Genomic DNA, 144,179 nt, shown 5'->3' with positions numbered 1-144,179 from the left:
CATATTGAGAAACCATTTGGTAGATGTCATCCTTGTATATCAAAGTACATGCCTGTCAGATGGCGAGCTCTAGAAAGGTGTTTTGATAGGTTTGAAAATTACGTCTTCGCAATTAAATGCGAAAATTGTGGCGTAATTGCCTGAAGGTTGTAAAATGCGGATTAATGATCCGAAAATGATGCCGACCATTTCCAGAGGTATGTTTGAGGTCCGTGAAGCATTCCAGAGGTCAGTGGCATGAAAATGAAATTTTTTTAGCCGGACCCACTTTGGGGCCCAACCTGGCTTGCCACTTCATGCATCTTTTCAGGCAAGGTTTAAATTGTTTTTTTTAAATCATATGTTATATGCTTTAAGTATTAAGGAGTTCATGAGGAATGAAGAATATTGTATGTTCCAGGATGCCTATCATCCCACACACGAAATGTTGAAACAGATGGTGCCTTCCCAATTCAAGCGAATGCACTGAATATGTTTTTTCAAGAGAACAAGGGCTACGATGGCATTTGGATTAAATGCTTTGAATGGAAAGAAAAGGTTTTAAAGAGCCCTCCAAATAAATTGGCAATAGGCAGCATGATGAAAAGGCGTTTAAAACCTCTTAATACAAATGCCTTGGCAGCTTAAAGTAAATTCTATGAATTCTCCAGCAGCCTCTTCATGTGAAACATTGCAAGGCATAAAAACTCCAGCAATGGGCATTTGAAATGCCCAATTTAATAGAGCATGTGAGAAGGCATTAACACTTCAAGCAAATGTTAAACCAGCTCCACGATCCCTCTTCATATGGCATTTGGGGAATGAAGTCAAAAAACTAAAACAAATGCAAGATGAGGTGCAGACCAAATATCTTCCTTGCTGTGGTATGTGGGTTTTATGTTCTCAAATTAATGCAAACAAAGTAACCAGCAGTAACTCCTCCCTCTCACATGGCATTGTAAAAGCATAAAAACTCAAGCAAACGAGATGGCATGGCATGTGATATGGTGGAGGAAAGCCAACCAAATGGAAAGTGGCAGCCAACATGGGGTTTTTGAATTTCTTTCTGAGGCTCCCAAGCAAAGGCAAATTGGCATGTGTAAGCCAAATCTTCTGGAAGATGTGGCTGCAATCAGAGGAGGCCATTAATTCTTCAGGCTAATGTAAAACTACAGATTTGAAACCACATTTCCCCAACGTAGCAGCTGAACAACAACAAAAACTTTCAAACAAACACTTTGGTTGTGCAAGGTCACGTGGGAGGGTTTTAGATTGCAGCAACTGCAGTTAGAAGTTGACATAGAAGGTGGAGGATAGACTTTTCAAAGTCTTCAGCAAACACAATAGTAGTCTGGCAGCCCCCTTTCACGTGGCATGTTTGAAAGCCACATAAAATAGAAAGGAGTTAAAAACCACTTCAAATGCAATCTGGCAAACTATACAAAATCAGAAAGCCAACTTCCTCCCTCACGGTGCTGTTTGGGCGTTGGAGTTTGAAGGTTTCAAAACCTTAAATGCAAAACGCCATTGAAGAACACTCAAAAATCTTCAAAATACACAGTCCCAGGCTTAATGTTTTAATCCCACATTGGCTGGGAAGTGGACTTTTTTGATGTTTATATGCAAAAACGCACTATAGTAATATGTCTAAGCCATAAAGGCTTTTGACAGATGGTGCCTATGGGTGCCCAAGGTGGGCCCATGCGCGAGCATGCTTCTCGAGGTGATGGAGGAGGTGAGTCGACGAAGACCAAGTGGACCCCACGTAGGCACGCTTCTCGAGGAAGATAGGCAAAATTTTGCAGAGGAAGGTCAGGTTAACGAGTGAGCAGGTTCGAGATGGATCAACAGTGCGCGCTATTTCGCGAAGGGAAGATGCACGTCGTTTAAACCCCACGAAATAGCGAAAGTGAACGAGAGTCGTCCACGTGTCGTGATAGGTGGCAGTCCAGTAGGCGGGTCTCGGTGAGGTGGCACACAATTGGCGCACAGGTGGCAGTCCAGTGGCGATGATGTGGCAGCCAAGTGGCAGTGATGAAGCAAATGATGTGGCGGTGATGAGGTGTCATCCTAGGTGGCGTTCGATCAACCCCATCGACCAATCGGAGGCCGCCACATGGAAAAAGCGTCAGACCAAATGGAGGCAAAAATCAAAATTAAAATCCATAAATAATATAGTTCAAACTATATTAAAATTTGAAAAATTTAAATGATGGATCCATGTTGAGGATTAATTCGCCCAGGGTCTAAATTTTGGCCAAAATATAAAGTATTATATATCACCGGAAAGCTCTCAGAGTGAGAAATTCGATTATGAGGTTAATTTTGACAAATGTGGGATGTTTTGGAAGCAGTATCCACGGGAACAAAATTCAGTTAGAGGGGAGACACTTGGCAATTTTCAGTTGTAGATTTGATTCTCTTCCCTCTCCTTCTTATTCCAAATTCTTCTCAGTTGTAGGGGTTCTAGTTTTTGAGAGATTTGCTCCAAGGGAGAAATCCGAAATTGCAGGTTCCAATGATGGCATCCTTTTATCAATGCAAATGATAGTATATTCATCTATGTTTTTAGTGTTGTCTTTACTGTAGGTTTAGTTTCAGTTTGCAGGTTCACACATATGAAAGGCATGTGTGAGTTTCCATGAAATTGTCTCCAAAATGTACTCAGATTCATATAATTTCATATTATCAAGGATAATTTGAGTTGTCTCTTTTAGATTCCTCTAAGAGTGTAATGTTGTCTTTTGGGTATTCTTCAAGGAAGGATTTAAATCCTAAAACCCAGCATTAATGATTTTGAATGCATACTGGATATATACATATAAGTATGGTTTTGTGACAGAGCAGAGGATTGTATTAATATAAGGCATTGATACATGAAAATTTAATGTTGAAAAGAACTTGCATCTGAGATTTCTCATCCAGTTTTATGCATGACTTTGTGGCCTGGATAAGGCACTGGTCTCTTGTAATATTGAAAGGTTGTCAGAACACCATTTAAAAATCCAAAATCAGAATATCTTTTATATTTTATGTTATGTGGAAGTGTCCCTCCATCACATGATTCAAAAATGTTAAGTGCAAGTGTGGATCTAGCCCATCTACAGTTACCTCTTAGTTTTTGAACCTTTTGAGATCCATCTGCTTTGAATTGATGTAGTCTTGTGTGTAATAGGTCTGATTAAATGCATCAAAGGTATACCCGCCTAGGTTTTGCAGAGCCTGAAGAGTAGAAGGATTCATATCCTTGTCATGTTGTCCAAGCCCTGAGGTGTTTCATTGATTGAGATTGGCTATCTCATAGATAGATTTGCAGGTATACTTGGGTTATCACTTTTGGTGAACAACAGATTAATCATGATTTTTAGTGGTCAGCATGATGATTTTATTGATTTATGATATCTGGTATATGGTTGGTTACTCAGTTGTTCAGTATTGGCAATTTAGGTGAATTTATATGTTGTGCTCCAGAATCGTAATATCTTTAGTTGCGGATGTATGGGATGTATCCTTAGTTCGATTGATTCATGATTTTTGAGCTCCGATGGTGAGATGATTATGTTTCTAGTAATTCAAGTTGTTGCAGTTGTTGTGATGCAATTCACGTTGCCTGTGAATATTTCTAGATCATGTTCTATGTGTATTAGTGGTCTGCATTGATTGTTGTGTTCTTTATTGAAGATTTCCTTGGTCCAGTGATGTTCTTAGTGTTCTGTGACATTTTTGGTGATTGTAGCATGTTTTGGATGATTGAGGCGTAATTATTGGAGGTGTTGCATATTTTCTGTGTTGATTTGGGTCCAGACTATGTCTTAGTCGATATTGTTTTGGTCTGTAAATGTTGTTGTAGTGTGTGAGGTTATTATATTGTAATTTGTATTGAGGGTTTAGCCGACCTTGAAATATAGGTTGATGTCCTATATAAATAAATGTAATAATCATGTAAGATGTAAGTCTATGATCTTAAGTGTGTATAAGCGAGTTGTATGTGTGAGCAAGTGATTTGATCTTTCAAAAGTGTGAAGGACAAAAGAGAAGTGTTGCAGAGCAGACTATGTGCTTAACGAGAACTATACTCAAGTATTTGCAGATGTTATTTTTGTAGTTCATGTAATCCATATCTTTGTCCAGATGCTTTTGTAAGTCAGTGCGACTTCATGTAAGGTAGTGAGATTTCCCTAAAGGTTGTAGCCTTTTTGGGTTTCTTATTTAAGCAGTGACCTCTAGGAAGTGTGCCTAAATACATGTGCATTGCCCATTGTAATATTTCATTTACTCCTAGTAGGGTATTATCTCATTGTGGGTAGGTTCCCACCATAATTTTTCCCTTGACTAGGTTTTCCATGCCAAAAATTTTGGTGTTATGTGTGATATTGATTTGGTGGTGTTTTATGCTTTAACTGTTAATTATCAAATCTGATTTGTGATTTAAGTTGAAATTTTTTTTGTGCAAACTATTTCACCTCCCCTCTCAGTTTGCTAAATTGCTGCCTACAATTGGTATCAGAGCTAGATCCTCGGAAAGAAGCTTGACTGCTTGAGGATATCTAGGATGGAAACCTTTGCTTTCAAGAAGGATAGTTCAAGAATTGATGGAACAAACTACACTCTCTGGAAGAGCCGAATGCAATTTCATTTGAGATGCATTGGAGAAGAGTACTGGAAGATTACTAAGAATGTATATAATGTTTCGTAGAATGGTCCTACTACTTCAGATGAGGTAAAGGAAGAAGAATATAATATTAGAGCTAAGGAGGTATTGCAGAGTGCCTTGTTAGATTCTGAGATGATGAATTTGATGGACTTGGAGACTACACATGAGATCTGGATAAAATTGGAGGCCTTGAAGGCGATAGTCATGTGAAGATTACTAAGTTGCAGAGCCTAAAGGGTAAATATGAGAACCTGAAGATGACAACTTTACTTCTTTAATGAAATAAGTGAATGAGATTGTGTGTGGAATCAGATGTGTCAATGGAGTATTAGAAGAATCTAATATTGTTGCTAAAGTGTTGAAATATCTGCCTCCTGCTTACAAACATAAAGCTGCTACTATTGATGAGATCCGAACTGTGACAAATGTGACAGGAGACATGTTGATTGGTAAACTTGTTGCATTTGAGTTGTGAGTTTGGAGACTCTCTTCCTAAAACGGAATCAACATTCAAAGCTAGTATTTCTAGGAAGAAGAGATATGATTTGGGAGAAATTTCTCCAAGAGTATCTAGATATGAGAAAGAGTTGAAAGAGATGGAAGGTGAAGAAAGAGAGCTTAAGGAGCTTGAAGCACTTATTGCTAGAAGATTTCCTAAAGGTGTCGATAAGTATGAAGGTAGGTTGCCTCTTAAATGATTTTCATGTAATAAGATAGGACATTTTGCATCAAGGTGTCCGAAAAGAGATAGAACTCCTAAAAAGTCATTTAAGCCATCTAAGTCTAAATATCAAAAGAAGTGTTATTATGTTGCTAACGAAGGTGTGATAGATGATTAGTTGGATAAGGGAAATTCAAGAGATGGTTTTGTGTTCATTTCTATCAAGGAAGATGATCCTGTAACTACAAATTCTAAAAGCTACACTAATGAAGAGAAAGCTTTTGCTGCTAAAGTTCAGGAGAAAGATTGGTCCGAGAGCACCATGATGAGCCAAAATAATGGCTTCATTTTGTCAAATTTTGTCATAGAACTCTTTCTTTGGTCATATGTTTGGATAATGTATGGGTTGTAGGATTTTCGTGGCTGATGTCTTTTTAGTATTTTTGGACCTAGTTTATCTGAGACCTAAGGTTGTTATCTAATGATCTTTATATAGTTAATCTATGCAAATTATCTAAATTAATATGGTTTAATTTATCCTATGTTAACATCAATGGATACACATGTTTTTGTGCACATTCAGGCCATGATGCAGGGTCAGCTAAGATGAAAAGATGACTAAGATTGTGTTTAAAAGACACATCAATGTGCCACTAGATGCAAAGCCAGTCAAAGTGGAGCAACATTGAAGAAGGTCATAACCAATTGACCACTTCCTCAGAAGAGCGATTTGTAAAGCATTCATGATTGTTCCTGATGGAACATAAATCCAAGAAGGAGGTTAGCCTATATTTTCTCAGCAGTAGGATAGTTGTTGTTGTTTTGCATTCATGCGTTGACTTCTTCTTCTAGTGTAATAAATCCTGCTCACCTATTCATCTGGGACGTGGGTTGATCAGTTAGGAGTTTTTTATAAGTTTTCTTATAAATAAAGGTATCTATCTCCTCATGGGAGTAAGAAAAAATGACCATAGAGTTAGTAGTCTTTAATTTTCAGACTTATGTATGTGCAATCAATCTGAAGAAAATAAAATAATGGTTTTATGAGTTTATCAGCTATTCTCTGAATTTTGGATATACTCACTCAAGGGGCCCACTTGGTGAGTAGTTCCTTTGTGTTATTTAGTTAATTTATGTTTTATTTTAGTTTTTGTTTTGGTATTCGACTGTTCTTGCAGCCACCGGAAACAGTTCATGTGTTTGTTCCTACAGCCAAAGCAGACAGAGTAGTTCCTACCTGCCATCTAGAACATTGTCATTAGTAGAATTTGCTTAAGTTACTTTCAATTGTGAGTTTTAATAAAGTGTTAAGTCATCACGTTTCAGCATATTTATTTCAAAGAATTTCCTTTTTCAGCAGTAGAATAAAATGGTTGCAATTTGAGCTTAAGTGCACATAGAGTGCCGACCCATTTTAAGTTTATGTCCCTGGTTGATAGATTAAATGAATCTTCATTACAAGAAATGTAGCTTCTCAATAAGGATGTTCAATCTCTAAGCTGAGTCTTTAGAACCTAGTTGCTAATCCAATTGCAAGGACCAACATTTTTGGCACCATTATCGAGGAAGGTGCCAAACTAAGAACCTGTTGTAGCCATTAGTTTTAAATCTTTTAGTTTGTTTTAGATTTAGTTCTTAGAATTCACTCATAAAATATGCATGCATAGAAGATGAAGAGATGCATTAGGAATATTTCTTCTCTCACATTTTTCTCTTGAAATAAACTCAAATCAAGCCCCAGATATAAATCCTTTTGCTGAAGCTTTTGTGCAAACTAGAAATCAAGGTGTTTTTGATTTATCAGAAGGAGACCTTGATTTTTTAAATGAACCCCCTAAATAGAATATTTTATCTTTGGTTCTTTATCAAGGACCAATAGCAGGAAATCCTCTAGGAGGTGGGGGTGGGCCTCCACCTCTTCCTATGAACCCAACATTTGAATTCCCTATTCCAGACCTACATGATAATGCAAATTTGAAGAATAAACCAGCCTCCTCCCTTCTAAAGTTCTATGGCTTGGTCACAGAAGATCTAGATACCTTTCTGTGTGAATTTGATATTCTTTGTAGAAGTTATGATTATACCATGGATTCCCATAAACTCAAGCTATTTCCTACTACTCTGAAAGAAGCTTCTCTTAGGTGGTTTATGAGTTTAGGTAGATATGTAATAACTACCTAGGATGAAAGGAAGGAAAAGTTCTTGGAGAAGTATAAAGATTACTACAGAAGAATTGAATGACATGGTGATGATATCTTCCAAATGACACAAAAAGAAGATGAAAGTCTAGAAGATTATCTTGAGATGTATTTGTTCAGTGTCAAGAAATCTAAGCATGATACCTTGAGTGAAGAATCTTTGAAATTGATTTTTCTAAGGGGACTCAATGAGGACTGTGTTGAATCATTAGGTCTCATAGGGGGAGGAGACATTACTCAAACTCAATGGGATGACATCAGGAAGATCTGTGAAAAATACTCTAGGGCTTCTTCCAAGAAAGATGGATATTATAGGTTGGGATCTTCAACAGCAAAAGAATCTACAACCATTTCAAGGATGGAGATAACTCATCTGCTAAAGGATTTTAAGGAGGATATTATTAATAACATGGCTACTTAGTTGGATACACTTTAAGGAAAGAAGAAGCATGAAGAAGAAGAGGCAATGCTTGCTGAATTTTTTCCTCATTGTAGGCAAAAGAAGAAGGAATGCAAATGTAAGCTCCTTGCTAAAATTGACAGTTAGTCGGCTCCTCCAAATTTCAAGTCAGTTTATGGAGATGATGACTATCTCTTCTATATTGCATAATGAAGGCCATGGCCCCCAAGACAAGGTATGCCACAAGATCCATTTTCTTTTTCTGGTTCTTATGTGAATGCACAAAACAATCAGTGGCAACCTCCACATTCCCAAACTTTTGGGAATTATACTCCTCGGTCTTGGAATAACTCCCAAAATCCTTGGCCCAATTATCAAATCCCTTCCTTTCAATGGCAGAAACCACAAGGAAATTGGTCACAACCTCAGGGTAATTGGCAACAGTCACCTCAATGGAGAGGAGGTCAGCAATGGTCAAACCAATCCTCTGGTTTCCTACAACCACCACAACAGTCCCAATAGTCAACTTTAATGCCACCAGCTACAAATGCTACTCCACCCAAGTCAACTCAACTGCCAACATAGCCTATGCCAAATCCTTATAATAAACCTCAGCAACAGTAGCAATTTTATTCAACTGATCCTAATCAATATCCTTCATACTCTCTTAGTATAAGTGATATTCACTTACGGTCAGGAACAACCTTTCCTACCCTATCTCCTCCATTTATAACTTTATTACCATCTGAGGAGAATGCACAAGATACTACACCTGACCAGCCTATAGATCCTAAATAGATACCTCAAAATGAAACTTCAGACATTGTCAAAACATCTCCATTTCCACAAAGATTGTAGGTAGAAGTGACTAGGCAGCATGATGACAGAGTGTTTGATCTTATTGATCAATTAAATTATATGTGTAAAGATTCTAGTGTTCCAAGCTATTAAGGAGACATGTTTAAAGAAACCTAGATGGAAGAAAAAGGACCCACACACAGTCCAATTAATGGGACAACTGGTTGATATTATGTTAGGAAACATTATGGTCCCTAAGTATTATGACCTAGACAGTCCTGTTGTGAAGGTAGTCATCAATGTAACTCAAATTAGGAATGCCCTGATAGATTTAGGAGCAGGTATAAATGTAATGACCAAGGATGTCATGCATCAACTTAGTATTACTAGTCTTCGGTCTACTCCAACACTCCTGAAGCTTGCAGATAGATCCATTGTCCAGCTTGATGGGCTGGTTGAGGATGTTGTTGTCACATTAGATTCTTGGGAATATCCAGTTGATTTTATGGTACTCTCTCCTAAAGCAACATTGGGGGGGTATCTCACAATAGAATGGTTAGTGCATGATTAATATTCAATAAAACCAAAAGCCATTTAAATGAGATATCAAGAAAGATTAAACAAGAACATCATGAAAATAAGATAACATAAATGGAATATACTCATGAAGCTCCCATTGCAAGTAACTCTACCTTGTCCTCCTCGCGTCCACGAATGTTTTTAGCTCCAAATTTTGACTAATGGAGAGTTGGATAAAGATGGAGTGAATGTGGATTGCTCTCCTTGTGCTCAACAAGATAGTTTGGATCAATATTTGGATTGGATTGTGATAGATAGATGAGGATTTGGATTAGAAGAGGATGAGAGAAGAAATAGGTAGCATGACAATGCATGAGAAGTGGATGATTTGTGAGGAGAATAGGCTCCAATTTATAGATTGGAGAAGGTCAATGGAGGGCCAAGATTGATTTGATCATGAAGGGTTGAGATTGCTTTTAGAAAGAAGGCATGGATCAAGGATGCCTTGCAAAAATAAACAGGAATATAAAATTCCTTGGGAAAAGGGGGGAGAAATTTGAATTTCAAATATAAGGAATTAAAAATTCCAAAATAAGAATGCATTGAGGGATTCAAAGAAATTTGAATTTCTTTGAGAGACTCAATGTTGATGTGACATGAGTGGGAATTAAAAATAGGATAATAATGATAAGCATGATTATGAGAGATTCAAGAAGGATTAATTAGGTTGAGTGGGATTAGGAAAAGTGATTTGTAGGAATCAAATGAATAGGTTAATTAATTAAAATTAATTAACTAAGTGGGTTTAGAGAAAATAATTATTGGAGGGGACTTTAGAAGAATAGGGGAATAATTAATTTATTTGATAAATTAATTATTGGACAATAATGATAGAATTAATTAAATTAGATTTAATTAACACTGAGAAGAATAAGGATAATACAATTAAGTCAATTAATTATGTTGACAGGCTTAAATTAATTAAATATTAATTTTAGGTGTGTACATTTTGCCCCTCTTTGATATAGCATCGTGAAATGATGTTATATCAAAGAATAATAAAATATAGTGAAAGAAAAGGATAAGGATTAGTAGCATGATGCCCTAGTTATGAGATGAAGAAAAGGATAAGGACTAGTAGCATGATGCCCCAGTCATGAGATGAAGAAAAGGATAAGGACTAGTAGCATGATGCCCTAGTCATGAGATGAGGAAGAATGATGAGGAGGAAGGATGACGAGGAAGCAGTGGTATGCCCCCTTGAGAGGGCATGCAAGTTTGAAGAACATGGGTGTGCTCTTGAAAGGAATTAGAAGAATGAGTGATGAAAGGATGAAGATAATGAAATAGTGGACTAGGATGGGTTGAAGTGTTGTTAATGAAATTAGACAAAGAAATGATAAAGGGATTGGATTTTTTTTGTTGAGCAAGTATAGAGACCAAACCTAGATTTGATATTGCCATGGATAGTTTACACCACTGATTATAAGAACCAGGATGATATGAAGATCCAAGGTGTGGACTGACGCTCAATCAAACAGGAATGCATTGCACACAATCATGCAAGTGTTGATAAACACTAATGCAGGGTTTTCGGTTTGTACAAGGAAGACCTTCAAACACACCATGCCATGAAAACTATGCCCCATTATACACCAGCCAAGACATACCAAGATATAGGATGATCAAGGCAGTCCTGGACAAGTATAGTCCTAGGACACAAGATGAAAACAAATTAAAAAGCTCAAGCATGCAAACAACATGCACATGACCAACTAACATCTCTTGCCAAGAGTAAGACATGGATTTGGATAGACTGACAGACTAGGGAAGGACACATCCTGATGGGAAGGTGATGGATTGATTGGTGGATGACAAAAGACAAGTTGGATGTGCAGGATCTCCAGATGAGAGGATTTCCACTTGGATTTGATTAGCATAGTATGGATGGGTGCTTGGATTAGGCACAAGTCAGTGCGAGCTCAGGTAGATGGGGAAAGCCTAGTTTGATGGATTGGATAGGATTGGAAGAAGGATAAATGATTAGATAGGATGAAAAGGGGGATGGATGATTGAATAGGATTGGATTGAGGATGGGATTATTTATTAAATTGGAAGAGATGGAGAATATGATTAGATAAGATAGGATTGGATTAGAAATTGGATTAGAAATTGGATTGGATGTGGTGGATTGGTGGATAGGATTTGATTGAATGGAACCAATGACAAGGGAGAACCAAGGATTGGTAAGAGGATGGATGAATGGAAGGAGGGAGTTGTTGTTTGGATAGGAGACAGATGGATGGAGTGGATGGATATGTATAGGATATGGAGGACTGGAGGGTAGGGTGATAGAGACCCAAGGACTATGATGCAAAGGAGTGCAATTCCCCATACTAGAGGTAGTGGAATTAAGGATGCAAGGATGGTGGATAAAGATGTATGAGTTTGAAGGATAATATGTAATGGATATGGATGGTAGAGGATTAAGGCGATTAATCTTGCATTAAGGGAAATAGTCAAGGAAGAATTAAAAAACTTACTTAATGCAGGATTCATTTACCCTATATCAGATAGTGTATGGGTATCTCCTCTAGTTATAGTCCCTAAGAAAGGAGGTAAATGGAGAGTTTGTGTGGACTATAGGGAGCTCAACACTGCTACTAAGAAAGATCATTTCCCACTTTCTTTCATTGATCAAGTATTGGATTCTTTAGTAGGAAAACAATAGTTTTCTTTTATGGATGGGTTTAGTGGTTACAATCAAATTAGAATTACTCCATAAGACTAGGAAAAGAAAACCTTCACCTACCCTTGGGGAACATATGCCTCTTCAGTTCTTCCATTTGGTCTATCCAATGCTCCTCCAACCTTTCAAAGAGTTGTCCTTAGTATATTCTCAGATATTTCTCATGATTGCATAGAAATATATATGGACAATTTCACTACTTATGGGGTTACTTTTGAAGAAGCATTACAAAATCTTGGCAAAGTGTTGCAGCGGTGTGAGGATCATAATTTGTGCCTATATAGTTAAAAATGATTTATGATGATGCAAGAAGGGATAGTATTGGGACATTGTATTTCTCATGTGGGTATTCAAGTTGACCCTACCAAAATTGAGGTAATAATTAATCTCCCTACCTTGCAAAACAAAAGGATTTGAGAATTTTCTTAGGCCATGCAGGGTACTATACAAGATTTATAAAAGACTTTAGTATGATGGAAGGACCTCTATATTCTCTCTAAACAAAGGATGCTAAGTTTGAATGGACACCAGCATGTGAAGAGGCATTTTCCAAACTCAAGCTCTTGTGCTCAAATGACCTGAATCGTCTTTCCCTTTTCACATTCACACAGATGCATCAGATTTTGCAATTGGAGCAGTCTTGGGACAGAAACAAGGAGTTTTAGAGAATACAATTTATTATATCAGCAAAAATCTGCAGGGACCTGAGCTAAATTATATTGTCATAGAAAAGGAAATGTTAGCTGTTATCTATGCCCTCAACAAGTTCAAACACTACATCACTAGTTATCAGATATTTGTGCATACTGATCATGCAACCATCAAATACCTTATGAATTAAAGTTTTATTTCTGGAAGATTGGCATGGTGGTTATTGTTGATGTAGGAATTTGACATCACTATCATTGACAAGCCAGGTAAGGTAAATGTAGTAGCAGACTTTCTATCCAGAATTCAAACAAAGGATGATCCTATAACCATTGATGATTCCTTTCCAGATGAGCATTTGTTTTCAATTAATGTGCATACTCCATGGTATGCTAACATAGCTAATTACAAAATTCCCCTCATTTCTCACTCAAAGAAAGAAGGTTACTTGTAGAAAAGAGTTTCAATTTTTCATGGATAGCAAATTGCTTATTCTATACAGGGCTAGATCAAGTTATGAGATAGTGTGTTCGAGAAGATGAAACTTATGATATTTTTCATGCCTGTCATGACAAGCCTTGTGGAGGACACTTTTCTACCAAGAGAAAAACTATAAAGATCCTGAATACAGGTTATTATTGGCCAACTTTGCACAAAGATCTAGTCAAGTATACTAGAAAGTGTGATAGATGACAGAGGATGGGCAAACCTACTCAATCTGATGAGATGCCTTTGCATCCACAAGTAGTTGTTACACCATTTGACAAATGGGGGTTAGATTTTGTTGGGCCGATTGATCCACCCTCAAATGGTAGATCATACATTCTAGTGTGTATTGACTATGTTACAAAATGGGTCGAGGTAAAGGTATTTAAACATGCCAGAGATAATAGGGTAGCATAATTTTTGTATGAGGAAATCTTTACAAGATATGGAGTTCCATGGGAGATTGTGACTGATCAAGGGGCACAATTTATTTCCACTTTGATTACAACCTTGGTCAGTGAATATAATATAAGGCATAGAAACTCAACCCCCTACCATCCTCAAGCAAATGGATAACCTAAAATCACCAATAGGGAGGTTGAATCTATACTAACCAAAATAGTAGCCCTTCATCATAAAGATTGGTCTAGTAGGTTGTTTGAAGCAATTTGGGCATATAGGACCACATAGAAAATGACAATAATTTTTACACCCTTTGAGATGGTGTATGGGAAATTAGATATGATGCCTATGGAGTTTGACCATAAAACACTTAGAACAATCATAGCCCTGGATATGACTCTCTCCAGCTCAACAGGATAGGATCCTGCAACTTAATGCCTTAGATGAAATCAGGAAGTCTGCCCTGCAGCACATAGAAACAATTTGGAATCAACACATGAAATGGCATAATAAATATATCAAAGACAAAGCATTCAAACTAGGAGATTGGGCCCTTCTGTATGACTCCAGATATAAGGATAATTTAGGCAAATTGTAGATGTGCTGGTTAGGGCCTTATGAGGTGATTGAAAAATTTCCAAATGGTGCAGTATGATTGGCCACTATTAATCTTGTACAATTCAAATTGTTGGTAAATGGTCATCGCTTGCACCTCTATCATAAGCCTCTTTCCAAAGAGGAATTCTTGCAGCAATTCACTATTCTGAAAGATGTCAAGATTCCTGCAGCAAAAGAAGGTGGACTTGTCATCCCACCTTCTTCCTAATTTTTCTACTGCAAGATCATAATAAATACTTCCGTATCCTATGGAAGTACCCTTCTTCGCAATAAATATTCCATTTTCATACTCGCCAATCACTCTTCCATATCATTTCATTTTCTCCATTCATTTCTCCACTTCACTTATCGTACATAGCGGATCTAATTCATGCATGATGGATTTCCCCAACTGCTATCATTATGGCACAATAACAAGTACGCTCGTGTGTATTTATTTTTTGTTGCATACATTTATTAAACCATATTTCGTATTATAATGATATTTGCATAGTATTATTTTTAGTCATCCTCTGCATGTGTGGACACCTGTTACACCTTAGGTTGGGGGAAGTACAATGGTGAATTATTCTCATGGATAATTCTTATGTCATTTCAAATAAAGTTTAAATTTAAATTATTTCGATTTGATGTGACATTATGTACTCTATTCTTATTTCTATACCTTCTATCACCACCATTTTTCTTTGCTTGTCTTGTTATTTTGAAATTGTAGTTGGGTTATTTCCAAGCAGGGCATTTTTTTGTTGTTGAGAATTTGCAGAGTTCAGATGAAATTGGGTATATTCCTGCAAGTGGTGAGTTGTGAGTGCTAGTGTTGCAATGGGTGGTCTGCCATTTCGTCATGAACCTATAGTGCATGATGTCCTTTTGCAAGATCAGGTTTGTGAACCTGAATTCCAAAATAGTGGTTGGTTAGATTATTTTCTGAAGCTAACTGAGTTTTATGAGGATATTCCAAGAGAATTCATTAGTACATTTTCTGATGGGGAATCTCAGGTAAAAGGGTTGAGATTTATCACGATAGAAGAGTGTATTGCAGAGGTAGCAGGGTTGCCAAGTAGACGGGGAAAAATACCCTAAAACAAAGGATGCACGAAGTGCAAAGGCATAATTCACATGACCAGTTGACCCACCTTTGGTAACAGATAAGTAGGAGACCAGAAGAGAATCCCTTCCTCCCAAATTGAAAGCAATAGCATTATATATCATGAAATATTTTACTTGTGAAGGGAGATTCTCATGCCTGCATTCCCACCATTTTAAGCTCCTGAGTCATCTATGCCATGGGAGGAGAATGAATGTTCTGAATGTATTGTATAATATTCTTTCTGTCAATGCAATGGAGACACAAAAGGGTAGGCCTCACTCTGTTACTCATCATTATTTGATCAAATTATTGGTTGAAAGGTCTTAGAGAGATGTTTCCCAAATGACTTGGGATGAATTTGTAAAAGTTAGAAGATTTAGGGTAAATAATATGGGTCCAACAGAACAGTCCCCGTCTTAAGAAGGGGAATATTTAGAAGGACCTGGTCCTATTGTTGAACCCTCATCCTCCAGGATGCCACTAGTTCAGGATGTTCCTGCAGTAGAGGAACCCTCGCTGGAAGAAACCTTGTCAGAAGCAGCAGAAGTCTCGACAGGGGTTCCATCACAAACCCCAATGAGAACTAGGGCCAGTACATGAAGGAAGAAAGGTAAAGAGAAGAAAATTGACATAGAGAAGAAAAAGGAGAAAGGAAAAATGTGGATTCAGCCCCTCCTATCACAAAGAAAAGAAGAATTGCAAAAGAATATTTTCCTACAACCACTGAAGGAACTGCGAAAACACCTGAAGAGTTAGATACAAAAAACCATCCTGTAGCCACCAAAGAAATGCCTTTTAGAAGAAGTGGCAGGCTCTGAAGAAAACCTAAAAATAAAAAATAGTTAGAGAAGTCGAGTGCTAGCATTCCTGTTGATTACCCAGAGCAAGAAACAAGTAGTCCTTACCAGGATGTTATTCCTCTAAACTCACTTGTGGAGCCACAGAAGGTTCGAGAACTTGAGGAATCTAGTAAAGAAGGAGGTAAAGGGGAACAAATCCCTCATGGACAGCTATAGGAAGGTGTGGGCTTGGATGAGCTTGACAACTTGGCCTCCGTTGCAGAGCAGATTGTTGAAATAGAAGGCTTGGCCTCTGTTGCATGACAGATTTTTGAAGTACAAGGTGGACCTCGGAAGTCAAAACCTAGAGCACCAGTTCATAGACCACCCTCTTATCTTACTAGTCATGTTGTTTCTCTTGCCTTCTACAGAGAATGGGAGTTATAAAAAGAAGAGATGCAGAAACTTATTGATCAATAGAATAAAGTGATTAAAAAAAAAAAGAGGAAATTGTTGAGCTCAAAAATAAGGTGGATACGGTAGTCACTATGATACCACAACTAATGCAGTGTAGGGCGCCACCTCGAGTCTACTCCCTATATTTGAAAGAGAAGCATATTTGTTTTTTATTAATGAGAATTGTTAGAGACTTAAGTCCTTATTTAGAAACACCTCAGGAGTTTTACCATGTCTATGAAACATCTCCTACAACCATCAAAAATTTTATTTGTGAGTTCTATTTACATAATTAAGTTGTCCCTTATGATGCTGACTGGAATCCTTTGCTCTATATTGGAGATATTCAACTCGGGGCTCTCATGTCATGGATTCAAAATGAAACTACTAGGGGAGAACAATTCAAGATACACAAAGAAGGATGAACTTAATCTCCCACTTCCATTGAGAGTTAAATTAAGGGATCTGAGATGACTTTATTATGATTGGCAAAAAATTTTGTAACGACCAGATTATGGGAATAATAATCTACCCCTGAGAGAAGAGGTATACAAAGAGTATGAGCAAATGGCTATGGTGGAGGGTTAGGTAGCAATTGATCATTTAGTTCAATGGTGGAATAGTATACTTGATGAATTGAAATAGTTTGAGTTACATTTGTTGTCAAACTATCATGCATCACTAAGACGGGCACCCAGATATATACATTTGGGTAGAACAAAAGGAAAACATTGGTTTCCCCTTAGCTTCCAGCCACCCATTCTTCTATAGCCACTGATGGGATGCTGGAATAATGACCCACCTTATAATGAAGTAGTAGAGCGCACCAAGTGGACACAGTTGGAAAAGATGAAAGCATTCTATTGGAGCTTGGCTACAGGAGGATCTAGAAAGGTTACCCATGACAATTTCAGAATTAATGCTAGCATTAGAAAATTTCCTGTTGCTGGAGGACCAGCAAGAAGCTAGGTTGGGGGGTAATGATGACCTAAAATAACGGCTCCGTTTTGTCAAATTTTGTCATAGAACTCTTTCTTTGGTCATATGTTTGGATAATGTATGGGTCATAGGATTTTCCTTGTTGATGTCTTTTTAGTATTTTTGGACCTGATTTATCCTAGACCTAAGGTTGTTATCTAATGATCTTTATATAGTTAATCTATGCAAATTATCTAAATTAATATGGCTTAATTTATGTTATGTTAACATCAATGGATACACTTGTTTTTGCACATTAACGCCATGATGCAGGGTCAACTAAGATGAAAAGATGACTAAGCTTGCGGTTAAAAGACACATCAATGTGTCGCTGGATGCAGACCCAGTCAAAGTGGAGTAGCATTGAATAAGGTCATAACCATTTGACCACTTCCTCAACAAAGAAATATGTGGAGAATGCATGATTGTTCCTAATGGAACATAAATCCAAGAAAGAGGTTACACTATAGTTTCTTAGTAGTAGGACAATTGTTGTTGTTTTGCACTCATGTGCTGACTTCTTCTTCTAGTGTAATAAATCTTGCTCACTTATTCCTCTGGTTTGTGGGTTGATCAGTTAGGAGTTTTTTATAAGTTTTCTTATAAATAAAGTTCTTTATCTCCTCATGGGAGTAAGACAGAATAACCATAGAGTTAGTAGTATTCAGTTTTCAGACTTATGCATGTGCAATCAATCTGAAGAAAATAAAATAATGGTATTCTGAGTTTATCAGTTGTTTTTTGAGTTCTGGATATACTCACTCAAGGGGGCCCACTTGGTGAGTAGTTCGTGTGTGGTTTTTATTTAATTTATGTTTTTCTTTAGTTGTTGTTTTGGTATTTGGCTATTCCTACAACTACCAGAAACAGTTCATGTGTTTGTTCCTGTAGCCAAAACAAGAAGAGTAGTTCCTACCCGTCGTCCAAAATGTTGCCATTAGTAGCATTTTCTTAAATTACTTTCAATTATGAGTTTTAATAAAGTGTTAAGGCATCATTTTTTGCATATTTGTTTTAGAGAATTTCCTTTTTCGGCAGTAGAATAAAATGACTGCAATTTGAGCTTAAGTGCACATACAATGCCGACCCATTTCAAGTTTGCATCCCTAGTCGATAAAGTAAATGAACCTTCACTACAGGAAAGGTATTTTATCAATAAGGATGTTCAATATCTAAGACGAGTCTTTAGAACCTAGTTGCCATTCCAATTGCAAGGACCAACACATTGAATGGGTAATTGACAGTGGTTGCTCTCATCATATGACAGGTGATAAGAGTAAATCTGTAAACTTTGAAAAGTATGATGGTGATTTAGTAAGATTTGGTGATAACAAATCTTATGTAATTCATGGTAGAGGTTGTATTTCTCTTGATGGTAAGCACAATACTGATGATGTGTTTTTTATTAAGGCAAAAATAAGTTTTGAAGGGACCCAAAACCTTTTACAATCAAATTTTGAATGGATCTAGAAACCTCAACCAGAAAGTTGTCCTAACAAAAAGAACATGAAAGCATCAGAAAACCATGGGTTATTTTGACTCCCATGGCCATATAAATGGGTTTTAAAAATAGGCTCCCACAACCAAAGACAAAAGATGCAAAAAGAACTGCCAACCCCTAACCAAGAACCATCAAGATATATATTTAGAGCTACTCTTTTGGGAGTGGAGAGTCAAGTTAAAAGAGGGCTTAGAGAACTTAGCTTTCTTACCCTTAACAAAAATCCAACCCTCTTCCACTTGCATTGCCTTACCATACCAAGCCAGAAAAAGACCACCATTATCTTGAGAATGAATGCCTGCAGAAAGAGTCTCCACTGTCTTAGAGATATCCTCATTTTTCCTTCCTATGGGCATGACATTGTCAGAAAAGACACCAAATTTGATAGCCAAAATACTATCACCAAAAATTGCATCCTAAGGCTCATTCTCTCTCTCTTTAGGGGTTTCAATATGATAATCTTGTACAACTTCAGAAACCCCACCATTTATGACATCCGAAGAGGATGCCCCAAGACCCTATGAGTCCATCGCAACCACCTAAGAAAAACTCCTATGTTGCTCAGATTTCTTCTCAACCATATAATGTTGTTGAGAAGAACCTTTCTACCATATAGTCATCATTGCCTTTTTCTCAAATCCACATTGTGCAACCGCATGACTTGTTTTAAAACATCTTCTACACCAGAAGGGAATCCCTTCATAGTCCAAAGATTGAACCCAACAACCCTTAGAAGATTTGATTAACATCTCAACAGGAAGCCATTTTGAAACATCCATTTCAACCAGAATGCAAGCAAAGATGGAGTGAAAAATACCAGATGATTCATCATCCACCATCAAAAAATCTCCAAGGGGATCACCCACTTCCTCTAAAAGAGGATCAACCCATAAATGAACGGGGAGATTAGGAAGTTGAACCCAAATTGGGATCTTGTTAAATGTTTTAGAAGAAGGGTTGAAATACGAGTCCTAAAGCTTAATCATCAACAAAAATTTGTCCTCCCAGCTAACATAATGATTGCATAAGATTTTATTTCTATCCTGAGTATTATCAAACTTTGCAATAAAAAACCCCTTATCCATGGGGAAAATATGAACTTTACCAGTAATAAGAGGCTCCCAACGTTCTGAGATCCAGGTATGTAACAAAGGGAGGCTAGGACAAAAACCCCTAAAATGACATATCACACTTTGTGTGGAAAAAATAGAAACATTATGATCTATTTCCTCTTTCATCTCTGCTTTCAAATTAACAGAGATGGCATTTGCAATAGGAATGAATCCACCTTCAAATGGCCATCTCCCTTTCCATGACCTCAGAGCCTCACCAGTCTGTCTCTTCCTGACAGAAACAGCCACACTAGAACCAATGGTGACATTTGACAAAACCCTAGCATCGGTAGATGACAAAGTCTTCGAACCCCTTTCACGACAAATGGTTGTGTCGCCTTGCTAGAAAACTGTTGTCCCTTGCCTATGTTTTCCACCATGTCGCATGCCCTATGGACTACTAGTGAATTGAGTCACTGACTTCCCTAGTCAAAATCTCCCAGCCCACAGCTTCCACCTAAACTCCCCATTCAAAATTTAAAGATAAAATTATATTATTGATGATGTGTTGTATGTTGAAGGATTAGAGCATAATCTTTTGAGTGTTGGTCAGATGGTTGATAAAGGATATAAGGATTAGAGCATAATATTTTGAGTGTTGGTCAAATGGTTGATAAGGGATATAACTTCCAATTCAAGAATGACAAATGTGAGATCTTGAATAACTCCGGAACTGAGATTGCATCGGGGACAAAGACTAAAAGTAATATCTTTCAAATGAATGCTGGTGGTAAAAGTTGTTTGATTACCCAGATTGATGAAAGTTGGTTATGGCATAAAAGGATGTGTCATGTAATTTTTCACTGCATGGTTAAGATAAGTTCCACTCAAACAGTAAGAGATCATTTTAAGTTAATAAAGCCTTCTAATCTGGTATGTAAAGAATGTCAATTAGGAAAGAAAAAAAGAGTTACTGATAATAGCAAACAATATAATTCTAATGGATTGTTGGATCTTGTGCATATTGATATGTGTGGTCCTACTAGAGTAAGAAGCTTAAAGGGTGACAGGTATTTCATGTTGTTGATTGATGATTATTCAAGGATGATATCAGTTAGCTTTTTAAGGGAGAAATCTGAAGCATTGGAGAAGTTAAAAAATTTCAAGGCTATGGTTGAGACAGAGACTGGATTGAAGCTGAAGTGTCTGGGATCTGATAGAGGTGGAGAATTCACTTCCAGTGAATTTAATGCATATTGTGAAGATCATGGAGTTAAGAGACAGTTCTCTACTCCTAGGATGCCACAATAGAATGGTGTTGTGGAGAGAAAGAATAGAACAGTTCAAGAAGTTTCTAGAACAATGATGATTCAAGGAAATATTCTGTATATATTTTGGAGAGAAGTTGTGAGTATTGCAGTATACACTCTTAACTGAGTAAATGTCAAATTTGGTATTGGTAAGAGTCTTTATGAGTTATGGTTTGATCATGCTCCTACTATTAGATATTTCATAAAATTTGGTAGTAAATGCTATATCCAAAGAGATTAAGATTTTGGAAAATTTTATGCTAGATGTGGTGAAGGAATATTTCTTGGTTATTCTACTAAGAGTAAGGCCTACTAGTGTTATAATAAAATATTGAAAAATATTGTTCAAAGTGCTAATGTGAAAGTTGATGAAGGTAATATAGGACAGATTAAATCTTGTAGATGTGATTCTGATGATCAAGATGCCAATTCAAATCAAGGAAATCAAGTGCAAACCCAAAGTCAAGTTCAGATTGCTTTGAAAAAGCCTGAGAATGAAAGTGTAGATGCTAATGCAGAAGAAAGAATTCAAGAGCCTAAAATTCAAGAAAATTCTAAAACCTCCAGGTATGTAAGGTTGAATCATTCTGAAAATCAGATTATTGATCATAAGAATAAAGGTGTGATGACTAGGAGAAAACTTGTTGAATAAATTTGTTTGATTTCTAAGATTGAATCTAAGAATGTTGATGAAGCATGCAAAGATGAAATTGGATTAAAGCTATGGAAGAAGAATTGAATCAAATTGAGAAAAATAATACAAGGATTCTTGTTCCTAGACCTAAGGATAAAAATGTAATTGGAACTAAGTGTGTATTTATAAATAAGTTGAATGAACAGGGTGAAGTTGTTAGGAATAAAGATAGAATTATTTGTAAAGGTTATTCATAGATGGAAGGAATTGACTATGAGGAGACTTTTTCTCTGGTGGCTAGAATTGATGTTGTTAGATTATTCCTTGCCTATGTTGCTCATAAAAAATTTCAAATTTTATCAGATGGATGTCAAATCAGCCTTTCTTAATGGTGAGTTGGAAGAAGAAGTCTACATTGAGCAATCGGATGGATTTCAACTAACAGATGAAAAATACATGGTTTGTCAATTGAAGAAAGTATTGTATGGATTGAAGCAAGCCTCTAGAGCCTGGTATGGCAAATTGGATAAGTATTTGATGAAGATTGGATTCAATATGTTACAAGTGTGATTGTCATTGCACTAAAAGTTTGACCTGTTAATGCTCGATACAACAACTAGACTTATAGAATCCACAAGAGGCAGTTAAGTCATGCCACAAACCTAAGCGTTGTGTTGCACAACACAAGGAGACCAAGGGTGCACACCTTGCAAAAATCCCCCCCAGCACAAGCGAGGAGTTTGAACCTGTGACCAAGCTCTAATACCACTTGTTATAAGTGCGATTGTCATTGCACCAAAAGACCAACCTCTTAATGCCTGATACAACCACTAGACTTATAGAATCCACAGGAGGCGATTAAGCTGTATCACAAACCCGAGTGATGCACTACACAACACAAGGAGACCAAGGGTGCACACCTTGCAAGACAATAAAGGTACTGCTAACTATAATCTTTATTTCAAAACTAACCATAATAACATTTTGATTGTTGAAGTTTTTGTTGATGACATTATTTTTGGAGGAAATGACTACCTATGTAGAAAACTTTGTTGAAGAGATGTAGAATAAGTTTGAGATGTCTATGATTGGTGAAATGAAGTTCTTTTTGGGATTGAAAAATTACTCAGTTGGATAAAGGTATTTCCATATCTCAATCTAAATATGTGAACAAATTGTTGAAGAAATTTGGTTTTGAGGATTCTCAACCTATTGGTACACCTATGGTGATCGGATGTAAATTGACAAAAGATGATGATTCTCTGAAAGCTAATCAAACAAGATACAAATCTATGCTTGGTAGTTTGTTGTATTTGACTAAGACTAGACCTGATACAATGAATGTTGTGTGTCATGTTGTAGATTTCAAGTTGATCCTAAGGAATCTCATGTTATTTCTATAAAGAGGATATTTGGATATTTGAAAGGGACAGTTAATTTTGGTTTGTGGTATTCTAAGAATGATGACTTTACATTGAGTACTTTTATAAAATGTTGATTGGGTAGGTAATGTTGATGACTGGAAAAGTAATTAGGTGGTGCATTATTTTTGGGTAAGAAGTTAGTCTCTTGGGCAAGTGAGAAGAAAAATGTTATTTACTTATCTACTGCAGAAGTTGAATACATTGTTGTTGCTAGCAATTGTACTTAGGTAATTTGGATGAAGCAAATCTTGAAGGATATAGGAGTTATTTATGATGATCCTATTGCTATATACTATGACAATTCAAGTGCTATCAATATTTCAAAGAATCCAGTGTTGCATTCCAAGACAAAGTATATATCAATAAAGTTTCATTTATTGAGAGAGAAGGTGAATGAGAAAGAAGTCAGACTAGAGTATGTATCTACAAAGGAACAGATTGTAGATTCTTTACGAAGCCTTTGCCTAAAGATACTTTTGATTATCTCAAAGAGAAATTAGGGGTAATTGCCCCTCCTGATAAGAACTAAGATGCATGGATTTGCATCAGTCTAGTGAACGTCACAGAGATATCTTGTGATCTGGATTGATGAGTGTGACTGCTACTCACTAGGGATAGTTAGTATGGTGGTTCAGATATTTAGTTGTGGATATTGTTGCGACTTGTCATTGGAATTATTGTCAAAGGAGGAGAGAGGCATGTGAAAAATGTTGTATCCTATGTTGATCTGGGGAGGGGGGGGTTAGAATTGTTAGTTATTGATTTCTTTCCTTGCATTGATTGTTTTTCACATTCATACGTTGCCATCAATGCCAAAGGGGGAGATTGCTGGATATTGTTGAGATGTTTGTTGGAACAGTGTTTTGTCATTGATGTCAACATATTCTTCTTTGTATTCCAGTATTGCAATTTGGTTGGATAAGTTATTTATCCTGTGTATTGCAGATGAGCTAATACGATTTAATGGGTTTTGATATTCTTATCTCTAGTTGATTCAGCATAAGTTTCACTGGTCTGCATGATGATTTGATTGAGTTATGAGATCTACTATTGTGGTTGGTTACTTAGTTGTTCAGTATTGGCATTTTTGTTGAATTTGTGTGTTGTGCTCCGGAATCGTAATATCTTTAGTTGCAGATGTATGGAATGTGTTATGGATGTTGATGTGTATCCTCAGTTCGATTGGTTCATAATTTTTGAGCTCTGGTGGTGAGATGATGATGTTTCTAGTAATCTGAGTTGTTGTGATTATTGTGGCACAATTCACGTTGCTTGTGAATATTTCTAGATCATGTTCTATGCATATTGGTGGTCTGCATTGATCGGTGTGCGCGTTATTAAATATTTCCTTGGTCTAATGATATTCTTCATGTTATGCGACATTCTTGATGATTGTAGCATGTTGCGGATGATCGATTTATAATTATTGGAGGTGTTACATATTTGTCATGTTGATCTGGGTCTATACTATGTCTTAGCCAACATTGTTTTGGTCCGCATATGTTGTTGTAGTGTGTGAGGTTATTATCTCATAATTTGTACTAAGGGTTTAGCCGACCTTGAAATATAGGTTTATGTCTTGTATAAATAAATGTAATAATCATGTAAGTTGTAAGTCTGCAATATTAAGTGTGTATAAGTGAGTTGTATGTGTGAGCAAGTGATTTGATCTTTCAGAAGTGTGAAGGAGAAAAGAGAAGTGTTGCAGAGTAGATTGTGTGCTTAACCAGAACTATACTTAGGCATATGCAGATGCTATTTTGGTAGTTCATGTAATCTGGATTGTTGTCTAAATTCTTTTGCAAGCCAGTGAGACTTTTTGTAAGGTAGTGAGTCTTCCCTAAAGGTTGTAGCCTTTCTGGGTTTCTTATTTAAGTAGTGAGTTCTAGGCAGTGTACCTAAATGCATGTGCATTCCCCATTGTGATATTTCATTTACTTTTAACAGGGTATTATCTCATTGTGGGTAGGTTCCCACTATGGTTTTTCCCTTGACCGGGTTTTCCACATCAAAAATCTTAGTGTTATGTGTGATATTGATGTGGCGGTATTGTATACTTTAACTGTTAATTATCAGATCTGATTTGTAGTTTAAATTGTAGAAATTTTTTGTGCAAATTGATTCACCACCCCCCCTCTCAGTTTGTTGCAAAATATTTTGTGTAGGTTGCAAGTACCAGGAATCGACTCCACCTAGTCCCACAAGTCTGAGCATGCCTTTAAATCCTAATAGTGGTAAAGGAGATAGTGCAAGGCCTAGAATGTATCTAGCCCTAGCCATTGTTCTAAACTAGGAACAAATATCTAGTCTTTACTTTTATCATGACAGATTTGTCATATAGACAATATTTGATCACCTTGTTGTCAATGGTAAGTCTTGTTTTGGTATTGGTATTATTTTATGATTTATTTGAGTTTTTAATTTTTTAATTTTTTATTTATAGTTTAATAGCAAGCATTTTTTAGCCTGGCCTACACCAAGAGAGGCCACAAGGGGGACCTCTTCCCCAAACCCAACACTCCACTTCCTACATTTCTCTCCCTACTCTCTCCACCTCTCCTCCTCTTCTTATTGTCTTCTTCAACCACCCTCTTCTCTCCCTACTTTATCCCTCCTCCCACCTTCCTTCCTCCATTCATCCTTCCTTCAGCCTCCTCTATGTCTTTAAGTTATCACTTCTCCCTTCTTCTCCATCCTTCCTCCTTCTCCTCCACCACTTCTTCCTCCTTCCTCCTTCCTCTCGAAACTTTCCACCTATCCTTGCTTCATACTCCTATCACATCCTTCTCTGTGTTCTCCTCCCTCTTCTTATCTCCAACTAGCTTCCTCCCACCAACTCCTACTCTCCCTAAGTGATTGCTTCTCCCATCCTCCACCTGTGCATCTATTCCATGTTGGCGCCACCATCTAGCTCACTCCCACTATATCAACTCTGCTGCTCCTAAATCAACGAGCCAACACACACCATCTACCACACTACCTTCCTATCCTCTAAGCTGCCAGGCACACCACACTACAACTGACCAACTACCACCAACAACCATCAAACCAATCATCCAACATGAGAGATAGAGCTCAAAAATTTGCCATGAGAGCCAACACCGGTCAACACCTACTTCTGGCCATCCCCGCCACAAACTTGGCAAGGGTGGGGACTCAAACAGAAGACCATTGAGATACAACAGATCGTAGCCACCGCTGCATTGTGAGCTCATGCTCAAGTTTGTGAGATTTATGTTATCTTAATTATTGATATTAATTATAGCCTAAGTGTTATAAACTAAATTAATAATTAATTATTGTTTAATGTTGCTTTAATTATGTTTTCAATTTAATGAATATATTCCTATTACTGGATATTATTTATTAAGCGATTTATTATTGTGCATGTTAATATTTTTATTGTTAGAATTGTTTATAGTGGAAATTATATTTTATTGTGGCACTAATTGTTCTATTTTAATTTTTATTTTTGGTGGATAATTATTTATTCTTTGCATGCTTTTTGAGTGAGAATTATTTTCAAGAAATTTTAATTGGTGTTCTAATATTTAAATATTATTATTTAATTATTTTATAAGGATTTTTATTTAGAAATTAATTTAATATTATTGATTTAATATTTAATAGGTGATTTTTTAATGATTTTCTAATTAGGGTTTTGCCTTTTCTTTTATGCATGATTTTGCGAAGCTTTATTTAGGTTTTAATTTATTTTTATTTATAATTCTTTATGAGAGTTTTATTTTGCACGACTCTTTTCACAAAGTTTTGAGAGAAGAATTATTATTGCAAAATATGCAAGATTTTGAAGGAGAATTTTGAATTGTGAATTTTGGATAAGGGTTTGTAATTTTTAGTATTGATTGAAGGATTGTTTTCTAAGTTTGTTTGGAGCTTGGATTAGATTTCTTTGGTCTTGTTTGTTGGAATTTTTATTGTTGATTTGAAGATGATTCACATTCATAGATATGTCTACAAATTCTCGCTTGTTCTCCTATCTTTCTTCATGGGTTTTTAGGTAGGTTTCTATCGATCTCGCTTTTGATTTTAGTTCTATTTGTTTTTTGATTATATATATTGTCTAAAATCAATTCTTTATTCATAATTTGAAAAGATTGCAATATGCTTAAATCGGGTGTGGGGATTGATTGTTTCAATTGATCAATTTTTATTTATACTTGATTAAGAACCCTATATGAATCCCTATGTCTAGTTTTTTTGAGTTTTTGGGCTTCGATTAGGCCTTGTTCAAATGGGTTTTTGTCAGATTTCAATTTGGAGTCTTTATGTTCTGTTGTTCTTTATTTTTTTGCATTTCTGAGCAACTACATAACTACAAAGCTCAACTACACAACTAAAAAGCTCAACAACACAACTTTGGGGCTCCATTTCATAGCTTCTCATCCAAACTATGTAGCTTCAAAGAGAAGTTGCACAGGTCTTCTAGGTTTGTTCTGGTTTGCAGTTTTGGTTCAATTTGGTTTTTTGGTTAATTTAAGAGGCTATAAGTGACTATATATCTAGTCAATTTTTGGTTTTTCATGTCTGATTGGACTTAATATGGATATATTAGTGTTTATATTTTATTTCTTGAATTGAATTATGAAAAGTAATAGTGGTTTGAGGTTGTGATTTAGTTTCAAGACTTGACCTTGTGATTGGTCTTCGTTTTAGAAGTCTTATTTGCAGATTGTCCAATCTATTCATGTATATGGATTCTTGATGTTCCTATATATATATCATGTGTTTCATTATGCTTATTTTAATCCATAGAGGATAGGTTATCTAGGTGCATAAAGGGGAGTGGCTCTCTATGGGGGTCGGGGCCCAAAGTGGCTACTAGGATAACCCATAGGAGAGTATATTAATAAGTGATAACATTAATAAAACTTTGGGTTGGGTTTACACACTAATAAGATATTTTTTTGTGCCCCACTCATGACCTCATGTTCTCGTATAGGTAGAGGATTATATTAGGAAGGCTTGTTCATCAAGAGAGAGGTTTGGAATTGGCATTATATTGTAATACCTTATCTTCATGAAAGGATTGTATGGTTATGCATGAATCATTAAATGGGGGTCGGGGTCTAGAGAGCCTACCAAGGTAACCTGTATTGAGGCTATGTGATGACACTCTCTCCTTCATGTATCCTAGTATCCTATTGTACCAACTTTTATGTGGAAGCCTTTAGAAGATTTTGGTCGTTATTCTTACTTTGGTAGTTTCTTTGGTTGTTATCCTTACTTTCTTATCTTGTGCATAGGTGCCTTGTGTATCTTGGTTGTGGTGTATGTTCCATTCTTCTATCCCTAGCCTTCTTGATTTTTGTATGGGGCCTTGTGTCCATCTCCAACACAGGGGGTGGGCCTCTAGGTTTCACATGGTCGGGTGGTAGTGCTTACCATGTATTGGGGTTTTGGAGATTTTGTTTGTGTGTTGTAGGATGGATCTTGTTGGAATCAAGGAACACTGAGAGGGGGGTGAATCAGTGTTCTACCGTTTAATAGATTTTTTGATTTAACTTTAAACCACTAGAAGCATAAGCATGAAACTAAAATGCAAAAACTCAAAACAACCAACCACAAAATCATAACACCAAGATTTTTATGTGGAAACCCAAATGGGAAAACCACCATGGGATTTGAACCCACAATATTATTCCATTATGGGTAGTAGAAAAACAATATTAAAAAAGGGAAATGCACTTGCATTCAAGCACATTGCCTAGATCTCACTACTCAATACAAAAATAGGGCTATAACCCTGGAGGAAGGCACACTACCTTACAACTATTTACAAAAGATTACAATAAGAAATGAACTAGTAAATAGCATCTAAATATGCCAGGAATCAATTCCGATCAAGTGCAAATGATCCGCTATCACTAATATGCTTGTCTACTTTGTTTTTCTCACCAAATCAACTGAGATCAAAAATCCTCAAGTGAAACTGGGCTCAAATGCTACAAAAAAATTTCCACGTCATCATCATACCCAAAAAGCATCAACCAAATGGATCTTATATATTTGTACACACTAAAATCAATTTCCTTCATGTCATCTTTAGGAGATAGAAAAATATGAAATGTGTAGCTACAAGTCGGCTTCAATCCTTATCAAAACTTTGTACCAAACCTAAAACACACGATCCCACACTTTCTATTGGTCTTTCCACTCACCTTGAACACATTACCAATCACTGGAATTAATTGATAGGATCCAGATACACGCTACATCAACAAATATGAAGAATAACATACTTTGTTATTCTACCAAATACTGGATCTTCAATCACATGCCAGAATCAATACTAGAGGATTAATTAGCATGATTATTATCTCTAGATACTTTACCAATCAATCCTGATCACCAAACACAAAATATACTTCACCGGAAGTGAGATCAACCTCAGGAACTATAAACAGAGTGTTAGTGGGTAGACTGATTACAGAAGACATACTCTAGATTACCGATTAGCCAAATCTTCATATCGGATCAAGACAACTGACCTAATTGCCATCAATGACAACTCCTAAGAATCTGCATGTATCAATCATCACCAATCTTCATCGGAGCATCATTGTGTTGGCATTATCGATGAATTGATTATGTGTTGCATTGATGTTTTTTCATTGATGTCAACACTAACTATTATGGTTGGTTATCAACATACATGTTTTGGTTACCGACAGAAGAGACTATTTGTTGGACACTTTTGGCATGTTTGGATTAATGGAGTATGTTTGGCTTTATGTGTTACATGTTTCTGGAGCATGTCTTGTTCAGTTGGTATTGACTTGGTAATCGGATGCTCTGGTAAACCCTTACCGACACTAGCTTAAGGCTTTATCAGCAGAGCTCTCACTGAGGAATCTTGACAGGATGCATAATTAGTGTTGGTGCAGCTTCTACATGGATTTTAGGATGTTGAAGATGTTCTTTGATCATGCTTCAACTACTTGAAGACATTTCTTTGGCGTGGTGGACCCAGAATAGGTCTAGTGCCATGGATCAGTATCATGTTAACGTGTACTCTACACATTACCAGGATGTTTTATGGATTGGTTATTTTTGTTTTGTTCTTAAGATGACATGGCATATCATTGTAATGTGGATTTTTGTAATGATCTTATTGTAATATCTTTTAGGTGGCCGACCTAATTGGTTTAGGCCTTAGGGTTTGTATAAAATGATGTAAGATCTCATTATAGATCATGGGAGTGGAATGTAATATGTGAATATTGTAATATCATTCAGGTGGAGGATTAGGGCGATCATTGAGGATCGAATTGGGATTAAGGAAGAGGTCAATGGCCTCTGGTATTTAGCTTAATCGGGACTGTAATCAGGCATGGTAGATGTTATCTCTGGCAGTTCATTATTCTGGATTGTTGTCAATTTATATTGAGGTGGTTTTAACCTTTGTAGTCAGTGAGACTCTTTTGTAATGAGCAGTATGCTCTAGGCAGTGTGCCTTCCTGCATGTGCAGGCCCCTCATTGTAACACATACTTTCTGCAGAAGTATCATCTGATTATGGGTAGGCTTCCTACTATGGTTTTTCCCTTTCTAAGTTTTCCATGTACAAATTATGGTGTTATATGGTATGGATTATTTGCATTGATTATCTGTTTAATTGTTAAGTTGCATTGTTTACCGATATTTGTTCCTACCGGCATCTGTTTGTGCTTTACCGATACTTGATCTGTTTAAAGGTTATTAAGTGAATTAAATGTTATAATTTGTTAACAACTGATTCACCCCCCCTCTCAGTTGTTCATTGGTTATCCTTACAATTGGTATAAGAGCATTGGTCCTCGTTTGCATAAGCTTAACTGGTTGAGGTAGATCCTATGGCAACTAACACTTCTAATCCACTGACAACTATTTTCAAAAGAGAAATCCCTAAGTTTGATGGAACAAATTATGGGATATGGAAAATTAGAATGGAGACTCATCTTAGATGTCTTGGCAAGGATATTTGGGAGATCACTAAGAAAGGATACACACCTTATGATCTAGCATCTGGCAATCTTGCTCCCATGGACTTGGATAAGAATATTGAAAATGATTGTAGAGCTAGAGAAGCCCTCTTGTGTGCACTTACTGATTAGCAGATCATGGGATTGACTAACAAATCATCAGAAAAGGTTACATGGGACAAATTGCAAACTCTAAATGAAGTTGATTCTACTGTCAAAATTGCTAAACTTGATGGTTACTAGGTAAGATATGAAAACTTGAAGATGGAGGATAATGAAAGAATTGTTGTGTTTATGGAAAGAGTAAATGAGATTGTTATGGGAATTTAAGGTTGTGGAGGATTTTTGAATGAAGATGAAATATTTTCCAAAGTCTTGAGAGCCCTTCCACGGACTTACAAGATGAAGGCAACTACAATTAATGAGTTGAGAACAATGAAAAACACTTCAGATAATAGAGACATTCTGATTGAGAAATTATCTGCTTTTGAGCTTGAAGAATTTGAATCTTCTGGAGCTATAAGTCTGAACCTTCTTTTCATGTATCATCATCATCATCATCTACCAGCAAAAGTGATTGGAAAGTTCTATATGCAAAAGAATTGGAAGACATGAGGAAAGAGGATGAAGAATTTGAGCAACTTGAAGCCTTATTTTCTAGAAGAGTACCTAAAGGTCCAACAAGAAGTAAGTATGAAGGAAAAGAACCTTTTAAATGTTTTGCATGTAATAAGATTGGTCATTCTGCATCTAGATGTCCTAAAAGGAATGCAAGGTTTGAGGAAGGAGTTAAGAAATCTTTTAAGCCTAACCAAAACAGATATAGATTCAAGAAAAGTAAACAATGCTACATAGCAAATGAGGAAGGAGTAACTGATGACTCTAGAGATGAACCGATAGAAGATTCTGCTAGTAGATTCGACAATGGAAAGGAATGGGTGTTTTATGCCTTAAAGGAAGATGAACTGGAACCGGCTATCAAAAATGAAGAAAAGGTCATGGCAGAAAAATTTGAAGATAAGGATGAATGGGTAATTGATAGTGGATGCTCACATCATATGACTGGAGATAAGAGAAAATTTATGTCCCTGCAGGAATACAATGGCGGTCGAGTCAGATTTGGAGATGACAAAGCATGTATAATCAGAGGTAGAGGTATTATTTATTTGGATGGTAAGCATAAGACTGATAATGTCTATTATGTAGAAGGTTTAAAGCATAATCTTTTGAGTTTTGGTCAATTGGTGGACAAGGGTTTCCAACTTTAGTTTAAAGATAGAAAATGCAAAACCATTAACAAGACTGGATTGGAGATTGCAACAGGTACTCAGACTAGAGGTAACATCTTTCACTTGAATACTGGTATAAGACATGCTTGATTGCTCATTATGATGAGAGTTAGTTATGGCATAAGAAGTTGTGTCATGTTAATTTTGATTGTATTGTTAAGATCAGTTCAACTAAGGTAGTTAGAGATATACTTAAGATTATGAAGCCTCATAATCTGGTATGTAAGGAATGTCAATTGGGAAAACAAGTTAGAAGTTCTTTTAAGAGCATACAAGATAAATCTAATGATGTTCTTGACTTAATTCACACCGACTTATGTGGTCTAGCAAGGACTAGAAGATTTCAAGGTGATAGGTATTTCATGTTGATTATTGATGACTATTCTAGAATGATGTGGGTGACTTTTTTTAAGGAAAAGTCTAAATCTTTTAAGAAATTCAAGATCTTTAAAGCAAAAGTAGAGATTGAAACTGGATTGAAAATCAAATGTTTAAGATCAGATCATGGTGGTGAGTTCACTTCTCATGAATTTAATAGTTATTGTAAGACAAATAGAATCAGGAGACAATTATCTGCACCTAGGACTCCTTAGCAGAATGGAGTAGTGGAAAGAAAGAACATAACCATTTTGGATGCAGCAAGATCTATGATGATGGAAGCCAAATTGCCTCATATCTACTGAAGAGAAGCAGTGAGTACAATAGTCTACACATTCAACAGAGTTCACATCAAAGGTAAAACTGGTAAGACCCCTTATAAACTATGGTTTGGACATACACCTACTGTTAAGTATTTCAGAATTTTTGGAAGTAAATGCTATATCAAAAGAGAAGATTCAATTGGAAATTTTGATCCTAGATGTGATGAAGGGATATTTCTTGGTTATTCAATTCAAAGAAAAGCATATAGATGTTATAACAAAAGATTGCAGAAAATTGTGGAGAGTGCTAATGTGAAAGTGGATGAGCAGTACATAAATCATTCTATATCATATGATAGGGAACCGATAGTGGAGATGATCATAACTGAATCGACAATGCCTCAACTGGTACAAGACACTGAAACTAAGATAGTTACACTAGCACAATAAAGAAAATTCAACTGTGACTGATGATCAGAGCAGTGAGCCTGAAGTTCAGAAGACACCAAGGTATGTAAGATCAAATCATTCTGAAGACCAAATCATTGGAGATAGGAACAAGGGAGTTATGACAAGAAGAAGACTGGCAAATGAAGAGGTATGTCTTATTTGTCAAGTTGAACCAGCCACTGTTATTGAATCTTGTAAGGATAAACATTGGTTAAAGGCTATGGAACATGAATTAGATCAGATAGAGAAGAATGAAACTTGGAATTTCCTTCCCCGACCTAAAAATAAGAATGTTATTGGAACTAAATGGGTTTTTAGGAATAAACTAAATGAGGATGGTCAAGTTGTAAGAAACAAGGCTAGATTGGTTTGTAAAGGATATTCTCAAATGGAAGGAATTGATTATGGTGAGAGATTTGCACCTGTAGCTAGAATTGAAGTTGTTAGACTATTTCTTGCCTATGCAACTTATAAGAACTATAAGGTTTATCAAATGGATGTTAAATGTGCATTTTTGAATGGTGAACTTGAAGAAGAAGTATACATTGATCAATCTAATAGATTTTCACTGATAGATGATAAAGATATGGTTTGCAAATTGAAGAAAGCTTTATATGGTTTGAAATAGGATCCTAGAGCTTGGTATGCAAGGTTGGATAAATATCTTTTGAAGCTTGGTTTTACTAAAGGTAGTGTTGATAGTAACTTATATTATAAGATCATTGATGATGATATTCTAATTCTTGAAGTGTTTGTTGATGATATCATTTTTGGAGGAGAAGATAAATTGTGCATGGAATTTGCTAACAATATGAAGAATGAATTTGGAATGTCCATGATTGGTGAAATAATTTTTCTTAGGTTTGTAGATTACTCAAACTGACAAAGGCATTTTTATCTGTCAAACTAAGTATCTGAGGGAATTGTTGAAGAAGTTTGGTATGGATAATTTCAAACTAGTAAGTACTCAAGGATACTTCTACACCGGTAAATCTGACAAGGTATAAGTCTATGATTGGTTGCTTGTTGTATCTAACTCAGACTAGACTGGATATTATGAATGTAGTAAGTTTTGTTTCAAGATATCAAAGTAATCTTAAAGAAAATCATGAATGTGCAGTAAAAAGGATATTCCAATATTTGCAAGGAACAACAAAATATGGTTTATGGTATTCTAAAAGTGATGATTTCACTTTATGTGCATATACTGACTCAAATTGGGCAGGAGATACTGATGACATGAAAAGTACTTCTAGTGGAGCTTTCTTTCTTGGAAAGAAACTGGTTTCATGGATCAATAAAAAATAGTCATGCATTTCTTTATCTACTGCAGAAGCTGAGTATGTTGCAGCAACAACTAATTGCACTCAAGTCTTGTGGATGAAGCAAATGTTGAAGGATATCAAGGTGAATTGTAGTGAACCAGTAATTATCTACTATGATAACTCTTGAGCTATTGACATGTCCAAGTGTATATGGTGAAAATGGATAACAATAATAACGATATTGAAAGGCTAAATTAATTCAACCATAAAACCCTAGCCTAACAACAACAAAGATCCACCATAACATATGAAGATTACCTAAGACAATACAAATCAAATGAAATCACAAATATTATACCATCACATGTCCAATAGGGTTTGGATCTCCATTCTTCCTATCTCCATTGATCTTGCTTGATATATTTGCTCTCAGATTTTATGTGCACAAGAGCTCAACAAAGAACGGAAATGTGGTTGCAAGTAGGATCGCATATGTAAAACGTAGTGTAGTCAAGTGCATAAATTGATTAGCCAGGGTTTGATAATGAAAGAAGCATCTCCTTATATAGACGACACTATATGAAATGGAGGGATAAGATTGAGAGGTGTAAAAGGAGGTCGGCTATGATTAGAGGGTAGGTAAAAGAAATAATAAAATAATGAAAGGGGTAGGTTGTGTATGAATTAAGAGATGAATGACATGTGTCAGGGTAGAAAAGGTTAATGAATTAATTAAATAAATAAAGATTTATTTAATTAATAGAAGAAGTGGGATCAATTAAATAAGATATTTATTTAATTTAGGAAAAGGATAATTTAAATAAATAAATGTATTTATTTAAATGAGAAATAAGGTTAGAAGAGGATAAATGAATTAATTAAATAAATAAAGATTTATTTAATTAATAGATGAATTAAGCTTAGATAATTAAATAAATAAAATATTTATTTAATTAGACTGGACAATTTTGGGTGTCTACATTTTGCCCCTCTTTGAGACAATGCGGCTTGTCGCATTGTTTCAAAGAAGATAAGATGAACTGATACAGAGTTGCCCCAAGATAAGAATGATATGCCCCCTCAAGAGATTGGATGAAAATGTGTGAAAAAACCACAGACAATCTCTCGATAAGAAAGAAAGGCTAGAATGGACTGATCGGATAAAGTGACAGAGTCATGGGATAATGAAGATTGACTTGGGAGACGAGGGCTAGGGCTAGGGTAGTCTATAAAATAGACCACGAGGGAAATATATCCTCATTGTCATCCACACATCCACAAGATCAGAGTGCAGAGCGAAATAGAGAAGCAGCAGTTAGCAGCGATGGCATTGGTTCACAGATTCGATCGCGTTCGCCGATATCAGAGGCCAGCAGAGGCAGGAGAGCCAGTAAGTATCGCAAAACCTCCTTGTACTTTGATGCATTTATTGTTGTCATTAATGCATGCTATATAGGGTAATAAATGCGCTCTAGGATAGGGTCCAAAAAATGTCAAAAATGTTCAGGCGCGTCTGCATTGCTGCCAGGTGCATCTGTGCTGGATGGGCGTGTTTGTGTTTGTGTCAGGCACGTCTGTGATGGAAAAGGCGTCTGTGCAGAATGCGGTCGTGTCTGCACTATGCAGGCGCATCTATGCTAGGCAGACATGTTTGTGTCTTCCAGGTGCGTCTATGCAGAGCATAGGCATGTCTGTGTGTTTTAGGCGCATCTGTGTAAAATAGGCGCATTTATGTAGTCCATAAGCGCGTTTATGTCATGCAGGCGCGTTTATGTCTTCAAGGTCAAATTGACAGTTCTATGATGAACATATGATGTCGATTGGATAAGCTACTGAGAGGATACACTCAAGCAGGTCCTCTAGGGAAGACTAGAATAGCAAATAGGGCTAGGATTGATAATTATGTGATAGAACATACCGTGCCAATTAGGAAACTACTCAAGAGGATTCACTCAAGCAGAGGCCCTAGGATAGGATAGATCAAGGCACTTTGTGATGAACAGTGAGTACCAAGACATAGTACTTTGTGATGAACAGTGAGTACCAAAATATGAGCAGCACTTTGTGATGAATAGTGAGTGCAAATGTGAGGAGCACTTTGTGATGAATAGGGAGTGCAAATGTGAGCAGCACTTTGTGATGAACAGGGAGTGCAAAACACGTAGTACTTTGTGATGAACAGGGAGTACCACTAGGATAGAAGCAACACTTTGTGATGAATAGTGAGTGTTACTAGGATAGAGTACCATAGGCACTTAGATAAAAAGTAGCGTTTTGTGATGAATAGTGAATGCCACTATGACTGATATGATTGATTTGCTTGACTGCAGGAGTATTTGCCTATGCTGGAGTCACAGGAGAGATTCCCATCGACTCAAAGGTTGTGACCTGAGCTGACATTTGAGGATCGAGCTACGATTGAGGCTATGGGATTGAGACATATTCTGTATGTGCCTGAGTTTTGGGCGAACATGGGATTGCTGACTGCATTAGCTGAGAGGTGGCACTCTGAGACGTGCACGTTCCATTTGCCGATGGGTGAGATGACAGTCACCCTGGAGGATGTATACCAGATTTTGAGGATACCGATTGATGAGGAGCTGATACCCTACGATCGAGATGGAGATAGGGATGCCCTGAGATGAGTGTTCTGGGATCCAGGACTAGAGATGAGGGCAGGGCATGTGGCATGGGATACCATGACACAGACAGGATTGGCACTACCGGTAGTGGTAGGAGGAGTGATCAGTGGGTTCTTGTGTCCGAATAGAGTGACACGAGGGTTGCTTGTGGGCTGGGGGAGCACATTGGAGACACTAGTGACACAACACACCAGATATGCCTGGGGACCGTGCATGCTGGCACACCTATATTATGAGCTTCATCAGTTTGTGTACCATGGATCAGTGGGATTGGGCTGTGGGGTCACATTGTTACAGGTGTGGGCCTATGAGCATCTATTGGTGACACGGCCTATACATTTCAGGGGTAGAGGTCATGGACACAGTTTCATGCATTTGTACGATATGATCACCTCACAGCCACGGATTGGCAGGCTGGAGTACTGGCGGCGGACTATAGATGAGATTGATATGGTTATATGGAGGCCATACCTGGGATGTGAGTAGTGGGAGGATGATGCAGTAGAGCTACCCTACACCTTCCAGAGTAGGTATCTGATTGGGCGGATGCCCTATATACTGGAGGAGTTCGGCAAGATCCAGCGGATGCCACGGGGTTCAGGCATGTACGCACAGATGGGCAAGGATCAGGCGTAGTTTGGGCCATTGCTATCATATGATTAGGCTGTTACACAGCTAGTGGAGATGATGCCCTTACCCTGAGACATGTGGCCAGAGATCGAGGATGCCGGCATGGATGCAGAGTACACAGTGTATTGGGCCGAGCATCCATTCCCATGCCTGATAGATCCAGGAGAGCCACTAGATGGAGATGGTGGTGGGGATGGTGATGATGATGGAGATGATGGGGGTAGAGGCCGATGGAGGAGGCGGGGTGCAGTTGGAGAGAGGAGGGTGGTGCCGCGGAGGGAGGGTGGAGAGGACAGACAGGTTCAGATTGTGAGGGGTCACGGTGGATTACCGCTACAGGTGCCAGCAGCATAGGGTCCAAGACAGGTGCAGGGATAGGGACAGGGGTAGGTACAGGTACAGATATAGCCACCGGTATAGGCACAGGCACAGGGATAGGCACCCAGATAGGGGGAGCCACAGGTAGAGGGACAGGGGGCTGAGGCGGAGGAGGATGAGCTGATTGAGCTGAGGGAGATCTGCCAAGGATAAGCAGATGAGATTCAGGACCTAGAGAGGGAGAGGGATAGAATCAAGAGGTGGCTCAGAGATACTGAGTGGGAGCAAGACTAGGCTATTCAGCACTACACAGAGGCTAAGACAACACTGAGGGCTAGGAAGCAGGCAACAGAGGACACAGGAGCTGGATATGCCTATGTCCTGCGAGCAAGGGAGGAGATTGCTTACTGGCAGGATCTCTATTATGGTGCAGTGCTAGTTGATCAGTGGGCGAGGAGCTTTCGTAGGCTATCGCGGACAGCGATGACGATGGGAGGGAGCCAGAGGCGACAGGCGTCTAGCGGTGGGGTTATGGGTCCTCCACCACCAGCAGATAGGGGGGATAGGAGGGATGATCTTGGGGCGGGTCCTTCAAGGGCTCAGATTCTATCGAGGCCAGGCGGCTCCGAGGGAGGGAGTTCATCATAGTTGTAGAGGGCTCCCTATGTATCAGTATTGTATCATTTTTATATGATGATGTAGACACCTTCGGGTGATTGTAGCCATATGATTTTGACATCATTGTATCATGACACTTTATATATATATATATATATATATATATGAGATGTGTCATCTTTGCGGCAGCTATATGCATGTGTACCTATGTGATGAGATGTTTAATGATGTATGTTTTATATGATGCTTATGATATGAATGCAAATATGTACATGATGAAATGCAATATTTGTGTTTTTTTATGTTTTATATGTTATGCATATGCAAATGTGGATGTATGAAATGCAGATGTAAATTGTGCTAACAGGTGTTGTGTGAAGGATGTGATGCAGTTGTGATATCTATATGTATGTATGAAATGCTTATATGTGGTAATGCAGGTGCAACTACATGAAATGCGAATGTATTTGGTGTGTCATTATACTCAGTCATGTGATAGTAGGCTACATGGACTCAAGAAGGAGGATGGAAGTCAATCAAGAAAAGGGGATGAAAGATAGAAGATATGAAAAATGAAATGAGCTTCTTGTGCGTTATCATCATTGAGCTTTATTATGGCAAGTAGGTTATGACAATCGAGGCATATGTTCGACCCAGAAAGTCATTGTACCTGTTTGCATGGAGATAAGACAGTCACAAACAAGGAATACCCCGGTTCACACTAGACTCACAGTGTCCTCATATCCTTGGACAAGTCATAGCATTACTAAGAGACAATCCACAGACAACAAATACAAATAGGTGACAATACCCCATCCTCACCTTTCTAGTCAAAGACATCCTGGAGATAGAATCTCTAGTCAGAGACATCCTGTAAAAGCTAAAAGACATGTCACCAAAGATAAAATCAAAAGAAAACCAAGACTCAACACCAACATCCACTATAGTCCTCAAATTTAGTGTCTCTTTTCACTTGTATAAGTCTTATTTGATTGTGGTCACAATGTTTACTTTCACAGAAAGGATAGATAACATTGAACCATATGTTGTCTGAGTCTGTTGAAAGATTTGATTTGTTGAAGCCCATTGTTGCTGTTGTGTCTCATCTGAAACTGACTGAATCTATGAAAATGATACTTTATTGTGGAGAAGGTGAAACTTTATTGTGGATCTGTGATGCAAATGTTTCTTTATTGCAGATTGTGCGCGGATAGACTGAAGAAAAGCTAGAAGAAACTGTACTCCTCGAAACATGTGATCTTCTCAGTTCCACACCCATCACTAGACGTAGGATTTGCCTTAGCCACAGATAAGACCTGATTTATTATGGATGGAAAGGGAGGTGAAAAGGGAGGTTTATTATGAATGGCTAACCAATCTTGGGTAGATCAATAACAAGCCATGATGGGAATGGGTAAGTTTATTATGAACGAACAGGTTGTGAGTGTGTGCAAAGTGAAAGGATGAAAGTGAATCCTGAAGGAGGGAGGAGCAATGTCTCTACACATGGCACTAGTGACCTATTTTTCACCATGTTACTTGCCCAGGGTGCCACCAAAGTGGTTTTCACCATTGGACGAAATTATTTCTCTTTACTTTTTTTTATTTTTCAATGTTTTTTTTTTTTTTCGTATTTTTGAATTTTTTGATTTTTTTTGTATTTTTTGAATTAGGATATTCCAAAGAGCTATTTGTAGAACCTATGAAGTGCACGCTATTGATAGGATCCTCCAAAGTTTCACCCTCTATAATTGAGAGATGATACGCACCAGATCCATATGCTGTTGTAATGATGTAAGGACCAAGCCAATTTGGTTCGAACTTTCCCTTCTTCTCTCTGTCTTGCTGATTTTTGGGGTTTTCTCTGAGAACCAAATCACCTACTTCAAATGTGCGAGGCTTGACCTTGTGATTGTAGCTATGACTCATTCATTGTTGGTAAGCCTTGAGATGATTAAAAGCAGTTTATCTTCGTTCATCCAGTAGTTCAAGTTCTTGTAAGCGAGAGACCCTATAGTCTTCATCACTAATAATGTTTTGCAAAGAGACTCGTAAAGAGGGTAGCTCGACCTCAATAGGAAAGATGGCTTCAATGCTGTAGACAAGTGAATAGGGTGTAGCTCCTATAGGTGTGCGGACACTTGTGCGATATGCCCAAAGTGCAGGATTAAGTTGGATATGCCAATTACGGCCAACATCGTCGACTATCTTTTTTAAGATTTTAAGGATTGTTTTATTAGATGCCTTAGCTTGACCGTTACCTTGGGGGTAATATGGTGTGGAGAAATAATGGGAAATATGGAAGCGGTCACAGAGTTCTCGAACATCCTGATTTTTGAAGGGACGCTCGTTATCAGTGATAATGGAAACAGGAATACCGTATCGACAAATGATATAGTTGAGGATGAACGTAGCAATCTGTTTTCCAGTGACTTGTGTAAGAGGCATGGCTTCAATCTATTTTGTAAAATACTCTATGGTAGTGATAATGAATTTATGACCATTGGAAGAAGGAGGGTGAATCTTGCCTATGAGATTGAGTCCCCACTGACAAAAGGGCCAAGGAGACGCAATTGGTTGAAGTTCTTGCGCTGGCGTATGGATGAGGTCTCCATGAATTTGACATTTCTTACATTTCTTGACAAACTAATATGAGTCTTTTTCCATATTGGGCCAGTAATATCCAGTTGTGATGAGTTTCTTGGCTAAGGTAGGACCACTAGCATGTGGACCACATATCCCTTCATGTACTTCACGTAACGCAATCTGAGCTTCGTCGCTTTCTAAACATCTAAGAAGAGTGCCATCTAGACCTCGCTGGTATAGGATATCAGCTAAAATGATGTATCGAGAAGATTGGCGAATGAAAGTGCAACATTGGTTATTGGATAGGTCAGGAGGTAGGGTATTGTCACAAAGGTATGTGAAAATGGAACCATATAACTGGGACTCAAGACAAACAACACATATTATCTCAGTAGGAGTGATTTCATATGAAGGAACCAAAAGGTTATCCACCAAGAACTCATAGCAGGTCTCATTCAGAGGTTGATCAATCAGTGAAGCAATTGTAGCCATGGCATCTGCGGCTCGATTTTGCTCTCTTTGTATCTGCTCAAAGTCTATCTTTGTGAAATGTTGTTTCAGGTCATCCACCATTTTTTTGTAAGGCATTAATTTTTCATCCTTTGTTTGGTAATCATCAGTGGCTTGACAGATTACAAGTTGGGAGTCCCCAAAAACACAAAGTTCCTGGATCTTCCACTGAACTGCATTTCATAATCCAACTGTTAATGCCTCATATTCCGCTATATTATTAGTGAAAGGAAATGATAAGCAGTATGATTTTGGTATAGAATCCCCTTGAGGAGTTATAAAGAGGATGCCAGCTCCTGCCCCATGCTATGTGTATGAGCCATCAAAGTACAGTTGCCATGACTTTGCATGTGACACTATTAAAATGGATTCATCTGAAAATTTTGAACTTAGAGGAACATCATCAATCATGGGAGCATCTGCCAACTGATCTGCGATATCTTGTCCTTTTATTGCTTTTCTGTCCACATACTCAATGTCAAATTCGCTTAGGATCATTACCCATTTGGCTAGTCACCCCGTAAGTGTTGGTTTATTGAGAAGATATTTCAATGGATCGATCCTGGCAACCAACTTAGTCTTATGAGTTAGCATGTAATGTCATAATTTCTACAAAGCAAAGACCACGGTGAGACATGCACGCTCAATTGGTGTGTAGTTTAGCTCATATCCCACCAATGTGCGACTGATATAGTATACTACTTTTTCTTTGCCCTCAACAATTTGTTGTGCTAAGAGTGCCCCCAGTGCTCTTGGAGTAGTTGATATGTATAGTAATAGAGGCTGATCTGGAATTGGTGGCATCAAAACTGGCGGATTTAGAAGATAATCTTTGAGTGTCTGGAAAGCCTGTTGACAGTTATCATCCCATTTGAATTTGATGTTTTTATGTAGCAAGTGCTGAAAAGGATTACACTTATCTGCAAGTTGCGCTATTAATCTTCGTATGGACTGGAGTCTCCCTTGTAAAGACTGAAGTCGACTGATATTTCTTGGTGGTTGCATTTCTAGGATGGCCTTGACTTTTGCTGGATCAGCTTCGATTTCTCTTTTTGCTACAATGAATCCTAGGAGCTTCCCAGAGGTTACTCCAAAGACACATTTCTTGGGGTTTAATCCTACTTTGTATTTTTCCAACCGATCAAAGATGACTGAAAGTATGTCCAAATGTGTATTTCTATCTATTGATTTTCCCAAGAGGTTGTCGACATAATCTTCCATAGTTACATGCATGAGATCATGAATGATAGTAGTCATGGCTCTTTGATATGTAGCACCTGCATTTTTTAGCCCAAAGGGCATGACATTCCAACAAAAAGTTCCACAAGGACAAGTGAATGATGTTTTGTGTTGATCCTCAAATGCGATCTTTATTTGATTATAACTAGAGAATCCATCCATCAACGATAACATTTCATGACCTGCTGTGAGATCTACAATCAAATCTATGTTTGGTAATGGGAAGTCATCCTTAGGACAAGCTTTGTTGATGTCTTTGAAATCTGTACATATTCTGATGCTGTGATTTGGTTTACTGATAGGCACTAAGTTGGAGATCCATTCAGGATAATCAATAGGGCGTATGAATCCGACATCCAATAATTTCTCAAGTTCTGCTTTGACTAGTAATGCCACTTGTGGATGCATCTTTCTTAATTTCTGTTTCATTGGTTTTGCCCCTGGTTTAACTATCAAATGATGCATTACCAAATCCGGATCTAATCCAGGCATATCAGCGTATGACCATGCAAAGTTGATTTGTCATTCTTTGAAGAAACTTATGAATGTTGACCTTTCTGACTCCGTCAACGATTGAGCCAGGAATATGTTGTGTGGAACCTCTTCTGTACCAATGTTTGTTTTGATAGTCTCCTCTACCAACATGGATGACTTTTCCTCATATGATGCTAGGAGAATGTCGAGCCTTCCATCTTCGGGTGCCTCAAAGAGGTTTTTGCCCTCAGATACGTCCTTTATTTTTACTTTTTTGGGGTCAGACAGCGCCACAGTGTGGTTTTTGCCATAAGACCCTTGGTTTGTTCTTATTTTCACATTTTTGCGACTGGAAGGTCCGACACCCTCACCAAAATATGCCACACTATTGATTTCTATAGTGTATCCCGCTTTATGGTCCCCAGGGGGAAGATCATCTCGTATGCCAAGATAGTCAATAAAAGCTTCATCATTTTGGAATGTGTCAAACTATGCAGGTCCTTCATGATCCCAGTCAATGAGTTGGTGGTGAACAAGGGGAAGGCCTTTAATGTCTTCAAAGTTAGCGGGGCTAAGAGTGAAGATGTAGTTATATTCAGGTATGTCAAGGTAATTATCGAGGTCATCGATGGCACTCTCCTCATCAGTCTCAATCACGAACGAATCCAAATTATCATTACTAGTAGCGCATTCTGGGACAAGTGTTCTCATCCTATGTGATTTCAACCTAGGACCTTGAGACAAGGACTGTGTGGAATCCTCATGGGTTGTTTCTTAACCAACTTTGAATCTTTTATAAAATTCCTCTTCTTCTGTGGGTTCATCTAGCTCTTTGAATGTCTCGGTGAGCTCATAGTCACTGGAGGATTTATCTGAACCCCATTCCCATTTGTTGGAGTCTGTGGAATAGCGATCCTCTTGTTGAATTTTGGTAGCTTTGATTTGCAAGGATTCTTCTGTCCTTTGAGTGTGGACCTTGGAAGTCAGGAAACCAAGTCCCTTTGAGCATTCCTTTTTTAATGTCAATTCAGGTTGTAAAGGTTCAATGATGACTTCCTTTCATAACCCAAGAGGGCTTTTTCCATCATACCCGAATTTTTGTAGGATCTTGAAACCTTTGCCATATTTCTCAAATGGTAGACTGATGTGATCTTGTGTATCATCTTCAAGGTCTTTGTAAATAATTTTGTATAAGTCTTCCTCTTCCAATTCACCCCATCTTTGAAAGGTAGTAGGGTCCCATTTGAGTACAATGATGGATACTTGCTTGTTAGGATGTGGTCTTCCATATTCTTTTGGTGAACTCATGACTTGTTGTAAGTACATGGTCTGATTTAAAGTGTATTCCCCCATGCCCTTGTCCTGAAATTTGCCTTTAAGCTCACCTTATTTTGATGTCGAAGGTTTTAATGACTTAGGATCAATGTATGCCGAAGAAGGAACAGCTTCGTGATTACTGGGAATGATGGTCTCAGTTTTTGATCTCAGGTTATTGCAGTATATGAATGGATTAGGATCAGTGTTAACTGTTACCTCCACTCCATTGTGAGGAAACTTAATGCATTGGTGATATGTAGATGGGACTGCCCTCATTTCATGAATCCGAGGATGCCCTAGCAATATGTTGTAAGTGAGATCTAGGTCTAAGACTTGACAAACCACATTCTTTGTAACTGGCCCAACTTTGAGAGGTAAGGTGACTGTGCCCTTGGATGAACACTCTTCATCATCATATGCCTTGATGGTGATTTTGTTTGTAGAATTCACAGCTTTATCAGAATATCCCAATTGTTTAATTGTGCTGAAGGTACAAATGTTTAGACCTTCTCCTCCACCTATCAGGACTCGTTTAATTCTATGTTTGTGTATGAAGGCTTCAATGTGTAATGGTGCATTATGTGGCTAACCTACAGAGGTGTCATTGGCTTCTGTGAATGTAAGGGAATGTGGAATGGAAAGGTACCCCACCATGGCTTGAAACTGGTCCATGTTTAGATCAGTAGGAATGGTAGTGTCTATCAATATTTTGTCAAGAATAGCTTTATGTGCGGGGGATATTTGCAAGAGTTCAAGTATGGAGATGAGCGCAGGTGTCTTCCCTAACTGTTCTACAAGGTCATACTCAGGTTTTGTTGATGAGGAAGCATTGTTTTTAGCTAGAGCACCTTGCAAAGTGAATTTACCTCAGCGGGTTGTGACATGACATTCAGAGGTAGGTTCGGAAGAAGATCCAACACCTTTTAGGACAATCTTGGGTCTCTGGGTAGAATTCTCAGGGTTTTTGTCCTTGATGATAATGGTAGAGACGTAATTGTCCATCGAAATGTGATTGATAGTTGAATCATAGTTATAGGTTGCTCTGGTATAGTCGGTTTGGTCATCTGTGGCTTTAGATTTTCCCTTTTCATGCTTTGGGAATGGTTCCTTAAACATCTCATGTTCTTGATTGGATGAATGTCCTTCAATTTCAATGTCACCTCTATCAATGAGATCTTGTATGATGTTCTTCAATCGATGACAATTTCCTGTCTTATGACCCTTGCTCCTATGAAATTCACAATATTCATCATCATTCCACCAATTTGGTTTCACCTTTGGCTCATATGGAGGAAAATCTGGAATAGTGACTACCTTGTTTGCCACTAGCTTTTTGAAAACTGACTCAAGTGGTTCTCCCAATGGAGTGTACCTCCTTTGTGATCTAGAAGTTGTTTGAGTATTCACTTGATTGTTTGAAGAGCTTGATCCTAAAAAAATGATTTTGGGTTGCACTTTATTGGCATCAACAACACCATCATTGACTGTGTTTTGTTTTTATTCCAAAATCTTGGCCTATATTTTCCTTTAAAGTCATCTTTGTTTTCCTTGAATATCTTAATGACTCCTTGTTCAATTAGGACCTTCTTTGTTGCTAAGCCTTTTTCAATGACATCCTTGAAGGTGGACAAACAAGCTTTCCTTAGATCATAACCAATGTCTTTGTTAACATTTTGGGTGAACATTTCTACCATTTGTTTTTGTGGAATTTCACAAGAGCATCTGCTAGCTAGATTCCTCCATCTTTGTAAAAATGATGTAAAAGACTCTCCCTCTTTTTGCTTGGTGTTGCATAAAGTAGTGACTGATATGTCTATCTCTATATTGTAAGGGAAATGTTGAATAAATGCCTCTGCTAAGTCACCCCATGATTTAATTCCAGGTGGAAGTTGGGAGAACCATTCCATAGCTTGATCACCTAAACTCTGTGGGAATAATCTCATCAAATATGTCTCTTCTGAAGCTACCTCAATGCAAGCTATGAAAAACTGTCTTATGTGTGCCTTAGGATCCCCTTTTCCTCTATACTTATCAAATTTAGGTGTCACAAAGTGTGTAGGAAATGGAGGCATTGGAATTCTCTTGTCAAATGGATAAGGACATATGTCTCTCATTGTGTATGTTGGCTTCGGTGTATTTATGTCCTCCATTTTCTTTTGTAAGTCCCTAATTTGTTGCTCCAAATTGTTCTTAGGTGGAGATTGACTTCTTAGACCATACCCTATGCTTGAGGCACTAATTGGAGGAGGAGCATGTTGCATATATGGATGATATTGATCATACACATGTTCATATGGAGGAGGTCTATAGTGATGCTGCATATATGGACCACTTGGTATAGATTCATGTTGAGGAATGAAATATCTATTTTGTCCATGTATACCATACTCTACAGGCATGTCATGTTCTAATGTGTTGCCCCCAAATTTGACATGGGGTTTCCTTGTGTCCAAATTTTGAGCATTCCTTTGAATATCCAATTGCTTTGGTGGTTGATCCGTAGCATTGATATGCGATTGAGCATATTTCTCTGCATAAGACTTCCATAATGGTCTGCGAAGGTGAGTATCATATGCTTGACCATGTGTATGTGGGACCTCTGGTTTTTGAAACAAAGATGATGGTGATTCAGGCACAAGATGTGGTCTTCTATTGCCTCCACTATTAGGCCTCCTTTGATCCATGTTGGAGTGAGGTTGTTGCAAAGGTCGATTTTCCATTATTTGAGACATGTCAAAATCATGAGGTATCTTGGATCCACTTTGTGCCATCATTTGTAAGAAGTATTGTCTATCCCTCCTCATTATTTCCTCAACCAATCGATTGAAACGGGGATCCATAATGGATTCTTCCACATCTGTTGAATGTACTAAAAAGTTGTCCATATCATCATTGTGTGTGTCATTGTTGTTTGTAGTGTCCATGTTCTCAACATTTGGAATGTTTCTATAGGCATACATGATAGGTAATGTAAGGTGTAAAGCAATGATGGATTGTGTGAGACCCAAAGACAGGTTCAATGCTAGATGAAAACCTGGAGAAATAACCTAGGAAGCTCAAGAATTTTGAAACTGGCTGTGTTTGTTTTCTGGATTGTAAAAGTTTTTTAATTTTGAACACAGATGTACCTGTATACTTCACAGACGCGATTTCCTGACACAGACGTGGTTCTGTTTAACACAGATGCATTTCTAAGATTTTTTTTTATAAATTGCAATGTTGATTCTGGAAACACAGACATGTTTCTTCCCTTCACAGATGCGGTTATACAACACAGACGCTATTATGTCATTATACAACACAGACGCTATTATGTCAGACCCAGATGCGTTTCTACAAAAAATTTGCAATTATTTCCAATCTGTGAAGTCATTTTTGTTGTGACCAAATCTGACTGTTTGACGGTTTTTCATGACAAGAGGACACAGTGTTGATGAAGACTCAAAATGACTCCAAGAAAAGTGTGTTGTTTGATGTAAAAATGTTTTGCATACACTTGAAGACACAAAAGACACAATGTTTTTCTATTTGGTCTTGAATGTTTTGAATGTTTAAAATAAGTCAAGCACAATTCTTATGGCTGGCCAAGACAATAGTTGTTGATCCCACATAGGGTTTTACCCCCGAGGCTACACTATTCAGAGTAGATACTTAGATGTTTGACCTCACTGGCTCCACCCTTGGCACTCACTTCTCGGGTCAGCCAAGCATCAGTCCCCATGAAAACTCCCCATGGCGAACTTTGTATCTCTACTAAGAACCGTATGTGTGTGGGCCGCTACCAGAGGTCCGACCTCCTGCCCCAACAACTAGAAGGATTTGGGCTTCTAAAACAAAAAGGTGCTAGTAAGGGCATCCGCTTGTGTGGCCATACATGTAGCACTTTCAGCTCTGTAAATATAGAAGGCTCCCAGCTAGTAGGGGTTACGCCCTACAAATGATCAAATAAATTTGATCAAACGGGTTTATGGGGAGACATAGTGTTAGTATGAACTAATCAGCACACATTATTCATAGTTTTCACCATGAATACAGTTATTTATAGTGGTTTGGAAGAAGATGGCTTTTCTTTTGCTACCACTTGGGTTGTTCTCTTCTCACTAGTAGTCCTAATGACCACATGGGAAGACAGACCCTCTAAAGATTAAACAAAAAGACCCTATTGCTCAAGACACAAAAGACAATGGTTCAATTTTAGTGCACCAATTGAAGTGTTTACTAGTCTATTGAAAACAAAGAACACAAAAAAAATAAAAAACCCTTGCCAAGGACCTGCAACAAAGATTTATTAGTAGTTTGGATTGTTTGAAATAATCACCCCTTCCTGCAAGCACACAAGTTAGGTAAATTTTAAATCCAAAAGACTTTGTGAAAATAGGGGCCTTCAACCAAATGATTTTGCTTTCAAGACAAGCTGTACCAATTTCATTAGCTAGATCTGAAGATGTTAGCTCAAAATAAACCGGAACTGAAATATTAAATGACCAAAAACTAAATCAATAAAACTCCAAAAATGAAATCAATGCACACAAACGCGGTTACCCTAGACACAGACATGGCTCTCTGATGCAGATGTGCTTCTGCAAAACACAGACACGGTTCTAGAACCCAAACGTGACTTTCGGACATAGACGTGTCTAAAAACATCGCAGACGCGACTGAGGAACACAGACGTGGTTTTCGGAATCTGCAAAAAAATAAATAAATAAAATATTGTCGAGGATGCAGACGCAGTTCCAGATGTCAAAGATGCGATAGAAAATAAAAAAAACGCGACCCTAAAGTGCGCAAATGTTGTCGAAAATGCCAGATCTGCAACTTCAAACACAAAATCTGCAACAAAAATGTTAAATGCAAAAGGGACAAGAGTCCCACCGAGCATGCCAAAATGTATATGGTGAAAATGGATAACAATAATAATGATATTGAAAGGCTAAATGAATTCAACCACAAAAACCTAGCCTAACAACAACAAAGATCCACCATAACATATGAAGATTACCTAAGACAATGCAAATCAAATGAAATCACAAAGATTATACCATCACATGTCCAATAGGGTTTGGATCTCCATTCTTCCTATCTCCATTGATCTTGCTTGATATATTTGCTCTCAGATTTTATGTGCACAAGAGCTCAACAAAGAATGGAAATGTGGTTGCAAGTAGGATCGCATATGTAAAATGTAGTGTAGTCAAGTGCATAAATTGATTAGCCAGGGTTTGATAATGAAGGAAGCATCTCCTTATATAGAAGACACTATATGAAATGGAGGGATAAGATTGAGAGGTGTACAAGGAGGTCGGCTATGATTAGAGGGTAGGTAAAAGAAATAATAAAATAATGAAAGGGGTAGGTAGTGTATGAATTAAGAGATGAATGACATGTGTCATGGGTAGAAAAGGTTAATGAATTAATTAAATAAATAGATTTATTTAATTAATAGAAGAAGTGGGATCAATTAAATAAATAAGATATTTATTTAATTTAGGAAAAGGATAATTTAAATAAATAAATGTATTTATTTAAATGAGAAATAAGGTTAGAAGAGGATAAATGAATTAATTAAATAAATAAAGATTTATTTAATTAGACTGGACAATTTTGGGTGTCTACACCAAGAATCTGGTATTTCACTCTAAGACTAAGCATATATCAATAAAGTATAACTTTTTGAAGGACAAGGTAGAAGGAAAGGAAGTCAAATTGGTTTATATGAACACTAAAGAACAGATTTCAGATATATTCACTAAACTACTGTCTAAGGAATCATTTAAGTATTTGAGAGATAGGTTAGGGGTTTCTTCCCCTCCAACAGAGACTTGATTGATGCAGTTTGTCATTAGTCCGACATGCATTATCAAAGATATTATTCATTCTGGCACTGATGAGTGGTGCTACTACTTAGTGGGAGTAGTTAGCTTTGAGATTCAGAGGTTTATATTCTTGTTTTGATATTTTTGACATATTTTTGGCATTGATGTCAAAGGGGGGGAGATATTAATGTGAAAAATAAAAAAAGAGTTTTATACATTAGGGGGAGAGTTATCGATATTAAAGAGATTGTTGGTTGTCTTCCACAGGGGGAGACTTGTTTGGCATTTCTTAGTACTTAGCTGTTTTTCACATCTAGTGTTGCCATCAATGCCAAAGGGGGAGATTGTTGGCATTATGGATGAATTGATTATGTGTTGCATTGATGTTTTGTCATTGATGTCAACACTAGCTATTATGGTTGGTTAGCGGTAGACAAGTTTTGGTTACCAGCAGAAGAGACTATCTGTTGGACACTTCAAACATGTTTGGATCAATGGAGTATGTTTGTCTTTATGTGTTACATGATTATGGAGTATGTCTTGGTTAGTTGGTATTGACTTGGTAATCAGATGCTCTAATAAACCCTTACCGACACTAGCTTAAGGATTTACCGGCAGAGCTCTCAATGAGGAATCTTGACAGGATGCATAATTAGTGTTGGTGCAACTTCTACATGGATTTCAGGATGTTGAAGATGTTCTTTGATCGTGCTTCAACTACTTGAAGACATTTCTTTGGCATGGTGGACCCAGAATAGGTCTGGTGCCTATCTAGGTTATGGATCGGTATCATGTTAACGTGTACTCTACATGTTACCGAGTTGTTTCAAGATGTTTTATGGATTGGTTATTGTTGTTTTGGTCTTAAGATGACATGGCATATCATTGTAATATGGATTTATGTAATGATCTTATTATAATATCTTTTAGGTGGCTGACCTAATTGGTTTAGGCCTTAAGGTTTGTATAAAATGATGTAAGATATCATTGTAGATCATGGGAGTGGAATGTAATATGTGAATATTGTAATATCATTCAGGCGGAGGATTAGGGCAATCATTGAGGATTGAATTGGGATTAAGGAAGAGGTCAATGGCCTCTGGTATTGAGCTTAACCAGGACTATAATCAAGCATGGTAGATGCTATCTCTGGTAGTTCGTTATTCTGGATTGTTGTCCATTTATTTTGAGGTGGTTTTAACCTCTGTAGTCAGTGAGACTCTTTTGTAATGAGTAGTACGCTCTAGGCAATGTGCCTTCCTGCATGTGCAGGCCCCTCATTGTAACACATACTTTCTGCAGATGTATCATTTGACTGTGGATAGGCTTCCCACCATGGTTTTTCCCTTTTTGGGTTTTCCACGTACAAATCATGATGTTATATGGTATGGTTGCTTTGTATTGATTATCTATTTAATTGTTAAGTTGCATTGTTTATCGGTATTTGTTCCTACCGACATCTATTTCTGCTTTACTGGTACTTGATCTATTTAAAGGTTATTAAGTGGATTGAATGTTATAATCTGTTAACAACTGATTCACCCCCCCCCCTCTCAGTTGTTCATTGGTTATCCTAACACATTGGAGCATCAAATGCCACAGATCTTACCTTATATTCTAGTGTTTTCACATTCAAATGCATAGTGTTCTACTATTGTAATGTATTTGTTATGTATATTCCAGAAGTGATGTAAAAGAATACGTAATTGTACATTTGTACTTGTAATTGAAAATATATTTGTAATTGGATAAGTTCCAAGTGGAAAGGATTGTAATAGGATTATTATGATAGATGAATTTGTATTAATGGATAACTTGCAAGAAAATATACTTATGTGGGTAATATGTATGTTCTTATTCTTGATGAAGGTTATCATAGGAATCTTTCATTTGTTTCTTTAAAATGAACTTAGCATAGGAATTTATATGATGAGTTTAATGATTAATGATTAGGAGTTTATTTGATTAAGTCAATGTATCCTATTAAAAATATGTTTATTTGATTTGGAATAATGTAATGGAATAATGTTATCTTTGTGTGATTAACTTAGTGATGTTTAATACAAGCTAGTAAGAGTTTCTTATTAGCGATGTTAGGGAACCCATAGAGGATTGTTATGAGATGTGAATAAGTATTCTGCTAGAAACATTGTTATGATTCATCTATGCTATGTAATAAATTTACCTAACATTGTATTGAGTTAAAATATGGTTGATGTACTATGTTTCCTTTATTTTTTTAATTATTTGCTATGTGTTTTGGTTTATTAGTTGTTATTCCTTTGTGGTTCCTTGGCAAGGCATTACATCATTGATGTCAACTCGATGTCTGACAATGAGCTTATATCAATGTTGTACTATCTTAATCAGTAGTATGCAGTATTACAAAAATGTAGTAGATTGTTGCAGATGTTTAGATGTATTATTTTCAAAAGGGTGGTACAACAACAAATTCAATATGCAAGTTTCTTTATCTAGTGTTGTTGTTGAGTTTGATGCAAGTTTTTCTATTTGGTGTTGTTGATTAAGTTTGATTGTTATCTTAGTTGAAGTTGCGTTGGCATTGATATTATAGTAAGTTATATAAAGTTGTAGTAGATGTTTAGTGGTATATTTAGTCTAGTATTGAGTGCTCATATATTGTCATATTGGTTGGTGAATAGTATGAAGCATCTCTGAAAAGTTACAGTTGTGGTAGGTTCAATATGCAGGAAACAATATTTAATGTCCCAATGGAAGAATGTTTTGTATTAACTAGATTGTGAAGAGTATGGTGTCAAAATTTGGATATATTGTTAATATTCTATGAGTAGTGTACTATCAAGTTTGTAGGTTTGTTGATTGCTCCAATGATGAGATTAGTTGTTGCTACTTTCTGATAGTAAGTGCCTATCAAACTAATCCAGAATATGCTTGGTGGCTTTTAGATGTGTGAATTAAAGTGTTAAAATTTTGAGGACATGTTTACTTGGTTCTTGTAGTATTCCAGTTCAATTAGCTAGTGGTATCTATGTTAGTCTGTGCTTGGTATATTCTATTATGTTATGTTTTCAATGTGCCCAGTTAGGTTGTCTTGTTTGGATCATAATTTCAGTTGGGTTATCTTGTTTGGAATTTTTGGTCTAGATATGCATTGGAGATTGAGTTACAATATTATTATGGGTTTCATAGTGATGTGTGGAGATCCACATTAAGTAATTTGCATTGGAAGGTGTTTGAGCCAATTGGTTGTTGAATTTTATCAACATGTTACTTTTGGTGTCAACTTTGGAAGATGTGTTAGCATGTGTGTTTCATTGGATTTGACTTAGAAGGATGTGTTGTGATGGATTTGCATCCCCTATATCTCTTGGAGTGGATTATGTTGAGTTTTTTGGGTCCAAGTGGCCTATTTTATGTAATATTGTATACTTTTCTTGTGCATGATCCTCAACTAGGTTTTTGATGATCTAACTTGTATTTAAGAAGTACATATCTATGATTTGAGGTATAAGATGTGTGAAAATTGATGTAAAGTAAATGTGGATGTTGAGCAAGCAGATTTGGTGTAGATGTGTGAAAGTCAATTTTTGAAGAGCCTTAATGATGATATATTTGGTGTGACAATGTTTTAAGACAATGGCTGATGTTAGATGTGTTTTCCATGATATTGGTAGCTCGACATAGTGATTCAAGGACAATTAAATAATCAAGAGATTATTTTCAATTCAACTCTCATATTCTTTCTATTGTTGGGAGATAGTGACTCTCTTGGTAGCTCTTTGTATCTTGCTCTGAAGCAGTGAACTTCAATTGTGCAATTCATTGTATCTTGGCCTAAGGTTGGGCACCTTAGCCTTTCAAATCCATGAGGTGCATATTACTCCTTAGAAGTCTCAAACATTGTAATAAATTTTATTAATATTTTGAGTATGATTCTCACTGTGATTTCTCCCTATTATCTTTTCTATGGATATCTAGTGTTCATGTCTTGATGATCAATGTTTTCACTATTGTTGTACAATAGTTAAAAGATTCTTAAATTTTGATAGATCAGTATTTTAGAAGATTTGGATTGATTCACCCCTCGTCTTAGTCATGTTGCAGGTTCAACAATTGGTATCAGAGAAAGATTTCACTTAGGAAAGCTTAACCACTTGAGGAAGATTTGAAATGGCTCAAGAACTTAATTTTAAGGCACCAAAGTTTGATGTCACAAATTTCTCTTATTGGAAGGAGAGGATGGAATCTTATTTGGAAACTTTGCCAAGTGGAATCTAGGAAATTGTCAAATCTGACTATAAGCCTCTAAAGAGTGAACCTCAGACTCTTGATGAAGTTAAGAATCATGAGAATAGTGAATAGGCTGGAGCTACAATTATCAATTGTCTAAATGATACAATATTGTCCAAAGTTAAAAGAATAAAATAAGATAAAGAGATATGGGATAAGTTAAGTTCTACATATGAAGGAGATCCTATAACAAAGAAAGCTAGGTTAATAAATCTGAAACAAAAATATGAATGTCTAAAGATGTCTAATGATGAGGGTATCAAAAGTTACATACACATGGTGAATGAGATTGTGAATGCTATCTGAGTTGTTGGTGGAAAGATAGGATAAAATGATATTGTGAGAATATTTATCTCTCTTCTCAAACCCTACAAGCCTAAGAGGTTTTGCTATTGAAGAAAGTTATAATTTAGATAATTATATTATTGACCAAAATATTATATCACTATCTACCTATGAAATATCTAAGATAGAAGATATAAAAAGGGAAAGAAAAGAGGTTGCATTTCAAAGTTTCAAGGATGGTTGAAGATGAACCAAAAGAAAGTGATAACATGGATGAGATCAAAGAAAACTTTTTGAGAAGTATAAAGAGAAGAACCAAAAAATACAAAGGTATGTTACCTCTAAAATGCTTTAATTATGGAAGAATCGGTCATTATGCTTCTAAATGTATGTATAAGGAAGACTACAATAGATTTATAAAGATGAGAAGAATGATATATACAAAAGATCTGACACAAAGAAAAGGATAGATGGCAATGATAAAGGAAAAATGAGTCTATGCTCTATGGAGACACATTCATCTAAGGATGAAGATAGTGATGACTTGAATGAAGAATCTTTATTTTTGACTATAGAGGAAAAGAATAAGGAAATGTCTAGAAGAGTAGATCAAAGTTAAGAACAAAATAAATTTAGTAAGTGAAAAGACTGTATTGCTTGCCGAAGTGGAACTGAAAGCTTGGATTATTGACTTTGGATGCTCAAATCATATGACTAATGACAAAGATAAGTTCATTAGTCTCAAAAATTATGATGGAGGATCAATGAAGTTTGTAGGATAGGAAGTTGTACCTATTTGTAGGAAAGGAAGCATTACAATTGATGGTAAGCATAAAACTGATGATTTTTTATTAGAGTGAAAGTATGAGACAATTTGTTGAGTGTTAGTCAAATATGCAATAAAGGTTACATATGAAATCACATTCAGTAAGTCTGGATGTATGATTAGAAAAGGAAACTCTAGCAGATTGGTTGCAGAAGGTATAAGAACAAAGTGAAATGTCTACTATGTGAAGGATGGAATTAGACCAAGTCTATACCAAAACCTGAGACTAAGGTTATCCCTCTTTCTCTAAAATATAAAAAATGGGTAAAGATAATAGAAGAGGAACAAAAATAATTTGAGGAAAATCAAACATGAAAACTTGTACCTAAAATGGTAGACAATAATGACACATAAACAAAGTGTGGAAAAGAAAAGGTCAAGGAGGAATTGAAGGACCCTAATAAACGTAAAAAAAGGTTTCAATCAATCTTGGATCTTGAAGAACTTTAGGAGACCTCCTTCGATTCAATCCCTCATCTTTTAATGGTAACTATTTTTCATGCAATAAATTTTGACATAGAGATACTGAATGGAGACTTAAAATCAAAAATTAATCATTTAATGGCCAATTTTTGTATTGTAATAAGTTTGGGCACAAAGCAAGTGAATGAAAAAGTAGCAATAATTGGAATAGATATGGGAATTCAATTTTTGGAAGGAATGTTCAATCTTTCAATAGATGTTGTTTTGGAAGGGATGTTCAATCTTTCAATAGATGTTGAGTGAAGTCCTTATTTCAAAATAAATGGAAGTGGAAATATTAGGATGAATATAAATGATTCACAAAGAGGTCTAGTATGCTAAAACTATAACCAACTTCGACACATTGCAAAATTTTGCAAAGAAAGTAATGGGAAGAACAATTTGCTAAAGAAGATTAATATCGATATACAAAAGGAGAAGATGCAAAATATTTGGATGAAGGAATTAGAAGAAAAGGTGGAATAAATATGTGAGGAAGGGTCTACACCTTCTATTGGTGTTGATTCTTCAAGAAATTAAGAAAATATGCATGGTCCAAGAGGGAGAACTAAATGCAGATCTTTTGCACCCCCTTATTGTTCAAATGTTGAATTGATTTTAGCATGGAAAAGTTTGGGAAGTCAATTCCGATGGTTACTAGATGGTTTCATTGGTTTGGAACATTGGCTGATCTTGCTAATGAGATAAAAATATCAGTTGTTGGTAAGGAGTTTTGTTGCTTAGAAAGGAAAAAGGTGGTGTAATGCTCGCCAAAATACCCTAGAGAAATAAAGAAAACTAACATACTAATAGAGGTAAAAAAAATTAAAAACATCATCTAATGAAACACATATAAACATCTACTCAAATGCATTAAAGATTCATTTACATAATATGTACATAACAGCATGAACATATAATCATTAAGCATATAATCCCATGAACTAATACACAAGCAAAATTAACTCAACACAACATCTATCTTCCCTGGGGCATCTCAACGTCATTACTTACACTACTAACCATAAGCAATAGCCTCACAATTGCAATTAATCCAATGTATACCATCTCTATCACCGACTATTCCTTTCACACACATATGCAAGATCATTTCCAATCTATCTATCATGAATGCAATCCTTAACAATGCAATTTCAATTTAACCCCATTAAGATCATTTTAAAACACCAATACCAAATGTTCCTGATTCCCATATGATCATCTATAATATTACATCATGAATAGATTTCTTTATGATCTATTCACATAATTTAAGTACACTACAATGAATCCAAATCCATTTATCCATTACAAGATGCAATATGATAAATCCCAATGTTCTCTTCTAATACCATATGCCAAGTCCTAGGATATCATCTAACATTACATATCCACTATTTAATTACAACAAAGAGAAAGGATCTCAAGGACTAAGTGCATATACATTAGTCTCATGATATCCATAATTACATATGCCATATGATCAAATACATCCATATTCTACATTATCCATCCATAAGCTGAAGGTACAAGAATCCATAATCATGCATGAAGAAACCAATGAAGAACATCTCAATGGAAGAAGGCATCAAACCACTCAACCATGTCGAACCAAAGGAACCACCCCCTGTGCTAGGAGATGACACAAGGTCCCACAATACACTCTAGACCTAGGCTGACACCTAACAACCAAAGAGAACTCAACAAGTAGAAACTCAATAACACAATCCAAATCATCTCTCAAGGCTGACACAAAATATAGAAACTCTCATAGGCATACCAACAATCATGGCATAAGAAACAAGGATTGAGGACAAGGACACATGTAGGAGTGGAGTGTCATCACATGCTATCCTCACATAGAAGGAACCACCCTAATAGACATGTCTTTGTATTCTATCCTCATATAGAAGGCATTATCTCTATAAACATGTGGAGTCATCTCAGCCTATGAGAGAGTCAAGGGAGATTGAATTTCCATCACTATGGCCTTCCCAAGCTTTTCCTAAAACATACTCCCTAGGAATAAGTCTTGGGGATAACATCCATTATTATCTTGATTAGGTGAATCCTAACTACCCAACCCATCTAATTAATTATTAATGTTATCACTTATTTACAACAAGGAAAACTTTCAATGTGCCTTGGTGGTCTAGACTCTAAGCATCCTTACTAGGAACCTCCTAGCAGTCTATCTCTCATGACCCCGGTCATCACATGAAAGCCCACTCCCCCTAACCATGTTCCATGACCTTGCTAGAAATATGTTACCGCATCATTTATTCCTCATGGCAAGAGTGGGTCATCTTTTCCTTTTTTCTTTTTTTTTATGTTGGAGTCCTAGTTCATGCCATATTACCTTGGTTCAAGTCTTTAATGCATCCTCAAATCCTTTTTCTAGTCATTTAAGTCAGGTTCAAACAATTGATTGAACTCCTTGAACACGTCGAACCGTTCTGAACTGGGTTCAACAGGTTCATTTAGGTTCAATAGGTTCTAAGGTGTTCAGAAAAAGTTTTTTGTACTAACATTTTCTCTAAGTGTTTTGCAGTGGCTCTTCCAAAAAAAATTTCCTGTTTGGTGATATAACATTTGTGTTTAACTTATTGAACTGAGTTCAAAGGGTTAAAATATGTTCAACGTGTTCGACATAGAAAGTGGTCAACAGTTTGACGTGGTGTACATCTTGAACTACTTGAACATTCAAGAAGTAGGTTCAAGATGTTCAACTAGGTTCAATGTTGGTGGGTCCCGCAGTTTCTAATGTTTTGGGAAGTGCATTCATTGCTAAATACGGAGAGGCAGAACCATATCTTAAAGTGATGTCATTCTTTGGCTTTTTCGAAGTAAGTGAACATTTCAGGAACTGGCAGTTTCTTTAAGCACGCCGCCATGCATTCAATGCATGCGTGCAAGGGTCTAATCTACCAACTTGCTGCGTCTAGACTGAAATTGTGAAATCATTGCATTTAATGTATCTGTATCATTACCTTTCTCAATAAGGTATGAAAAACATTTGTGTTCTGCATTTGTTACTTGTTATCCCTGGATAGGAGTCTTTCTTGCTGCTAGCCTTTGTCCGATTATACAATTGTGAAGGTGAGTCTTTCCTTATTTTCTTCAGTGTTTTCCCTTGCATTTTCTCTCATACAGAAGGTTTCACTGCAATCAAATTTAGGTTTCTTGTTTTGAAGTTATGAAGTCCACTCTGCATTTGTTTGGAAACGTCTTTAGCTTGGCATCCACATAAGCCATAGTTAGTGATACTGACCTGAAAGGAGAGAACCTTGAAGATTTGAAAGAAAGGGTGTTCAAGCGTATTGATAAGTCTTTGTATAGAGATTTTGAGTAGTGGACTTTTAGAAGCCGCAACCTTTCCTCTAGCAATTCCTTGTCCAGAGTTGGTTCGGGAGTGTATTGCTAGATATGACCCAGTATCTGAAACTATTAAGAGAGATAATGGCGAAACCCTTCTTTCCATTAACCGTGAAGTGATTGCTTCAGTTTTCAAGATACCGGATTACCAGTTTTCTAATTTCTCTCCTGCCCAGTCAATCAGTGAGTTCAATGTAGACAGAGTCAGACACCGAAATAATGTGGCGAAATTCTGGTTGAAGGTCCCTCAGAGAGGTGGTTCTAGGTTACCCAAAAATCCTAACAAGAACCACATGTTGCCACATATCCATGATGTGATGCTTCTGTTGCATCGAGCCAGAGGTTCTGTCGAAGCTTATAGCTTTGATGATTGGATTTATTGCTATGTGCAATTAGTTCTGGAAGGAAAACAATATTTGGATTGGGCAGAGTTAATTGTTGATTCAATGAGAGAGCAGTTGAGTCTAGCCAAGCAGATTCAACAAAACATCTTCATGTCCTCATATCTCTTGTATTGTTTAGCTTGTGTTAAGGAGTTAACGAGTGTACCAAAGCATCTCACTGAGGAAGATGTTCTAGTGTATGAGTTCTATCCTATGCTGCAAAAAGACAATGCCCTACAAGATTTCAGAAGGATACACAATGCATTCCTAGGTGATATGTGTCATGAACTAAAGAGTACAAAGGCTAAATGGATTTTAGATGATGCACAGATCTTGATTAAGAAGTTCAGAAGTTTTTACATCCAGTTCCCACGCTTTTGCTATATACGGGTAGGAGGCTTTGAAGAGGAACCCTTCAAGCTCCCCCACTTCTGTTCTAATTGTTTTTTTCTAGCAGAAGTATGCAGGCAACTGACCTCTATGATCAAAAAGGCACAGCCTAAGGACAAGTGGGAAGGTCATTTTCCAATACAATTGGGGGTGTTGTCTTGTAATTCAATGTCTGATGCACTAAGTATAGGAGCAGACCTTAGGAATTTTAATTTCTCTTTATATTCTAAAAGAAAAGGGTTTGACAATAAGGGATTTTCTCGGAGCCTTGGCTTGATGCCTTATCTTCCCATGCCACAGTTAGAAGATTTCTGGGAAGATTGTATAGATGAACTTGAAGTTTTCAAAAAGGAAAACATGAGATTGGTGCTAGAACGGGTTGTCTCTTTGCAAATAAAGTTAGACATTAAAGGGCTTGAAGAGGATTATCTTGAATTGTTTGAACCAGGATATTTAGCCCATGCAGAGACTAAAATGCTCCCAATTAATTGGGATGAGGAGGAAAATGATGGCATACAATTGAGGGCCGAATGAGTTCTAGAAAGAACCATGGCATGGGTGGCTAAAAAGAAAGCAATAAAGTCAGGTGCCAAGTCCCTTTCTGCAAGAAATGATAAGGATCCTCTATCTTCACAAAAACGTCCTTCTAACAGTGCTCCTGTTCGTGCAGGTAAGGATACCAAGTCATCTCAGCCTAGATGCAGGTCTAGCCCAACTCTGGATTTCAGTACCCCTCGGCATACTCGATCATGTAGTGTCGCCTAGAGGAAGATGGACTAGGTCAAGGATATGGGAGTAAAGGATGTCGTGCTTGAGGCTCAGATTTTTGAAATTGAAGATTTGGATGGTGAAGTTGCTTGTGCTCTAGACTCCCAAATAGTGACTATGGCAATGATGCCACCACCAAAAATGATTGAAGGAACTACTCATTCCGCTGTGACCCCTAAATGGTTAACAACCTCAGTGAACAAGAAAAGGAGCTTTCTTCCTATGACCATTCCGATTCAGGAAATGGTTGCTAAGTACTCCGAGAAGAATCTAAAGCCGAAAAGGTTCAAGACCACCGCTCACCTAAACAATGACGAAGAAACTGGAAAATGGATGGCCGAAATTGCCTCATACAAGCCGAAAGATAAAAACAAAGAGGCTGGTCCTGATGATTTTGAGATCACAAAAGTAGAGTTGGGAAAGATGAGCAGAGATACAGATAACCATTTTTTCCAAGTGTCAGCAAAGAAAATGCTTACCCACTCAGAGAAGGATGGACAGGAGAAAAGAGCACTTAAAAGACACATAAGTGTTTTGGCTCAGTTCATCGATAGTATCAGTTGCCTTGGAGCAATTCCAATATCCCATGCCACTGAGAATTTCGACCCAACTTCTCCGGAAAACAAGAAGTTGATGAACCAAGTTCAACGGGCTAAGAGCATCGCTAAAGTAGTTGAGAAGTGGATTGAACAAATAATCAAAGATGGTGAAAAGTACATTACCGACTCCCAGAAATTGTGTGATGAAGTACAAAGCCTGATTTCTGAAATCCAAAACTAGCTTGTACCGTGGGAGAAAGAAGAGCACAAATGGCAAAATGTCCTGCCTCTGTTTGCCAAAATCGAAGAATATGGGACTACCAGGTTTCTGATAGAACATTCAATTAGCTGGTGGCCGATGAATGCCAACTTTTCATGCTGAAGAAAACTATCATGTGGCAAGTGCTTACCTTTCAGTCGGTGATTACGGATGCAAGAACCTCTATCTATGAACTCCAGGATTTGCAAAGTAGTATAGTCAAGGATAATAAAGTGGTTAATCCCGATCATGACTGGGAGTTAGGAATCTGTGGTTCAAACATAGAGGAAGCAATCAAATCTTTCTGGTTGAACATGGAGAAGATCAGAGTCAAGAGTAGCTTCACGCTGGAGGATATAACCAAGGTGGCTAGGATCGAATCTATGGTTTTCATTGGGAATGATCAGCTGCCGAAACACTCAGAGAAGATGGTGCAACATAAGTGGAATAAAGAGGTGGCAAAGGCAAAACTCAATGCAATGAAAGTCCTGAGCCAATCCATGGTTCAAGAACTCACAACTGCTCATGACACTCATGAAGAAAGAGAAGATGACAATGATGGAATATGAAATAATGCATCAATTTAGGACTAGTTTCCTTTATTTTTAAAACATTTTTCATAGTTATGCAAAAACTTCAAGACATCTGTCCCAAAATACTTTTTGTTGGTTTCGTAACTGTTTTATCAGGGAGTGGTTGAGTTTTCAGGGAGACCTCCCCTGTTTAGACTATAAATTAAGTAAAACAGATGGTAGAAGGGTTAGATTTTAGTAACTAATTTTGTGAACTTCGACTGAAGTTTTTGTTTTGGTATTTTCTGTTCTTAATCAAAGGAAGAATCAGATGATTGGGATCTATTTTGGAAAAAGATTGGCTGATGTATTTTTGTGCCTTTGTTGCATAAGGATATATATATGAAATTTGATCATATTGTTTTTGGGGAGAAGAAAGATCTGTGTATTTTGAATCTGAATAGATAACATGTCTTTGCATATGTTCATCCGATCAAGTAACAGTAATTGATCATTTCATTGCAGTATTTCATTATTCCTCTGATGTTCTTTCCTTTGAATGTGTTGTTTACTCTAGAAAAGATTCATGATTGAGGGTGAATTTATTTTCCTTGAATCTGTTCGTCTTTTATTAGTTTAGGTGGAAGAAGTATATTGAACTTTGTTTCAGTTGCTGTAGTTACATGCTTTGAAAATTAAGGAAATAGCTTTCATTGTTTATGAGACATGAGAAAAGTTGCAGCCTTTCATCCAAGAATGAAATAGGCAGCCTTCACGCTTTCTGGTTAAAAGCTTCATTCAGATATAAATAAAAATAAAACACATTTCATGAAAAACCAAGATAGGGAGCTGTACCTATGCAAAAATTCAGAGGGAAGTGATTTGAACAACACTTACCCAAGTGTTCAGTGAATCATTTGTTCTTAGAATAAGGTAATAGAGTTTAAGATTAATCATTTAAAAACAAAGAGCAAATTTGTTCACTAACAAAATACAATAGTGATAATGAGGAGACTCATATGCAACATCAACAAGAATCCATATAACATAAGAAATCAACAATGCAATCCAATAGCCAAAAGCCATCAATGCCATCATATGAACTATAGTCTCAACATAAATCAAATGTCCATAATCATGTATAAATCCATATAAATCTACCATACACATAAATAAAACCTCTACAATGAGGCTCATCAACTCATTGAAGCATTGCAAGATCATAAACTCAACAACAAATCACTTCTACAAGTTGGAGAAATATAAACAACCTCTACGACAAGGCCAATTCACTTTCTGAAATACAAAATACATTAAAATAATCAAATCAGAACATAAGGCCATGCTGGAAAACTCATAATTCATCATTAAAAGCCTCTGGTAAAAGAACAGAATCAGAAAAATCAACCCAAACTGGAGAAAACATCAAAAACACAATTACAGGACAATTTAGCACATTTGATAGACAAAATAGCACAATGATAAACCTATTAGCACATATACTTCCTAGTATAGTGCATATACTCCACGAAATAGTGCATATACATAATAATATAGCACATACAACAATAGTGCATAAGATAGACGAAACAACGCATATAAAGAACAATTTAGCGCATACGATAATCAACATAGCGCATACAAATAAAACATTAACGCATACGATTTTGCACATACACATGGACAAAAGGAAAAGATAAGATAAGGTAAAATAAAATTCCCTGAGCCAAATCAAATTCTGAAAACTCACCCAGAAGAGATGCCAAGGAAAATAAAGACTAAGGGAAATTAATTAAATTTAAAACAAGATCAATACATAAATATAAATCAATATTCTAAGAAGAACTCTTGGCATCTCAAACAAAGGACTCAATAATTGCATAAATATATTTTCAAAAACCAAATATAAGGTCTAAATTAACAAATTTTGCCATCATTCCAATGCAAAACAACTCATAGAAGCTCAATCAATCTATAGGATTCTCATAATTCCACAGAGTATTCACAGAGACACAAATGTCATTCACGACAGAGAAAAATAATCCAAATGAAAACTAAATAATTATTTCCCCCCAACTATATCTAATATAACCATTTAAAATCATATTTACTTCAAATCCAATAGTTCAAAACCAAATATTTGTCCCGAATACAATCTTTTAGAAAATACAATGCAAACACTCCTTTCTGGAAAAATGAAATACACAGGGAGAGAAAGTCTCCAACCTAGAACCTGAGGTAAAGGCAAAAGAATCTAATGAAGAGAAATCCACAAATACAACCCAAGCCAAGGAATAGAAAATCCAAAATCTCCAGCCAAGAATGAAAATTGTAGAAGAAACTCAAGAATTTTCTAACCCGGTAAAATGCACAGGCGGTTGATTAAATAAAATTCATTGAAAAACCATATGGAAAATCCAGCCAATAAGAAAATTCCAAAATACTATATAATCTACCTACCATGCCCAAATATGACATTTATTTACCCAAGGATATTTAGCCAATAACCATAAAGGGTAGGTAAGTAATATAGTATATCTATTTACCATGTAACAAGAGAACTATATAATGACAATGCAAAATCATATAAATAAATAAATAAATAATAAACTAAGCCTAATAATGAATAAGCCAAGGGCAATTAAATAAATAAAAGCCACAAATAAAATATAAAGCCTTAAATAAATATAAAACCATGATTAAATAAAAAGTCATAAATATTAAACAATAAATAAATAACAATTAATTAATTAAACAATAAATCAATTAAACCAAGTAAATAATTAAATAAAATATATATATAAACTATTGAATCCACAAGGCTTAAATCAAATAGTAATAAGTCACTCAATAATATTTAATTAGCCAAACTATATAATAATTTAATTTAATCATTAATAAATTATATTAATCAAGCATTAATTAAATAAATAGTCATATACTCACAATGCCACAATATGACCACAACTCAACATGCTAGCATGACAACTCACGCCAAGACAACTGACTGACAAGGGATGACAACTTAAGCCTAGAGTGTAAAGAGGGAACTCATTCCATCTCCAACAACTTGCCATTGCGATTGAGACACGCTCAGACCTATGAAGCTAGGTGGAGTTAATGTTTGGTACCTCCAATCCTGCAACTACAAATCCATGATACAACATATATAATAATACATCATAAATACTCAAGAAAGTGATAGAGAATCGCAACTTCATATCATGCTCGTAGTGAGTTGTATGACACCATCCCTATCATGAATACATTGTGAAGACAATCATACACATCATAACACCATCTCATCACATATAATCAATGCATATAGAGAACATCAAATATAGATCTATCATCATAACCATCAATAATAGGTATCATCATCCACATAAGCCATTATATATCATATGTCCACATGAATGTCTAGCATCCTCAAAGCATCTGAAATATAGATAGAGTCATAATCATAAACCAAAACATCATATGAGAGTCTAGATAAGTCCATCCATGCATAAATCAAAAGATACATCAAGGAGGGACACTACAGGTGGATTGTATAAGTATGGATCTGAAAGGTTACAAAGGATTGATCAAGCAGATAAAGAGGTAGTTAAGATTGCAAAAGAAATTATGAAGACTATGAGATTGGGGAGCTTCTAGATATAACAGTGTTGAAGTAGGTTAAAAAATGAATGTTATTAGTATAGATGAGTCAGCAAAGAAGATAGTGGTTCAGGAAGTCTTCTGAATATGAAATCTGATAAGTAGAAGATGTTGAATAAAACAAAGGGAATACTTAAAGAAGAAAAGACAAATTTGAAGAAGGAACAAGAGAAACAAAAGTCATAGTAGTTGTGTAGATTTAAGGCTTATCTTTGTCTTACAGACTAATGTTATGGCTTCTCTTAGGGGGAGTAGTGATGAATATGGTGTTCTGGCTATGGAAGTTGTCCCTGTTAGGGGGAGTGTTGCAGTGATCTGAGTTATTTCCAAAAGAAGTAAGAGATATTCTTGTTGAAAGGAAGAAAATTTTATGTTCATTGAAGTTACATATGTTGTGCCCTTTTTCCTTGATGTCAAAGGAGGAGAGAGTTCAGTAGGAGATCAGTAAGGTATGTTCCCTATTGTTGGCACAAGTTTTTCCATCAATGACAAAGGGGGAGAATGTCAAAATGTTGCATATGTTTGGCAATGTTGTCAGTGATCTATTGTGTTATCATTGATGTCAAACTTGTATGATTTCTTGTCATGGTTAGGTGTATGTGGGAATGAAGAAGTTGTTGCATATGTTCAGTAGTGTACATAGGTTGGAAACTTTAAATTGTTGGCAACATATATTGTCATTGATGTCAACCTGAAGTCTAACAATGTGTGTTGTTGATGAGCTTATATTGATGTTGTATTGTCTTTATCAATAGTATGGAGTATTGCAAAATTTATAGCAGATTGTTACAAATTTTTAGATAAAGCACTTCTGGAAGGTTACTACAGAGAAATTTCAATATGTAGGTTTCTCTGTTTGGTGTTGTTGAGTTTGATGTAGGTTAGTCTGACTGGTGTTGTTGATTGAGTTCGATTGGTATCTTAGTTGAGGTTGTGTTGTCATTGATATTATAGTAAACTATATAAAGTTGTAGCAGATGTTCAATGGTATATTTGGTATAGTATTGAGTGTTCATATGATGTCATATCGTTTGGTGAATATGTATGAATTGTCTCTAAAAAGTTACATTTGTGGTAGGTTCAATATGTAGGAAAAAATATTTAATGTCCCAATGGAAAAACTTTTAATATCCTCTGGATTGTGAAGAGTGTGGTGTGTGGATCTGGATATAATGTTATTGTTCTATGAGTAGTGTACTATGAAGTTTATAGGTCCTCTAATTGCTCAAATAATGAGATTAGTTGTTGCTTCTTTTTTATAGTAAGAGTTTCCATCAAAGTGGTCCAAAATATTCTCGGTGGCTTCTGAATATGTGAATTCAAGTGTTGGATATCTACATTTAGTAATTTACATTGGAAGGTATTTAGGACAACTAGTTGTTGAGGTTTATCTACATGTTACATTTGGTGTCAATTTTAGAATATGTGTTAGAGTGTGTAGCTCACTAGATTCAACTTAGAAGGATGTTTTGTGATGGATTTGGGTCCCCTCTATCTCCTAGAGTGGACCGCACTAAGTGTTTTTAGTCTGGGTGGCCTATTTTATGTAATATTATATACTTTGCTTGTGGTCAACCCTCAACTAGGTTTTTGATGATATAACTTTATTTAAGAAGTTTAGATGTATGAGTAGAGATATAGGATGTGTCGAAATCGATGTGAAGTGAATGTGGATGTTGACCAAGTAGATATGGTATTATAGATGTGTGAAAGTTTGTGAAGAGCCTTGGTGATGATATATTTGGTGTGATAGTGTTTTAAGACAATGGTTGATGTCAGATGTGTTTTTCATGATATTGGTCATTTAACACAATGATTCAAGGACAATTTCTTGATCAAGAGATTCTTTTCAATTCAGCTATCCTAGTCTTTCTATTGTTGGAAGATAGTGAGTCTCTTAGAAGCTCTCTATGTCTTGCCCTAAAGTAGTGAGCTTTAGTTGTACAAGTCATTGTATCTTGACCTAAGGTTGTGCACCTTAGCCTTGCAAATCCACCAAGTACATATTTTTCCTTGGCAGTAAGCGTAAAACCTTGTAATCAATTTTATTTATATTGTGAGTATGATTCTCACTGTAGTTTTTCCCTATTGGGTTTTCCACATATATCTGGTGTTCATGTGTTGATGGTTGATGTTTTCATTATTGTTTTAGAATATTTTAAATTTTCTTAAAGTTTGATAGATCAATATTTTAGAAGATTTGGACTCATTCACCCCCCCTCTTAATCCTACCATGGGTTCAACACACATTTTTTAAACATAAGCAACCCTCAATTTTCTAAAATGTTGTTCTCTTCCTTGAAGTAGTAAAGTGCCAACTTAGATTAGACATTATCATTCCTTCTCTGATTCAATCCATTGTACAAATATTTTATTGGTACTTAAGAACTTTAGCTTACACATAGTTACTTATATGCTTATTTTTGTTTTTACAAGCTTATCATTTTTCTTTCTTAAGTTACTTGTATTGTGTAGTGGAATGCCTACTAAATAAGTAAGTTTTATCTTATTTTTAGTAAAAAGGTTTCAAACAAAAATTTGGTAGATAATTGTATTTTCTAGATTGCATAAAAATTTAGAAAAAATAATTAATGTTGGTATATAAAGATAAAAATTATTTTAGATATATCTACTCCTTTTAATATTAGGATATTGGATGTCAAAACAATTTTTTTCTATTCAATTATTTAATTTTTTTTAGAAAAAAGTCAATATTTACGATATGTAAAAATAAAAAATTATTTTAGATAATTATATTCCCTTTTATATTAGAATATTAGAAATTGACATAGTTTTTCCCTAACTTCAAGCCATATAATAATATAGAAAAAAATTAATTATATCTATATGTAAATAAAATAATAATAATTTGTGAGGTTCTATCTATAGATGGACATGAATACTTCATATTTTAATGATACATAGATACTTGATATATCAATTTGATATGAAAGGACAAACCATTAGACCTCTTAGTGTTCAATTCTATTGTAGGATAGAGGAGTAATGAAACAATTATGAACTTCTATAAATCTAGTTTCTAGTAATATGTAAGATGAGAACCAATAAGGATATGGTGTCTTGCTATTGTAATAAGGATTCTCAAGGTATTTCTCCTTTTCTCTATTAGGAATTAGGGTGTCTCAACTTTAACAATTCGAGAATATTTATTTATTACCTTTTTATGTTTTCCCATGGTTGTTTTGCATATATCTAATTAAATAATTGTGCTACATCATAAGGGGCATGAGTTTTATGAGTTGGCACTTTTGCCACATGTCAGTGCCTTTAAAATAAATTTATTGGTTGTAAAAAGATGCTTATCAAGTGGTATAACATGGAAAGCCTATTTTTAGGGATGTTATGATAGATTATGTGACAACGGTAAGGGCTAAAAATGGGGTGAAACATTTTGGACATGAAAATCAGTTATTATGGCATGTGTAAGAGAATCCTTACATAATTTATTAATGTTCTATAATACATGTAAGAGTATTTTCTATTTTCAGGGGATTCTTATGACAACTTGTAAGAAGGCGTGATGTCATGTAAGAGGCTATGTTTGGCATGTAGGATTTGTATTGATTTTTACCATGGTTTTTCAAAACCTTGTTCTCACCCATCGTAATGTTTTATGGTGGTATTTTGATCTCACATGAGTCTATATATTGAGGGGTTGAGTTGGAGACAATATGAGTTGTTTTATAAGTACATGTAGATGTTGAATTGATGCAAGACTAAGGAAATTATTTTGTATTGTAATATCTTTGAAGAGTGATACAGGTTTGTCATCTTTTCTTGGTGGAGTTTTTTTTAAGGTGTTTCTCCACATAATCATGGTGTTATATTTTGTTTCTATATTTGATTTTATTTATATTCAATAAACACTATTAGATTTTATTTACATGTTGATTTGAAGCTTTAATCATTATTCTCCACCTATGTCCTGAGTGTTGGAAGGGAGGTTTTTTTAGCATTTGTGGGAGTTTTGGTTGATCTATTTTTTATAGATTTGTGTTGATATCATAGCTATTGATTAGTCTCCAATATATCCATTGAGTTGGTGTAATTTTTCATACACATGACCCGATTGAGGTATTCAATGGGGCAACCCTATGTCCTACATGAGGGATCATTTGATTATCAACTAGGGACATATCTTCAAAGATGGAACCGACATAGTATGTGCAAAAAGGATCCTAAGTTCTCTATCATTATGTAAAAAGAATGTACTAATCTACTAAGGACAAAAACAATTTACATGAAATGCTGAAATGAGAAACTAACAAACACAATATTTGTTGCAAGCAACTCTAGGAGTAGCTCACAATGATTGTGGATATAACTTATCAATGTAACCAAACAAACTAGAAGTTGTTTGCAACCAAGACTCTTAACTACACAATATTATTGAACATAAATTAACAACTGAAGGTTAAGAATAATTATTAAACAATAGTAAATAACAGAAAGAAGAAAGGACTCTCATATTACCTAAAGTGGCCCTTGCTTGTGGAATGTAATCTTCTTGAGGGATAAAAATGTGCTTGAACTTATAGAACAAAAATAATTCCATCATTATTAACTCATGCTCAAAACAACCTAATAGTGATTATGCATAAGATCTAGCTATAACACAATCTATATTGTCAACATTATATATTCAATTGACAAGTAAAAAAGTAGATTGATTCCTAATAGTAGGAGAAGATTCTAAGTGGGATGATGTTATCCCTATTTAAAGTATTCAAAGAAAGTATGCCATTAAATTCTTCCAACTAACTCTAGCCAAATGTTGCTTCTCCCTAACACTGAGGCATCTTATTCTAAGAAGAAAAGTAGATTAGCATATTAATACTATTGGAGTTTCTTTCATGACAAATTATGTTGTTGAGCAGTAACACAAAACTAGGAACATGGTTGTTTAATTAATTCAATATTAATTATGCACAACTTCATAGGTTTCCATGATGCATTGTCTTCTCAATGAGTTCTAAAAAGATAGAGTCAAAAGAAATCTTCTTCAACCGAGACTCGTTTTCTCCACATTCCAGCTCCCACATTTGTTGATAGAGTTCCTCCTTCTTCCATTATAAATTAAACTTAGATATCTCAACTATATCCAACATGTGCTTCTTGTTGCATGTTAGTTCTAGTAATGACAATAATCCACATAAATCAACATTCATGATATTTAACTAGGTCTGGCTAGATTTTGCTGGTTTTTTGGGGCTTTAGCTAGTTTTCTCTAGTTATTTTGTTGGCTTTTCTTGGGTTTGTTCCTCCTGGTTGCTTAATGCTTTTATCTTGCAAGGTTCTCTTGTAAAGGGTTTCGGGGTCCCTTCAAAACTTGTTTTTACCTTAATAAAAAACATTCATGATATTTAACAACATATTATCCATTAAAATGCATCACATATCCATACCAATATACCATGTGTATATATATTATAATTAGTATTAATTTGGTTCTAAGGATGACTAAAACATATAATTAGTTTGTTGATAAGCTAGTAAAAGTTTGTTAAGGTAGCAGGATAATAACTAAACTCAAGACATTAATGGGCCTCATGAATTGAAACTTCATCTCATTTGGAGATAAGTTCAATGGAATGGGTTATGAGTTGTGGAAGATGAAAATGGAAGATCTCCTTGAAGAACAAGATCAAAAAGTGGTTATGACAAATAAAGAGAAACCCAAAAAACTTATAGATGAAGATTAGGATAAGGTTGATAAAAGGCACATCGTACTATCAGGTTGTCTTTTTTTATTTTGTTCTTTTAAATGTGTCAAAAGAAAATAATTGTAGTGTCATAAATTGTAACTAGTATAATTCACACCTCATGTTTGTGCTCCTACTTTATCATGTCCCATTTTCATTCCTCCTAGGCCAATTTGGGCCTAATTTTACTCCAATCTTGATGTCACCTATTGACATCACTAAGTGGACCCCATCCTAGAGCTACCATCCCCCAATATTTAAGTTTTTGGCCCTTTTTTTGGAGGAACAGGGCATGGGGCACCTTGGTCTTGGACCAGGGAGCCCCCAATGCCCTAGTCCTCCTTAAAAAGGTCCCAATTTGGGATTGGGTGGGCTCTCTCTCTCTCTCTCTCTCTCTCTCTCTCTCTCTCTCTCTCTCTCTCTCTCGATGGAATTTGCTCCCCGTGGCTACACTTGACCTTTGGAGGTTGGCCTAATCAATAATTTACCTATGGAACCTGTAGATCAAGAAATTGAAAATCATCAAAGCAATAGCAATTAGGACAACCACAAAACCTAAAGCTGCTATGAAAGCAATTCTAATCCAATCAATGAAGACATAAAGACAAGATATTCAAATCAAATGAAATCAGAGCAAACCGATGCAGATATCTCCTTCATGTGGCTTCATTGTTCTTCTTTCACCTTCAAATTTGATATGGATCTCACCTACAAGTGCAAAATGCAAGTGGAAAGCAAGTTGTTAAGAGATGAAATTCGTAGCATAAGGTTACTCGAAAATGTGATTGATTGATTGATTGAAAATCATCCAATTTATAGACAAATTAGAGAGAGGACAAGATTAGCATGAAGAGATTTGAAAGGAAATTCAAATCAAGAATGGCAAAATTATGACAAATGTATGACAATTTGCTATGCAAGGTGTATAACGAAATATGACAAATTATGACAAGATTGAAATGCCATTCCCATGACAAAAGGGAAGAGAGAAAATAGCTTCCATGATTGCAACAAATGGAAGCATAAACATAGGAGAAAAATGAGGGAATGAATTTAGAGGAAATATTAGAAAAATTAAAGAAAATAGGAGAAATAGAAATCAGGTGAATTAATTAATAGGTTTTCATCCATTAATTAATTCATGAAACAGACCTAGGACTAAATAAATAGATTTATTTAACCCACAAAGAAGAAGAAGAGGATTAAATGAACAAATCATAAAACCCTAGAAATAAGAGGACAAGGAATTAGGTTCAATCATGATTCTGATTGACAAAGGACCAATGTTGATAAATGATTGAGATTGGTTGACAAAAAACAATGACAAATTGATCAAGATTGACAAGGAGATCAAATTGATAGGCACCAATTGATGAGAAACAATGACTAATCGATCCAAATTGACATGATTGAAAAGGACAAGGATCGATGACGAATCGATCGCAAAATGACAAGATTGACAAGGACAAGGATCGATGATGAATCGATCGCAAATTGACAAGGCTGACAAGGACAAAGATCGATGATGAATCGATCACAAAATGACGAGATTGACAGGGACAAGGATTGATGATGAATTGATCGCAAAATGACGAGATTAACAAGGACAAGGATCGATGACGAATCGATCGCAAAATGATGGGATTGACAAGTTGATAATCACAAATGATTACTAAAAGATGATTGAAAGATTGACAAGAGGACAAAACCCTAATTCTATCATCGATTAGGATTGACGATGTCCAAAATGATGATAAATGAGCATACACCATGATGCGATAGGATAAGATCGACCAAAATCATGACTGAAGATTGCTATTGACAAGACCTAATTCAAAAGCAATGAAAATGAGGAATGCAAAAGGACTCGATGCTTGCAAATGATAAAGACCAAGTGCGCAACATAGAAGAAATGTTAATGCGATGCAAGAACCCTAAAATAAGACAATGCGCCAATGTTAAAGTATAACTCCACAAGCGTTGACCATTTTTAGATGTCTACATTTTGCCCCTCTTTCAGACAATGTGATTCTAAGCATTGTTTCAAAGAACAATAATGAAAATTCCCCAGACAATAATAATAACATATGCATGCCCCCTCAAGGAACTGGCTGGAAAAATCCAGAAAAGAGGCCAAGTGATCGATAAGAATGACAGAAGACAATAGGTTCGAACGGATCAAAAATCGAAGGTCGGATGCACAAAGGACAAGCAGTGGAAGGTGCAAAAGACTGTGACCATCATAAGATGGAGAGCATGCATGTCCATCTAGGTACTGACAAAGATCTATATAGGAGACAAGGAGAAGGAAAAGAGTTCATTTGCACTAGCCAAAGTGGAGGAGTTGTTGCTTAGGAAAAAGGACCCTTGCAGAGAGATGGCAAACATTCCAATGGCAGATCACCTTGGGGAATGTGCACACACCTACAGACGACCAGACAACATGGGAGCAGTGGTATGTAGCTCAAAAACCCATGTGTTCAATTTTATGAATTTTGCTTGATTGTGGGACATTGCAAGGCCCACAGGGGAGGGAAAAATGCAGAACTGCGCTTGTGTGGGTGCATTCTACACCTATGTAATGATGTTCTATGCCTGTGTAAGGTACACAGGTGCAACTTGATGCTGCACAAGCACAAAATAGTGTGCACAAGTGCAATTCTGCACTTATGACCCTAGTTTGACCAAAAGCAGTGCGTAGATGATCCTAAAAAGAGGGATAAGGGTAGGATAGGTCAAAAATAGATAAGAAAACCTTGATTGGTGCATGAAACAAGGAAATATAGCCCTTAGGAGAAAACCCTAAAACTGACAAATTATGCCCCAATTGTGATGCAGAGTCGACAATATCCATTGATCGTGCGGGAGAACAAACCCGACTGCTTCATGTTGCGATATAGACTCAGGAGTATCACCAAGGACACATTAGCAAGACTTGGATTATACTACATTACGTACATGCCCAAGATTAGGGCAAACACAGGACTTCTCACCGCATTGGCCGAGCAATGGCATTCAGAGACTTCCTCTTTCCATCTTCTAACTGGAGAGGCAATTATGACATTAGAGGACGTGTGGCATATCCTCCGCATTCTAATTCATGGGGAGATGGTGGTGTACAACCTAGTGATAGGGAGAGACTCTTTGTGTAGATTATTTGAGTGCAACACAGATGACCTTGATATCATAGAGAGAGAGATCCATCGGGAGACCATGGCAGCAGAGTATGATCAACGATATGTGGTGATAGAAGTGGTTATGGCATGCCTATTAGCAGGTGACAGATGAGGACATGGATTCCCTATTGGATGGGGAAGAGTGCTAGAGCGGATGGCGATAGAGGGGACTGTATACGCATGGGGACCATGTGTGCTTGCCATGCTATATTTTTAGTTGCATCAGATAGCATATCAGAGGGTATAGACTTTGAGCTATGGGATCACACTTTTATAGGTATGGGCATTTGAGCACATAGCCATATGTTGGTCGATTGCAGAGAGATAGGTAGTACCACATCGACCATATGTGTACTGCTATGGGGGAGCACTAAGACAGGGTCTATTCGGATACATATTGTATTGGCGACATGAGCTAGACAGGTTGAGAGATTTCACATGGAGGCCATATCATGATTGCCCTGGATGGTCAAATGATGGCGATGAGCTACTGTATTGCAAATAGGAGAGATACCTAATTGGGTGACCAGTGAATCACCAGAGAGTGATTGAGATGTATCTACCAAAGAGAGTCAGATGATAGTTTGGAGAGAGGCGGGATATACCGATAGGGACTGCACGCTTTGCCCGATCTCATAGAGAGACGAGTCAGTGGGGAAGGATGATTCAACCACACATAGCATATGTCGACTTCACATAGCTATAGCGGAGATAGTGGGATTGGAGATCAGATGTTGTAGATGTCGGGATGATAGAGAGGTATGAGTGATAGTTTGCACGACAGCGGCCAGTGCCATTGACAGATCCTAATATTCTGGTTCCTAGGAAACAGGAGGACTTCCCACTCGTTGGAGAGGAGGAGGATGATGACAAGGGAGAGGAGGAGGGAGCTAATGATGAGGAAGATGATGAGGAGGAAGATGATGAGGATGAGGATGAGGGGGATGAGGACGATGAGGGAGAGGGGAGTCCTAGGTGCACGCAGAGAGATGAGCCAGATCCAGCAGATCATGAGTCATTCTAGGATATACCCATAGGACAGGAGACAGCTAGCATAGATTAGATGCATATATGTAGGGCCACCATAGTGAGTCAGCATGATTACATTGCTACATTGGAGAGATAGAATGCTATCTTGAGGACAGAGAAGGAGCAGTGGTCAACTGAGAGGGATACGTTAAGAGCAGAGATAACCAGGCTGACAGTGGCTCGAGATACAATGATAGCCTAGTCATAGCAAGCAGAGCAGAGAGTGACCAAGTATGTTGGGTCGATTAGGGATGCTAGTGTGTGTGAGATGGCATAGATGTTATTAGAGGTAGGAGATGAGATGCACCATTTGAAGACTCTGTATGAGAGTGCAGTTCCACCAGAGTAGAGAACAACATCATATCGGTCACTATCGAGGATAGAGAGTAGGCCATGCTCTCGGAGGTTAGTGAGTAGCATGGGGGTGAGTGGACCTATGAGACCACCATAGCCAGGACCAGGGACAGGAGGGGCTTCATCCTCGAGACATGGCAAGGATGAGGAGGATAGAGGGAGCACCCAATGACAGAGGCACGTGCTCCTTATGATGGAGACATATATAGTTTGACATTATGTACTCATCCTGCGGGCCATACATAGGACAGACAGTCCAATTTTGTACTCTGATATTGATATATGATATGATATGCAGCTATATGATGGGATGCAATGTGTTATGGTTTATGTTTACTTTCCATGTATGGATGTCTTATTCACCGTCTATGTACTATCTTTGTAACATGTATGAATGTTGTTTATGTTTTTGATGCATTTATAAGATGAAATGGATAAAATGCTTTGTATGGGCTTGATATAATGCAAATGTACTAACCAATGAATGCAGGATGCAACTTATTTTTATTTTTTATTTTTATTTTCCATTTTTATGACTTTTTTTTATTTTTTTGTATTTTTGAGCTTTTGATTTTTTTTTGTATTTTTTTAGGATCATATTGAAGAACCGGTGACAGAAACACTATGCCCAATACTTTCAAAGGTGCATTCTATTTACAGGATCTGACAGAGGTTCACCGTTTGGGGTTGCAAGCTGATATGCCCCTGAACCATAGGCTGCAGTAACTATGAAAGGCCCACCCAATTAGGCTCAAATTTTCCTTTGATGATGTCAGTAGATTATGTATTCTTCAGGTTCGACTTTAGGACCAAGTCTCCCACTTCGAAGTGTCGCCCTTTGACCTTCTTATTATAAGAGCAACGAAGACGGTTTTGATATGCTTGCAAATGTGTCAGGGTTGTCTGACGTTTCTCATCTAACATCTCAAGCTGATGCAGCCTTGAGACTCTGTGCATCTCATCATCAATCAAATGTTGCAGGGAAACACACAAAGAGGGAATTTCCACTTCCAAGGGTAAAATGGCTTCTACACCATACACCAAGGAATAAGGTGTTGCGCCAGTAGGTGTGCAGATGGAAGTGCGATAAGCCCATAGTGCTGGATTCAACTGTACATGCCAATCTCAACCAGCATCATTGACAACCTTTTTCAAGATCTTAATGATGGTTTTATTTGATGCTTCGGCTTGACTATTACCTTGTGGATAGTAAGGACTGGAGAAACAGTGTTGGATGCAAAACTTTTCACAGAGTTCCTTGACATCTTTATTTTTGAATGGACGGCCATTATTTGTGACTATTGCAAGGGGAACCCCATATCTGCATATGATATAATTTAGTAGAAACTTTGAAATTTGAACACCAGTGATATAGGTCATAGGGATAGCCTTGATCCATTTTGTAAAGTATTATGTGGCTGTGATGATGACTTTGTGTCCGTTTGCAGATGTCGGGTGAAACTTGCCAATAAGATCCAATCCCCATTGAGAAAAGGGCCACAGAGATATGACAGAGTGAAGTTCTTGAGCTGGCGCATGAATGTAATTTCCATGTATTTGACATTTGTAGCATTTCTTGACAAAATCATGAGCATCCTTTTCCATGGTGGGCCAATAATATCCAACATGAACCAACTTTTTAGCTAAACTCAGACCATTGAAATGGCCCCCACATATACCATCATGAACCTTGCGTAAAGCCATTTGTGCCTCATCTGAATCCAAACACTTGAGGAGGGTGTGGTCAAAGGAACGACAGTAAAGGGTGTCTGCAATGATGACATATTTGGTAGTTTGGCATATGAAGGCTCGGCGTTGGTTAGAGGAAAGGTTAGGTGATAAGGTTTGGGATTTCAAATACTAATAGATGTCATTGTACCATGGGGAATTAGGACCAACAAGAACACACATCACATTTGCTATCAAAATTTCAAAAGAAGGCACTAGCAACTGTTCGACCAAAAATTCACATCTGTCCCTATTGTGGGGCATATTTAACATGGAAGCAATAGTTGTCATAGCATCTGCTGACTTGTTTTGGATTCTTGGAACTTGACTGAAATGGATATCAGTAAATTTTGTCTTGAAAAAATCCACCATATGCTTGTAGGGAAGAAGCTTTTCATCTTTTGTTGCATAGTCATCATTCACTTGATGAATGACTAATTGGGAATCTCCATAGACTTGTAAATGTGTAATGTTCCATTGGATTGCTATTCTGAGTCCTGTGACCAAAGCTTCGTATTCTACAATATTATTGGTGCAATGGAAAGTGATCCTATATGACTTTGGGATAGCATCTCCTTGAGGGGTGACAAACAATATACCTTCTCCTGAGCCATACTTTGTGTGAGATCCATCAAAGTATAATTGCCATTCCTTAGAAGAAGCAAGAGAAAATACTAATTCATTAGGGAAATCTGTCAACATTGGATGATCATCATGAATAGGTGCCTCTGCAAGTTGATCTGCTATGATTTGTCCTTTTATTGCCTTTCTCTCAATGTACTCTATATCAAACTTACTTAGGATCATAACCCACTTCGCCAAGCGACCTGTCAAAGCTGCCCTGCTAAGCAAGTATTTCAAGGGATCAATTTTTGCAACTAGCAATGTCTGATGATTTAACATATAGTGTCGAAGCTTCTGTGTTGCAAATACTACTGCTAAACATGCATGTGCAATAGTTGAATAATTTAGTTCATAGCCCACTAGTGTCCGACTGATATAATAAATAGCCCGTTCTTTGCCTTTCTCATCTTGTTGGGCTAAGAGAGCTCCCAGTTCCATTTCAGTTGCAGAGATATACAATATGAATGGCTTCCCTACTATAGGAGGCATTAGAATAGGTGGCAACATCAGATAATCCTTGAGAGTTTGAAATGCTGATTGACATTGCTCAGTCCATTTAGAAGGGACACCTTTATGCAATAAATGTTGGAAGGGATGACATTTGTCTGCCAAGTGAGCTATAAATCGGCAGATTGACTATAAATTCCCTTGCAGACTTCTTAGTTGATGGAGATTGGAAGGAGGAGGCATATCCATTATTGCTTTAACTTTTTCTGGGTCTACTTCTATGCCTCTGTGAGAAACAATGTACCCTAATAATTTGTCGGCTGTGACACCAAAGACACATTTCTTTGGGTTGAGTTTGAGCTTGTAGGTTTCCATTTGATCAAAGATTGGGCCAAGGATGGCTAGATGACTATCTCTTGTGATGGATTTGCATAATAGGTCATCAACATAGTCTTCCATCAAAGTATGCATAAATTCATGGAAAATTGTTGTCATAGCTCTTTGATATGTTGCTCCAGCATTTTTAAGCTCAAAGGGCATCACATTCCAGCAGTAGGTACCCCAAGCACATGTGAATGCAGTCTTATGTTGATCTTTAGAAGCAATGCAAATTTGATTATATCTCGAAAAACCATCCATCAATGATAGCATCTCATATCTGGCAGTCATGTCAACTATGATGTCTATATTCGGCAGTGGAAAGTCATCTTTACGGCATGCTTTATTGAGATCCCTAAAATCCGTACAGATTCTGATGCCCCTAGTTACTTTGCTAACTGGTACCAAATTTGAAATCCAATCTGCATAATCAATTGATCTGATAAATCCCACATCTAATAATTTTTTGAGTTCTACTTTGACTAAGAGAGCCACCTGGGGATGCATCTTTCTGAGTTTTTGTTTGACAGGCTTGGCATCTGGTTTTAATGGCAAGTGATGAAGGACTAATTCTAGATCAAGGTCGGGCATATCTACATAAGACCATGCAAAACTGATCTTCTTCTCGAGAAAGAAATCGACAAAATCTATCTTTTCTTGTTTTGATAGAGAAGCAGTGAAATGAATGACCTTAGGGTTGTCAGGTGTACCCAAATTTATCTCTTCCATCATTTCCACAAGCAATGTTGATTTATCCTGACTTGATGAGGGTATGTCCAATCTTCCACCTTTGGGCGCCTCAGAGAGGTTTTCACCCGCAGGCACATCTTTTATTTTTACTTTTTCATGATCAGAGAGTGCCTTACGGTTTTCACTCAAAGACCCATTCTTTTGATTTTTTACTTTTTCTTTTTCTTTTTCATTTTTATGACTAGAAGATGGAGTTGACTCCCCAAAATATGTTGTGGAATCTAAATCAATAGCAAACCCTGCCTTATGATCGTCTCGTGGTATGCCTTCCCGTAGTCCAAGGAATTCTGCAATGGCTTCGTCATTTTAAAAACAATCCAATTTGAGTGGTCTTTGTTGGTCATGTTGGATAATTTGTGGATAGACAAGGGGCATGTCATCATTGGTTCTAAAGAGAGTTAGGGCCGAGATGGTAAGGATAAGAATGTCCATGGTATCACTATCTAAACTGCTCATATCTGATTCGGAGCTTGGGTCCCAGAATGAGTCTATCCAAGCATTAGGACACGTTTTGGGAGGGGGAGTTATTTCATGTTTGTCTTCCATGGGCAAATCATCAGGGTCAAGGAAAACATTTTCAAGGGAATAGGAGCTAGAAGAAAAGGAACTCCACTCCCATTCATTGGAATCAGTTTCAGGTTGGATATCCTCAAGTGTTGTTTCATCATCAGAGTCACACCCCTTTCCACACGTGGTCACTTTGGTAGATGAGGTTCCAATTCGCAATGGTACAAAACCTAACCCTAAAGTTGGATGTTGCATCTTAGGTATAATAGGTTCTAGTCTTCCTTTCTTGTCAGGGCCCAAACCACTGCAACCATCATATCCCTTTTTTTGCATTATAGTAAACCCTTTTCCATACCGCTCCATTAGCAATTTGACAGGTGGTGTATCAGTTTGATCCTTATAAAGCCAATCTGTTACATCATCATCCAAAGTTTCCTTGTTAAGTTCACCCCATTTTGTAAATGTAGTGGGGGGCTGATATTGAATGACTGTCTTAGGTTCCTTTTGCAACAAATGTGGTTTGCCATGTGATTTTGGAGATATTGGTAAATTCCCAATGAGGAATGTTTGAGCCATTGAATACTCTCCGCGTCCTTGGTCCTGTATCTTCAATTTTCCTTTGACAGCGTCTAACAACTTATTAGGATCCACATAATTATGTGAGTGGGCCTCTCTATTGACTGGGACTTGTTGCTGCAGAGAATCTTTTAGATTAGCGCAAAATTGAAATGGATTATGATCTCCTGGAATTATTATCTCAGTCCCATTGTAAGGATATTTTAAATACTGATGATAAGTAGATGGAACTGCTTTCATTGTGTGGATCCATGGATGACCAAGAATCATATTGTAAGGGAGATCGAGGTCTAGGACCTATAGGAAAGTGTTTTCTATCACTAGACCTACTCTAATAGGCAATGAAATTACCCCTTTAGATGGGCGCTCAGCATCATCATATGCTTTGATTGTTATTCTTCTGGAAGAATCAATGTCATTTTCTGTATAACCAAGACCAATAACTACTCTCAAGGTATAGATGTTAAGACCTGCTCCGCCATCTATCAAGACTCGTTGGAACTTGCAATTATGGACAAAGACTTCAGGATGTAAAGGATCATTATGAGGGAGCTTATCAGGGGAAATATCGTTATCAGAAAAGGCAATGTGTTGGGAAATAGCGAGATGTCCAATTTGGGCTTGAAACTGGTCAACATCAATGTCTGTCAGGATGGTGGACTCAGTTAAAGCTTTATCTAGAACTGCACGATGCATAGGGGACATTTTCAACAACTCAAGAATTGATATTTGTGCAGGTGTCTTTCCCAGATGATCTAGGAGATTATACTGACTTGTAGGAGTTGATTTGGGAGGAATTGCAGGAGCTCCTTTCAGGACTATTTTGGATCGATGAGTGGTGACTGCACAAGAAGGACCTTGTCCCTTTATTCTTATGGTGGAAACATACTCATTTGATGCTCAAAAACAATTGATGACATTGTTATAACCAGTATTTGCATAATTAAGATTCGTTGTTTGGGTAGAGTTTGAAGAAGATGCTTTGCCCTTGTCATGATCAAGCAAAGGAGTTTTGAAAATTGTATGATCAGTGTTAGAGGTCACGTTGGGTGGGTCTACCTCAATTACTCCTTGATCTAACAAGTCTTGAATCATATATTTCAATTGAAAACATGATGCGGTTTTATGTCCTTTTGACCGATGGTATTCACAATATGCAGTATCATTCCACCAATGCGGCTTTACCAATGGTTCTTCCTTTACATCTAGTAACTTGATAAAATTTTCTTGTATCAATTGTTTCATTACTAATTCAATAGGCTCTCCCAATGGTGTAAACTATCGAGGAGGCCCATCCCTTGATCTGAAAGGTTTTCGTTGCTGGTTTTGTTGCTGACCTTGTTGTTGATTATACTGTTGGTATTGTGGCTGTTGAATAACATTTCTTTCTTGTGTTTGATTTTGTTGCATAGCCGACATATTAGGAGCACTCAATTTCTTTATCATGAACTTGGGTTGATTTGCATTCACTGCTCTTGCATCGACAACTCCATCATTAGTGACATTCTTGTTTTTGTACTAGAATCTATTTTTGTCCCCTGAATTATTTGTGTTGTCACTGTCTTTATTGAGCTTAATGACTCCCTTAGCTACAAGAGCATTTTCAATGTTCATCCCTTTCTTAATGAGCTTCTCAATGGTACTAGGACTCTTCAGTTTGAGCTCATACATCATTTCTGGGACCAAATTTTGAATAAATAAGTTCACTTGTTGTTCTTTAGGTATATCTAGGGAAGAACGACTATAAAAGCGTCACCATCTTTGTAAGAAAGTCACTAATGGTTCACCTTGCTTTTTCTTTGTGTTGCATAAATCTGACATGGTCACTTCATTGTCAATGTTGAATGCAAAGTGGGATATAAACTTTTGAGCCAATTCTGGCCATGTCTTTATGTTCCCTGGCAAATGTGAATACCAATCCATGGCTTGTCCTATGAGACTTCGTACGAATAAGCACATCAAATATGTTTCCTCATAGCTCATGTCAATACATGCTGCGAAAAATGCTCGAATATGGTCTTATGGATTGTCGTTCCCTTTATATTTCTCAAAATTAGGTGCCTCAAAATGCTTAGGAAAGGGAGGCATGTACAAGCTCTTGTCAAATGTATTAGGACATAAATCTTGATCTGTGTATAATTTATTTGTCCCTTTGGTTTGGAATGCGTCGATTTGTTGTTGCAACTTCTCAAGCTGTTGTGCAACTATGTTAGATAGTGAAGATTTTGGAAGTTCATCATTCATTCTTGGGTGTACTCTTTATCGATACATTGTGCTCTCCATTGGCTATTGATGCTCTAAAATTACTGTCTTTGGTGTCTCTGGCATATAAAGTTCTTGATATAGCTCTTGTTGCTATGGTTGTGCCATGCCTTGATATTGACCCTTTTGTTGTACTTCTTGTGATGGGATCATCATTTTTAGCCTTGGTGGATATTGCAATTGAGGTTGTTGTTGATATTGCATGGACATTAGTTGTGGTTGTGATGTATGATAACTTGTTTTTCCTAGCACATATTGAGGCACATGTTGTTGTTGATGCTAACGAATCAGAATTTGTTGACTTTGTGCCAATTGTTGTTGTCCTGATGTAAATCCCATCATTTGCAAAAAACTTTGTTTGGGAGGTTTATGTTGTTTCTCCTTTAGATGGGGTATGGCACTTGCATTGACTTGCTGTGTTGTTTGTCTAGTCCATTGTGGTGGTTGCAAGTTTGAATTGACTTGTAACGGTGTAGAAGACACTGCAACTTGTTGTTGAATGCGATATTGTTGTTGTTGTGCATTGCTTGTTTGCGCATTCTATTGTGCCTTTTGTGCATTCCTCAATTGTTGCAACACTTTTTGTTGGTGCACACCACTATTTGTGGCTCTTTGTGTTGCCATTATCGAAGGATCTGTCACAATATTTTGCATAACGGGTACTTGAGTATTTGCCAAACATATTGAACTTGATGGGACATATGAACTTTGTTGCATTGTAGAATTGTTTTGAACATTCATAAGATCAGGCATTCCAGTCGTAAAGCTTTCTTGCATCTTAGAGTTGGATCCACTTTTAGGTATTCGAGGAATCACTTCTTGTTGAGGGACACCTATCAACATTTGTGTGGCCATCATTTGATCTTGTGTTAAAGGTGTTGCATTAAACAATGGATTGTTTATTGTTTTGAATGTTGACTTTTGTGGAATAGTCACTGTCAAAGTTTGTGAAGCACGCTTACTCAACAATGTGTGTTGAGGTTCTTGTTGCACATTTTCTTCATTTGGATGTGGAGAGAAACTTAACAGATCACCACCTTGTTAGTTTTGCACATTAGTTTGCTCATTTGAGGAGGTCACATTACTCATCATATCAAGATATTTTTGTGGAAACATCTTAAAGACCTTGTTCAATAATTTATCCATCTTTTTTGTCAACTTCGGATCTTTAAGGAGCATATCAACATCATCGGAAGCATCAGAATCTGGTGAAGAATCTGGTAAAACATTTGGATTTATTTCTTGTTGAATGCCTTGATCTAAACCAAATCCTTGTGAAGGAGTTTGTTCCTCATGTAATGTTTGAGTTTGAATTTCATGTTGCAGGTTCAGTTGATTCCAGTCAAAAGGTGCATTTTCCCTTGGCGTTGGTGGAACACTCCCATATCCTGGTTTCATGGGTACAAACACTGGCTCATATAATGGAGGTGGTCCAAGTTGAACCATTCCATATTGTGGTAATGATGTGTTTGATGAACCTTCAATTTGTAATGTTTGACAAGGTTGAAACTATGAGTTTGATACGTTGTCAATGGGTTGATATGTTGGTTCGCCCATCTTCTTAGATTTTGACCTTGTTTCAACAGGCATGTCACTATGCAAATGCAATATCTTTGGGATTTTTTTGATTTTAAAATGATGATGTATGATATGCAACTAAATGCAACCTAAATAGATGAAATGCAATCTATGGCAAGAATGCAACCTATGTTTTTGTTGTTTTTCAAGATTTAGACAAACTTTTTGGAATGCAAACCTAAAGACTCATCCTTGGGAAGTTGAAATGAAGCCAAGACCTTAAAGAACAAAGGACCAAATGACAATAGGACAAATTGACAATGTCTCACCTATATGCTTGGATACTAAGCTAGGTTTGACAAAAAAGATATTAATAAAAGGACAAATTTTAGACAAGGTCAAGACTCCTTAACAACAACTTAGGGTATCAACCAAAGTTTTGATTTTTCAAGTTTGACAAACCAAATTTTTGAGACTAAATGCAAGAAGGCAATGATTATGACAATGACTTAGGATATGACATGAAAATGATCTAAGGATATGATATGACAAGATGAAGCCAGGACAAGATGACAATACAATGATAAGGATATGCGAAGACCAATGACTTGGAATATGCAAAATGCAACCTATGCAAGACCTAATTTTAGCATGACAAGGATAATGCACGAATGCCACCTAAATGGAAATCTAGCTCAGATATGACAATGAAATGCAAACTTAGGGAAATGATTTTGAACCTAAGTGCAAAATGAGGATGCTTGCAATAAAAAGGACTAAAATGAAGGGAGATGACAATATGTCCTCGGACCTAAATTGGACTATGCAAAACCTAGCCTAAAGTGACATGAATTTTGAAACAAAGGTATTCAATGTTTTGACAAGCCATGTTCAAATGTTGGATGAATACTTGGACAAATTTGGACTTTTGTTTGGATTTTGTTTTGAATTGAAGGTTGTTGATTTTGAAAACCCAAGTTGATTACGAGCACTTTTGAAAGTTTTTTCTTTATTTAACCTTTGACAATCACTGAAGAAAAAATGTTTGTTTGACTTTGACTCAAGACAATCAAGCACATTCACAACAAATCCTATGGCTAGCAAGGGCAATATCTGTTGAATCCTCTAACCATAAAATACAACACTCAGCCGGATAGCTAGACGCTTGGTAGCACTGGCTCCCCCTTACAGTGCACTCACTTCTCAGGCATACCAAGCTTCGAGTTCAAGGGGCATCACTTCCCAAGAACTTGCTATCTCTAACTGAGGAGTACATGAGAGGTGTCTTCGGCATGCGCGTATCACAACACCTGAGCCAACAGATAGAAGGATTTTGGCATCTAAAAACAAGAGATTCTAGTAAGGGCATCCATTCGGGTGGGTATTGATCTGGCGAATAAATTGTCGCAATACCATTCCAGCACCCGTTGTCTACAACTTTCATTGCATCCATAGTTATTTAGAGTGGTTCGGAAGAGCTTGGCTTTAGCCCGTCACCACTTTGGGTCGTTCCCTCTCACCAATGCCTGTGTGAAGTGCCAGGTAAATCGGGAGGTAGGCCCAGTTCTAAGGGTTAAAACATGCAATCAAATTAAAAATAGACAAAGCATGCATGGTGTTCATTAACCTTTAAGAAATGAAATGTGCAACTACTTTTAAAAATCGCAAGCAAGATGTTTTAATGAGAGTCTTTGACCGCGTCCTGCATAAGATTCATTAGTAGTTGTATTTTAGTCTTCATCACACATAACTCCAAGATGCTACACAGAGAATTAGCACCAAAGAAAAACCAGAATGCAAGAAACAGAATGAAAACAAACAAATTTGCAAGTAAAAACAACTGATTTCACCTCTGTTTCTGGCCTTGAACAGGCGCAAAATGCTTCAACACAAGCACAGAACCCATCAACACAGGCATAGAATGCCTCAACATAGACACAAAATGCCTCAACATAGGCGCAAAACCCATCAACATAGGTGCAGAAGTGCCCAGACAACTCCGAGTCGCCCTGTTTCTTGACTTTTTCACCTGCAAACAACTCAAAAGCACTCAAAACATGGTTAAGGGGTTAGTTCACGTCAGGTTTACCAAAAATGTAGATCAGGAAATTGAAAATCATCAAAGCAATAGCAATTAGGACAACCACAAAACCTAAAGCTGCTATGAAAACAATCCTAATCAAATCAATGAAGACATAAAGACAAGATATTCAAATCAAATGAAATCAAAGAAAACCGATGTAGATATCTCCTTCATGTGGCTCCATTGTTCTTCTTTCACCTTCAAATTTGATGTGGATCTCACCTACAAGTGCAAAATGCAAGTGGAAAGCAAGTTGTTAAGAGATGATATTCATAGCATAAGGTTACTCGAAAATGTGATTGATTGATTGATTGAAAATCATCCAATTTATAGACAAATTGGAGAGAGGACAAGATTAGCATGAAGAGATTTGAAAGGAAATTCAAATCAAGAATGGCAAAATTATGACAAATGTATGACAATTTGCTATGCAAGGTGTATAACAAATTATGACAAATTATGACAAGATTGAAATGTCATTCCCATGACAAAAGGGAAGAGAGAAAATAGCTTCCATGATTGCAACAAATGGAAGCATAAACATAGGAGAAAAATGAGGGAATGAATTTAGAGGAAATATTAGAAAAATTAAAGAAAATAGGAGAAATAGAAATTAGGTGAATTAATTAATAGGTTTTCATCCATTAATTGATTCATGAAAGATACCTAGGACTAAATAAATAGATTTATTTAACCCACAAAGAAGAAGAAAAGGATTAAATGAACAAATCATAAAACCCTAGAAATAAGAGGACAAGGAATTAGGTCAAGACAATAAGAATTAATGTAGGTTCGATCATGATTCTGATTGACAAAGGACCAATGTTGATAAATGATTGAGATTGGTTGACAAAAATCAATGACAAATTGACCAAGATTGACAAGGAGATCAAATTGATAGGCACCAATTGACGAGGAACAATGACTAATCGATCCAAATTGACATGATTGAAAAGGACAAGGATCGATGATGAATCGATCGCAAAATGACAAGATTGACAAGGACAAGGATCGATGACGAATCGATCACAAAATGATAAGGCTGACAAGGACAAAGATCAATGACGAATCGATCGCAAAATGACAAGATTGACAAGGACAAGGATTGATGACAAATCAATCGCAAAATGATGAGATTGACAAGGACAAGGATCGATGACGAATCGATCACAAAATGATGGGATTGACAAATCACAAATGATTACTAAAAGATTATTGAAAGATTGACAAGAGGACAAAACCCTAATTCTATCATTGATTAGGATTGACGATGTCCAAAATGATGATAAATGAGCACACACCATGATGCGACAAGATAAGATCGACCAAAATCATGACTGAAGATTGCTATCGACAAGACCTAATTCGAAAGTGATGAAAATGAAGAATGTAGAAGAAGGACTCGATGCTTGCAAATGATAAAGACCAAGTGCGCAACATAGAAGAAATGTTAATGCGACGCAAGAACCCTAAAATAAGGCAATGTGCCAATGTTAAAGTATGACTCCACAAGCGTTGACCATTTTTAGATGTCTACAGAATCCTATATAAAGACATCCTATCCATTCATTTTTATATCCACTAACTATCCATAATAATCATGCATCAATCAAGCATTCACCATCCAACATTTTTTTAGAGATTCAAGGCAACATTTCATCCTTCAAGCATTATGGAGCAAATTTACATCAATCTTCATGCAATCATGTGTGTTTGATTAGGTCTTTCATATTCATGTGTTTTTCATTCCATTACATTCAACATTTGTGATTACATTCAAAGAGAATTGCATCATCAATCCTTCCATCAACCATTGTAGATCTGATGTATATCTCCTAGAATTTACATTATTCGGTTCAAGGTTAATTCCTAAACTAGTGTTTGACCTAAGGAAAACCCCTATCCAGCACACTTTCTTCTCTCTTTTTGTGTACAGGGAATTGGCTTAGGAGCTATACTTAGCAATTCCAATAAAGTTGACAATGATGAATAGGTTGAGATTTCCATGGAGCAAAAGTTGGAGGACCAGGGCAAACTCTACTACTTGGTCCTAGAAAATCAGCTTGAACTTTTAGGAGCTAGTTCTGAATGTCTACTTTTTCCTAGATCATGACTTGTGGCTCTATTGGATATTTGTAGCATTCTATCTTCATTAATTTACTTCAAGTATCCCTTGTTTTACCCTAGTTTCACAATTCACATCTAGCTTTCAACTAGAAAGAGGGGGCAAACTTAAAAAAACCACTGAATCTAATCATAATTTCAACCCTTTTCCTATTTGGATTGTGGCTAGATCTATTGAATTCACCCCTTTCAATTTAGTGGCCTCACAAGTAAAATTAGTGGTTTTATTAACTTAATTTGGTGAAACCCTAGTTTTACAACCATATTACATTTTGGTGAACCTAACTTCTTTCATGCTTATTTCTAATTTGTGGTCTCGGATCTAATTTATATGCACTTAAACACTAAATTTTGCACCCATAAATCATATTAGCAATAAAATTACATAGATTTAGTGGTTAATTTCATAAAAATCCTAATTTATTATTCTAAATTTGACTTGTGGGTTGCATAATTTTTCACTTGTGTTTTTCAAATCTAATTTGGGTTGTTGTATAATGGAATTTACTAAATCTAATTAGTTTTCTATTTCACATATGATTACATTTTTTCTTAGTTACATATATCAAAATCATGTTGTAGGTAATGGTTTCTTTCTTTTTACATTACTTCTTTTCATCCATAGTACTCTTGCATATTGCATCTTTAGAATTTCAAAGATATTTCCTAGTTGTAAGTCATCTCTCAAGGATTTTATCCATATTGTATGTTATTTTATGAATATTTTTTTAATAAAATGCATTACATATGTTGATAATATAAAATATTTCATAGACAATGATAATCCTAGTGATGACATGGAAAAAGATAACACTTGTATCTCTCCTAGGGTATCTCATGTGAATGAGGAAAGAGTCAGTGCTCCTATCAATGATATCTTTGATGGAGATCAAGCATTGAAGAGAAACATGACACCATCTTATTCTCATGTGCATACTCAATTGAAAGGTCGGCAATATCAAAATGTTAGTGTATCAATCTCTCTATATCCTCTTGATTCTCCTAGAGATTATCTTAATCATCAACATATTTGTAGGGAAGATAATGTTATGTATTTTATTAATGGCCTATATCCTCACGTAACATTAAAAAAAGATGAAGCTTTAGATGATAAGGACCCTCCTTCCCAACCTATCAAAGAGGACATGAATGATAATAAAAAAGATAAATTCCCTACAGAGGATATCCCTTCTTCATCTACTAATCCCTTTGAATTCTCCGTGTGCCCTTACACTACAAATTTTAAAGAAATTAATGATAATGGTCTCTCTTATTCACAATTGAAAAATAATTATAGGAGTGGTCATAATATAATCTCAAAATAAGGATATGGTGGACAAGGACTTGGGAAATGTGAACAAAGAATAAAAGTCCCTATAAACCATCATTCACCTATGGATGATCTCCTTAAAGTTAAAAGGCTTAAAGAGTATTTTGCAAAACATAAAATTTATCATCCATCTAAATGTTATTATTTATCAAATAATCCTTTATGCACATATCATAAAACTAATGATCATCATACAAATGAATGACCTAATTTTCAAAATAAAATACAAGGACTCATTGATAATGAAACTCTCAAAATAATTAAAATTAATTCTCCTCTTTATTTACCTTCTACTAGCACATCACCTTTCAAGAGACAAGACCTACCCCTATTGACTATTAAGGAAAGTTAACTATAAGAATATCTTGGAGATTGAAGTATGATAAAGATGTTTTTTTTTCCTTTCATAAGATATAACAATAAGAATAAAGAAGGTGAGGAGTATTGTCTTTTTCATCATCGGTATTCTCATTCTCTCAAAAAATTTAAAGATTTTACAAAAATTGTTCAAGTACAATATGATTGGGCTCACATAACTCTTACAACTAATCATGCAAATTTTCTTGGAACTAATCTTGCAAATTTTATTGGTAAAGATGTAGTACCATAACACCCCATTCACCTTATCATGTTTCTCTTCACCCTATGACACTAGCAGTTTCACCTTATTGGGAGCTCTTTGTTATGTGTGGTGATGCATATTTAATTCCAATATGCTTGGGAAGAAACATAATTCATCCTTTTCACCTTGCTTGGGGAACAAGTATAGTATATTCAATCCTCTCTACTTTTGAAGATTGCATCTTCTTTTGAGTTGTATTTGTATATATTGATGTCTTTTCTCACATTGAGTCTTTCTTCAAGTGAGTACATGTTTGTTCCTTGATTAGGACCTTTTCTTTGCTTTAAGTGCTACATATTTTATGTATAATCTCTCTTTAGAGGTTGTGTAATCCTTCTCTTTGTCCCTGTGCCTGGGGGACATTGCTTTTTCTTATCCTTTTTAAGGATCCACTTTTCTTTTGTTGAGTGGTTTTTTCTTATGATACAATGTTATTCCTTATGTGAAGTTTTTTTTTTCTCAAGGATTATCTCTTATGCAAGAGGTGTGTATCCTCATGTACAACCTCTTCCTCACTTGGCAATGCATATCTGTTATAATTAAACCCCTCACTTTGGGTCAAAAGTATGTTATCCTTCATCAAGAAACACTTTTTCCTAGAAATGGGAGGAAGGTATGAATTCTTGTTACACTTCCTTTTTTTTTTGGTTAATGATGTTATTTTTGTTCAAAATATCCTCTTGGGGGTAGATGTCTTTGAATAAATATCTCTTCCTCCTCCTCTAAAGGATTCCCTTTACACTTGTTGCATGATATCTCTTTTACAACTATATTTTCCTTGCTTCTAAGAGTCATATCTCTTTCGATTGGATTTATGTACATTATTGCCTAAAGGAATCTCCTTGGTGTTGAAGGTGTGTATCCTTGTTGCTAGCTTCCTTAAGACATCAACATACCTTTAATTTGACATCTTAAGGGAGGGGCATACATATCACCCTCTTTGTACTATATTTTTTATTTTTCATGGCTTATATGGGGTGAACATTCTCAAAACTAGAGCTAACTTTTATACGAAATGCTTCATTCCTGAAACCAGATGCAACCCTTTTATATGTCTTATATAACTTATACATTCTCGTAACCAAACCTAACTCTTATATGAGATGTTCCTAAAACCAAACATTTTTTTATTACATGTCTTATATAGGTTGTTGCATGCTCAAAATCAGACCCAACTCTCATACGAGATGCTTAACTCCTGAAACTAAACATTGACATATGTAGCAAGGTGAGTTGACTAGCATAACACAACTTTCTAGACTTTTCAACTCTTCTTTTTTCAAGATGAGTGGAACTAGTATAACACAACTTGCTAGACTATTCTAACTCTTCTTCTTTACATGAATCACACAACATAACACAATATATTATCTCATGAGTATTCATGTTCCCGTGGGTCACCTAGCATAACTCTCTTACTCTTCTTCTCATGGATCACCTAGTATAACATCGCTTGCTAGCCTATGATATCCATGTTCTCTCTTTTCTCCTCCCCATGAGCTCATAGCTTTTCTATTTGTGGATTATGGTTTATCACTCGATGCATGCTCTTACTCTTTTCATGTGACTACTTGTGTTCTTGTGATAGAATTCTGAGAGTGATATTCAAGGATAACTTTAAGAAAACCCCCTGGGTAAAGGTGTAAAATCTTGGTGAATCTTTCATTATTTGGGGGAAAAAAAAAAAAAAATTTTGGCGATTTTTATTTTATTAAGGAAAAAATATTAAATTTCATTAGCAAAATTTTTTTAGTTGCCTAAGAATTGTAGAAAAATTAAGGCGAATATTTCATTATTTTTGGGGAAAAAATTAATTTTATTGGTGAATCTTTTTTATTTTAAAAGAAAAAATATTAAATTACATTGGCAAATTTTTCCTATTGCGTGAAAATTGTAGAAAAATTAAGGTGAATCTTTCATTAATTTTAGGGGAAAATAATAATTTCATTGGCAAATTTTTTCAATCGCATGAAAATTGTAGTATAATTAAGGCAAATCTTTCATTGTTTTTGTGGAAAATAACCAATATAGCAAACACGCCACATCTTTGGATCTGTCTACCTAGACACCAAAATGGGTATTGACAAGACCATTATTTGCATATAATAAGTAAATTAAAAATCAGCATCCAACTATATGTTGTTTTTAAATTTAATTATTAAATGCAAATAATGGCCTTGTTGAGATCCATTTTGTTGTCGGCATAGCTAATTCTCACATCGTCATTGTAAGTGTACTGCACATCCATTGGAATTAGAAACATACTTTTTCACATGTATGAAATCTTAATCTAAGCAAATCTTTCACATAGAAAACACTATCCCTGTTAGAGGACTTTATGTGTGTCAGTGGCATGAAGAGTTGCATGGGTGCAAATGTTAGCTTGTTCTTGAAGAAAATATTGAATTAGCGGTTAAATGATTATAGTATACTGATAAATTTTGATCCTTTCAATAGGTGGCATAAAGAGTTGCATGTCAACATGGGTATAGATGTTAGCTTGTTCCTGAAGATTAAATTTAAGGCAGTTAAAAATGATTCTAGCAGATAAATTATGATTCTTTGAAAAGGAAAAAAGGTGAAAGGAATATTTAGGACTTCTAAATTTAGAACTTTGAGCTTTTTCATAAGTCGGTAGTTGTTGAGTTGATCAAGGAGCATTATAAACATTTCCCTCTATACTTGTTCAAGAACAGTATTAGAAATCGAATGCCCATATGTAGAAACAAATTGTGTGTACACAAGATATAGGTTTAATGACACTGGGTGGAGAATATTTTAGGAAGGTTTTGTTTATAGCAGCACACCAAATTTCTTTGTAGCTAAAGGGGCATTGAAATCGCGGGAGGTAGCTAAAGGGATATTGAAAGACCTTTGTAGTTTCAAATGGTCTTTCCCTGGCTACCTACCTTCACCCCCTCCTTTCCTAAAGCATAAGAGACAAAGGGACCAAGGAGGAGAACAATGAGGATAGGAGAGAGTTAGCTTAGAAAAGGTCCTATTTAGTTAAAATTGATAACTAAATTTGACCCCTTATTTGCTTGCAATATTTCTTTATGAACTTCTCCTCTAGTTTTTATAGTGAGAATATTGCATCCCTAAAGTCATCAACAATGCAATGGTAGTGTGGCTCAAGTAGTTGAATTTTAACAATATCTTATTCTTTTCCATGATGATTCATAATATTTTTAGTGCATATGATTTGATAAGTTATCCATTTCTATTTTAGGTTTCATATTGGGAATATTTCATTTCCATGTGTATAAAACAAACATATGTCAAATGAGAACATGCCAGTTTTTTTGGAGGGAATCTTGGTCTCTTTGGAAAAGGGTAGAGTAGAAGAGTCTAAATTAGAATGTGGAGTCTTTCACAATAAACAATGTAAATATTCCTTCAACAATATTGATTAATTTATGAACTCTCATGAAAATTACTACATATTTTGTCTCCATAATGTACTTATTGATCTCACATGAATAATAATATCAAGGATTTTGTTATTTGTCTGTACAAATCTCTTGTTAATGTGTAATTTTGTTTGTGGGGTATTTTCAAGGAAGAGACTAAATTTCTACACATGTATTGCAATAGGTTTAGGAATAGCTAGGTAGGGCCAGCACACATTATATTAATAAGTAAATTTTTACAAGAAATTTGTCTTCTATGCTCAACCAAAAAAAACCACCATATCCCACAAGAGATTTCCTCCTAATCATGTGCAAAAACATTAACACCATCCTACAATCAAAATTAATCACCTATATATTGTCTATCTAATTACTTGAACTTGTATAAAAAATTACAAAAATAAAAAAAGAAGATATATATAGTATTAATATAAACATATAAATTTATTGTAATATTCAACTTATCATGGCAATAATATTCAAATAAATATCCACTGATTTAGCCATGGATATGTTGTACTTCCATTGGAGCATGCAGAATGTCATGCCCCACCAAGGAACTCGGTAGGACAAGAACAAAAGTTCCAAAATATGCTACAATTTTATTTTATTTTAATATAACATACATCTACCATTTCTAGAATGTAAACATACTTAATGCCCTTACAGGTTCCCTTTAATGTTCATCAACATAATTGAAAGATATAACAGCTTAACACATAACATAATGTGCATAAAATAAACATACAATGATATTCTTAATTTTGAGCATGATATAATTTTTTACAACACATTAACTTTACTATCTATTTGATATCCTACAAATCTTTTATCATTTCATTTGAGACCAAAGTAAAATTACATAACAATCCTATTTCCCATAATCCCATTCCCACTATAAAATGAATAACTATCATTTGCATCATTTTCCCCTTGATTATTATTTACAACATCCATGCAATTAATACTTTTCATTTGATAACAACATATATAATAATGCAATTGTAGTTTCTATTAATGCCCTCTACTCAATTTCCATAACAACACAATAAGATCATAAAGAGATAGGATATGAAGGGTAACATAACTTTTAAAAACCTTGTTTCAAATACAAAGTAATCATCCCTTATCATAGTTCCTATAAACTACCCTCCCTTTTACAATTCTTTTCATAAAAATACATGTTTATTATAAGGCCATTCATGGCTTACAAATAATCTTGACAATATTTGAATGTACTAGTTCAAAAGCAAGGTCTTCAACATCTTCAACCAAGGATCGAGAAGCATCATCAAAAGAGATCATGAACACACCTCAAAAAATATTTACCACCCAACCATGTGGAACCACAAAGGTCCACTCCCCCATGCTAGGAGATAAAACCAAGGTCCACGCAAGTACTAGGGCAATACTAAGGCCATGAGACATGATTCCCCAAAACAATAAACAAGAACCACATATCACATAATAACATCAAATAACATCACAAGAGAGAGAGAACCAGAACACCTACTAGGTGGGTGTCATCATATAGCCTTAATGTCGGGATCCACCCTGCCTACCATGTACGACAATCCCCTCTCAAAAGGATCCACCCAGCCTATAACAATGGTCGCGGTACTCCAACAGGCCTATATGGACTAAAATAATCATTTATCTTGTATTAGTGTGTTATAGCCCAAACCAAAGCAAGTTCATTTTAAAAAGGTTATCACTTGAATTAAACCCACTCATAGGATTTCCTAGTAACCACTTTGGGTCCTAGCAACCACTTTGGGTCCTGGCAACCTATAGTGAGCCACCCACCTAGGGTATCTAGTTACCCTACTCAAACATTCATCCAATAAAAATAAAAATAAAAAAATTCATCTCACACAATCAGCATATAAATTCAAGTACTCTCCCATGTCCTCCAAACCATAGGATAAGACTGACTCTTATCTCTAAGCCACAATCAAGCATGAGAAAGAGGTGGCCAATGCATAACATATATAACACACTTATTTATTTATTTTATCATGAACACCTCACATACATGAATTAGAGGTCTTTAAAATAGACGTACCTACTATAGAAAGCACCCAAACCCCTAGGAAGGAAAAGCAACCCAAAGAACAACTCAAAAACCCATAAAATTGAACCATGTTTCCTTGTTGTTTAATAGATATTTATCATGATAAATGGTTTGAGTGAAGACTGAAATATATTTGAGAAAATAGTATAATGATTTATATTTAATTTGAAATAGTTTTTATCCTCAACCAAAGATTATAATAAAAGTTTAAATTAATTTTCTAAAAACTATTTAAAACCCTTTTTGATAGAGTTGTGTAAAAGAGTTTGTTCATAAATTCATTTTAAACCATTTAAAGATGAAATATTTTAGATTATTATAATATTTGGAGTTATCTTTCATATCCATTTATTTTAGAATCATTTGGTTTTAGTTTGAGGAAGATATTTGATGTCCTAGTGACACAAACAATGAATTTTTTTTTGTTTTATTGATAGAAAATTAGTCTTGGTACGGGGAACTTAACTTTCAAATGAACTGTTGGATTTTCCTACATTTTGGATATGTTTTAGTACACTTAGATTTCTACATTTTCACAGAAGCGATTTGAAAAATATTATCTGTAATGAACGTTATGAATAACAGAATCAAAACTATCAAAACTGGGACAATCATAAGAATGGAAATCTTGTTTGTTGGGGTGATACTTGACACTTGAAGAATCATTGTTGGTTGAGATATGGCATTTAATTATAGATGCATTTTTATATTCGAATCACTACAGATCATAAATAATTTTTATATAAAAAAATAAAAATAAAAATAAATACAAGAGTCATTACTCCCCAACATGACACTCATTTTCTCCAAATTGAATTTCCCAACCAAAGCATATCCCTTACACAAACAAGGAAAGAAGCAGAAGAAAGTATTTCCAGAATAATATACAGATTTTTAAATTTAAATTTTCATCTAATATTCATTTAAATTATGCAAGCATAACATACAACACAAAAATCACAACACAAGCAAGCCACATAGATTCTTCCTGGAATGAGGCCTACCTTGGGTCCTGCGGAGAAAATCTTTTGAGAAAGAACAAGCAAAAATACAACCCCTTCTTGTGAAAATCTCTCTTCCTGCTCCTAAATCTTCAAATTTCTTCTGATTTATCTTTCTGAAAATACCAACCCCTTCCTCCAAAATACAAACTTCAATAAATAATACCAACTTGTATAGTTGGAGAGGTTGTTTTATGGGAAGCAACCGTTCCAACCTCTATAGTTGGTATTATTTATTAACACTAACTATAATAGTTTATTTAAGCTTCAATAGATACCCCACGGAAATAAGTATACTAAATACTAGATAGCTAAATAAAAATCTTAAATAACACATATAGCTCAATGGTAACTATCAAGACTCATACAAGAGAAGTCATAGGTTCAAAACTCATTGACTAAGATAACATTATTTTAAACCTCAATCTTTTTATTTTATCCTTTTCTTTTTATATATAGAATTAATAAAAACAAATCTTATATTTCACACACACACACACACACACAGATATATATATATATATATGTTCATAAATATAACATAATACATGTATATTACTTTTGTTTCATCTTTTTAATGAAACATAACATAAGCCACTTCAATCATTCAATGTGTAGGTATCCTATCAAAGAAATAATCAAACATTATATAAAAATCATTACGAACAACATAAATCAAAACCAATCAAAATACTCAAACCAATACCCATCATAAACATGATATTGCCCAACCCTCAAGATAGGGCGATCTTCCTAAATGGGAGACCTACGTCCAATAGGTTTACTTGTGGGAACCTTGGTGTTATCTCTGCAACAACAACATTCAAGGATTTAGAGGCATGCTCAGACCTGTGTAGCTAGGTGGAGTCGATGCCTAGTACCTGTAATCTTGCATCACCAAAATGATAGAAATATATATCCATATACAAATGACAAACAAGGAGGGGGAGTGCGGCATCGTGTGGGTCTCCGTAGAGTAACTATGACTACCTCCCCTCATACTACAGATTTCTCATTTAATAATCTATTCCAAGCATGATTGGGTTAGCATTGTTAACTCGAGATAATAAACATATAATATAGCAGCCATATGAAAAGATTATCATAATGAAATCATGTACATAAACCAATGAAACCCCTAACTCACTAATGCATCTAATAACATATGGAACCATAAAGGTGGAAATATAACTAAATATGTCTCATCTTCTACTCTAACAAGGAAATATAGAGTTCAATATCACCAAATATAACAAATAATGTCCATGCCAAGAAAAGTCGCTAGGGTGGGTATTACACAGAAGTGTGTCCTCCCTAAAGACAGGCTAGATGAATTTTTATGATCACGAGGCAAGATTATATCGCCTAAGGCACTTATGATAAGGGTGAATTTAATGAGACATTTTATGATCAAGTTGATCAAATGCCTTTAAATTGGACATTGGGGTATGCCTTTAATTTTGTGTCAAATATTATATATTATTTTATATTAAACTTAATTGTAAACTCAATTGCTCATAATTATGAAATATTTTAATTTTCAAGTTCATTATAAATTCATATAGTACTTGCCGCTATGTGGCACTTGTTTTAATTTATTTTAATTAAATAATTAGCAATGTACATCTTCAACATTGTGTTTACATAATTGTCAAACTCGTGCAAAGGATTAACTGTGGGGATGAGAGGGTATATAGATGAATGATTTCTCACGAGTGCCTCAATTGTTCACACTAAAGCTGGAGAGTAGTCGAGTAGAGAGTGGGTGAGTAGCAATGACATTTTTAAAATGGATACAATCATTCTGCTTGAGATGGTGAAGCAATAGATGGACCTTTTCTAGGGGAGGTGTCGGATAAGAGGCTTCTCTCTATTATAGAGACAAGCCACCCTTTGGTTCTGCATGTGGTAAAAAGATTTTAGTGGAGGAAGTTTTGAGGGCATACCACTGATACCAGGTCAATGTCCAATATCCTTGCTATGTTTCTGGCAATGTTGGTTTACATGGGGGTGAGCAAGCAATGGGTAAAGAAAGCATACCAAATGATTTTCTAACATGCCTTTCTCGGGGAGATCGATGCAACTCTAGATAACATTGATGGGAACCTTCGCATCCCACTAGTTTAGAAGTACTATATGTCCATGGGGAACAGTGTGGAAGTTAATAAATTTGTACATACAAATCCTAGAGCCCAAGAGACTACAACAAAGCTAGCCTAAGAAGAACCAAAACATTTCCCTCATTTTATAAATCATAGGAATTAAGGCAGGCCTTGCTAGTGGAAGTTTCATAGACTATGTGTGTGAGGAAGGATTAATTGGGAACAAAGATATTGGAATTGACAAGAATGGGTTTGAGTTGGGATAAAATGATTGGGGGCTGGGGCTCAAGAAGGAGTGGATTCTAGATGATTTCAAAGATGTCGAGGAGATAGTTGTTGGTTTGAAACATGCGCTATGTGGACCAGAGTGCCCAGTGATAGCCAAAGCAGTGGTGGTGCAAAACATTCATGAGGAGGCTTCCTCTAAATCTGAGGACTAAGGATGCAACCCAGTAGGCCAACTCCTAGGCAACTCTCTATTTCTTTTCTTTCATTTGCTTCTACTGACAAGATGGGTGTGAGGGATTGATAGTGTCATATGGTTTTGATATAATAGATATGTTTATAGTCTATAAGCCTAATTTTGATACTCTATGGTCTCTTTGATCTAGAGAATCTATCACAAACCATAAAAACCTTCAAGGGTACTACTGACCCAAACTAATTCAAGACCTTCAACCTGATTTGATAAGGAACCCAACAAGATTAATTTCTCTTTAACTTGACTTAACACTTCACAAATATTTCAACGCATCCATTCTCCTCTAACCATTAGTCTTTTTCACAAGTATTTCATTCACAATCACTAACAATAGGAACTTAAACACACCTTAGGATCACCCAACATACCTTTCTTGTACCCCTAAATACTGTCCACAAAGTAGGGATCTCACTGTTGTAAAGTTCGCTACAAAATTAGACTTATTGGCCTCAACAAAACAAGTTTTGATCACACATTCAAGAGACAAAAACTCCAACCCCAAAGTACATTCAATTATCTTTTGTTGTCTCAATAAACAAGATGTGAAATGGGAAATTGCTAATTTGTGTCAATGCCTTCAAATAGGATTACTAACTCTGATTTTTAAGGGTAATTATCCCTACCCAATGACTATATTGGCAATAAATTCCCACAAATACTTCAATCCCTGACTGTGATTACATTTCTTGACCCCCATTTGGATCCTTGATAACATACAAATAACTTGGCATGTAAAGTTTAAAACAAATACACTAACTGTCAAATGTTAATCAACAATTAAGCCTTTTAGGCGTTCAACAACAACAATAATATTTCTACCCTAACACTGAATGTTTAAGATGAATGTAAGGCTTCAAACAAGTATTTTATGCCTCCAATACAACATTCCTATCATGAAAAAGGTTTTTCCAATTCTTGGCTGGAACACAATGATACTTATCAATCAGATTTTCTTGACTGTGCCAATCATGTATTCTGTAACAAATCGGTGATCAAAAGGACTCAAAACCCCATTCTTTGCAAAATCCAAACACCATGATAGGTTCTAGTATCCCTTAAGTAAATTCCAATACCTTTCCACCTTTATGTGGCCATATTCAATACACAAATGCACAAAAACATAATTGTACATGTCATACACAGTTTTGACAGTCTGATTTTCACCATGAAATGCAAAAAAGAAGTCCTTCATAACTCTCACAAAAATAATCATTAAAACAATCACTCTTGTAATATCTTATATTACCTAGTTATATAACTTTGGTGCAATTTTTATCCAAATCCAACTATTAAATCAAAACTTATGATAATATTTCCAAAACGGGCAACCCTTGGTAGGGTTCCAGACAATTTTTAGGAAAACCATTGTAACTCTCACAAAACTTCATGGAATTGACTGCAAAAGGATTCATTGGAAATAAAATTCATTAAAATATTATTAAAAAATACTTACATATTGAAAATACATCATTTATGAGCCTTCATGGCTCTGTGACAATCACATATTACTCAAAACCATATGACAGTTTGAGGGTTTGATGGATAATATTTGCCAAATCCCCTCCAAATTGCTCATCACCCCATACTTTGACCAAACATTGAATTATAAACCTTATCCAGTCGCTCTAACTACATAACCAACTCTAGAACCTAACCATTACATTCTTGCAACCTTTTTTAGCACTTTCTTGCAAAGTTGCTATGTTGCAACTTTTGCAACTTTTACATTTTTTGACAAAATACTACTAAACTTGACCCTAGCATTCATGGACACCCCCAACATGTTATAATGGATTAAATTTGACCAATTACATCATTTTAAACATTTTTTGGATTTTCTTTACCCTTTGACCACAATTGACCCTAGCGGGACCTTTTAGGTCTCTTGGAACAAATTGGCTCATCAAGCCTTACAAAGTGAATCATTTGGATACCAATGGTCCTTAAGACCTTAAAAATCATTAATAAAACATTAAAAATAAAGACAAATGCAATTTTACCTCATGATACATCTTCATGGCTAGGTGCTCCTACACCACGCTTGAACTCTACTAGATAATGGTTTTTGGTATTTAGGGAGATAGTCGTTTCTCCACAAAATGAATCTCAATGTAAAAATCCTATTATTATCAATAAAAGGGTGCTTCCCCTAAAAACATTTTTACAGATTAAAAAATGTTCAACTTCAACAATATATTTGACTTGGTCATATAAATAATAATAATGGTAAACTCAATCGAGCAAATGAAACACCCTTGTGAGTAATATATTATTATAATATACTAATTTAATTATAGTTATAATCTTAAATCTAATTAAAATTAAAATTTTAAAATTATACACCTTCTAAAACCAATTTAAAAGTAACAATTACAAATTTACAATTGAAATTGCATAATTTGTATTAACTATTTCTAAATCAAAATTAAATTTCCTAGAAAAACTAAGATGAATCTAAATTCTATTAACTAAATTATATTGTTAATTAGCTATAGTTAATAGATTATTCTTAATTAGTTATATTTAATTAAGTATTCTTAATTAGTTATATTTAATTAAGTATTCTTAATTAGTTATATTTAATTAAGTATTCTTAATTAACTTTACTTAATTGAGTATTCTTAATTAACTTTACTTAATTAAGTATTCTTAATTAACTATACTTAATTCATTGTACATGTGTCTCTATTCTAGAGACATTTTGTAGAACCTTGGGTCCTTTAGAACTTTGGCTCAAAATAGAGCTTATGACTTTTGTTGTTGATCGATAGGGGTAGGTAATTGGTTTTTTAAGTTATGACTTGAAGGAGTTGGCTTCATTCATTGACTAGCCCCATGCTCTAGGAATGTCATGTTTTACCAATTAACAATATTATGGAGAGGGGTTGGAAATATTACCCTAATTGTCTAATGTCTGAATGACCCTAGCGCTTTTATTTTTCATGACCCCCTTACCCTTGAGTCATAAATTCTAGTACAAAAATGTGTCTCACTTAAGTGGAAGTCTTAGGTCTATCTTGCAAGTTTCCTTTTGGTGAAGAAAGTTTTATGCGGGGTAGTGGGGAGAGGAGTTTAGCTCTATCTTATGTTTCCCTGTGCTCCTGCAAAATTCATTTGGCAACGTAAATAATTTTGTGGGGTAGCAAGAGGATGGTTTAAGCTTTGTATTATCTAAGGAGATAAAGTTGTCAATTAGGACATCAAGATGAGAATATTGTATTAAGAAATTGTTACCCCACACCCCTACGTTGCTATCTTAGTGGTTAGAATTATGTCATGGGATAGTGGGGAGGATCTAATGGTGATGAAGGAAATAGTTACCTCATAGCCCCATGCAGTCAGTTTAATGGTTAAAACTATGTTGTGGGATAGAGGGAATGAGTCGGAAAAGAAGGGAGACGTGGTTATCCCTGCAACCTTGCGACAAGGAAATGAAGAACCAAGCGATGATGCAAGCTAGCAGTGAAGGATTAAAAAAAGGTAATCCTTTCCCCACATAGTCACAATTAGAAGAAAGAAGACCTTGTGGGCTAGCAGGATACTAAGGCAATAGAAAGAAACATTTTCCTGCTACCCCGCAAGCTAAAAATAAGAAGGAAGATGATCCCATGGGCTAGCAGGGACAATGTTGTTAGAAAAGGGCAGTGGGTAAAGAAGAGAGGAATGATGTGGGTTAGTGGGGTATAGAGAGATCAGGAGATGTTCGTTCCTACTACCTCATAAGATAGAACCAGAAAGAAAGAAAATGGCACATGCTTATGGGAGGATAAAATAACAAAGAAAAATGGTGACCCCCACCATCCCGCGATGGAAGATGACAAAGAAAAAAGGTGGCAAGGGGTAGTAGGGGATTAGATAAAGGAAATGAAAGAAAATCAAAAGGCTAGTATCAATGAAATTAAAGGGTGCCACCTTGGAAGTCAGAGGGAGTCAAACTGAAATTGTAGTCATTCATCCTAAAATCAATGGCGAAGTTCAAACTTCAAGGCCACCAACTCATCAAGCTAGGAAGAAGGAAATTAATGGCAAATGAAATGCTAGTTTGCTACAAAGAATAAAATAATTTTTTGGCATTCAATTCTTCACCCAGTAATCAATTGATCAAGCGAAGAGTATTCTAGGTGACCAGAACTAGTTTGCAGAAGCTTAATTATGTAGACAAGTTGTGATACACAAGTAACTATTGATACCTGCAACTCTGTGATTTTGTTGAAAGCCTAGAAGGGTATTGTAGGGTTTGTTGAGCGTACAAAACATAATTTAGAAACCTAGACAGAATCCATGGCCCCAAAATGTTAGACACAATGTACCACTAAGAGGGGGGTGAATCAGTGGTTCTCAAACTTTTCCCTTTAACTGTCCTATGTGAGTATATTGATTATCAGATCTAACTCAATGTAGACTTACTAGTTAGAGGGGAGACCAGCACACATGCAATCACACACAAAGGGACATCACATAACACTAGCATATACAAGGAAAATCCAAGATGGGAAAAACCTCGGTGAGAAATGTTGCTAGAGTCTACTGCTCCAATCCATCCTCATAATGAATCTCTAATTACAATGTTTAGGGCACCAACCAAAGGATCACCAACTCCTAATTTTAGGGCACCAACCCAAGGAGAACTAACCCCTGCACCAAGCTACAACTCAGTGAATACAAAACTTAATCATTTACAAATTAATAACCTTGTTACAAATGGATTTTGTAACACTTCTTCAAATCTCTCTACTAGATCTTCTATCTAGTTCACTACCAGTTCTCTCTCTGTCGGTTCTCTCTTTTGGTTGCCTATTCTCTCAACTTCTCTATTTCTCTCCACCAGTACTATCTTCTATCAGTTCTCTGCTTGCCTACTCTGCACTCTTCTGCAACTCTTCACTATCGGTTTGGTCACCACTGGTTACCTCACTGTTGTTGGTTGAACTCTTCAACCCTAGTCTCTCACACACTCAGTCTCTCTTCTGATACTCGTTTAATACTTGACTGATTTTTTTTCACATGCATCAACACTCTCTCATTCAGTATCTTGTCGGTTGCTTTAACCTCACGGATTAAACCTTTGCCAAAAACTATTACTGGTTGTCTCCCTCTTGCTCGACCTCTATGCTCCTTTATAGATATCAAACTTCATCTACTTCTCTATTCGGCTTGGAGCATCACTTGGCAATGTCTCTCTCTGAGGCATCATCAGCTTCTATCTTTGGCCTCCATATTTATGATCATACATTCCTACCAAAAACAACATTCAAACATGGCTCCTTAGGGTTTCTTCCACTGATCACAAGGCATATCGAATCTAATCAAATCTCATTCAATCTGAGCTTCAAGACAACTATCTGCACATCACCACCATTAAGGTGCCTTCTAATACAAATTTTCCATGTTTAGCAACCACCGACATTCAGTTGGCAAGACACAAGATCAATCACCATTAATGGTTCTGCAGATTTCATCACCAACCTCATTCTACACCTAGACACTCTGCATTGATTGATGCATCCCATCAATCACCTAACTCCATCTTCAATCTGGCCATTGTCCTCTATTTGCTGCTCAGCCTTTCCTTCTTCTTCATCAGCTCGGACATTCTCTTAGATGGTTTGTCAAGTTAACAAACTCATCAATTCTTCACTCTTCCTTTTCTATCCTTGTGGCATAACATGCCTTCTATGTCGGTCCAGTGCATATCCCTAATTTCATGCACTTGAGGTATTCCTTTGATTCACCAGTAGATCTGGTGTGAGCCTTCAAACACTTGCCTTTACCTCTTCTTCCTTATCTCACAGAACTATGATGCACACTTATGCATAATAGGAGATAATCTCCACTTATCGATGGTAGTGGATCCTTGTCATCTGCATCATGCAATGTACTCATGTGGCTTCCCTATTTGTGCAACATACATTCAAATAGGCACATGTGATCTGGTGTGATTACATTCACTGTCATCCATCTCTTCACAAAGTGAATACATCTTTATCCGGTGGGAGTCATGTTGTTTTGCATCCACAAGCATACCGGTAACCTGTACATCCTTCTTATACACATGTCATAAGCTTGATGGTTGATTTGTCATCTCCATGTCAACATATCACTTACTAGTTGACATATTATCTTTACTAATGATAGACTGTACCGGTAACCTTCCCATCTCTTTCACACAAGTTAAACACTGACTTGTATACCAATGACTCCAAAGGTCATTCTACTGAATGACATTCTCTCCCTTACCTTATTGATGTACTGCATCACAAGGTGATATCAAGGATATCTCATCCTTTAAGCATCCACGATAGTGTTGCCCATACATCTCTTATACCGGTAGTCCTCTACACAGGTTGACATCAATGACAACACAATGCCAACAATCTCCCCCTTTGGCATTGATGTCAACACATGTAGTATCCGGCATACTACAAAATCCTTCTCCCCCTTTGACAATAATGGCAAAGGGCAATATCAGGGTCTCTCACCTCCTTGTATTTACTAGTCACTGTCAGATATTTTTCTCCCTTTTTTCTCATTACCGGATGTATCTCCTCTTTTGATACCAATTGATACAATTTCTCAAGTTACAACTCTTGAAATGGAGGACTTCAACCATCGAATGACAACAATTGCTCAGCAACAAAGTGTATATACAAACCAGAAGCCTTTGTATATACAAGTTTGAGACCAATTGAAGGCACATGTGTCATTGAACAAAACTTACCTGTTGGTCAGACTGCATCATCTCCCCTGATATGCAGAAGCCATCCTGTCCTCAAATTGTTGATATCAAGTGTTGAGGCTAACACTGATACCAATTGTATCTCATTCGATACCAAATACATGTTCTCTTGTACAGGTAACTTTCCCTCTTAGCAAGTAACACTCCTGGTGATCCAGTTGATTTCAATTGAATAGGCATTGAAATATCTCACAACCTTGAACACTTCCAAAAAAATCATCACACCGGTACAGCCATAGACACATGCACACCCTATGTGTCTAGCGAATCTGATACAAATTAGAAACCATGGCTAACAACTCCCCTTGAGTCATAAATCTCAGGTCCATGCTGTCAGTTAGGTCCAAAATGGGGCTCAAATAAACTCTATATACCAGTTGAGTTGTGCATATGTGATCATCTGATGATCTTTCAGCTCCATTATATCCATGATGGCCTATGACATGATCCTAGATCTTCACAATGCCATATAATGCCATCATAATCATCATGCCAAGAGTAAAAACGGTTAGCCCTCAAGGGATGTATGCATACATAATCAACAATCGGGCCATCATATGTCATTCAGGTCTTTCCAAGAACCACTTGAGACATAACTCCCCATTCCATGTTACCAGGGCTAATGCAATTATTTTCATCCTCATTATCTTACATAACATTCAAGTTCCTGTTACAATTTATGTCAGTAACATCCTACACATACCGGTTTCCTGTATCGGTCCATCATCACTACTGGAGCACCTTCCTGTAACTCCTGACATTTTGTGTCACTTTGCATTTGATTTCAATTGTTAATCTCCATCCATTGACACATGCAGTAGTGATCCAACTCTGATCTATAGGTGTGTAGCCAAGGCTGCCACTACACACACATGTCATCACATTGTCTTCCTTCATACTTGCAATAGCTTGCTCTTCCATGTGTCTTCTTCCACTGAGGGGGTGAATGATATGGTCAGTGTACTACTCCCCCTAAGGTCCTGCATCTCCTTTAATCCTTAGGAGATACCACATGTGCATTTAATGCATAGTGCTGGTAAATGTTTCATCCTCTTGATTCTTCCTCCATACCTGCTTGGTCTCACTCTTCTTCCCATTTTTAGTTATGGGAGTAGGTGTTTCCTTCTTCTGGCGATGGGTCCTTTTGTTTCTAGACTCTGCATCACAACCAAAAGTAGTGCTATAGTAGCACATAGCATCCATCCCAACTTCATGATTGGGGAATCTCTTAACATACCGATTTGACCATCTTTTTTTGGTCATGTTGCTGAGATAGGCAACCAAAACCAGTGGACCTCCTTCTCCTGCAGGGACATTTCTCCTTTGACTCCATGTAGGTCTCTAACTTCCATATGCTTTATATCCATTTCTATGTTGAGCATAGTTGTTATACCAGTTGTCATATGACTGCAAGTCCTTCTTCCTGTATTCATAACTTCTATGGCTTGATCTATTGCAGTTATAACAAATATCATTTGCATAACCAGGAGAGGGGATATGAATGCATCTACTCCTAGATACATTTTTCTCATAAGCATGATATCTATGAGATCCTAGAATATTCCTTCTAGATCTCTTCCTACATATTTCTGTCCTATGGCCATGACCATTACATGCAAAGCAATAACCAGTAAAGGATGGCATATGACTTACAAATTTATTTTTTTGTGCATGAGGAGATCTTACCAGTCTGGCATCTCCATTTCTCCTTCTTTGAGAGTGGATCCTGGGTTGTCCATTCTTTACATTCTCTCCATCTGATCTCTTCTTTTCCCACACTTGCTTTGTCTTGTGGGCGGTAGCATTTCATTGTCTTCTATCGATGGGAGGTCTTCTTTGTTGTCTTCTCATTTTCTTTCTTCCAGTGAAGCTTCTTTCTCCCATCTTCCCTTTTCCATTGGGATCTATATTGTTACTCCTTACAACACCGATCTTCATCCTTTTTTGCATGTCTTCTCCGATTGTGGTTAGATCAACCTTCTTCCGGGGAGCATCTCTAACTATGAATGTCTGACCCATGTTATCTCCATTTGAAGAGACAAACAGAATGTCATTATGGGGGACATTCTTGTTGGTGGAGAATTCACCAACACCACTTCCTAATCCACCGGTGTCCTTGGCATGCTTTTTCTTTTTCAACATTTTATGCAAGGCATCACTCCTGCCATCAAATTGGATTCTTACCTTGAGCTCATCCTGACACTTCTCAAGGTCATTTCAGAGAAACTCCATTTCTCCAAGCAGCTATTGATATTCTTTATCTTTTACTTCTAGCTCAGAGGCTAGATCACTACACTGGCACTCCTTGATGTCTCCTTGTTGAGGCTTCAACTCTAAGATACATTTCTTAGATTCTTCAAGGCATTTGATCAACCGGTTTTGTTCCACAATAGCAGCATTCTTGAATAGCTTGTATTCATTTCTTACTCTTCAAAGTTCTTCAAGTGGATTAATAAGCTCTCCTTCAAGATCAACTTCTACTTCCTCTTCTTCTTCACCATCACTATCACTGTCAAACACATCTTGCCAGTAGGAGTGATCTGCATGATCATTCTCAAATGTGTTCTTCTCATCTTCTAATTCTTGAGCCATAAAGAGGTGGGTTCCTTCATTATCATTGCTGCAACAACAAGCAAATATGTCGTCATCCTCTTTAGATACATGAGATGCTTTTCTCATCGTATCATCACGAGCTAGTTTTGTAGTACTGGGCTCATTTCCTTAGAGCTCCTTTAATCTTTCCCATAAGATTTTTTTTGATATGCATCTGTTCACCAGTGAGGAGACATCACCGAATAGCCCACTGAGTATGGCCTTCATTGCTGCTTCATTGCACTAGTTTCTTGTTTCTGCATTTGAATAAGTGGGAGGACTCACTTTACTAGGGCAGCCATTTACAACAAACATCCAAACATCATACCCTAGAGAGGATAAGTGAACTTCCATTCTACAACTCCAAATGGAATAGTTAGAACCATTAAACACCGAAGCTGGGATTGACACTAAACTGACCATTGTGTCCTTAAGCCAAAATCTACCCAAGCTGGAGAAAGCTTGTTTGATTGGGAACCTAGGCTCTGATACCAATTGTTAGACACAATGTACCACTAAGAGGGGGGTGAATCAGTGGTTCTCAAACTTTTCCCTTTAACTGTCATATGGGAGTATATCGGTTATTAGATCTAACTCAATGCAAACTTACCAGTTAGAGGGGAGACCAACACAAATGCAATCACACACAAAGGGACATCGCATAACACCAACATTTATGAGGAAAACCCAAGATTGGAAAAATATCAGTGAGAAATGTTGTTGGAGTCTACTGCTCCAATCCAGCCTCACAATGAATCTCTGATTATAATGTTTAGGGCACCAACCCAAGGAGCACCAACCCCTGCATTGAGCTACAACTCAGTGAATACAAAACTTAATCATTTACAAATTAATAACCCTATTACAAATGGATTTTGTAACACTTCTTCAAATCTCTCTACTGGATCTTCTATCAAGTTCACTGTCGGTTCTGTCTCTGTCGATTTTCTCTTCTAGTTGCCTCTTCTCTCAACTTCTTTGCTGCTCTCCACCGATACTATCTACTATCATTTCTCTGCTTGCCTACTCTGCACTCTTCTACAACTCTTCATTGACGGTTTGGTCACCATCGGTTACCTCACTATTGCTGGTTGAACTCTTCAACCCTAGTCTCTCACACACTCAACTAACTCCATGTTCAATCTGGCCATTGTCCTCTATTTGTAGCTGCTCAGCCTTGCCTTCTTCTTCATCAGCCCGGACATTATCTCAGTTGGTTTGTCAAGTTAACAAACTCATCAATTCTTCACTCTTCCTTTTCTATCTTGGTGGCATAACATGCCTTCTATGGTGGTCCAGTACATATCCCTGACTTCATACACTATAGGTATTCCTTTGATTCACCGGTAGATCCGGTGTGAGCCTTCAAACACTTGCATTTACCTCTTCTTCCTTATCTCACAGAACTATGATGCACACTTATGCATAATAGGAGGTAAGCTCCACGTACCGGTGATAGTTGATCCTTGTTATCTACATCCTACAATGTACTCATGTGGCTTCCCTGTATGTGCAGCATACCTTCAAATAGGCACATGTGATCTAGTGTGAGTACATTCACTGTTAGTCATCTCTTCACAAAGTGACTGCATCTTTATCTAGTGGGAGTCATGTTATTCGACATCCACACAACATACCGGTAACTTGTACATCCTTCTTGTACACATGTCATAATCTTGCTGGTTGACAACCACTCACTTGGTTGATATCGATAACCTACCCATCTCTTTCACACAAGTCAAACACTGACTTGTATATCGGTGACTCCAAATGTCATTCTAATGAATGACATTCTCTCCCTTACCTTACCGATGCACTGCAACACAAGGTGATATCAAGGATATCTCATCCTTTAAGAATCCATGGCAGTGTTGCCTATACATCCTCTATACCGGTTGTCCTTCTACATCGGTTGACGTCAATGACAACACAATGCCAACACAAAATGTAAGGACACTACCAACCCTACTATTGAAAAATCTCTTGAGAAAGGAGAAGGCTCAAAGTGAAAAGAAAAAGGTTTAGTACCCTAATTGCAATAATTCCTACTTCCCCTCTAATTTCCAATGAACCTACTATTAAACAAAATCCACCTGTTGAGGAAAAGATCTCAAAGCCAAAGAGAAGAAGAACCCCCACTGCTAAAAAGGCCATGCCTGCCCCTCCAGCTCAAATCCCACCAATAACTGAAAATCCACCACTTGCTGAGGTAGAGATCTCAAAGCCAAAGAGAAGAAGGGCCCTCACTACCAAAAAGGCCACACCCGCCTCTTCATCTCTGTAATTCCCCGCCAGGAAACCCCGAAGGGGGAAAGCTAAAACACTCAAATGGAGTGTAAATTTTTTTTTTTAATAATAATAAGAGTGTTAATAATAAGACACCACACTAAGATACATTGGAGTTATCTAAAGCTTAGATAACACAGCAGAAGACTAAATGAACCTAAGGAGTTTCCCAATGTGATTATGTAACCTTACACCTAACCCAACTCGTGACATTTGATCCAATTAAGATGGATATCTTAATTACATGTTAATACTTAAGACACGGATATATATTATGTTCGATGAATTGACATCTTAGAATTTTAGGAAGCGTTCATCTATTTTGATTGGAGAGGGGGCTAACATGAGGGTATTTACTCAATGAAGTTAAAACATAATTAACTTAAGAATTCACCCATTAAGGTTTAAGTAGGGTTAACTTGACGAGTCCATCCATTTTAGATGCAATATAAATTTTATATCGAAGTTCATTTATAGATGATTAAAATGTAAATAGCCAAAAGAAATCATCCATTGTAGTTAGAATATTGCTAAGCAATGAAGCTCATTCATTAAGGTGAAAATGTAATATAGCTACATGAGATCATCCCTTTAATTAAAATATAGCTAATAAGATGAGATTCATTCATTAAGGATTAAAAATGTAAGTAACATAGTGACGATCATCCATTAGGATTAAATTATAACTAACTTAATGAGTTCACTCATTTTAGTTAAAATAAAGTTAATATGAAGAAATACATTTGCTATGGTTAAGATATAAACAACTAAATGAGTGCTTCCATTTTAGTTCAATTATAGCTTTTATGATGAAGTTCATTTATTAAGGTTATAATGTGGATTGGTGAGGATTATTTGTTTTAGAATAAAACGTAACCCATTAAATAAATTCGTCCAATTTAGGAAATTATAGCTAACATGACGATGTTCATTTATTAAGATAATACGGTAAGTAGTTGAATGAGGTTCACCCATTAGATTTACAATTTAGGTATTATGACAAGTTAATTCCATAATTGATATCCATTCATTATGTTCAAATTACATGCTTTATGACAAGTTAATCCATTAATTGCAACCTAGTGAGTTTCCTCCCATGCTTACTTCTTTTCATTAACATTAACAAAAAACTTTTCATATTCATATCTACAATCTTTTATGATCATAATTACCATGTTTAACAAGGGGACTATATACCTACATTCTAAATTTAACTTCATCTAATCCCCATTACACACTTAAAAATACATCCATACATACTAGCACTAAGAATGAAACAAGAGAGACAAAAGCATCACATAACACATAAATGATCTTGGAGTTCACCCCTAGAGGGCTACATCTCTGAGTCTGCTCAACTGCAAGACCCCTCTGGCAATTAATATAGTTAAGGTTACATAAGTTTCATGTCATTTACATCTTGCCTTATAGGCTAACACAACCACTATACAACGACTACTTTGGTCAATAAATACATAAATGATTCCTTCATAGAAGCTGATCCAACTGAACACATCAAAAGCAATTACAAAGGTCTCTTGTCTGATGGTTCCCTAACTAGGGACTTGACCGACTATGACCAAACACAAGCAACCAGACGGACAACAGAGTCTAAACAAACATAATAGGGTCTTGCCATCACTTTAAACTAAGCGAATACTAATAAATTAAACTTGTCATATTTTCATTTGTCTATTTCCCAATGTCGAGGATGAGTAAAACTAACCCATTTATTTTATCAAATGAGATATCATTAACTTACTAATTTTTCCAACGGTACATTATTAAATTTCCGTTTTTTCTAATAGCATCTCATTTTAGTTTTAAAAAAAAATCCAATGATAAAACATTTCATTTTCCAATTACTCCTAAACTTTAGTATTCCACTTCTAAATTTCCCAGATGACCTATAACATTAAAATCCAAAAATAATATATCCTTGGATAATATATTAGTTTTAAACATCACCAAATAATAATTATATTTTAATTCAAAAATCTCCCATAAAAATATAATTCCCTTGCATATACTAAACAAATACACAATCTAAAGGTATGAATTAGCATATACTTCTCTATGTATATACATGCCTAAATTAATAAAGCAATGACTAAACAATTATTATTATGCATTTGAAAGTATACTCCAAATTAGGAATCAACAATTAATATATATTTATCAATATGTATTATTATAAAAATTATCACAATTAACATATATTTAAATCTATACATTAATTAATAATTAATATATAATATATAACTAATAACATATATTAATTAAAATTTCATAACATTAAAACATTTTTTTTTATTTTTTTTTAAATCAAAATTTAAATTTAATAAAATAAATAATTTTTGTTTTAACAACCACACGATTTCTGTCATTTCTCAAAAACCCAGAACTTTAATTTTATGAAATTTATACAGAAGTTATAATGAGAAGTCACGAAGAAACCCAAAATTTTTTGTAGAAACCCAGTTTGTAAATTTGGAGATATTGTTGACATTATAAAACAACATTTTCTGTCATTTCTCAAAAACCCAAATCTCATTCATTCACAGTCACAGATATATATATTTTTCTAGAATGTTCAAAACAATAAAATGGGGAAATTTTCCAAGCAAGTTCATGATTTTCCCAAAAAAACCAATAGCTTTTTGATAACAAGATTTGCTCAAACACGAAACCATTTAAACATTCTTGAACCAAAAAACAAACAATATTCACAACTAATATTCAAATTTTAAGAGCATTCATGGATATTTTTAAACCAGCATTTCATGAAGATCCACCAAATACCATTTTTATTTTGATTTAGCAAAGAAACAAAAGGGAAAAACCGGGATCCTACCTCTTTAGCATTCCTGGTAAGATTCGAAGAAGAGCCCCCAACCTGCAGCTGTAGAAATCCATCCTTGCCAAAATCCCCAAATCTCCATCCCCATATTTTTCTTTTCCAAAAATTCAACAACCCCCCCCAAAAAAATTTCAACCTAGGTTAAATGAATCACATTTTGACCTAATTTCTAATTTTGAAATTTAAGCGCTTTTTAAATAAAAAGGAAATAATAATTCTTTTCAACTATTCAAATAATTTAACTTGATTTTCTAATTAAAATTAAAATGCTTCTCTCTTATTAATTTTTTTAATTTCTCAATATTAATTAAGCCAACATTTATATTTCGCAATATTGACAAGGGTAAATATTTAATTAAATTAATTTCCAAAATCAATCTTTTACACTATATCAAACTTTACAAATTAAAAATGATTTTCTTTAAATAATAAAATTTACCCTTTCTTTTCCAAAAAGCGAAAGTGGTTAACTTAATTATATTTCAAATAACTTTAAATATTTCCTTTTTTTTAAAACGCATAAACTAATTAAATTCATTATTTAAAATTAACCATTAATTAAATTCGCTACAACATAAATAAAGTGATCCTTTTAATTAATGATTAATCACCTAAAAGAAACCTATTTATTTTGATTTCTCAACTACTAATGCGTAAATGAACACATTAATTAAAATTACATACTTAAGCTTGCTACAAATATAAATACAGTGATCTCTTAAATTAACGATTAATCATATAAAAGAAACCTATCTATTTTAAATTTCTCAATTACTAATGCATACATCCACACATTAATTGGAATTAAATACTTAGGATAAAATACTCCATTTACCACACGCAATGCATGAAAACCAAGAAAGTCCACCAATCACATGACACGCAACCCAAACAACAAAGGAACCCTACAGACCACACACGACACTCACCTGATCATGGCTAAGGCAAGACGAGAGTTTTATGACCACCTAATCCAAATTCTAAGGATAAAGGAGATATACTCCACCCTGTGAATCCCGATGGAGATGAACCTCGCACCTAGGCGGTATAGTACCTGCAATCTCCTACAACCATGAGTCACGCAAGCATACATATATATACATATTTAAAGAAGACGTTAGCTCAGGATTTATAACAAGAATTAGGGAAACAATTACATCTACACAAGAATCGATGCAAAAGCACAATAATAGGTATGCATAATTATTTATATTATCTAATCTACAACATTACATCACAGTTAATCAATCATTCAAGAATGCCACATAGGAAGTCAACCAAGGTCAAATGGATTTTCCAAGGCCAACTAGGGTAGGGGCATTACAATCTCAAACCCCACCAACAATTAAAAATCCACCACTTGCTGAGGAAGACATCTTGAAGTCAAAGAGAAGAAGAGCCCCTACATCAAAAAGGCCACACCCACCCCTCCAGCTCAAACCCTGACAACAACTAAAAATCCACCACCTGCTCAAGATGCATCACTTGTACAAACCCTAATAGCACCAGCTCCAATTGTGACTATAGAAACCCTAGACCAACAAATTAAAGAACAATTGGCCGAGATAGAGAAGAAGAAGAAGAAGGAGGTTAGGGGTTTGCATCAGGATTTATTGGACTTGTTCAAGGGGTCAACCATGTAGGACACATTGAAAACTATTTTTTAATAAGAGTTCAAGGTGTAGAGATGCAAATACCATGGAGACAGGGTGGGATATTTTTTATTACTTCTATGGGAATAGAGACAAGAAGGCACCTATTTCAAACCCCTAGGTATTGGACCTGGTGAAATTGGTTGTCCCAAATGTTTTTATAAAGATTTCCCTCATTAAGCATTTGGCAAGGCAGTATCATCCAGAATCGATGACTGTGAGAACAACTAAGAGCAAGATTCTAGTGGATGTGGCTAAGGATGCCATAATTCCCTGTTTTGATTTAAGTTGGAATGCCCTAAAGCAAACTGATTTGAAGAGGGTCGAAGATGAATACAAGTTAGAAATAGAGGTATTATGGAATGTGGAGGTGGCTCGATATAGAAAGTGATAGTTCTGATACTTAATGTAAGTACAGATGCCAATAGCTAACAAGATGAGAGGGGGGGGTGAATCATACAAACTTAAACTTCCATAAAAACAACAAATTCAACCTCGGTAACATATACTTCAGCAATATAACCAAAACTGCTAAACATGCAAACTCATGAACATATAATCATCATAACACTCATAACACCAGATTTAACGTGGAAACCCAAATAGGGAAAAACCACTGTGGGATTTTGGACCCACTAAGAAAAATACTCTTCTAGAGTATGCTCGATTAAAAGCAAATCCTGTTAAAGATTACAAACACATTGCTAGATGTGACCCGGTTTAGGGATTTCCCTCAGATCTGTTAGGATCTTCACTTTGTTAGAAGTGACCTTGTCAAAGGATTTCAAACACTCATTTAGAATGTTACCTTGCTAGAGGGTTTACATATAAGACTGTTAAGTCCACTCGGTTAAGAGATTTTCTGTCACTTACAAAATAACAGTAATACAAATCTATCTGCAACTTCACATCTAAAATGCTAAAGCAAATTCTTATTTGCTCAAAACAATCTAGTCATAAGACTTATCTTGTCCCTTTGGTGGGCTTTCTACTCTGTTATTCAAATAGGTCTTCAAGCTTATGTGCTCAGTAATCACTATGTAGCATCCCTGTGCATACACTTGCCCGCATACATTGTTTATTAACAATTCCTTATTTATAAATAATTGCTAACCGCTTAATCTCCTTGATCACATTTCCCATGATCAATCTTCGCCATCAGATCTTCAAACTTGACCAGGTTCAATGCATCTTTCGATTTGAAAATGTTTTACCTTACATCGGGACTTGCAGTCCTTTCTTGGAACTTGTACAAGGTTATTGCGGTTCAATCTGCATTGTAGATCTTCCTGCCGATTTTCCTTTGCCATAGATCCTTAACAAACTTCATGCACGACATACCAATCATTTATACATCTCCAGCTAATCATTGTCCTTCATTAAATAATGCTTTTATCCATCCTATGTGCATTGTCATAACTCAGTTGCAACTTGGTAAATACTAAACTTTACTTGGTAGACATTTTGCCTTCATTAACTGATATTGATAACCTTAGGGTTTACCGACTAGGTTCCTTAGGGTTTACCGACTAGGTTCTTTGCTCGGTGACATAGTATAGTATAAACCTTACAATCAACAACATATGTAGAATATCAAAACAATCTAAACATCATGATCTCATCATTGTCTAACTCAGTAATATTTGCCCATTGAATAACTTATTCCTCCCTTTATTCATCACATTCTTTCTGTGTCTTTTACTAACATCTTAATTCTCTTCAAATCAATCTTCTCAAGATATGGCAACATCATACTGTATCAGATAATCAATCTCTTGACATCAATGACAAAATAATGTTATAAAGATAGTTATCATCCTTCTTGAGTTATATCAATAATCTTCAACAACCTTCTCAATATCCTTACTGAATATCAACAATCTCTTGATATTGAAATACCAACAATCTTTCTTACTATAATGCCAACAGAAAGAAATTGTATCAAGGTGCGAAGAATTATTTGTTGCTAATTGAGAAAGAGCCCCTTGAACTGGTGACATTTGAAAAGTATTTTGTAATGACATATTATTCTTTATGTTATGTCTTGGGGATTGATTGTGGGAGAACCAAAATTGCAATAGGGATCATGATGATGGCAATGAAAATTCAACATCCATAATCTAATGAGTTGTATGATTTTGCCACTTACATTCAAGACTAGCTACATCAAGGACTAGTTAAGGCAAAAGATGAAAAATCCCCAATTAATTTCTAGTATTATTCCCTTTTGTGCCAACTAATTCTTTTTCAGAATAGGATAGAGTGGGAGCCAACCCTAAACATAAACATATTTGACCCCAAATAAGGTGGCAGATGGGCAATCCAAAGATGGACTCAGATTCGGGACAAAGGATCCTAGTGGTCAAACTATGTTGCATTATTTGATCATTTTGCTATGAAGGTGCTAAGGTGGTGTGGGCTTCAATGCACAAGAATTCCAACTGATAATGTAAAGGTATTGAGGTTAAGGGATGTAAAGCCCAAAAATGTGTCATTCCCAGAGGGTGCATTCACCCACAATTTCGATGATGGCTTCTTGTATTCATATTGCACGATAATTAGAGTGTATGGATGTCAATAGGCCCCCCATAGGCTGCCTATTTTTGTTTCTCCCAAGCTTGCATTTATTCAGTTCACGTGGTAGTTAATGTAGATAGAGAGGCAATGGGTTAGGCCAAAGAAGAAGGGAACTCATATGCCAAGATGCACTGTGTATGGTGATTATGCTATTATTTATGATGTAATTGAAAAGGTGCGGGATTTTTTGAGAGATACCCACCACCTTCAAAGTGGAAAGGCAAGGATGTATGATCCTGAAGGTTATATCAATTAAATGAGAATAGTTAGGATGAAAATGAGAAGAGTGTATTATGAGCATGATGAATATGAATATTTGATAAAAAATTGATCCCCCCGAGAAGCATTAAATAGAAGAAAAATGTGGGACAATCTCAATAGAATGGAGAAAGAGAGAAAACAAAGAGACCCTGATTTTAAGGGATTTTGTTCAAATATCAAAAATGATTTTGTGAGAATGAATTGTAAATTAAAAAGTCTTGAACAAATTAAATCTGAGGCACAAGTAGGGGAGTCATCTGGCCAGAAGTTTGAAGAAAGGCCTACATATGAGCCTTGAAAATATGCACCAATGGATAAGAAGGAGAAGTAGATTATGATACGGGAGTCCTCTAAGTCAACCCTTCCACAACCAATGCCACCAAGAATGCAAATTCCCTCATAACAAAGAAAATAGGTGGATAAGGGTAAGGTTGTCCTGTCTAACTTTATAGAATTTTTTTATGAAGAAAATAATTATGGGGTTCCTTCACCTTCTCCTCCTCGGGATACATTTCAAGATTCATATTTTGTAGAGAAATCATTGGATGTGGATGGGCCAATTGTCCCAAGTATATTTAGGAGGATGTTAGTGATGAAACAATTCTTGCTACCTCATAGTTTTTGTCTGTTGATGATTTCATCAAGACCCCAGAGTTTAAAAGTTTTTGGTTGCAGGTCAAGCTAAATAACATGATAGAAGATGAGATGGAAAATTTTGATAGGGAGAATATCAATATTACTTTCGATGAGGCCAAAAAATTGGTTAAGGCAAGTGGCATGATGTTGGTCCCAGGATGGGACATAGAGAAAATTTTCATATTAACCAAATCATGAAGAAAGAATACCTTATTTATGCTGAAGAATTTGGCACACATGGCACTGGGTTTAAACCCGGTATAAAGGCATTAGCACAGTGGTCAAAGGCTCCTAACATAGACAAGCCTAGACTTTTGTATGGAGTGGAGGAAAAGGTGGGAGACGCAATTGTAAGGACATTGAAAGATACATCAATAGTTGTGGTTTCTATAATTGTCTTCCACTCTTTTTATTTTGCCAAGGTAGTTGCTCGAGAAGAAGAAAGAAAACATGATGAATTGAAAAGGTAGCATGCAACCTTGAATGTCAATTTCAATGAATTTTATATAGAGAATGCCAAGTTGAGGAAGGAAATAGCAAAAACAGATGTTGCTTTTTTTGTTGTAATCAAGTAGTGACCATAGGGACAATGAGCACAGATTGGACTTGGTGAGTCAGAGGACATTCCCTCTTCTCTAATTTGTATTTTGAAAGAATGAATTTCAAGAATAAGGAATTGTCCACAATCATCAAAAATAGGGACAAAAAGTTGAAACAAATTAAAGATGAAGTAGAGGACAGGTACCTAGCTATAAGGAAAAGCACAATTTTGCATTTGATTAATCAAATGATGAATAAATTGGATGAGATGCATGCCTTGTACCAACATATTTTTTAAGTTCACGGGAAATTTCATGGCCTAGTTTCATTCTTTCAGCCACTTAAAGCCATGTGGCAGCCTAGGGCCAAAATTTTGAAAGAAATATTCTTGGCGGTGAAAAACCTGCCCTTTGGTCCCCCAATTATTGGACCCGCATGGAAGAGCTACAACATAATGATTAGGGAGACTTCTCATGTGGAGAGTTGAGAGGTAGCCTTGAAAGAGAAAATGAATTCTTTTAGGGGTCTTCAAAATTGGGATATTCCCAAGATTTTGAATAAAGATAATCAAGTGAAGCATTTAAAAGTGTGGAAGAGTGACTTTGAAGAGCCAGTGAGGTAATCATTGGACCAGCTGGTATTGGGGGACCCCACACAAAAGGATATATATTATTTGATTATTGACAAAATTTTGGAGATTGATTCATCATACCAAAAATTTGTTGTCGAGGTAGGAAATGTGTTGGACAGCAAAAAAAAAGGAAGCACTAAATAAATTGCAAGAACCAAAAGCCTTCAGCTAGCCCACCATCACACAAGTAGAGAGTTGGCATGAGAAATACTGCATTCTTGAAGAACATTAGCCAAAAGAAGAAATAGCTCTCAATGTCAGATTTTGTTTGCCTCAATTCTTTTTGTGGGTTTCTTTTTGCAGGCATGCACTTTTGCCTCACAATCATCACGTACCTCCTGAGAACAACACCATCTTCAACATCAAATTTTGAATTTTGAACAAGGACAGGGGCTAGGACAAGACTTGAAGATTTGTTGCTCCCTTGTTTCTATAAAATGGAATTCAAGGTCATTTGCAAAGGATTCTAAAATGTTGTATTTGGGCAGGTAGATATAGAATTCAATGTGTTTTCATGGAATTTATGTTTGATGAATTGTAAAATGGTATTTTGAGAGAATTAATGAAAATATTACTATGGTTTGTCTCCCATGTTGTTTTGTTTGGATTATATGAAATTATTTGTTAATAATGGATGAATTTGTCCTAATGAATTTCTCATGAGTGTGTATTGTGCAATGCACAGAACTAAAAACATTTCCTTGCTGGTCCACACCATATTTTTTTCATGAAAACAAGCCCACAAGGTAGACCAAAGGCCTTCACTTATGTGAGGCAATTTTGCACATGGCCTTAAGACATGGGGGTAAAAGGGGTCATGAGAATCATAAGCACTGGGGCAATTTAAACTTTAGACATTACAAAAATATTAAATAATTTAATTTCCCCCTGTGACATAATTAACTAGCAAAACACAAAATTCCTAATGAGCGGGGTTGGTTAACGAATGAAGATGAACCCTCTAGGTTGTGACTTAAATAACTAATTACCTGCTCCAACTAGTCAACGACAAAATATCTACAAAATAGAGACACGTGATCACTATCTAAATTGAGTACTTTCAATTAACTATAATCAATTTCATAATCATTGCATAATTGCGAATCAACGACATAAGTTGTATTTTGGGCTGAAATTCTATACAACTTTCTACAACAAGTCTATGGAATAGAGACAAGTGTGAGCATTGTCTAATTGACTATACTAAATTTTATACTTAATTATCTATAAGTCTATACTTAATTAACTATACTAAATTGTATACTTAATTACGGAAGGTCACAAGATAGATCACGAATGGTATTTTACCTTAGCATTTAATCATTACCCCATCATCTTGTAGGGTCAAAGTAGTTAAGGGTACCACCCACTCTGGTGCACAAGGTGACCACAACTTAAGTCACTAAATTATCACATGGGGATAATTTCACTTGCTAGGACATGATAGGGTCAAGAGAGTTGTGAGGTTGAAAACAGAAAATATTTACTTGACACTTTAGAAGAAATTGTGACCAACTGGAAAATGAGAACCTAATGCATGGGGTTGATAAACCAATGATGGGAGGCACATATATTATGACCTAAAAGGATGGGATATCCCATAAACAAAGTCCTGAGTGGTGATCAGGAGGTGCCTCAAGAAGATAATGGGATGGTGGTGAAAGGATTTATGGTTAAATGTATGGTCGTTTGCATGTCCTCGTGCCCTTGTGTGGTTAAGAGAAATGTGTGGTGATGACCTGTAGGATAGAAGGAAATGGTTAAATGAAAAGGACCCTATGGTCTTGTGAGGGTTGTGATGTCACCAGTATGAAGTTCACAAGCTTGCAAAAAGAGGGCACATGGAGGATGGTAGGACCCAGTTAAGATTGTGTATAGTGAACCCCATGGCCCTGCGGGGGTGGTGAATCAGACTTCGGGTGTGTAGGATGTTAAGTGGGCCAGTCCTAGAGATGAAGTGTGATGTTCCTACAGTCCCACAGAGAAGAATGTCTAGGACTTGAATAGTTTGCGAGCTTGCAAGAAAATTAAAAAGAAGGGGATGCCACGGAAGATAAATTTGACATCTCATGAAGTCAAATAAAGGTAAGATTTTATCGTAGTCATCTACTAAAGATTGATTGAGATCGTAGCCCAAATTTAAAAAATAAAAATAAAACTACCAAATTCAAAAAGGCATTTGCATATTTCAATATTAATTGTGACATGATTGAGATCTAAGTGTTGTTCAAAGTCATTAAATTCAGGAATATATTAGCATCTTAGTTTGCATTTGAAGAATTCAAGCATGGAGCCTTGTGACAATGAAGGTGTTTCTAGCATTCAACTAGGGTTCTCAAAAGTACTTAAACTTGTAAGTTATTATGTCTTTCTTAACAGGTGAAGTAAGGGAATATTTTTTAATTCATATCAAGAAGCTTGCATAAATTTCCCAATTAGATTAAAGATATAAACCTTAGCTTGTATTAAGTTGATTTAAGTCTTGTAAAGATGCCAAAGAAGGGTGAATCTTTTGGTTCCAAAAAGGGAGAGACATCTACTATAAAAGATAAAAATAAAAAATTGCAACAATGTATTCTTGACATCTTACTTGATTCATATGGCAAAAGACACAAAAATCTATTTAGGGTTTGTTAGTTAGGGTTGCAGGAATGCAAACATTCCCATTTTTGGGTGGGAGTTATTTTGGTATTTTTACTGTAATAGAGATGAAGACATCCCGGTGTGCAACCCCTAGACCCTTGATTTGGAAAATTTGATTATCACAAATGTTTTCATTGATGTAGACCTTATTAGGGTTCTGGCCAAATCTTTGTTAGGTCCCAGAGACAACTAAGGGGGGGGGGGTGAATCATTTGTCAAATAAATTCAAACCAAAAACAAATTAATGAACCTTAATGCTTAATACCGGTCAACCAAACTTTATGTCGGTAGACAGTTTATCAGTTAATTGCAGTATCAGTAAAGATTAATGCATAGAACAGAAAGACAATAACATCCACAACACATAACACCAATATTTGTACGTGGAAACCCTGTAAGGGGAAAAAACGCGGTGGGAAACCTTACCCACAATCAGATGATACTACTATAGATAGTATGTGTATAAAAATGGGGTCTGCACATGCAAAAAGGCCAAGTGCCTAGAGCTCACTGCTCAATCACAAATAGGAGTCACACTGACTACAATTGGATGGTTAAACCCAATAATGATGTACTGCTCAAAATAACATCTTCATATGTTGGATTCAGTACCGGTTCAATTCTGATATGCCTTCACAAAAACCTTGCTTCACCTTCAAATGATGTCTACGTGTATAGCTCTGCTTATTCTTGCATATACCTTCTTACAATTCCTTTTTCCTAATCACATACCGATCTTACAAATAAGATCTTATTTATATACCATAACCTAAGACCAATTTTAGTAGGTCAGCTCTAAAAGATATTATAATAAAACAATTACAAGTAAATCAATAACCGATGCAATATCTGATTCAACATGTCATCTTAATGCATTTACAATAACAACAAAATCATTTCCAAAGCGTGTCGTGCTGATCTGGAATAGATAAGCCTATCGGTGCTTATTCTGGACCTATTTGTCGGTAACAACAAATATGCAAATAAGAATATACCAATGAACAAATCTCCAAGACAAAGTGTCCAAATGATGTCTTCGACATAACCAAGTGTTTTCCATGTTATTCCAAGTGTCGGTGAACATTATGTCCTACCGGTGATGTTGTACCCCTACTCGTTTGAACTCATTAGACTCATATTTTATTATTGTTTGTTTTCAGTGGATACATTACCATGATGTGTTATTCATACTTTTATGGCATTATATCATGCTTTATTTGGATATGAGATGCATAATTTATTTGCAGTATTTCAGTACTTGTGAGTTATGGTATTTTATGGATTATGGCTATGTACTGACATTTTACTTTATCTATGCAATGTGTAATTATATGTTGTGTGTCTACGAGTGTATTGGATGCAAGGAGATGATTTTCCTTCACTCATTTCGGTGAGACAAGGAATGTCGCAATTCTCCTTCATTGGTGTGTATGTCATGTTTTCTATATTGTATATATGCATGTGTGGTTCGGTGATGCAGGATTTTGTAGGTACAAGTACCGAGTAGGTATGGGGTATCGTCTCCACCTGGCTTCACAGGTCTGAGTGTGCCTTATATTTTTCAATGGAAGTGGAGGAGATAGTAGTTGACCCTACTTTACTCAGTTACACTCGTGTGAGTGTCATTAGTTGGTCATCCAGTCAGTTTGTTCGGCCTTTGTATTTTGTTGTTTGATCTTTTTATGAGTATTTGCTTGAGGTTTGTTCAGTTTGTGTGTTTTAGTGGATTTAATTAATTAATTAAGTTTATGGAGTTATCTCATAGTTGAATTATGTATGCATTGAGATTATAAATTTAATTAATTAAAAGAAGTTATTCAATTAAGTTGCAAGCTGCATGATATTAGAAATATATTTTATTTAAATTTTAGTGAAAAATAAATTAGATTAATTTCATTTATTGTTCCTAGAATTTTAAATAAATAAAAGAATAAAAGAATAAACAAATAAATGAATAAAAGAATTAATTAGAATTAAAGTATTGCTTTAATTTCTTTATTTAGAAAATTAATTAATTTGCATGAGAAAAGAAAAGAAAGAAAAATGATTTTTTAATTATTGCATGTTAACTTATCCCTTTGTTAGAAAATTAGAAAAGAAAATAAAATTGCTTTTATTCTAAATTTAGGTTTTTGGAGAAAAAGATATTCAACCTAGAATTTTAGTTTAAAAGGGGAATAGGTCTTTATTTTAGGGATACACAGGAAACAGGTCAGGGATTTAGGTGAAGAAATTTATTTGGAAGCTGGTTGAAGGATTGGTTCTCTTCTACAAATTTCTTCCACGAAAGCTATACCAGGTTGGGTGGCTTCTGTTGATTGTTTATTTTAAAGAAAATATTTGTATTCCTTCTATCTTCTGAATGATGTGTGTGTTAAGATGTTTGTCATATCTTGTTTGATTAATTCTGTTCTTGGCTAAAGTCCATTCCTAAAGTGAATTTTTGGTTTATGGAAAGAAGTTGTTTCCTTGGTGTTTGTAGATTTAATTTTGAGAAAATTGGGAAAAAAATTTATGGCAATTTTGCCAAGGTTTTTATTGTGCATGGAAATTACAAGATTTGGGAAGTTTGGAATTTACTAGAAAATTTATCCCCTCTTGTTTGGTATTTGTATTGTTAATTATAGACTGTGATTGTAATTCCCTGTACTATCACCGAGATTTAGCCAAAGATTTAATTATATTTGTTATTCATTCTAGTTGTTAATTAAGTTTTATGTATCCCTATTTTAGCTATTAAATTATGGAAATTGCCATGGGAATAAATTTATTTGTGAAACAAATTTATTGTTATTATTAAATATTATGTGGAACTTGTATTAATTACATTACGGAAATTAAAAATTTTATGTGTATTTATTTTGGGAAATTGTTATTAATTTTAAAAATATATATATATATAATATATATATATATATATAAATATATATATAATATATATATATATATATAAATATATATATATATAATATATATATATATATATAAATATATATATAAAAAAAAAAAAATTTAATGTTGCATTGGGGGAGGTGGCAGCCTCCTACCCCACTGTAGCAATGCTACTGAAAGGTAGCAGGGCTACCCCAAGGTAGCATCTACTACCGAACGGTAGCAGTGCTATCGTAAGGTAGCACTTGCTACCCGGTGGTAGCAAGGGAGGGGCTGCCAAAACAAATTAAAAATAGCGCCTTCCTCATTTGTTTGCCCACCAAAAATTATAATTTCGGTTTCTTAAATTAGTTTTATTTAAATTTTTTTATATGTTTTAAAAATAATAATAATAATATTATTTTATATTTACCACCTTGTCTTCACGAAAGGATTGGTAGGGTCTGCATGAGACTTAGTTGGAACCAGAGGTTCGGGCGAGGTTACTAGGATAGTGAGTCGGGACCTATGGAGGTTGTACCATGGTATCCATATTAAGCTATGCGATGACACTCTCTCCTTAGAGTCACTAGTGTTTGTGAGTTGAGTCACATGGATGTTTGCAGAGTCATGTAGTTCTTTTGTACTTGTCTTATTTTTCTTGCTTGAGGGTTTTCTACTATCTCCTAGCATGGTGGGGTGGTTCCATTTCGGGATCACATGGTCAGTGTGAGGCCTCACCTCGACTCAGTTTGACATTCAGTGGATTTTATATTTTAGACTACTATGGATACTTTGTTTTGATGCATTTTGAGATTTAGAACTTTTATGACTTCAGGATATTGGATAACATTGCTATGAATTGATGTTTTACTTACATGCTTTACGAGATAGAACACTACATGATTATTAGATAGAATGATATTGCAATGATAGATGTCGTTAATAAATTTGCAGGACTTTACTTTGAATATAGAACTATGATGTATGTTTAGTTTATGTGAATTGGGATGAAAATTGCTTATGTGAATTTGCTTGACAAAAGATGTATTCAATCTGTGCGGATGAAAATTGTATGCAAGTAATGATGTGCATTGTTATATTATTGAATTATATTTTATATGAATATTTGGGAGTACTAATGTGTACATTGAGATGCGCAGGAAATTTACCATGTGACCATGGAAAATTACGGAGAATCAAACCTAGACTTATGTATGTTCGTAAAGCCAGGGTTTGTCTATTTGGAGAGACAACACCCCGTTCGTGTTGTATTTTATTTGTATCAGTATATGCTGCATGTGTGTTATGTGTTATTTAAATTTATTGTGTAAAAACCTCAAGAGACAATTTCATGTTTATTTTTGTAAAAGTATTTTATTAGTGTCACTTGACACATGTGTGGATGTAAATTTAAATATTTTATCTTGTCTCTTGATGGGAAAGTGTTAATTATTATTAATTTTAAATAAAATAATGTGTTGTCAAAAAGATATTTTGAGAATATAATATTTGGAGTGGTCAACTTATGTTTGACCCGAAAATAAACTTCAGAGGGGTTTAAAATGGGTTAAATGAACACCTAGGGGTAGTTTATTAGGGTTTCCTGAAGCCCATAAGGTATACCTAGGGGTTAGGGGTAATTTTAGGCAAGTTTCTACTTTATTATGATCTTTTTAACGCTTTAAAAATTGGCTTTTTTGGGTTGAGCGAAAATGGAAAAATTGAAGTGAAATCAAATCAAGATTTTTCCCTCTTGGAAGGAAAGTTTTTTTTTGCATTTTTGCTTTCTTCCTTCTTTTTGTTGATTTTTTTTTTAGAATCCTGTGAGAACTCAGAGAGTGAGCTTCTTAAGGAAGATTTTTGGGAATAGCTGGTTAATCACCCACTCTCCATTTTTGGAGACAGAAGAAAATTTGGAAAATAATGTTATGGGATAAAGAAATTGATTAAGGAAAATAAAGAATTGTGGATTGGGCAGCTCTTCTTCAGATATCGGTATAACCTTTGGGCAGATTAAGGTTGGTTTCATTTTTACTTTTAATGCCCTGTTTTTGTTTCTTTCTGAAAGTTGTTGAATAAGAAAATCTGTATTCTTGAAAACGAATTTTTTGAAAATCTTTTGATTTTGTTTTATGAATGAATGTGTTTTGGGAGTTTTCTCAAGATCCCTCTTTCTCTTGGGAGGGAAGAGGATCTTGAGGGTGGTAGCAGTGACAGCCCTCGAGTGAGAGACTCTCTTTAGAGAGCGATCACAAGGGATCTTTGTGTGACCCTTGCTGCATGGCCTGTTTGTGCAATGGGGGTCATAAGGAGGGTTATAAGGCTAGAATGCCTTTGGGGGGCATAAGGAATTATGGGGTTGAGATTTTGATATGTTATTTGTGCCATGAGGTGGCTTCTTGTTATTACATACTTGCAGATTCTCCTCAGGGTATTTGGTCCACTACCACCCTTCGAAAATGTTCACCACCAGAGTGTGGTGCTGTGAAAGCCAGGTTGGGAATGTGCCTGAAATATTTGTATGCTTTGTGTTTCCTTGTGTTTGCCTGTTTGTACCCGTCTAGGAATTGGTTCTCCGAGCTCGGGGGTGGCTACCAGTTAGCCTAGGCTGGGAGGTGAGCACTCCGTGGTCAGTTTTGTGTTTTCTATTATGCAGGAAATCCAGAGGAAAGAGGATAGAAATTCATGAAAGATATTCAGAAGATGGAATTTTGAAGATATTGGAATTCAGTTGCAGATGTTGTTTTAAAGTTGTTGTGAATAAATGCCTCATTCAAAAAAAAAGAGAAGCAAGTTGTAATTTTGTAATTTCAGATTTGAAGTCTTATTGTTGTGACTGTTCAGAGAAAACATTCTGTGAATTTGGTAGTATATATATTAGAGATGTTTTAAAGAAAGAGAAAAGGCTTGATTTTACTTCTAGTATATTTGAAAAAGGAAAGTAAATTAGTGATGCATGCAAAGCTTCTTGTTTTATGAAGGAAATAAAAAAAGTCTATTTTCATTTAGATTTTTACCTGTGTTTTTAATTAAGTCAAATTAGAAGTTTATTTAAGCTGGAAGCTTTTAAGTGTTTTAGATAGCAAGAAAAGTTGTTTTATGTGAATATTTTATTTAAAGAAATATTAAAGGATTTCTTATTAAAAAAAAAAAACGTATAATGTATCTTTGTGAAATACTTTAATATGTATTTGTTTTTTGTTAAACATTGATTTAGAAGCTTGTTTTATCGATGCATTTAAATTAACATATAAATATATTTATATATATATATATATTTATATATATATAATTAAATCTTTTTTTGATTTAACTTAAGGTTATCTTTCCCTTTATTTTTATTAGCTTAAAATTTTGCATGTAATAATTCTCTTTTAAATTATATATAAGTTTTTTTTAGAATTTAAATTTATCTTTTTATCTATGCTTATAAATTTATGAAAATACCACATATATAAATATATATATACATATATATATATAAATATATATATTTATATATTTATATATATATATATATATTAATAAATGTTATTGTAAATTTTAAAAGAAAATTTTTAAAAAAATATATATGTTTGGGGCCCCCGCGGACTCCACTGTGTGTACGCACAGTGGACGACCGCGCGGCGCCCACTGTGTGCACACACAGTGGAGCCGCTTGCGGCACCCACTGTGTGGGCACACAGTGGACGGCCACGGCCGCCACTGTGTGGCCACACAGTGGGGAGCCGCTAGCGGCGCCCACTGTGTGGGCACACAGTGGTGCCGCGGCGCCACTGTGCGCTCACACAGTGGTGCGCGCGGCCAGCCGCCACTCGAAACCCCCCCCGTGACCTGCAACTTGGAATTCATGGCCGCTGGTTAGGCCTTCGGCCCAGCATGTAAATCGCCTGTTAAAAAGAAAAAAAAAGGGGTTAATCCCTAGCCCGAAAGGGGCTAGGGTAATTTAAATATAAAAAAAAATATAAATAAGTATATTATTTAGTGTGGTAAATAATTATAAAAGAAATTAGAACCCTAATTAGGGTTGGGCAACAATATGGATTTTAATGAGGACAGTATAATGGTAATTAAAATTTAGAGTTAAAATATCTGCCATTTAAGTAAAATATATATATATATATATTTCCATATATATATATGGGAATATATATATGTAATTTTTATGAATTTATTTGAGCATTTTGTATAAGTAATTAAAATATAAATATATAAATATATGCATAATCAAATATGTATATATGTATATATTTATTTTATACTGATTTTAATTTTGGTTAAATTATATAGAGGTATTTAAAGAAAAGATTTGAAAAGACTATATAGTCATATTGGAGGAAAAATTAAAATATCTCTCCTAATACTGTTAGTATGAATAATTTAATAAAACTATTAATTTAAATATCTTTTGGAGATAAAATTTAAACCAGTAGGTTATTCCGCGATGTGAATATAACCGAATGTCGATGCTTCGTTCGTTTCAGAATGAACTCGAATTTATTAATGAAATTTTCGTTAACGCCTGTCGCAAGAGTGTGCTTGTTAATTAAATTTAGTATCTTTTAAAAAAAAATTTGTTCCGTTTTTGCCCTAAATTTTGGGCATGACATTTTGGTATCAGAGCAGGGTTTCCACACTAGGAGCCTTACTCACTTACGTTTCGCCTTAGAATATTTAAAAAAATTATTTTGTTAAAAGGAATTTTGCATTTAAATAAATTTAATTCTAAAAGAAATAAATTAATTGTTTTGTATTATTTTCCTCTTAGGATGCCTCCGTTGACGCGACAAGCTCGCAAGCGCGGACGGGGTCCTAGACGTGATCGCCTAGCTCGCGATGAGGAAGAGAGGGAGGCATCGGTTCCAGAGGAGAACCCAGGAGCACCTCCCGAACAGCCAAATGAACCTAACCATGACCTTCTAGCAGCCATTCAGAATCGTATTGGCATTGTTCAGGAAAGGATTCCAGCAGAGAACCCTCCGGTTAGGAGTCATGACTCTGGGAGTCATAGATCTGTTGATAGAGAACGAAGCAGGAGCCCAGCTCCGAATCCTGTAGAGAGTCAGGGTGGTAATGAGCCAGAGTCAGTGCATATGCCAGGACCACCTCCTGCGGTGGAACCAGTCTATTTTGAGAGAGGTCGTCGAGATCCAGGGGATCTCATCAGGGAGGTCATGCGCCTCCAACCACCATCCTTCGGAGGTTCTACAGATGGAGTAGAGGCCGAGGCATGGCTTCTGAGTCTTGAGAGGTGCTTTGCGTTGCGTTCTTATGAGAGCAACTTGAAAGCACGTGTTGCAGTTCATCTTCTGAGAGGAACAGCCTCCACCTGGTGGAGACAGGAAGAGTACAAATGCGGATTAGTACCTGATACACTCACTTGGGAGATATTCACCGAGAGGTTCCGTGAGAGGTACCTATCAGAGCACTTCAGGCAGCGTCGTATAGACGAATTTCATGATCTCCAACAAAAAGGCTTGTCAGTAACCCAGTATGAGAGTAAATTCTTTGAGTTGTTGCCATATGTAGATTATCTAAAGGATGAGAAACTTCTTGTAAACCGCTTCATCAGGGGATTGAATGTCGGTATAGCCGGGCCTGTTAGGATGTCCGCTCCAGAGAGCCTTCGGGTTGCTGTAGAGAAGGCACTGATTGCCGAGGAAATTCAGGTTAGACCTCAGGACAATAGGGATCGGTATCAGAACCGAAATCCCGCACCTCAGACTTATGGATTCCAGAAACCACATTGGAAGGGGAACAACCGAAATTCTCATGGGTTCTCCAAACCCCCTCCTCCACAACAGACACCACAGAACCAGAGGCAGAAGCCTCCACAGTATCCGCAGGGCTCCAAGCCCAAGCAGTGGCAGACTCAGGGACAGAAACGTGATCAGAGAGAACAGGGGCAGTACACACAGCTGGCGGGGACTCAGCAGTCCTCCAGGGGTGGGTACAGCGGATCCAGTAGGACAGGAGGACAGGGTTTTTCTAGGCCTCAGGGTGCCCAGTTCCAGGCACGGGGTGCTTGCTTTACTTGTGGAGCCATGGGGCACTTGGCGAGGGATTGCCCTCAGGGACAGGTAGCAGGGAGTCAGCGGATGGCCGCTTCAGAGCCGACAGTTGGTGATATGGGCAGGTCCCATAGAGTTTTTGCAGCGGTTGACAACCGCCAGGCCGATCATCAGGCCACGGTTATCGAATCTTCAGGTATAATCAGAGGTAACAATGTATCTATTTTGTTTGATTCAGGAGCTACTGACTCCTTTATATCTCCGTTGGTTGTGGAGCATTGCGGGCTAGTGGCAACTAGGCAGGGTGTCAGTTGGGAAGTGGAATTAGCTTCAGGGGCTAGAGTGTCAGTGGAATCAGAAGTTAGGGCATGTCAGTTGCAGATTGGCAAAACCACCACTGTAGTAGACCTTAGAGTGACTCCACTTGGATCTTATGGAATCGTACTTGGCATGGATTGGCTTTATGCCCACAGAGCCAAGATGGATTGCCGCCTGAAAAAGATCGAGTGTGAGGATGATCATGGTTCGCCCATAGTTATCACCGGGATTCAGAGGCCCGTGTCTCTTCGTATGATCTCCGCAATGCAGCTCAAGCGGAGCATGCGGAAGGGATGTCAGCTTTTTGCTATCACTATCAGTGACAGAGGAGAAGGGGAGGAAAAAGAAACATCGCTCGATGACCATCCTATCCTTCAGGGATATTCAGATGTATTTCCTTCAGAGTTACCGGGAATGCCTCCCCGCAGAGAGATTGATTTTCATATAGACCTAGTACCAGGAGCCGAGCCAGTTTCCAGAGCACCTTATAGAATGACCACAAATGAGCTTAATGAACTTAAAATTCAGCTTGAGGAACTTCTTGAGAAGGGTCATATCCGTCCTAGCGTATCCCCATGGGGTGCACCAGTTATCTTCGTTAAGAAGAAGGATGGATCTCTCCGATTGTGTATGGATTACCGGCAGCTAAATAAAGTAACCATCAAGAACCGATATCCCTTGCCCAGAATTGATGATTTATTTGACCAGCTTCAGGGTGCCAAAGTCTTTTCCAAAATAGATCTGAAGTCAGGATACCATCAGTTGAGAATAGTGGAAAGTGATATCCACAAGACCGCATTTCGCACTAGATATGGTCACTATGAGTTTACCGTAGTCCCCTTTGGACTTACGAATGCCCCAGCAGTTTTTATGAGTCTCATGAATGGGGTGTTCCGTACCTTTCTGGACCGTTTTGTTATCGTGTTCCTCGATGATATATTGATATATTCTCGGAATGAGAAGGAGCATGAGGAGCACCTGAAACAGGTATTGCAGTGTTTGCGAGATAACCAGTTGTTTGGCAGCCTATCGAAGTGTGCTTTCTTTCGATCTGAGGTCAAGTACCTTGGACACGTTATTTCCGGTGATGGGATCTCAGTTGACCCATCAAAGATTAGGGCTATTATGGATTGGCCAGCGCCTACCAGTGTGACAGAGGTCAGGAGTTTTATGGGTTTAGCAGGATATTACCGACGTTTTGTCGAAGGTTTCTCCAGAGTCGCACACCCTATTACCTCTCTTCAGCGTAAAGAGAAGAAATTTGAGTGGACAGAGAAGTGCGAGAAGGCCTTTCAGGAACTCAAGAAGGCACTTACTAGCGCTCCTATCCTTGTTGTACCAGATCCTTCAGCTGATTTCATGGTTTGTACCGATGCTTCCTTAGAGGGTTTAGGGGCAGTTCTTATGCAAGGTGGTAGGGCCATAGCTTTCGAGTCTAGGAAACTTAAGACTCATGAACTTAATTATCCCACTCACGACCTTGAGCTCGCAGCAGTAGTGCATGCACTTGTGAGGTGGAGACACTTTCTTCTAGGACATCACTTTGAGTTGCATTCAGATCATCAGAGTCTTCAGTACATCTTCACTCAGCCGAACCTTAATGCACGTCAGAGGAGATGGATGGAGTTTTTGTGCGAATATGATTTTGACGTTCACTACATCAAGGGAAAGGAAAATGTAGTTGCGGATGCCTTGAGTAGGAGACGTCATGAGGTTTACACCATATCCATGGGCACAGACTTGAGGGACCGCATACTTCGGCATTTGTCAGAGGATGGATGGTATGCAGAGGTTTGTCAGGTGTTACATTCTCAGGTCACACTAGAAGGGAAATATGTGGATTATTCTTTGGAGTCCGATGGACTATTACGCCACAGAGGGCACATTTATGTACCTTCCTCCGGAGGGTTGCGAGAGTTTATTGTCTCGGAAGCTCATAGAGCTCCTTATGCTGTGCATCCCGGGGTTAAGAAGTTGCATGCAGACTTGAGGCAGTTGTATCATTGGCCGGGAATGCGGCAGCTCATTGCTGAGATAGTAGCTCGGTGTCTCGAGTGTCAGAGGGTAAAGGCGGAGCACCGCCATCCAGGTGGGTTGCTTCAGTCTCATGCTATACCAGAATGGAAGTGGGATACTATATCCATGGATTTCATCATTGGCCTCCCTATGTCTTCTCGTCGCCATGATGCTATCTTGGTGACAGTTGACAAGTTGACCAAAGTAGCTCACTTTTCACCAGTTCGTACTACATTCACAGCACCTGCAGTAGCACAGGTGTTCTTGCGAGACATTGTTAGACTACATGGCGTACCCCGCAAGATTATTTCTGACAGGGATTCTCTTTTCACTTCTACCTTTTGGAAGTCATTACAGGCAGCTATGGGCACAAAACTCAATTTCAGTACAGCTTACCACCCGGAGACAGATGGTCAGACAGAGAGAGTCAATCAGGTGTTAGAGGATATGCTTCGTATGTACGTCATGGATCATCAGACCCGGTGGGAGGAGTATCTTCCCTTAGTGGAGTTTGCCTATAACAATGGGCATCACACTTCTTTGGGAATGCCACCCTACCAGGCATTATACGGCAGGCCTTGCAGGACACCCTTGAGTTGGGATCGCATAGAGGATAGAGTTGCTATTGGTCCTGAGTTAGTTCGAGATATGGAACAGCAGGTGGATTTGATTAGGCAGCGTCTCAGAGAGGCTCAGGATAGACAGAAGAAGTATGTCGATGCAAAGAGGATTGATCGTAGTTACTTGGTTGGAGACAGAGTTTTCTTGAGAGTGCGACCGCATAAGAGTCCGATCCGTTACGGAAAGGGTTCTAAGCTCGCACCTCGCTTTGTAGGACCTTTTGAGATTCTGGAGAGGATAGGCCCAGTTGCCTACCGTTTAGCTTTGCCACCTAGCCTGTCACGCATCCACGATGTGTTTCATGTTTCAGTTTTGAGAAAATATATCTATGATGAGTCTCACCTTTTAGATTGGGATGCCTTGCAGGTGGAGTCGGACGGGCAGCTAGCTTTGGAGCCCATTCGCATTTTGGCACGCCGGACATTGGCCCTTCGAGGTCGAGAGCTGGACCAGGTTAGGGTCCAGTGGGATTGTTATGATGAGGTTACGGCTTCATGGGAGGACGCAGCACGTATGAGATCAGAGTACCCTCACCTCTTTGATGAACTCCAGGAGGAAGTTCATGCCTAGAGGGGGAGGATGTGAGGCCTCACCTCGACTCAGTTTGACATTCAGTGGATTTTATATTTTAGACTACTATGGATACTTTGTTTTGATGCATTTTGAGATTTAGAACTTTTATGACTTCAGGATATTGGATAACATTGCTATGAATTGATGTTTTACTTACATGCTTTACGAGATAGAACACTACATGATTATTAGATAGAATGATATTGCAATGATAGATGTCGTTAATAAATTTGCAGGACTTTACTTTGAATATAGAACTATGATGTATGTTTAGTTTATGTGAATTGGGATGAAAATTGCTTATGTGAATTTGCTTGACAAAAGATGTATTCAATCTGTGCGGATGAAAATTGTATGCAAGTAATGATGTGCATTGTTATATTATTGAATTATATTTTATATGAATATTTGGGAGTACTAATGTGTACATTGAGATGTGCAGGAAATTTACCATGTGACCATGGAAAATTACGGAGAATCAAACCTAGACTTATGTATGTTCGTAAAGCCAGGGTTTGTCTATTTGGAGAGACAACACCCCGTTCGTGTTGTATTTTATTTGTATCAGTATATGCTGCATGTGTGTTATGTGTTATTTAAATTTATTGTGTAAAAACCTCAAGAGACAATTTCATGTTTATTTTTGTAAAAGTATTTTATTAGTGTCACTTGACACATGTGTGGATGTAAATTTAAATATTTTATCTTGTCTCTTGATGGGAAAGTGTTAATTATTATTAATTTTAAATAAAATAATGTGTTGTCAAAAAGATATTTTGAGAATATAATATTTGGAGTGGTCAACTTATGTTTGACCCGAAAATAAACTTCAGAGGGGTTTAAAATGGGTTAAATGAACACCTAGGGGTAGTTTATTAGGGTTTCCTGAAGCCCATAAGGTATACCTAGGGGTTAGGGGTAATTTTAGGCAAGTTTCTACTTTATTATGATCTTTTTAACGCTTTAAAAATTGGCTTTTTTGGGTTGAGCGAAAATGGAAAAATTGAAGTGAAATCAAATCAAGATTTTTCCCTCTTGGAAGGAAAGTTTTTTTTTGCATTTTTGCTTTCTTCCTTCTTTTTGTTGATTTTTTTTTTAGAATCCTGTGAGAACTCAGAGAGTGAGCTTCTTAAGGAAGATTTTTGGGAATAGCTGGTTAATCACCCACTCTCCATTTTTGGAGACAGAAGAAAATTTGGAAAATAATGTTATGGGATAAAGAAATTGATTAAGGAAAATAAAGAATTGTGGATTGGGCAGCTCTTCTTCAGATATCGGTATAACCTTTGGGCAGATTAAGGTTGGTTTCATTTTTACTTTTAATGACCTGTTTTTGTTTCTTTCTGAAAGTTGTTGAATAAGAAAATCTGTATTCTTGAAAACGAATTTTTTGAAAATCTTTTGATTTTGTTTTATGAATGAATGTGTTTTGGGAGTTTTCTCAAGATCCCTCTTTCTCTTGGGAGGGAAGAGGATCTTGAGGGTGGTAGCAGTGACAGCCCTCGAGTGAGAGACTCTCTTTAGAGAGCGATCACAAGGGATCTTTGTGTGACCCTTGCTGCATGGCCTGTTTGTGCAATGGGGGTCATAAGGAGGGTTATAAGGCTAGAATGCCTTTGGGGGGCATAAGGAATTATGGGGTTGAGATTTTGATATGTTATTTGTGCCATGAGGTGGCTTCTTGTTATTACATACTTGCAGATTCTCCTCAGGGTATTTGGTCCACTACCACCCTTCGAAAATGTTCACCACCAGAGTGTGGTGCTGTGAAAGCCAGGTTGGGAATGTGCCTGAAATATTTGTATGCTTTGTGTTTCCTTGTGTTTGCCTGTTTGTACCCGTCTAGGAATTGGTTCTCCGAGCTCGGGGGTGGCTACCAGTTAGCCTAGGCTGGGAGGTGAGCACTCCGTGGTCAGTTTTGTGTTTTCTATTATGCAGGAAATCCAGAGGAAAGAGGATAGAAATTCATGAAAGATATTCAGAAGATGGAATTTTGAAGATATTGGAATTCAGTTGCAGATGTTGTTTTAAAGTTGTTGTGAATAAATGCCTCATTCAAAAAAAAAGAGAAGCAAGTTGTAATTTTGTAATTTCAGATTTGAAGTCTTATTGTTGTGACTGTTCAGAGAAAACATTCTGTGAATTTGGTAGTATATATATTAGAGATGTTTTAAAGAAAGAGAAAAGGCTTGATTTTACTTCTAGTATATTTGAAAAAGGAAAGTAAATTAGTGATGCATGCAAAGCTTCTTGTTTTATGAAGGAAATAAAAAAAGTCTATTTTCATTTAGATTTTTACCTGTGTTTTTAATTAAGTCAAATTAGAAGTTTATTTAAACTGGAAGCTTTTAAGTGTTTTAGATAGCAAGAAAAGTTGTTTTATGTGAATATTTTATTTAAAGAAATATTAAAGGATTTCTTATTAAAAAAAAAAAACGTATAATGTATCTTTGTGAAATACTTTAATATGTATTTGTTTTTTGTTAAACATTGATTTAGAAGCTTGTTTTATCGATGCATTTAAATTAACATATAAATATATTTATATATATATATATATTTATATATATATAATTAAATCTTTTTTTGATTTAACTTAAGGTTATCTTTCCCTTTATTTTTATTAGCTTAAAATTTTGCATGTAATAATTCTCTTTTAAATTATATATAAGCTTTTTTTAGAATTTAAATTTATCTTTTTATCTATGCTTATAAATTTATGAAAATACCACATATATAAATATATATATACATATATATATATATAAATATATATATTTATATATTTATATATATATATATATATATTAATAAATGTTATTGTAAATTTTAAAAGAAAATTTTTAAAAAAATATATATGTTTGGGGCCCCCGCGGACTCCACTGTGTGTACGCACAGTGGACGACCGCGCGGCGCCCACTGTGTGCACACACAGTGGAGCCGCTTGCGGCACCCACTGTGTGGGCACACAGTGGACGGCCACGGCCGCCACTGTGTGGCCACACAGTGGGGAGCCGCTAGCGGCGCCCACTGTGTGGGCACACAGTGGTGCCGCGGCGCCACTGTGCGCTCACACAGTGGTGCGCGCGGCCAGCCGCCACTCGAAACCCCCCCCGTGACCTGCAACTTGGAATTCATGGCCGCTGGTTAGGCCTTCGGCCCAGCATGTAAATCGCCTGTTAAAAAGAAAAAAAAAGGGGTTAATCCCTAGCCCGAAAGGGGCTAGGGTAATTTAAATATAAAAAAAAATATAAATAAGTATATTATTTAGTGTGGTAAATAATTATAAAAGAAATTAGAACCCTAATTAGGGTTGGGCAACAATATGGATTTTAATGAGGACAGTATAATGGTAATTAAAATTTAGAGTTAAAATATCTGCCATTTAAGTAAAATATATATATATATATATTTCCATATATATATATGGGAATATATATATGTAATTTTTATGAATTTATTTGAGCATTTTGTATAAGTAATTAAAATATAAATATATAAATATATGCATAATCAAATATGTATATATGTATATATTTATTTTATACTGATTTTAATTTTGGTTAAATTATATAGAGGTATTTAAAGAAAAGATTTGAAAAGACTATATAGTCATATTGGAGGAAAAATTAAAATATCTCTCCTAATACTGTTAGTATGAATAATTTAATAAAACTATTAATTTAAATATCTTTTGGAGATAAAATTTAAACCAGTAGGTTATTCCGCGATGTGAATATAACCGAATGTCGATGCTTCGTTCGTTTCAGAATGAACTCGAATTTATTAATGAAATTTTCGTTAACGCCTGTCGCAAGAGTGTGCTTGTTAATTAAATTTAGTATCTTTTAAAAAAAAATTTGTTCCGTTTTTGCCCTAAATTTTGGGCATGACAGTCAGGTGGTAGTGCCACTTCCCATTGGATGTTCTGGATTGTATCTTCAAGTGAGGAAAGGCTTTGCTGGTGTTTCTTGGTTCGTGGTTCATGTACCAGCTCTTATTCATGATCATTGTTCAGTTGAGACCTTGTGGTCATTGTATCAGACTTTTATGTAACCTTGATATTGTAACTTTGGATTCGGTGGTATTTTTGGAAGCCATGTATTTATGGATATTGTAATATTATGTCAGTAGAATGTATGTTAAGTTCAATTGCTTTGATCTTATGTATAAATGATTTATGGATAAATTGAATGCATGGAATACTTTGATTCTTTCATTTTGGAATTTAGATGTATGTATAGTTTTAATCATAAGCATTTAATTTACCTAATTAAATGGACAATTGGATTAACCGTGGTGTTAATATAATCTGTGAATTAATCTTCGTTGGTAACCCTTAGGAAATCATGTGTTAGACTTCTTCTATGTTATTAAACGTGCAATTGTTATAATTAATGCACTTAATCTTTTAAAAAAAATTATTTCACCCTTTAGTTGCCTAGTTGTGTTGTTTTCCTTTAAGGTTCCTGGCGGGGCATTACACCAATGACCCAAATACCGGTGACTGTGCATAAAGTCACTTGCTTGCCGGTGAGCATTGCCAATCCTCCAAAGTGCCAAAGTTGATAAGTGTTAATAGGTGTTGACATCAATGACAAAACCATATCAACATATCCAAAATACCAACAATCTTATCATCTAGTTGGTATGGTAATCAAGAGGATTGGTGGTTCACAATTTATAACCCTGGATTGGGCTTCAATTGTTGATGCATTCATGTTGAATATGAAGGCCTTGGTATGGATAAACCTTGATAAGGTCAAGGAGGAGTACTATAAGCTCACAAAAACCCTAAGGAGTGATGAGCTCCCAATGTATTGGAAAAAGAGGTTCAACAATAAAAGAAGAAGAATTCCACTTCATAAGCAAGAGCCTTTTGTTGTTGAAGAATTTGAAAAAAAATTTGCCAGGTAATACTATGTTATTTGTTAGGTTTTAGGAGTGGATATTTTTTATTAATAAAGCAGTGAGAACAAGGGCACTGACCCTTTACATAGAAAAACTATTAAAAATCATAGTGCAGAAACAAAACTATAACAACAATTAATAGCAACTATCAGCAAAAAGGAACCAAGTCTTTAGATATCGGAAACAACAATAGGAAATAAAAACAAACTACAAGGGTGCCTTGCACACCCCAGTGGCATCCATGGCACTATTCCATTCATTGGACAGGAACTTGTAGAGGTCCCTAGCCTCCTGCTTGTCCTCCTCAATGTCTGCAGAATGTTCCCTCAACAGAGAGAGGGTGACCGCGAAGCTGTGTAATACCTACACATGGAATTTTTTAAGGCCTACCATTTGGGCTTCCCAAGCCTCCATCTTGTTCTTGAGCTGGTTGACATCATCCTTGATAGTCTGCAAATCAAGCACAAGGCCAAGGTTTTCAATTCTTTACGTGATGTCCAACACATTTGTGCTCAACTTTTCCATTTGTTGAAGAGTAGGGACACCCTAGGGGTTCTTAGCAACCATGTCATATGTAGTCTCTTCAGTCTCTTTGGGCACATCACCAGCAAGGGAGTTATCACTGTCATTAACCAGGCCCATCAGGGAGATAGAATGCATCACCTGTTCAGCCATTTTTAACTTCGGGTCCAAGTTACTAGAGTCTAGGTCTTTGCTATCAGAAATTTCCATGCCCATAAGACCCTCAGTGCCCATGTTCATAGGGGCAGTATCCTTAACATCAATGGGGTCCTGGGTTTGCATTTCAGAGTTACCCATGTCAGCGGCACTAACAGTGGTCAGAACCATGGGGTCCCTAGTTGTATTCACATCCACAGCATCCCCATTTGGGGCCCCCATAGTGGTATTAGGGTCATCTTCCTCCTTGTCCCAAATGAGGTCCTCCTCGAAGTCCAGATTCTTGATCATCGAGGTCTTCTTTTTGTAGCTTTTGGAAGCAAGTCTGGAGGATCTCCTTTTAACCTCAGAATCAAGGGAAGAATTGTTGTTCTCAGCATCCTCAGAGGAAGAATTGTCATCAAAGACAATGAGTTTGTGTTTAGCGGGGGTTTTGCCTTTGCCCTTGGATAGGGAGTAGGAAGCATTAGGAGAGGCAGATAGAGTTAAAGTGGGGGAGACCGTCGATAAGGAAACAGCTGAGGCGTAAGCAGGCAGGGACATGGTGGGTGTTGAGGATGACATGCTAGAAGGATTGATGATGAATGTAATAAGGATACACAATCTAGAGGTGAATATTGAATTCGGCTTTGCTACACAAATTAGTAAGGAGATACATAATGGATTGATGAAAGTAAGGGAGAATTATAGGGAAGTCAATTTTAGGCACTATTCCATCTTATGCCATTTGATGTTATATCAAAATAGATTCCAATAGGAAATAAATTTGAATTTAAGGTTGTCTAATGAGCAAGGAAAAAGACTGCTAGTGCAATGTTGGTCTTATGTTTGGGATTGTAAGTGTTGTTGATTATGTTTCATTTCTTAACGACTTTGTAACAAAGATTATGGTTGAGTTTGGAGTACACAAGCCCTAAGGCTTCCCCAAAGGATAATGGATTTACTAATACCATTGGAGAAAAGGCAAAATAAGGGTCACTTTCACAATTTTGGTGATTGGATCTTCTATTCATAATTCACTATCATTAGGATATATGGTCACCGTCAAGCAGCACACTTTCTGCCAAGGAGTATTTGACCACAATTGGCAGTTCTTAAATTTATGTGACAGATGATGTGGATGGAGAAGGATACTATGGAAAGATAGAAGAAGAGTACCTTTTTCCCCACTGTACTCAATTTGTAGATTTTATTGTTGGATCAAACACATTGGAGAAGGTACAAAATTATTTAAAGTCTAGATACAATTTGAGTTTTGGTGTTGAAAGGGTGTTTGACCCAGAGGGATTCATGAACCTTTTTAGAAAGGATCGTGTTAAAATAAAAGGCATTAGACATGAGGTACATATTATGAGGATGATATCATTATAAATTGCACTGACGAAGTAGAATTTTTGCAAAGAAGAAAGAAATGGTCAATTTTGATGAGGAAGGAAGAGGAGAAGAAAAATTTGGATGATAGCTTCCCAAGTTTTTGTCTTGAGGAGAAGAATAATATCAAAAGGATCAACCTTATAATTGATAATTTTGAAAAATTGTTTGGAAATTCTTGTGTGATGGAAGAGATACCATCTTATCAACCCTATAATTTGTAGGCTTATAAGGAAGAAATAATTAG

Source organism: Cryptomeria japonica, chromosome 10, assembly GCF_030272615.1.
Source record: "Cryptomeria japonica chromosome 10, Sugi_1.0, whole genome shotgun sequence".
Classification (NCBI taxonomy): Eukaryota; Viridiplantae; Streptophyta; class Pinopsida; order Cupressales; family Cupressaceae; genus Cryptomeria; species Cryptomeria japonica.
This window is presented reverse-complemented; position numbering follows the sequence as displayed.